Genomic DNA, 122463 nt, shown 5'->3' on the forward strand with positions numbered 1-122463 from the left:
TTACATCTGCACATTCCCTGTGGACATGCACAGTTGCACTTCTTCTGGTTATCCATCATTATTGATGCTGGAGAGCACTTTGAATTGATTCTGTAGTTCTTAAACCTTCAGGATGATTAATGGTCCTTCTACTTCTGTTAACTTTCATACAAGTGTCCATCTCCTGTGTTTGGGGAGTGACTTCCTCCTCTGAGAGATCCCCTGTGAGCAAGAAAGCCTGCTCTGCTGGGTGCAAGGTAACTGACTCCTTCTTAATGTGTTGCAGTGTGGAAACATGGGTCTATCTCTTCCAAAGGGGCCACTAACTTCCACTTGTTAAATCTTGGATTTGTGCTCAACATCCTTTGCAAGAAGACAAACATTCCACAGCTGTGATCTCCTTCACTATTTATTTTAGCAGAATTAAGTGGAAAATTAAGGAAAGAATGGAATAGAAATCTGGGACTTCCCCATCAAACACTGATGAAAGTACCCATGTTTGTTTCAACTGTGTGTGGAGCTCCTGTATGCTGAGTTGCTGTGTACTAAACCCCAGGAACTGATGGTGTATGTGTGTGTGTGTGTGTGTGTGTGTATGTGTGTGTGTGTATGTATGTATGTATGTGTGTGTATATATATATATATATATATATATATATATATATATATATATATAGAGAGAGAGAGAGAGAGAGAGAGAGAGAGAGAGAGAGAGAGATAGTGATAATTAGCCCCTCCCCAACCAGCCTTTGACCTACTTCCTCTGGTCTACTTCATCTATGCAAATGTCTCTCCCTCCTGAGACTAGCTGCTTAGGTGGCTGACCTGAGGCTATTCACACCAGAACAGAACCCTCATAAGGAAGCAAGCCTCTACCCAATGAACACAAAGAAACAGCCTTGCCCCAAACTTAGCTCAACAAAGTCTCCCAACAAACACTATCTGCAACTGTAGAGGTTTGCCCCAAGACACACAATCTTACTTTGTGCTACATCTTCCACCATAGCCATGCAAACAGCTGTTGGTCTCATCTCTGTATGCTTCACTCCAGGAACTGGTGCTGCAGCTGTATAGAGAGCCAGTGGCAGTTAGCTGAATACCCCACCCATCAAACATTATTGTCACTTCTTTAAACCCTAATCTTCACAGTCTGCATCTCAGCTGTTTGGCAGGTTGTGGAATATGCATCCTGCATCATCACACTCCTATCAACCCCCAAAGATGCTGATTCACATCATTTGTCTACTTGCATTTATTAATTTTAAAAAACTACTTGGCAGCCTAATTAGTAGTAATCCTGTAGTTCTGGAAGGGGGCACAGATTCCCCACCTCTATTCTAAAGGCACCTAATGTAATTTTATGTAGCACCAGAGATATTAAAATCCTTCCCAGCTCTCAGTGTGCCACTGCCATCCCATGTTTGTTTTAGCAAGGTAAGACATTTTAATTCTATGCTTTGCCTTAAGGTATCCAGCTGCTCCTTGTTTCTTAGGCCACAGCAAACAGCATGCAAGCTATTTTCAAAATAATCAGGAACCGAATAACATATGAGGATGGGAACACATTTTCCCCTCTTGGGCCTGGCACCATGAGACAAAGCAAATGCAAAAGTAAAACCAAACACTTGGAATGCACTAGCTAAAATGTTTAAGAAGATGCTCAAGGGAAAGGTGAGGAAAGGCGACTCAAATTTTTTATTAAAACAACCAGGATCAAATCCTAGTTCAGAAAGTAAGCAACAATACTATAATCATCAAGAATCTCTGGAGTTCATTTGCTTGCATATTTAATTTTTTTTCAAATACATATATTTTCCGTAAGACCTGTAATATTCAGCAAAGGCATTCTGAGATTGGAATGGTTCATGATGAACATTCACTCTGCTGTTCCTTTGATCTTGATCAGAATTAAATCCGTTAGTCTGGAGAATTATTTCTAGCATGAAATTCTGAACAGTGTGCATGAAGTGACAAAATACAGATGTTTCATTTCCCTGATACTTCCTCACTGTCTGACAAAAAAATTCAAATAGTTGTGGATTCACAAATCATATTTATTTAGAATGTAAAAGGAAAGGAAAGAATTTATAATGAGGTTCACTTACTTGAGCTGACAAGTTACTTTTTTGTCTGCATTATCTGGATTTTGGCATAATAGAAGATACAAAATACCGTTGCAACAAATGTAAAAACAATCAATAGGCATGAACCTTTTCAATGTTATTTTGAGTGAGACATTTATTAATTTTAAAAAACTAGGATGCTTGAGTTAAAGATGTAATACTTTCTTCGATTTTGGAGAGCTTCTTCATCATTTGATTCAACTTCACCTCATCAAATTCTACGGTCAAAAATTCAGATTCCTGAAATGAAAGAAGAAGGGGAGTTTTAGAGCATTTGTTCACAACATTAATAAAACTATCACTGCGATCACTACTACGGACTTAATTACAGAGAGACTGCGGGCCCTTCCACACAGTCATATAACCCAGAATAACAAGGCAGAAAATCCCACAATATCTGCTTTGAACTGGGTTATCTGAGTACACACTGCCATATATTCCAGTTCAAAGCAGAAAATGTGGGATTTTACTCAACTGTGTGAAAGGGGCCTGAGAAGCATTGTTGAGATAATATTTTGGAAGTTTGTTTCAGTTCTTTTTGGTTTAGAAAAGTGTTTTTTGAAGATTAGAAGCAGAAAACTGTCAGAAGGAAAATAATCAACACTGATAATTATTTCAAAGCCACGTTAGCCCCTCACCATTTCCATCCCCAGAAAGAAGAAATAGCAGTCCTGTAAAACTTTAAAAGACAAACAAGTTTGTCAGTGGTGTGTCACATATGCAGGCACACTTTCCGGCTAGTTTTCTTGACTAGTCATAAATTCTGAGAAAGCTTCTTGCATATTTTGAAGGGCAACATTTCTATAAAGCAAATGCATTTGTAAACTGTTGACATTCTGATGATTGTTTTATACTTGCATTTACCTATTGAAGAATGCCCTGGACATTTGCATTACATACCACAGAAGGTATAGAGATCCCTGGATCCTTAGGAAGTAGTTTAGTACATGCAGTATTGGCCTGGCCTTTTGAACCATCTTTTTGACTGAGCTATTGGTGTTACACCCCAAATAATCTTAATATTTTCTTGTAAGGATTGTATATGAAAATAGACAAGCTATCAATCAGGGAGTTGTATCCATCTTTACTACCCCCCCTCCCCCCCCCCGGTAATTCATTCAACCCCTGAAAAGACTTTAAGGAAAACCAGAGTAACTTTAACACTGCTCAAAAAGCACAGCTTGAAATTAAAAAATGTGTGTGTTGAACTCTAGCACTGAAAACACTTTTTTATCCAGCACCACACTAGAGTCCAGTAGTTCTATCTAAAATGTTTATTGAAGAAAGCAGGTATAAATGAGAAAAGGGCATTTCCAAAGGGATCAGCAGTAAAGGGAATACAAAATAGCAGTAATCCAAAAATGCCAAAGTACATAAAACCAAGAGAATCACAATAAACAGCAGTACTTCAAACATAAATCCGTAAACATGAAAGCAAGAACTTTTCCAAAGTAAACCCTTCAAGGAAGCAAAGACATTAACCAAGACAGGAAACGAGAATACTTGAATCATGGACTTCAGAGCAGAGACAGGAGAGCCAGCCATCCCTATGGCAACATTGTCTCCTTTGAAAGGCTGGAAGCCAGCACTCTTTAATTTAAGCCTGACCAAGTAGCCATGAGATCATGTTGAACGCACCTGGGCTTCAAGGTCTTCTCATGGATTCTCTCAGAGTATCTAATTAGTCTATTTTTCACTTCCTCTGTTCTCAAGCCTAATCTAGGTCTTCTTGAAAACTCCCTGTCAGATGAAGGCCATTTCCCAGGGGACCTGGGACTTTCACTTTCCCTTGTTTCTCTTATCGTCTGGGAACGAGTACTGGAATCCAAAACATCTGCCTCATATGGCTGCAATTTTCTCCTAATACTGCCCAACTCTTCGCTTTTAAACCCATCAAATCCCTCGTCCTCTGAAATGTCAAAAAAAATATATCAGAAAAGTCCTTAGTTGCTTGCTAAGCTACAACAGTGTGAACCATCCACAGCATGCCTATATTTTGTCAGAGTACTAGCCCAGGTAAAGCAACAATGTTGGCAATAAATATTTCTTATTTTGAGAAAGTGTGTTGAAAAAATTACCAGCATGTTTGGGTAGGAGTAGGGAGAAAGGAGAGAATGGGAAAACATTATATATTACTTCCAAATGCTCTGTACTGAAAAAAAAAAAAGATAAATATGCGTATGTGTATACACACACACACAAACCATACTTCCTGAAACATACAGTATGGTATCTGCTGGAGTTTGGCTCCAGTATTCATGGGTGTTCGAATCCATGGATGAAACCCCAGTTGGGTTTTGGATGGTTGGAGTAAATGTCCCCCAGATGACCTTTGGGGCAGATTATATCTCTCAAAAAGTCAACATGCACTGAAAGTATGTGTGGAAATAACCATTTTGTGCTTTCGGGAAAGATGTGATAAATGAAAGTTATGGTGAAGAAGTCTGTTGCTGAAACATCAAACCCATATTTCTGCATAAGGGGATTTTCTCATGCAAATTTTGGAGTACTAACCTCAGTTAAGAAGTATCTGTAGGCAGCATCATTTCCATTCCAAATAAAAGCACATTGCCTATGGAGATCATGTTTTGTGTGACATTTCTCTAAAACCAACAAGCCCACCCAAAATTGCATTTCTTATGATTTCTGAGTGAGATGATCCTGGACTGACATTCCTTCATGGAGGATGGTGAGAGTGAAATGAAAATCAGCAATGATAATCATTGGAACTGCAGCATGTTTTAGCTAGTGATTCTCTTTCTGGAGAAGGGGAGGGCACAGATCACTCATATGGGTCCAGAACCTCACTAAATTTGCAGAGACTGTACAAGCCAAATGTGAGAAAAATGCTGGGGAATGTGGGAAAGTTCCATAAAGCTTATGCTACTGTACAAAAGCCTATGTACGACAACAAGCCTGTGATCTCACTCTCTTTAATTATTTCTTTACAGCTGGAATTGTTTCTGCATTAATCTGGGAAACTTTAAGGCTACTTTCAAGATTTTAAAGACTGCATTTTAAAGAACAATTTAAAGAAGAATGTAACCTCAAAAAATGTAAGGGTATAGTCAAATTAAAATTGGAAAGGTTGTTTTTTTTAAAAAGAAAATTGGGAAGACTGTTTGTTTTTACTGCTGCTCTTCAAGCAATTTTTTTTTTTTTAAGGAAAATGGATTCATTTTGTCTGTGATATTTATACCTGTAATGGAGAAGTCTCTATGGTGACTATACATCCAGGACTTTTACACTTGCTACTCCTTTTTACCTGAGAAATTTGTATGTGACCATGGGTATAGTATTGGATAAGTATAAGATCAATTCTAAGAAAGCCTGCTCAATCAGCTTTTCTGCATCTTTCCTAACTCATCCGGGTTTTGACATGAAGTAAGATGAAAACTGGATCTGCACTGACCTATACTGTGGAGCTGATCCTGTTTGCCTTATGTTGGATCAGCACTGGGTATGGACTACACAATCACCCCCTAAATTGCTATGGAGGCAGAAGGCACCCCCACTGCCTAGCGGCCATCTTTTTTATTCTTGTCTTGGTGGCTTCCGGCTGTGTCTTTAAGTTTGGAATATCCTCCCTTGGGAGCCTAAGCGATACCTGTTCTGGCTTCATTACAGAACCAAGCCCAAGTTACATCATTCCTTTATAAAAAAAGTATTTATGGGAATCTAATGGTTTTATCCAATTTGCACATGTATATGATTTTAAATAGTCATGTTTCAATATCATATTGCTTAAAAAGGTGTTAAACAATCTCAACCATCTTTTATTCTTCTAGAATGGTTGAATTGCCTTAAATGGTTGGATTTGATTTTACTGTACATTATCTTGAGATCTTTTGATATAGGACAGGATATACATATTTAGATAAATAAACAAACCAGAGCATATAAAGGCACACAGATAAAATATTTACATAGAACTACAAGCATATGATTTTTTTAAATGTAAGCTTTCAATAAAAGCCTTGTTTCACAGCCCAGCCTCTAGGGGAGACTAGAAAATGTGAAAGCTATTTTAGTCAGTCCTGTCAACTCTGCTTTCCAAGATTGATAAGTGCAGTCTGCTTTAGTACGGTGAAGTGTGTTTCTTATCAAACCCTTCAAAATGGATCTTTCCATTTCTTGCCAAGTTTCCTAGCCTTCCACATTTTCCCAGTGACATCTGACATTACTTTGAAAGGACACAGATGTGCTTTGCAAAATAATATTCTAGGCACCTGGGACTCTTATCAGGCCATAGCTCCATATGCTTCACCTCATACTTACACAAGACCGAAAGATCCTCCTTTGTAGAAGAGATTCAGTAGAACTCACAATTTATTGTTGGTTAACAAACTAAACAAGTGAGAAATGCCCAGAGTGCACCTTTTCATTTTCAGTTTTCCTTTTCCTTCTCAATTTTCCAAAAACTGCGAATGTTGAAAAATAACAATTACCTCAGCAAGCATTATTTTTCCAAGCTTTTCTCCAAAGTTGCCTGATGCAGTCTATTTTGCTTTCGGTTTAATTTTAAAAGATATTTTATTTCATTACTCACAGTGTAAAATTGTTCCAGTATGCCAATGTTTACAACTATTGTGCCTGTGAAAAAACAACTAAATTTAAGAGCTCTGAGGTACAATTCTAGACATTAAAATCCTTCTTAAGCTGGTATTTTCGTCTGGAGTTTGCATTTCTCCCAGGGAAGGCATGGGGCGCTGCAGAAAGGTATCACCATCTAATTCTGGTGTGTGAGATTAAGCAAGTGCTCTTTTGGATTGTGTTGTCTCTACTGATTTAATAGAAAAGGTTTTACATTTGGATCACCCCCAAGGTCAGTACAGTGCCCGTAGGCCTTTAGCCTGTCAGGATGCTGAACAATAACCTGGCATTTGGAAGAAAGAAAACTGCTTGGAAAGCTCATCTCAGGATAGTGGTAAATGAATTGGGCTGGACATTCAAGCCACTCACATTCCCAATGAAAATTAGATGTATTTTCCACCCCAGCTGGATTGAAAACACTGTGACTGACTCTTTCTCTCCAAAAATTTACAGCACAGATAGGTTTGATGTAAAAAAAAAAATGTAATCCCATATACCAAAATCTCAGTCTTGTGCCTTGAAATTCAAATCCCCCTAAGTTCTAGAATTTAATAATATAAAACAATGGCTGTGTTTTTAGAGGAATCAGAAGACCTCATCCCATGAGGGTCTGGAAAGTGGGGAAAAGTGGAAGAAACTGTCCGGCCAGCCATCCACATACCATGTCTTTCCCCTCACTTTCTCCCACTTTCTACCACTTAGAGTATGGCATCCATGGGATTCCCGTGCGGCTCTGTTTCTGCAGCGCATGGAAATAGAGCCTAGCAGCCATCTGATGAGGTCCTTACAAAGTTTTCGTTTTGTCCTTTACTAGTAGCATATCTACAGCAGGATGATTATGTCTGATTCAACAGCTTTTTAATCACATGGCTCTGGCCCTGCAACATGTGAGTGCACGTTATCATAACTGATATGGCAGGATGATAGCCAGCTAAATGGATATTTGTAAGTGTGGATAACTGGAGGTGCATATCAACTTTTTTGCCCTTTTGAATGCTGTACTTTTGCTATAACCATTTCCTGCTTAAAGAAGTTGGTTTTGACTCCGTCTAATTGTACCAAGTAGTAGGAATATTAGTTATCTTGTCTGAGGAGTGAAAAGCCCCAGCCCTGAATATGTAGCTATGCCCCCCAAAACCGTATGGATTGTTGTTCAGTTAAGATTCCATCTCCTCCTTTTGCAGGATTTCCCAGATCTAGTTGCAGTTCCAATGGTACGATTACAAAGTGATGTCAAAACCTGTAAGTAATGTAGTCTCTCAAAATAATATATGCATTACTACAATACGAAGTCTAAAGACATGGATCAGTGTTACAGTATCTCTCTGAGAAAACTTTATTCTTGATGTTTTAGTATTTTCTAAAGGAACACAATTTAGTAAAATGACAGCAAGAACTGCCACAGATTTCCCAAATTTGCTCATTTCATACCAAATAAAAGAGGCAGACTAATGCATTACAAACTAGCATAAGCATGGTGTGTTGACTTCTCATAATATTGCCTCCACAATAATTCAATGACATTGTGGGACTCAAAAGTTATTGGATGTCTGGTATTATCCTATGAGGCACAAAGCAATGTGTGATCTCCAAAGAAAAACTGTATAATATCTAACAAAATGAGACCAATCATATTGGTTCTATTGGTTTCACGAGCATTAAATTCTTAACAATAACAACAACCAACAGGTGACTACTTCTTATGTAGTTACCTTCACAAATATTGTCACTTAACATCTCTAATGTCAATTATTTATTTCCAGCAGCAATAACAAAACAATGGAAGGAGAAAAAGCATTTGTTGCGCAACATGTACCTTGGCTTTCCCTTGTTTGGATTTTACATGATTTGGAAGAGATGAACAGCTTCTCTGTCATGTTGCAGTAGGAGGGGAATAGTTACCCATCCTTCAAGAGGAATTTTTCTTTAATTTTACTAATGAAGAACCAAGCCTAAACTACTGCAGATTAAATAGAAAGGATTGAAAGAATTGGAGCAGGTCCAAGTACAAAAGGAAAGCTTTCCATTTGGTACACTGTAGCAAATTTAATTTCACTGCTTTTATGATATTAAGTTCCTGAAATTTTTCAATCCATTATTTTATAGCTGCTAAATCAGAGGATTATTATTTACTAGTGCAGAATGCATTTTAACCTTTTCAGATTGAGCTCGTTGCTGTGTGCAAAGCATTACATACAAAAAAATTAGAAATGTGTCCAAGTTCACCATAAGCACAATTCACTGGCTGTTGTTCTTGTACAAGCCCATTACAATAAATGACTGATGAAGATCACAAGCATGCCTTTTCACAACTAGTATTTCACAATAACAAATACTATGTTGGTCCTCAATGAAAAAACAGGTCAGCATACGCGGTACCTATTCTTCAGCAGCTAGTTATGAAAAATCACCAAGATGATTTTAAATGGATTTCTTCCTCAACCATTAATATTTAGAACAAACCTAAACATTAACATAAAAACAGATATTAAAAGAATGAATTGGCAGTTTCCTAGGGGAAAGATACCAGGAGACTGCTGCATATGGTATTAAAATGTGGAGTAAGCGGTCTCTCAATTCACAGTACCCAAGTGGTCTTGGGCGCCATCATTGTCATTGTCTTACTCTTCCAGTTTTGACAGGATTTGCTGAATTAGACCAGCAAATTGGCTGCTGAGGCTGAACTGTACCTTGGCTGGTATGGCACTCAAAGAGATTTGGTTGGATGAGATGCAAAGATGCAATCTCTACTGGCTTTGCCCACCTCAGATGTCTGTTAGGGCAATATGGAAACTGCAGTGGTCTATCATGATCCCCTTCCCCCACCAGATGTTCTGCCTCTGTTCTTGTCTTTCAGATTTTAATGTGTTTATTGACAGGTGAGTGCTCAGGGAAACAAAGATTCTAATTGTGTATGTATAACCTACATTTTCTAAGCTATCTGGCTGGTCTGGGTCCTTTCTGAGACCACTCTGATAGAAGTGCAAGTCTGCATGGCAATCTGGTTTTTGGGCCAGCTCATTTGGCTGAACACCCTTAATTTCTTAACTAGATCAAATCTTTGTTTTTGAACTTTGGTGCTGGAGGAAAATCCTGAGAGTTCCTTGGATCGTAAGAAGATCCAACTAGTCCATATTCCAGGAAATAATGCCCGGTTGCTCAATGGAGGGAAGGATATTAGAGGCAAAGTTGAAGTATTTTGGCCACATCATGAGAAGACAGGAAAGCTTGGAAAAGATCATGATGCTGGGGAAAATGGAAGGAAAAAGGAAGAGAGGCCGACCAAGGGCGAAATGGATGGATGGTATCCTTGAAGTGACTGGCCTGACCTTGAAGAACTGGGGGCGGCGACGACCGACAGGGAGCTCTGGCGTGGACTGGTCCATGAGGTCACGAAGAATCGGAAACGACTATACGACTGAGAGAGAGAGATCAAATCTTAGATTCCCTGGATGGTATACAAATTGGATCTGATGACAATTTATAACAAGGAAGCTATCAAGTTCTAAACAACTCCATGTCTTGAATATGAGGTCTCCTACAATCACCGTTCCAGGTTGCTTCAGCTTCAAGACGAGGACACTTCATTCAACTAATTTAGGGAAATTGTTGGGTAATAGGTTGCAGCATCCCTGATTTGCTTCTTGGATCCAGATGCAGGCTGTCCTACCCATTTCAGACATAGCAAACCTTCCTGGAAGGGGAAACAGAGCTCCTATAAAACATGACAACACTCATCTCCTCTCAAAAATGCTGATGCAATAGTAAATATCAAAGTGGATAAGATCAACTTCACATAGTCAGGTCTTGCTAATAAATATCCAGAATCTATTTTGAACATCCTATCCATATAGCCATCAACAGAATTGGTTTGGCTGACCAGAATGCAAGATAAGGCAGTTCGTTTTTGTGGAACTGTTTTTTCGTTAACAATCATTGAGCCTCTTCAGTTCTAGCATCCAGGAAAGCATTAGTTTGGAAACTCCAATATGTTCAAAACAGATTGTTTATAGGGACATTTAGGAGTGATCACATCACACCCATACTGAAGTCACTCCACTGATTACCAAATAGTTTCCAGGCAAACTACAAAGTGTTTGAAATCTGACATGGTTTGGGTTCAGGTTACCTACAGGAGCATCTTCTCTTGCACAGTCTGCCCCTTAGGACACTGAGGTCCTCTGGGGAATGCTTAATCCAGCCAACCAGAATCCGACTAGCGACCTTTTCTTTGGATGCTCCAAGATTGTGGAATGACCTGCTAGAAGAGCTCCAACAGCTCAACAGGCTGTCAGAATTGAAAGACCCAGCTGAAGACCCATCTTTTTTCAGCAAGCCTACCCAGTCAACTCTGAATCATGACTTTTGGATTGTATCCTATTGCTGCTATATGTTGATCTTTGTGCCCCGTGTTTGGTGAATTTTTTAAATAATGGTGTCTTTCGATATATGTACTTTATTGTATGCATTTTATGTTGATATGTTTTGACTTTGCCATATCCTGCCTTGAGCCATTAGGAGAGGTGAGAAACAAATAAAATGTATAGTTGTTGTTATTTGCATTTTATTACTATTTTCCTAAGTTAGTCTTTCCCTTCATTCATTTAGACATGCACATTTTATACTGATATGCTCTTCCTAATATTCCATTGCTTCTATTTTGTGTGTGCGTTTGTTGTTTGGTGAGACATTGATGCTGAAAAGGAACTAATAAATAATTGGAATAAATAAATTGGTGATCTAATGTTTCTCTTCCTTATTGAACAAGAGTGTTTTGTCATATCCACTATGAATAGCTCCTTGTTGCTAGGACACTCTTCATTCATAATTCATTTAGATCTGCTAGTTTTTTTAAAGCTGGAGAAATAAAAACTGTTAAAATAGCCTCCTCATGAGTTCACAGTACTGGCAATGATAACACAGAAAGACCATGAAGTGGACAGTAATACTGTGTGTGTGTATGGATGCACTTCCAAGTTGCCTGTTGACTTATGTTGATCCATGAATTTTCTACAGCTTTCTTAGGCACAGTTCCCTCCTCTGAAATTCAAATAAAGGGAGAATGTATTCTTCTAAGAAAACAAGAAACACCCTTAGAGGCATAAAGGGAGGTCTTGTTTACATCTGTAGTGTCTGCATAGCAGCCAAGATTGAAGTGCAAAGTGGAAAGTGAGCCAGATCTTTCAAATAAAGGAATGCATGAACTAGACTTCATTCTTGTTTGAGTGATTGCTGCTTATTGAACATCCCTTATTCAGAATTCCAAAATCCTTAATACTCTAAAACTGTCTAGAAGGATGGCTGAGACAGTGACACTTTTGCTTTCTGACGGTTCAATGTGTAAATGTTTCATACTGAAAAGTGCTAAAAGGCTATGTTTATAAGGTGTATGTGAAACAAAAATGAGTTTTGGGTTCTCCAAAGATATCTCATTATGTACATATAAGCAGACACAAGTTTTCTGAAATCCAAAATACCATAGGCTTCTGGTTTGGAAGAGTAGTGGCAGCCTTTGCACTCCAGTTAGTAGGCGAAGGTGGAGAAGATGGGGAGGCAGAAGTGGGCAGTGCAGTCCCTTTCCCTCCAAACCCCCAAAAAACAAACAAACAAGGGAAGGACTGTTCAGTGAAGGCAGGACCCCTTATGGGAATGGGCACACACAATAGCGAGTTCTGGGCTCAGAGAGTCAGTAAACGTATTGAATATGGAGATTGGGGTGGGGTGAGGAGGCTATGATAGCTGCAGTTTTACCTTCATGGAGACCCTGCATCCCTAACTCCTTTGAAAGTAAAGGTCCAGCCATAATAATAATAAATAATAATAAACTTTATTTATATCCCACCCCCTCTCCAAAAAGTCTCGGGGTGGCTTACAACAAATAGCCATATACAGATATGATACCATTTCAAATAATTAAAGCAGAAGAAATGTGCCTTTCTGTTACAACAGCTTTTCATTTCCTTGGAACTGTATTGTGGAAGAAACACAATACATGCTGGTTCCTGTGAATGACTCTGTGTTATCGTTAATGTTCTCCTATTGCTTGTAGTATGCAAATTGGACCAGAACCAACAAGAACTTGGAAAACAGGATCAAATACTATAGACAATTGCCTTCCATGATCACATGGGGTTGAACTCGTTTAAAAACAATGGCTATGCAAGAATTCAGTGTCAATATTTACCTATGTTTAGACACAATACAACCAGGAAGAGGTTATTTTTATATTTAAGATTTATTTATTCTTTGAAATATAACTAACATGATGAATAACATAGAACTCCTGAAAAGGAACAGTTGAGTGAATATTTGTCCACTGCATTTTGGAGCAAATGAAGATGAATAAGGCAATTATGCCCTCCTTAGCTTTGATGACATCCTTTGGCCTAGAACATGAAAACTCAATTATGTGTTATACTCAATTATGCTAGCTTCCTTTTACCATTTTAAAATCATCACTCATATATGCCATTGAGTTCATTTTTCCTCTTGTTTACCACTGTATTTACAAAATGACATGCCTGTTTTTTCTTTTTTTCTAAAACTCACTGGTTTGTACTAGAAGTTTCCTTCACTGCAGCAAAAATAGCCTCCTAGGAGACATTTAAATTCTTTACCAAAACAAACACAAAATCAAGGATGCTACTCTCCCTTGGCCTCATTGATCCCATCTGTTAGTTATTTCTCTCACTAGCTGTCCAGGGGGAAGGGTGTCTGTGTGTCTTTTTCAAATTATTTCTCAGCTCTTTGCTGTTCTCTTACTAAAACAACAAAAATACCTTCTTGGAGAAAGAAAGGGTAAAATGTGGCATCCTAATCAGAAGTCACAAGGGTGACAAATACCACTAAGTCTTTGTTTAGTTAGATAAGCTAGATAAATGTTGTACCACATAAGAGCATACACTCATGGTTACTCTCTCCTCACACATTCTGCTCTACCCGGAGGAACAAGAGGGTTGTTTGAAAAGGAAGAGTGCTTCCCATTCTTCCAATGCAGGTAGGAGTCTATGCTAGTATTGCTAATTGCAGACACAAACCTGAAAAGTTGGAAGCCAAGCATTTTAACAAGGAGTCCTGTGAGCATATGAAATACTCATGCCATTATGAGAGGGAGGGACCATCCTCTTTCATTCATTAACATGTATGATGAGAATAATAGCAATCATGGGACCAAGAGTGCATATATTAGTTCACTAGATCACTGCATGATTGTTGGGGCAAGGATTTTGCTGCAGAATTTATGAGAGTAAATTACTTGTGCCATATTTAATACCCAGTTTTCTGATTACATCATTAAAATCTTTATCAAAATAAATGTTCACATATCTTCCAGAAAGAAAGAAAAACCCTACACAATCTGCACCACTTTAAATTTAACACATGACCTTACAATGGTACATGATGTAAAAGTTGGAAAAAGGAGTAAAAGAAATTTCTCTGCAAAGCAAATTTTATTTTTTGTTTTGTGCCTCCAATGACTTATGCTTGCCTCTTTCTTTGCAAGATTTCTTCAGAAGGGGCTTGCCTTTGCCTTCTTCTAAGGCTGAAAGAGTGTGACTTGCTGAAGGACACACAAGCCCCTTCTACACTGCCAGATAATCCAAATTATCAAAACAGATAATCCGCATTATCTGCTTTGAATTGGATTATATGAGTCTACACTGTCATATAATCCAGAAGATAATTTGGATTTTATATGGTAGTGTAAAAAGTTTACAGCAAGAAGACTAGATTTCTTTATAAGATGGAAAATTATCACTCCCAAACCACTGTTGCTTCCTGTATTTAAGAGATTTCTGGGCGAGTGGTTACAGATAGGGATTCAATGAACAATTCATCCCTCCTTTCCACCCTCAGATAGTTGTCTTTGTTTTTAAGCCAAAGATCATGATTAAACAGTTTGGGTATGAACAAAACTGTATTAAAATAAATATGAATACAAAAGGAGATATATACAAAAGCCTGCTGGCAGAGCACGAAAGCTGGTGCTTTCAAAGCTGAAATGAGCATTTGGAGAGCTACTCCCTTTTAGATCAACAAACATACTTTAGAGTTAAAATGATCCACTGTTGCTTCTGGCAAAATAGACATTTCTTGCATCACTTTTTAAACAATGTATCCAGGTTGCCTTGCCTTCCTTTCTCTTTTAAAGCTTTCAAACAACACGGCACACACGGGTTCTGCTGTGACAATGGTTAGATCAGTGGGGTCAGACTTGTGGCTTTCCAGGTGTTAGGGACTTCAGCTCCCAGAATTCCCAGTCATTGGACAAGCTGGTTAGGGCTTCTGGGAGTTGGAGGCCGAAACTACATGTCTGACATCTCTGGGTTAGAGAGTCAACATTGTATGTATGTATGCATCTGAAGTCTACTCCTGGTGGGATACAATTCCTGCATACAGACTATTGCTTTACATGAAGTCACAGGAGCGTTTCATTATAGCAGCATTGGATCTAATCTTGGACAGTATAAATACATGATGGGTGGGGTTGGTGGAGCAGAAGGGAGAACTCATGTTTTTCCAAATGCATCTCAATAATAATAATAATAATAATAATAATAATAATAATAATAATAATAATAATAATAATAATAATACCTCAGCCGGCATTTGGAAACAATAGACATTGACAAAATCACGATCTGCCAACTGCAAAAGGCCACCCTACTGGGATCTGCACGCATCATCTGAAAATACATCACACAGTCCTAGACACTTGGGAAGTATTCAACTTGTGATTTTGTGATACGAAATCCAGCATATCTATCTTGTTTGCTGTGTCATGATATAATAATAATAATAATAATAATAATAATAATACCCAGCATATCTATCTTGTTTGCTGTGTCATACTATGTTGTTGTGTCAATAATAATAATAATAATAATAATAATAATAATAATAATAATAATACATTTAGAGCTATAGAAAGTTCTGAAGTGGTTTGAACAGTTGCAGAACCCCAATTCATGTAAATTCACAGAAGCCACAAAGAAGAACCAAGATTTATGTAAGCACTGTTTTAACATGCATATTCCGTGCTACTTTATGATATCTTTCTTTCTCTCTTGACATGACACTTTTGAGAACTAAACCACAATTTGAAGAAGTAGGAAAACTAAAGTGTTCCAATTGATATTTTAATTCAGAAAGACAATATGAGGTCAGGTTGATGCCATGTTTTTATACTCAAGAGTGGAGACAGAATGCAATTTGCAAGCGCACCCGCTTTTGTCTACATACTTTTGCACCTATTGGAGATATCAAATATATATAAAAAATGAAAGGCTATCATGTATATCTATAGAGAGGTAATAGTGCATGTGTGTGGCAGGAGGGGGTAATGTTTTAAGCACTGTGGGATGAATCTATTCACTGGGAGTATTTTATAACATTATGTAAAAAAAAAAAAAAAGGTAAAGGTTTCCCCTTGACATTAAGTCTAGTCGAGTCCAACTCTTGGGGGTGGTGTTCATCTTCATTTCTAAGATGAAGAGCCAGCGTTGTCCATAGATGCCTCCTAGGTCATGTGGCCAGCATGACTGCATGGAGAACCGGTCACATGGAGCGCTGAAGTGATACCTATTGATCTATTCACATTTGCATGTTTTTGAACTGCTCAGTTGGCAGAAGCTGGGGTTCACAACAGCAGCTCCGCAGATTTGAACAGCCAACTTTCTGGTCAGCATGTTCTGCAGCTTAGTGGTTTAACCCACTGCGCTACCGCAATCAAATTATGTAGGAGCAGCCTTACGAATATTTTACCTTGTGACATTGGTTTCTGTTGCTAATAAAAGGACTTTGATGGTTTGAAATTAGAAGAATTAATGTGCTATGGAAGCACCAGATATCTCCGACCCATTTGAAATTACTCTGGCTACACAAACAAAACCCTATAAGCCCAAATTACAGACTGAATTCATCCTGATTGAAGATACTGCTATAGGTCAGCGGTTCTCAAACTGTGCTCCGGGAGCCCTTGAGGCTCTGCAAAAGGCACTCAGGGGCTACACAGGTGCCCTCTCTGCTGGGGGTTTTGTTGTTTTTGTTATTATTATGATTATTACAAAGGCTGGATATAATAATTGGGGATGCTATTGGGGGTGCTTTAATTGTGTTTTTCCTGCATGGCAGAAGGATGTTGGATTTGATGGACCTGGGGGTCTTCCACTGAAATACTGTTAAGTTTGGGTTAAAATTGTCCATCACTTTAAATATTGTAATTTTTTGCATTGTGTTTTAGTTCAAACACTCTCCATCTATCTGCTACTGGCCTGGCACATGCCTGATGTATATACATTACAGTAGAGTCTCATTTATCCAACATAAACGAGCCAGCAGAACGTTGGATAAGTGAATATGTTGAATAATAAGGAGATATTAAGAAAAAGCCCATTAAACATCAAAATAGGTGATGATTTTACAAATTAAGCACCAAAACATATTATACAACAAATTTGACAGAAAAAGTAGTTCATTATTACACATTAATGCTATGTAGTAATTACTGTATTTACGAATTTATCACCAAAATATCACAATGCATTGAAAACATTGACTACAAAAATGCGTTGCATAATCCAGAATGTTGGATAAGTGAGTGTTGGATAAGTGAGACTCTACTGTATATATAATGTATGCTGTCACAAAAAATGTGTGCACATTTTGCAATCCTCAGAGATTATAGGATGTCAGATAAACCACAGTGAGGAAGCAGATTAGCTTCCTGTTCTGCACTGAAGATCATGTTGTGTTCCTACAAAAAACTTAGAGAAGTCCAAAAACAGTGAAATTAAAAGTGGTTTAATTTCACATCCAGATCTTTCATTTGAGTGAGAAAAATTCAGCTAGCTTTTTACATTTGTACGATGAAGGGTCACAGTTCAGTGACAGAGCACATTCATCTCATGCAGAATCCCCCACCTTCAAGCTAAAACCACACAGTTTGGAACTGGTACCAGCCCATTCTGAGACAAGTAATTAGTTCCTCAAGTTTAGATTACTTTGCAAGAACAACAGGGGAGCAGTACCTACGAAAAAAACTCCATCCTGACAACTGATTTAGAGCTGGGACATTTTCCTTATGGTTTTGTTTATATTGAACATAGCTGGAGTTGTGAGATGTCACTATTCCTCAGATGTGCATTCTCCTTCTTAATATTGCCAATGCAGTCCTGTGACTGAATATTTCTGAGAAAGGCTGTGATGTCTCATGGGCCTTGTAGTCCTGTTCCTAGTACTATTGTGGCAGGCGAGGAGGAAAACATGGGATTTCCACCGTTTCAGCCAGAAACGGAGCCCCTGCACCTGGAGGATGTTTGCCCTCAAGAAGTCAGCCAAACAAGCCTTGGGCAGAATTCTCCCCCGTTTTCTCGAAAGGACAATTATAATAGAGATAGAGGAGCGAGGGAGGCGTTTAAAACGGACCTTGCTTCCTAGTTTCAAGCCTTGTTTTCCAGTTTCCTTCGGATTTACCTTAAGCCTCGAAAGACTATGGACAGTTCCCCACACTATTGCTTGCCAAATAGTGTGTGTTTCGGTCAAGTGGATTATAACTTTGGACTCTAATATCACATATTGGACATTGTTTTCCTGGACTATATTTGACCTTTCCTGAAAGGTCTACTTCTGAACTATATTCTTCACTTGTTTTTATTGACTTTATATATTCCTATAATAAAGATATTAGATAGAATCCGGCCTCTGCGCATGGTTATTGGTGTTCTGTAGCCTAGGTCCTGACAAAGGCTTATAGTGAATCTGGCCAAACATATGCTGCAATCCAGTGTAGGTTCTATTCTAAGTAAGAGCAGACAGGAGACTTTTTCAATTAGACCACCAAACAGAGCTATTCCTATATTTGGAACAATTTCCTAAATGCTCTGTAGATGACAAATATTAATGTGCCCTCAAACTCTGGTTGTTCAGGTTTCATACTGAAAACATCCACTGACATGTCCTAGCTGCTTTTCATAATTAATTATGTTTCAGTTTGTCCACCTGAAGAATATTAACAGGATTTTTAGAGAGGTGAAGCATCCTTCCCCCTTTATCTTGTCTAGCTGATAAAACTGGATAGACTTGATACTGGCCATTAGAAGAGATTGCCCACTAATAAAGGACATCATGCCGAAAGCTCTGATGAAGCCCCCATGGCAGACCATAGCATAACATAACATTCCTCTGTTTTGAATAACTATCAGAACATTTCAACCAATCAACTTCTGGAAAAGATGTCTGATTCTAGTTATCTTAGCCAGGCCCCATATTTTACAGGGGAAACTTATCTTGGTCTATACTGGTCTGGTGTGGTAGCTTTGTGAAGCAAAACAAACACAAACAAACAAAAACATTCCGAGACTAATTAAAGTGACTAACAGAGTTACAATTCATCAGGAAGCCCCACTACCACCCAAAGTCTGAATCAGGATAAATCACCCAAAGTCTTTCATCAGATATATTTGCATAAAGGGTGCCTGGATGTCTGTATATTAGCAAAATTCTGTGAATGTCCAAAGTTGTTAATAATACTTTCTGTTTCTGAATTTTCTTTGTTAATTTTTGGCAGAATTAATAGAATGCAGTATGACATGACTTTAGCTGCTATGGTTCAATACTGATGGAATCCTGTGAATTTGTAGTTTGGTGAGGCACAAATACTCTTTGGCCAAAACTACAAGTCCCATGATTCTATAGCATCAATTCATGGCAGTTAAAATGGTGTCAAACTATATTAATTCTACAGTGTATAGATGAACCCCTACTCTACTAACTTACAGCAATCATGCATATTGTGAATGTTCCTCAAATTCTGTAAACTTGAAATACTTCATGTATTTGCTCCCCAAATGGTGTACTATGGATGCAAAATAGTAGCATAATAACTAATGGGCTGAAAAGTTTGAAAAGCAATTGGGTAGATGTATAGCCAGTTCTGCAGGCATAATTGTCAGACTATATAGTTTGTTGAGAAGTAAGATTAAAGTGACTGATATCTACTAAAACCACTAGGAACTTATATATGAGCTTTGAAATTATTTGCTATGAAGACCAAAAGAAAACCTCTCTAGAAGATTCAAGTCGCACTATTTCATTTGGTGTGATTTTGGGTGGCAGGCCATTGCTTCCAGAGACTGTTATGTCATAGTTCTCATTTACAAACAGGAGCAGCTATATAGTTTTGTCCCTGAATATAAGAAATGCCAAGAGGTTGCTGCTAACATTTAAAGATTGAGACATAGTGAATAGCACCTAGGTTGTGACAGAATAAAAGATGTAAATTACAACCACTTCCCAAGCACGGTCATGTTTCTAAAAGCTATTTCTACTTCTGCTTGCCACCTATTTTGTCTCTTTCTCAATTCAGGTAGCTCCTCAGTCCCACTAAACCAGTGATTCCCAACCTGTGGGTCACCAGATGTTTTGGCCTTCAACTCCCAGAAATACTAACAGCTGGTAAACTGGCTGTGATTTCTGGGAGTTGTAGGCCAAAGCACCTGGGGACCCACAGGTTGAGAACCACTGCATTAAACTTTCATGGGCAACCTGGTTCACTGGGTGTGGCCGGTCCACTCACTTTTCCCTTGTCCCCCCAATTAGTCCATTGTGGATTGGGTTAGGGGGCCTCAGGATAACAGTTTAAATGTGGACTGTGTGAGCTATTCAATTTTAGTATGTGTGGACTAATTTTAGTATGTGTTCAGCAAGATAAGTGTTTAAAACAACAAGAAGTTATTGTACACAGTCAAAAATATAATTTCTAACATTCTATTATTTTAGCCACTGCAAAAACATAGGTATTCTCTTTACTTTCTCAAATGCAAAACCTTTGCTACTTTGGCTCTATGTTAACTTCAAACCTTGTCAGTGCCTATTCAACATCCTGCCTGTTTTTCCCAGAGTTGCGCCTTTGCCTTTTAGTACACCCTGTTCCCTCGCAGCCCCTCTTCACAGCCCCTCATGAACTGCAAATAGCAGTCTTGAAGCCAAGTATGCCTAGCACATCCTTCAAATTTGGTGCTCCATCTACAGTCAGTAAGCTGGCAGCAGGCGCAGAAACCTGGCAGGTGAGAAGGAAGAGACAAGAACACACCAATAAGAACAGAATCTTGATGTCCTGCTCAGGTTTGCCAATTCCTAAGCCCTCCAAAATGAGTCAAAGAAAATCCTGCTGCCATCCAAGTTTAGCAAACATACCTGCATCCCTGATAATAATGTCTTTAAATGGCACTGTATATCCCCAAGGCACAGAACATAATAATTAACAAGGAAGTTATTTTCAACTGTTGACCAAGACTGACGACTTTTACAAGCCTAATATGCACACAATTAAGAAGAGGGGATTAAAAAAAATATTATTTCACTATAGGTAAAGAGGCTAAATGTTGACCTGCTGGGCAGATGTCAGACAAGAACGAGCCCTACTACTTACTTGCATAATTAACTGGGCCTTTATGAAAGGAGAATTTTGAGAAAATAAATTTACCTAAAACATGGATTAATCTTTTAATAACGATTAGCAGCCATGTGTTCATTCCAGCTGGCCAAAAAAAAATCTTCTTAATGTTCGGCTTGGACTGTGCTATAATCTCTCCCACGCCAAAGAAGTACAGTGTATCCTTGATGAAAGCACACACGTTTGCCATTAACTGCAAACTATTTTGCAAAAGGCACAACCTATTTTGGTCAAGGTTTACTCCACAATACAACATTCCAATAATTATCTGATTTTTTTCCTGCAAAAATGGGAAAGCATAACAGACAATATGTTTGACAATATATCAGAAGTTTGCTGAAATTGTGCAAGCTGCTTTGAGTCTCCTCATGGAGAGAAAAAGTGGGGTACAAATAAACATAATAAACATAATAAACATAATAAACATAATAAACATAATAATAATAATAATAATAATAATAATAATAATAATAATAATAAATATTATACTATAAATATCTGGGCATATTACAGCTGGACAACATCAAGCATGAACATGTGAAAACTGTGGTCAGTAAAGAATACACACAAAGGGTCAGAAAAATTCTCAAAAGCAAGCTCAATGGAGGCAACACCATCAAGGCCATAAACACCTGGGCCATACCTGTCATAAGATATACTGCTGGCATTATAAACTGGACACAGATGGAACTGGACAATTTGGACAGAAAAACAAGAAAACTCATGACCATTCATCATTCACTGCACCCTCGCAGTGATGTTGACCGGCTGTATCTGCCTAGAAGATCAGGGGGCAGAGGACTCTTGCAAGTAAAACAAGCAGTCAAAGAAGAAGAACATGCCCTGGCAGAATATGTAAAACAAAGTGAAGAACCTGCTTTGATTGAAGTCAAAAATCAGAAACTCCTCAAAGCACAGCAGACAAAAAACCAGTACAAGAAAACCGCACTACAAACTAGAGCTGACAGCTGGCACAACAAAACACTGCATGGAAAGTTCCTTGACAAAATTGAAGGAGAAGCTGATAAAGAGAAGACCTGGCTCTGGCTCACGAATGGGACCCTGAAGAAGGAGACAGAAGGCCTGATCCTTGCAGCCCAGGAGCAAGCCATCAGAACAAATGCAATCAAGGCCAAGATCGAAAAATCAGCTGATGACCCAAAGTGCAGACTGTGCAAGGAAACCGATGAAACCATTGATCATATCCTCAGCTGCTGTAAGAAAATTGCACAGACAGACTACAAACAGAGGCACAACTATGTGGTCCAAATGATTCATTGGAACCTATGCCTCAAGTATCACCTCCCTGCAGTTAAGAACTGGTGGGATCACAAATCTGCAAAGGTTGTGGAAAATGAACACGCAAAGATACTGTGGGACTTCCGAATCCAGACTGACAAAGTTCTGGAACACAACACACCAGACATCACAGTTGTGGAAAAGAACAAGGTTTGGATCATTGATGTTGCCATCCCAGGTGACAGTCGCATTGAAGAAAAACAACAGGAAAAACTCAGCCGCTATCAGGACCTCAAGATTGAACTTCAAAGACTCTGGCAGAAACCAGTGCAGGTGGTCCCAGTGGTGATGGGCACACTGGGTGCCGTGCCAAAAGATCTCAGCCGGCATTTGGAAACAATAGACATTGACAAAATTACGATCTGCCAACTGCAAAAGGCCACCTTACTGGGATCTGCACGCATCATCCTAAAATACATCACACAGTCCTAGACACTTGGGAAGTGTTCGACTTGTGATTTTGTGAAACGAAATCCAGCATATCTATCTTGTTTGCTGTGTCATACAACGTTGTTGTGTCAATAATAATAATAATAATAATAATAATAATAATAATAATGCAGTGGGTTAAGCCGCTAGCTGCAGGAAAAATCTGTCGTCCAGAGGGCTGGCAGTTCAAAGCTGTGAGTCAGGGTGAGCTCCTGACTGTCAGCCCCAGCTTGTTGCCAACCTAGCAGTTTGAAAGCATCAATAGGTGCCACCTCAGTGGGAAGGTAAAAGGGCGCCTCATGCAGATATGCAAAACATGCCAGAAACAGATCTAAGAATCTATGGATAACAGGCTTCTAGGCATGGAAAAATGGAACAAGAGCACCTCCCCATGGCCAGAAGCTGAACATTACTTCCAGACGCAAGATGAAAAAAGGGGGTTGACCTTTACCTTTACCTGTCTGTATTGTATGTTGTTGTGTAAAAAGGCATTTAATGTTCACCTTATATGTGTTCTGTAATCTGCTCTCAGTCCCTCCAGGGAGATACAGTAGAATATTAATAAAGATTTATATGCCAGATTTCGTATCACAAAATCACAAATTGAACACTTCCCAAGTGTTTAGGACTGCATGATGTATTTTCAGATGATGCGTGCAGATCCCAGGTGGCCTTTTGCAGTTGACAGATCATAATTTTGTCAATGTGTATTGTTTCTAAATGCAGGCTGAGATATTTTGGCACGGCACCCAGTGTGCCAATCACCACTGGGACCACCTGTACTGGTTTATGCCAGAGCCTTCGCATTTCAATTCTGAGGTCCTGATAACAGCTGAGTTTTTCCCTGTTGTTTTTCGTCAATCCGACTGTCACCTGGTATAGCGACATCAATAATCCAACTTTTTTTCTTTTCCACAACCATGAGGTCTGGTGTGTTGTGTTCCAAAACTTTATCAGTCTGGATTGGAAATTCCCACAGTATCTTTGCGTGCTCATTTTCCACCACCTTTGAAGGTTTGTGATCTCACCAGCAGTTCTTTACTGCTGGCAGGTCATACTTGTGACATAAGTTCCAATGAATCATTTGGGCCACATAGTTGTGCCTCTGCTTGTAATCTGTCTGTGCAATTTTCTTGTAGCAGCTGAGGATATGATCAATAGTTTCATCAGCTTCCTTGCACAGTCTGCATTTTGGGTCACTAGCTGATTTTTCGATCTTGGCCTTAATTGCATTTGTTCTGATGGTTTGCTCCTGGGCTGCAAGAATCAGGTCTTCTGTCTCCTTCAGTGTCCCATTCGTGAGCCATAGCCAGGTCTTCTCCTTATTATCAGCTTTTCCTTCAATTTTGTCAAGGAACTTTCCATGCAATGTTTTGTTGTGCCAGCTTTCAGCTCTAGTTTGTAGTGTGGCTTTCTTGTACTGGTTTTTTGTCTGCTGTGCTTTGAGGAGTTTCTAATTTTTGACTTCAATCAAAGCAAGTTATTCACTTTCCTTTACATATTCTGCCAGGGCATATTCTTCTTCTTTGACTGCTTGTTTTACTTGTAAGAGTCCTCTGTCACCAGATCTTCTAGGCAGATATTATTAAAGTGTATTATTAGTATTTTATTATGACATAGCAAAGAAGATATATATGCTGGATTTCGTATCACAAAATCACAAGTCGAACACTTCCCAAGTGTCTAGGATTGTGTGATGTATTTTCGGATGATGCGTGCAGATCCCAGTAGGGTGGCCTTTTGCAGTGGGCAGATCGTAATTTTGTCAATTTCTATTGTTTCCAAATGCCGGCTGAGATCTTTTGGCACGGCACCCAATGTGCCGATCACCACCGGGACCACCTGCACTGGTGTCTGCCAGAGTCTTTGAAGTTCAATCCTGAGGTCCTGACAGCAGCTGAGTTTTTCCTGTTGTTTTTCATCAATGCGACTGTCACTTGGGATGGCAACATCAATGATCCAAACCTTTTTCTTTTCCACAACTGTGATGTCTGGTGTGTTGTGTTCCAGAACTTTGTCAGTCTGGATTCAGAAGTCCCACAGTATCTTTGCGTGCTCATTTTCCAATACTTTTGCAGGTTTGTGATCCCACCAGTTCTTTGCTGCTGGAAGGTGGTACTTGAGGCATAAGTTCCAATGAATCATTTGGGCCACATAGTTGTGCCTCTGTTTGTAGTCTGTCTGTCTGTCTGTCTGTCTGTCTGTCTGTCGTTGTTGTTGTTGTTGTTATTATTATTATTATTGGCAACTCAATAAAACCTGTTCCCTTATACCTCAACCTTTCCCATTACACAGCTGAGTTCTCTTGCTTCTGCCGGTTCAGTTTGTAAAGTGTTAAAGAGCAATTTCCAACAGTGTTGTAGCAGAGCAGGAGTAAATTGTCAGATTCTTGGCAACTTCCAAAGCTCTGTTGGTTTATTCTAGCCTGGTCAATTGTCTTTCTACCAGAGCAGGAACTACAAGTTCCTACCCCAAATTTTCCAAGTCCCACGCAAAGAACACTCTGTTTCAGGATACAGGACCAGAGACAGATTTTTGGACTCAGAATGTTAGTTTGGGGGGGGGGGGAGAATCTCACATGTTTTGATATGCATTTGTTGTGTCTCTTCAAGTATTTCTGACTTCTTAGGTGAACCCAGCACAGAGTTGTAATGCTAGAGTTGTTCGGACAGACACTGTTATGAATGAGTGGGATCTTCTGATGTTGGTTCCTTGAAAAGAATTCTTTAGGACTTGCTCTCCTCCTGACACTTTCCAGATTTGCCACAATTCAATAGCAAATTGTGAATACCGTGGGACTTTTGGTTTGATAAATCAAGAAAAAACCAGGTTGGACAAGGATCCTAAAAATATGGGCATTTGCCATTAATCTGCTGAATCTCTTTTCTTCTTTCCAGCTCTCCATTGTGATGAAGATATGTCTCAGGAGGGTTCTCAGATGAAACAGTGTTTCTTATTTCTATGTTACTGTTTCTCATTTGTAAAAAAAAAAAAAGGTTCAAAATAATAAAAGAACCTGCCAGAAATGAGTTCCAAATATTTTGTGGATGAGGAAGGCCAAAGTTACATTTCCAACAAATCCATGAAGTACAGAGGGGTGAGTGCAGGGTGAGAACATGACTGTAAAGACTCTTCTCCATATCATTGGCAAAATCCATCAGACCTACTGCTCTGTGAAAACAATTAGTCTCCAGGTTTGAGCGAGGCCAAGGGAACAGAAATGGAAAAGAAAAATGAAAGCCCACAAGTTAGGCCTAATTATATGAAGTGGGCAGAGGACTCAAAAGTTATTAGTTCAATAATGTTGAATATTATTAGGCATAACACTAAAATGGCCACTACACAGCTGTTGTTAGGTGATGATGGACACTCACACACATTTTCTAATAGCCATCAGATTATTCAAACACAACATAGTTTTAGGTACCTATTCTATTCTCTCACACATTAAATACTGCATAGTCCCTTTCTCAGGATATACCCCATGTGGTCTTCTTTACTTATCACACAAGCAAGACAGTATTGCTCAAAAAGCTCACGTTCTGATAATGAAGATGGGGAAAGCTTGGAGGTGGAGAAAAACACATTCCATTCTGAAGCTTGCAATGTCTGCTCTGCCACATTTAAACATTATTTTTTCCTTCAACGAGTTGGACAAATATTTGAACTGGCACCTTGCAATGCATTTTTGTTGCTATGGTGTTTCAGTGCCTACTTTCAAAGTTGTGTGTTACTAATATTTTACAAGCATACACACTTCATTATGACAGGAGCACTTTAGAAAACGTTACAGGAAAGAAGAACATTGAAGAGACAAATGACATTGAACAGAATAATTAGGCGGATGTATTTTTGTGCATACATGAGTTATGAGCTGGGAAATGTGATGGAGCAACTTTTTCTATTTGTTAACCTGGGGTAGAGTCTGGAAGCAATCAAATAAATCTAGTTGTAAATAAGAAGATAGTACTGTAGAATATAGAACTTTTAGACAAATATAGAATATGTGCTCATTTTATGTCAACATTAATTCGGGTATCTGCAGCTAAGAATAATATGAGTAGACAATGAAGATGATGAGAACTGAGAAGACTTAGTTGAAGGTGTTGGAAGAACATTAGTATTTATTTATTGTATATGATGTGTCTATATTATTATTAGCATATTAAGTGTTTACTGTTTACTCATATATTTGTTTACTCTGTAACTAATAAAATGATAAAAAGAGACTTGAAAGTTGTCTTCTCCCCTTTTTCTGTTTACGTCCAAGTTTTGAGACAATAGTCTCCTAGTAACGGACATGCCTTATAAATTAAATTAGTAAATAAAACTTTAGACTTGCCAACATAAGACAAACTCTATAGGGGTCCTAAGCCTTCCCTATGCTATGCAAAATATTCCAATTTATATATACATTCAGCTTAAGAATAAACGTACTGAACCTATCTTGTTCATAACTCAGGAACTGCCTGTAGGGAGTAATGATGCTTATGGAGGTTGCATGTAACAGGGCTGTAATATGAATCCTCACTGCATGTAATGCTCTGTTTTACTACAAGTTGAGCACTCTTATCTTGAAACCTTTATTCATAATTAATAATGGGATGTATTTCAATCTGATGCCATGTTTCTGTGTTTGTGGGTCACCTTTTATCTGACAGACCTATAGTCACTATTTACTTGTAAAGTAATTGGATTACTATCTTGACAAAAGCTATGCTTTGGTTTGCGGAGCTGCATTTCAGGCCAGTCTGTACGTGCCTACTGCTGTCAGGTATGGCTTCCCAACATGAGCCCTCCATGTTTCAGAAACAACACTGACACTTACTGGTGTTAATATGTGTCACTAGAATAGGCATCTTTTCTTGAGTACAAGCCACTCATTGCGGTTTTGTTGGTGACCTAAAACTGTCTTGAGTAACCCGATGAATACTCAGAATATTCAAGATTCATAATTATAGCAGAAGCCCCTTTGCCAAAAGGAAATATGAGCCAGACGGAAGGCTACCATAAGGAAAAACTGAACAATGTGCCACATCATATATGGGGATAAAAGACTATGGGCCTACTATTACTGTTCCAGATATTTTCCTCTTCCTCTATATTTAATTACATCAGGTATTTTGTACACAAGGAGCCCTGGTGGTGAAGTGTGTTAAAGCACTGAGCTGCTGAACTTGTGGACCAAAAGTTCCCAGGTTCAAATCCCAGGAGTGGAATGAGTGCCCGCTGTTAGCTCTAGCTTCTGCCAACCTAGCAGTTTGAATACATGAAAATGTGAGTAGATCAATAGGTACCGCTCCGGTGGGAAGGTAACGGCACTCCATGCAGTCATGCCGGCCACATGACCGGCTCTTCGGCTTAGAAACGGAGATGAGCACCAACCCCCAGAGTCAGACATGACTGGACTTAACGTCAGGGGAAACCTTTACCTTTTCTATTTTGTACACAGAACTCAGAGATGTGTTAAGAGAAGGAATTAAAGCAATTTCCTCCCTGCTCCATAAGAATATGAGGGTTTCCGCACAAATTCTTTAGCATAATGATACTGTGATACAAATATAGCCATTGGTTTTTTGTGCAGAAAACACACAGAAAATGTGTGACAGAAAATGTGTTTGCTTCACAAAAATTGCTTTTTTGCACAGAAAACACATGTGGTAAATCAATGTATATTTTTTCCATACAATAATTAGTATATTTGTGCAAATTGCATAACCTGACGCAACATGTACCAAGCTACTGATTTGTTCTCTGTGTACATTTTGCACAAAAAACAGTGTTTTTCTCCAAAACACTTTGCCTCCTGCAAAAGGACATTGCTTTTTTGTACCGAAACCATAATTTCCAAGAAAATCCTTGCGCATTCACATGTAAACAAATTTTCCCTAACAAAATTCCAAAGAATATTATGTTCTTTTTCCTTAACAGGATGCCTCAAATGTTAAGACCCTCCACCACTTCTTTTTGGTCAAGGATGCAAATACTATCACGTATTATTCACACCCCTGCTGGATGCCAGCTATGGATACACTTGAAAGAACTAAACTAAATGGTAATGAACTGTAAATATTTAAATGCAGTAGACTCTCAGTTAACTGGACTCAAGCAACCAGAATACTCAAGCCACCGGCAAAAGGGCGAAGAAATAATACTTTAAATAAAAATTCAAATACATATATAATACAGTAAAATATGTAACATTAAGTTTGTCTTTAAGTGACTTAATTTGCTTTTAATTATGATGTTTCAGTATTAATATCAAGGAAATACAGAGTTTATGGTAAGGTATAGTGTGATGTACGGTATTCATTATGCCTATTTTTAATAGCCCCTCTTGGGCAACCAGAACCTACTTTTATCCAGCATCTACCAGTCCTCATGGGTGTCTGTTAACAGACTATCAGCTATATTTGAAAGGATGTCATACTGATGAGTGGACAAGCTTGTTTTCGCTGTTTCTCTTCTTTAGAGGCTAGGATGCAGAGCAATGGATTCAAACTGCAGGAAAAAATATTTTACCTAAAGGGAGAACAGATGGTTAGAGCTGGTTGGCAGTGGAATATATTGTTTGGGAGTCTCCTTCTCTGAAGGATTTTAAGCAGTGGTTGGATGGCTATCTGTCGGGGATGCTTTGATTCGGTGTTACTGCATGGCAGAAGGGAATTGGATTAAATGGCTTTTGTGGTCTCTTCCAATGCCATGATTCTATAGTTTTTGTGAAAGACCTCATGATAATTGTTTTCTGTCTATACCAGGAATGGGCAAATTTTGGCCCTCCAGTTGTTTTGGACTTCAACTCCCACAATTCCTAACAGCTGGTAAGATGGCTGGGATTTCTAAGAGTTAAATTCCAAAACACCTAGAGGGCCGAAGTTTGCCCACGCCTGGTCTATACAGTATGCAAAAACGCAGAATGATTCTGTGAAAGTTCATTTGTATTGGTACAAAATAAAGTTAGTAGAGAACAAGGAAAAAATCTGTGAAGTTAAACGACTAGAAATTTACTCTTTGCAAAGGGCATTCATGTCACTTAGGAAGGTACACCAAGTTTGTCTCATGCACAAAATTAAATTAAAAATCTTGTTTAAAAATGATCTTCAGACTATGTGTACTTGAAACAGCCAGAGCACACATTATGTACATACGTATATGCAAATACAGGTATTCCAAAATCTGAGTAACATTACTGGTAACAAACATTTCAGAGATGGGTTACTCAACCTGTAAAAAAAAACCCTCCTCACTATCTCCAATAACAACAACAACAACAACAACAACAAAGAACTGGTGGGATCACAACCCGGAAAAAGTTACCAAGAATGAACATGTCAAGCTACTCTGGGACTTCCGAATTCAGACAGACAGAGTTTTGGAGCACAATACTCCTGATCTCACGATCATGTTAAAAAACAAAGTATGAACTGTCGATGTTGCAATCCCAGGTGACAGCAGGATTAAAGAGAAACAACTGGAAAAGCTGACACAATACGAGGATTTAAAGATCGAATTGCAAAGACTCTGGCACAAGCCAGTCAAGGTGGTCCTAGTGGTGATTGGCACACTGGTTGCAGTGCCTAAAGACCTTGGCCTGCACTTAAACACAATTGGCGCTGACAAAATTACCATCTGCCAGCTGCAGAAGGCCACCTTACTGGGATCTGACCGCATTATTCGCCGATACATCACACAGTCCTAGGCACTTGGGAAGTGTCCGATGGGGGATCCAATACAATAGACAGCAGAGTGTCTGTAGCGGACTCATCTTGTTGTGTTTCAAATAATAATAATAATAATAATAATAATAATAATAATAATATCTATATCTGCCTAGAAGATCTGGTGGCAGAGGACTCTTACAAGTAAAACAAGCAGTCAAAGAAGAAGAACATGCCCTGGCAGAATATGTAAAGCAAAGTGAAGAACCTGCTTTGATTGAAGTCAAAAATCAGAAACTCCTCAAAGCACAGCAGATAAAAAACCAGTACAAGAAAACCACAATACAAACTAGAGCTGACAGCTGGCACAACAAAACATTGCATGAAAAGTTCCTTAACAAAATTGAAGGAAAAGCTGATAAGGAGAAGACCTGGCTATGGCTCACAAATGGGACACTGAAGAAGGAGACAGAAGGCCTGATCCTTGCAGCCCAGGAGCAAGCCATCAGAACAAATGCAAATATGGCCAAGATCTAAAAATCCTTGCAGACTGTGCAAGGAAACCAGCGAAACCATTGATCATATCCTCAGCTGCTTTAAGAAAATCGCACAGACAGACTACAAACAGAGGCACAACTATGTGGCCCAAATGATTCATTGGAACTTATGGCTCAAGTAACAACTTTATTTTTATATCCCACCCCATCTCCTCAAGGGGACTTGGGGAAGCTCACATGGGGCCAAGCCCAACAATATACAATAAAATACAGCAATATAAAACACACAATATAAAACACAACAATATAAAATAAATAACAATCACAGCAGATTAATATATCAACTCTACAAATAAGAAACCAAGGAGGCCTTGAATATGTGTTCTATCAAGATAAGATGAGATTTCTAGTGCCAACAGCTTTCATGTCAATGGAATTTTATGACTAATTTGCTCAAACATCATTAAAATTCCAGGAACATCAACCTTTTTGCCACATGCTCCTTGAGTAGTTACTTGTTCTCAAGAGTGCGACTGGTTAGATGCTTGATAATGGATGTAAAGGTACTGCATTTTTGACAGGCATGTTCATAATTTAAAGTATTTTCTGTTTACTTGCACTACATTCAAAAGGTAACACAAATTAAAAAAAAAACACAAGTGTATAATTGGAAATGAAATACTACTGAATCTATTGGAAGGTTCACAATCTGTAAAATTCCATATGTTCTCATAACACTTTTATGCATGAATGTGTGAACAGCCAGATATCTGAATTCACAATTACAGTAAGTTAGCCAAACCAGCAGATGCTGAAAAAATAGGACAATGGCTGCATCAATCTCAAGCAAGGGATTTCAATAAGATAGTTGCTCGGTATATTTGTAAATCCTGAGTATCATCTTAATATACACTGGGTTTCTCATACATTCTGCTAGAGTGAATTGTCAAATGTAAGGCCCATGGGCCAAATTCAGTCCACCACAGCAATTTATGTGGCCCTCAAGGCTGTCAATGCCCGGGCAACATAGTTACATTTATAGTCTTACAAATACAAACAGCTCTTTGAAGGCAACTATTAGGTTGATGTGGCCCTTGGTGAAAATGAGTTTAACACCCCTGTGCTAGCGCTTCCTCCAATAGTGTCAGATTGACATTGTTGAAGAAAGTTTTGGAAAGGGTAACGAATAAGCTGGTGGCACATTCACCAATATATGTACAATAACACTGATTAAGAGCAAAAAGAAAAAAAATACTGATGATAATAAAGCTACCTTGATATGGCAGTACTCTTGTGTTTGTAATATGCATTGCTTTAACTTTGATTAACCACTTCGAGTCCTGGTTTGGAGAAATGAAAATGTATTAATAATAATGATGATAGCGATGATAGCAATCACCACCAGTAGATTGCATGCTGACTGAGAATACAAAATAAATGACCAAAACACCACATAAATGTTATGAATTGCACTGAGTTGCAGCATGTAGCTTTTATTGCTCAGTTGATGTATTCATTAAAATATGTTTTTCATTGTATTGCTAATGGCGGAAATATGTTTCTTTTTATAAACCTGGAAAGTTCTCACAATAGTTCACACATACATAGTTTCCAGGAATTCTGGCTGAAAGTGAGGTCAAAATCATAAAAGACTGAAAAACTGACATTAGAAATGTTAACACCTTGCTTCCAGCATAGTGTTAAAAATGCAAAGAATAAAATTCTTATAAAGTGAAAACCACACACGAAATTTACAATCGGAATTAAGTATCTCAACTAATCTTATTAGAATCTCAGCAATCAACATTTACTGTACTGAATGTTATTTAACAAGTACATACTAGTTCTAACGCTGTGGTATTTCACTGGAATGTATTTGTTTGATGCCAGCAATAAGCAGGAATTTTAAGTATAACTTGCATAATAAGAAAAACTGGAAGGAAAAAAAGGGGGGGGGTCATGAAAATGTCTCTGGGGAGCAAGCTACACATTTTATTATTGGCATGACAAACAGATCTAGGGACCAAATTACAGGTTCTGTTAAATGTACATCAAAACAGCAGGTATGTGCTGGATAGATTGATCTGATACATAACTCTAACAGGAACACAGGGTACGGTGTTTCCTTCTCTGTCCCAACAAAAACCTCCCCCACGCATCACCTAAAGCTCTTTTTAAAATTAGGGCAAAAACTCCTGTGGTGTTAATCGGAACTTGTCTCTCAACATCAATAGCAGCTGGCACACTCAATAGCAGCTGGCACACTATAAAATTTTATTGTCATTTTTCCTCCCCAGCCCTATGCACTGTTTTAGAGGAAAAGACATTTCCTAAACTATTGTGTAAGAGGCGGATTTTTATCCAGAAAGGGGGAAAAGTACCTAGCTGGATTTCTTGTTAATTCCATAATTATGTGTAATTTTTGTTCCATAATCCACCAATTAAAAATTAAAAATAAACTCAAGTTTGAATTTATGGCTACTTCCACTTTTGTTTATCACCAGTAGTGGATCCCAGCGCTAAAGACCATGATAGAAACTATGATTCTTTGATTCTAGCCAGAAATCCAAGCCTGGGTTTATATTTTTACTTTTTAAATGGTGGGTGATTGAACAACTGGCTCCTTGGAGCTTGCCCGTATGAAATATATAGATAGCAAGTGGTAGATGTTCTTAAATTTTCATAGAACAGTTGAACAACTTTATTTCAAGCAACATAACATCTAGCTTGGCTTTGCAGAGAAACAAACATGTAACTGCATAACGAGCATGCAGGGCTATAGCCAAGGGGGGAGGGAGTTAGGGGTTCAACCCCCCTCCCCTGAAAAATTTCAGGCTAAAAAAATTCTTGGTTTACTCATGAATATTAACTGATTAACCAAATCCCCATGAGTGTCCACTGAAGTTTATCTGTCTTGAGTGTCCACTGTAGTTTATCGATGGAGCCTGACTTCTAAATTATTTTGCGTTATTTATTTATTTATTACATCATTTCTACTCCGCCCTTCTCACCCCTCAGTGGACTCAGGGCAGCTTACAACATGAACATATACATTAAAACAATTTATATCACATTTAAAAATCCATTTAGATTAAAAATTACATTAAAATTGAGAGACTACATTAAAACCCTGCATAGTTATACATATAAATATACATTCAGGCGCATTCCAAGTCCAAGTGGGGGCAATCAGTGAGTCGTATAATTATCGTATCTCATTTCTACTGCTACTCTTGCTCAAAGGCCTGGTCCCATAACCATGTTTTCGTTCTTTTTCTGAAAGACAGGAGGGAGGGAGCCCTTGTCTAATTTCATTTGGGAGGGTGTTCCATAGGCGGGGGGCCACCACTGAAAAGGCCCTGTCCCTCGTCCCCGCCAGCCGCACCTGTGAGGCTGGCGGGACCGAGAGCAGGGCCTCCCCGGAAGATCTTAGATTCCGCGATGGGTCATAGTGGGAGACACGTTCAGACAGGTAAGCTGAACTACTCTTCATGATTCATTAAAAAAAGTTTCAACCCCTCCCCTGATGTTTTTTCTTCTGGCTATGGCCCTGCTAGCACGTGGGCAAATGGGAAGAAAAATCTCATTTCAAAGCTTTGGGAAACATAAGATATACCATGTTTCTTACCTGAGAGCCGACATTATTTGGAACAAGTACCACAAAGTGAATACCTGTGATGTCTGGTGTGTTGTGTTCCAGAACTTTATCAGTCTGGGTTCGAAAGTCCCACAGTATCTTTGCATGCTCATTTTCCAATACCTTTGTAGTTGTGCCTCTGTTTGTAGTCTGTGCGATTTTCTTACAGCAGCTGAGGATATGATTAATGGTTTCGTCAGCTTCCTTGCACAGTCTGCATTTTGGGCCATCAGCTGATTTTTCGATCATCATCATCATCATCATTATTATTATTACAGTATGACAACCCTAAGGGAAATGTATCATGGGGTTTTCTTGGTAAGGTCTGTTCAGAGATGGTTTGCCATTGCCTTGAGAGTGTGTGACTTTCCCAAGGTATACCAGTGAGTATCTATATTTGAGCAGGGTTTCAAACCCTGAGCTCAATCATTCTAGTTCAACATTCAAAACAATATACAATGCTGGCTCTCTGATATTTGAATAGCACAATGGAAATAAGCTCAACTTGTGAAATGATGTAATTGCTATTGAAGCCATAAATGCAGTAATAGCTTCCTGCAGCAGAGAGAACTATTATTTCTCTTCGGTATCTCTCAGTTTTTGTTGCTCAATCAAAGTTACCTTCCTTTCTCTTCTCATTTTTAAACAGAATTTTGCCTGCCTATGACCGAATATGCAAGATGTATGAGACATTATGACAAGATTATTTTACATGCAAACGTGAATACTGTGTGCTAGGCAAAATCCAGCCAAAGAATTAGCAAACTGTATGAATTTGTGTGATAAAAATGGACTAAAATTATTATTGGTTAAGCACATTTTTAGATAATGACACAGAGCATCATTTTCTATGCTACTGGGAATCTAGAAAATAATCTGTTGTGGGGGAGGGGGGATCACATTCTGGCTCTCAGCAGGGATCAAGCCAATGGTGGACTGGTCAGCCATTGACTTTTATTTATTTCTGCCACTCATTTCTCCTTCTCCCTTTACTTCTAACTACTGGAGAAGGAACAAACCATTCTTGCACAGGCTTGAATTTCTCAGTTGCAGAGGACTTTTGGAATTAGACTAGGCATGGGCAAACTTGGGCCCTCCAGGTGTTTTGGACCTCAACTCCCAGAAATTCCAGCCAGTTTACCAGCTGTTAGGAATTGTGGGAGTTGAAGTCCAAAACACCTGGAGGGCCCAAGTTTGCCCATGCCTGAGTGAGACTGAGGTATGTATGTTTCCTATTCTTGTATCATATATTTGTCTCTTTTCCAAGGTACTACTGAACCTGCACTGTTATGCAGGTCCCAGTAGATCTCAGGGCCCTTCTACACATTTAACCCAGGTTAAATTGGGTTAAAAGGAGGTGGTGGTGGCAGGAAGAATCAGATAAAGGGCTGAAAAACACTTGTTAAAAAGGTGCCCTTTAAACCCGATTCCTCTTGAAAAAAGTGCACATTTTCATGCCTGTGTATCCCTGCAGGCATGGAAAACACCTGCTTTCCTTCCCTTCCGCCAGTCTGGACTACTCCAGAGCACGTGCATGTCTGTCGAGCCTGAAACACCTGGTCAGCTGTTAAATGCAAACACACATCGCTCTAGAAAGCAGAAGAGAAAAGAAAATACAAATTATGTCTTTTACGTTTTGTAATCTTAAAGAGAGATTGACTTAAATTGGGGAAAAACAGAGGTGCGAGGGAAGGTTTTTTTTTTTTTTAATGCTTCATTATGCACTTGACTGCATATGTGCATCTCTGGAGTGAATTAAAAAAACAACAACAAACTTCCGCTGTGTGTCCCCTGTCCACCCTCCATCTTAATCCGGATCAAAAAACAGTTGTGGGAACAGCAGAGGATGATGTACTCTCTGTCTGGACTGCCTCTCAGGTACTGTGTTTTAAAGTTCAGTTCCCTGTCCCGCATTTTAGAGCTGTCTGGAAGCACACTTCGACCAGTGGTTCACAACCTGTGGGCTCCCAGGTGTTTTGGTCTACAACTCCCAGAAATCCCAACCAGTTTACCAACTGTTAGGATTTCTGGGAGTTGAAGGTCAAAATATCTGGGGACACATAGGTTAAGAACCACTGCCTTAGACAATACTTCTTGCTATTTATTGATTAGCAGTACATTATTTTCAGACTGCTATCTTTAAACACATCTGAAATATTGTGTATTTCACATCCCAAAGCCAGACAGTCATAATCTGCTAAGTTACTGACAAGCAACTGGTACAGTTTAAATAGAGCATGGAAAATGTCTGCATATGTGACATTTGCTTGGCTTAAGGCAGCAAGATTATTTGCTCATCTGTTATAGAAGGAACCCAAAAAGCTATACACTGTTACTGTGACAAAGATCTACTCTTAGAGGGAAAGCCACTGAGATATTTTGTGAATGTGTTTGTGATTTTTCTGTATTATGTTACAGCATACTGCTCTGACTTTTGTGTATGCCTGTAAAGTAGCTGAGCTGGCTAGGTGAAATTATAACCTGAGCCAGTCGGCCTAAAACAAGTGAAACCTGATCAGTAGGTTTGGTATAGGTGGATGAGGAATAGGTAAAAGAGAGTCTCTTCCTACAGACAATGGAAGGAGTAAGAAGGCGTTGCTGGGAACAAAACAAAGAAGCAGGAAAAGAATTAACCTCTGCTGGGAAACAAAAGCAACTGCCTTCACTTGGGAATTTACAGCTATTTTGTTCTGTCCTTGGCTTTTATTTCTGTGCCTTTCATATGAACTAAGTGTGTCACTTAATAAAAAAGCCAGACATAAAAGACCAAAGAATAACACATCTGCCTTTTCCATAGATGTATTCACATGTACTACAAAGATCAGTTGCCGCATAAGAAAGAGCACATAGTTCTATTCTGCTTTCTCTCTACACCCCCACTCCTGCAGGTTGTTGATGGATCTGTACTACCAAGCCATGGGGTGGTAGGGTTCTTCCTCACTATGTACCCTATATACTTAATGAGGGTCTAGAAAGAGCATGTCTTTGAAGATTCTGCTAGATATTCATGGGTTAAATACTATTAGCATTTTGTGGACTTACATCAGTTGTTTCTGTAACTGTCTCACCACAGATAACAATATGCCAGTAAAATAAATAAAAGGCAACAAATATATAAATCAATATGATTGGTCAATATGGAGAAAATGATCCTGCAGGTAGGGAAAACTACCAGGTAAAAGATAAACATAAATGGCTCATCAGCACTGACACCACTTTAAAATTTAAAAGGGAAGAATATCTTGCTAATAAAATAGACTACAAGCACATCTACACTGACACTATAATGCAACTTTGAACTGGTTTCACTCTGCAAATGATGAGATTGGCAGGTCTGCAACTGGTTTGAGGTCAGAAAGGTGATTTCATGAACCACAGAATCTGGCCTTAAATTGCTTTTTAGCCCCACTCCCCATTTTTGGGAGAGATGTGCATCAGTGCTCAAGAGGCATATATATGACTAGCTGTGCCCGGCCACACGTTGCTGTGGCGAAGTATGAGGCCCCTTCTACACAGCTGGATAAAATGCATACTGAAGTGGATTATATGGCAGTGTTAAGATAATCCAGTTCAAAGCAGATAATATAAGATTATAAATGTGTAATATAGCTGTGTGGAAGGGCCTTGCGTCTACACTGCCATATAATCCAGTTCAAATCAGATAATCTGTATTTTATAGGCAGTGTGGAAGAGGCCTAAGTGAGGCCTAACTCTGCCTGTCCCCTGGGCTCAGTGGGTTGCTAGGAGACCAAGTGGGTGGAGCTTAGCCTTCTAACTGGCAGCAATTGGATAAAAACAATTATTCCTCTCCCTCTAATTAGGACTTTATTTTTCTTTTCTTTTTGTTGTATGAACGTAGAGGCATGGATGAGGGGTTGTGCTGTCAAGTTTAGTGTTTCTGGGATGTGTAGTTTTGTTGTTTTGTCCTAGGCCAAAATTTCATTACCCTTTTATATATATAGATGTGTGGGGCGGGGAAGGGGAGGATGACAGTTAAAAGTGGAGGTAATCAAGTACCCATCCCAGGGAGTCAATTAGCCCCCTGCTAGCCAGCCATGCCCTTGGGCAATTTTTCAGAAGCCCCTTCATCACCTTGTTTCAAATGCTTCAGCAAGGGCAGGCATCTAAAGACACTCTGCATTCTGCAGAACTGATTTTGCCCTGGGATATATTGGGACCGGCTGCAGTGCATGATAGGGCTTAACTTGGACTTTCCTGCCATTTTTTGTAATGAGCTGAATACATTATTAATCCATGCTGCAGCACTCATTGGTGGTGTGTGTTCTGTGGCTGCTGCAGTTTCAAGTCAGTTTGGAGCAGCATTAAATAGTCAATCTAGATGTCACTGAAGTTAGGCAATGAACTACTCAACCTGGCATGGTATTTAATGAGATGAGAATCTGCTACTTCCACTTGCTTTTCCTTTGGGAACTAATGGGCTGCTATTTTATCCCACATGGGATCTTGTAGGAGCTGTATCTGAAAACAACAACTTATTTTGTTTAATTGGTTGAATCGACAGGAAGAACTACGGCTTTCAGAAAGACATACTTTGGCTTCCTCCTTAGGGCTAAGAATGGACACATAGCATCTAGGGAACATTGGCAGCCTTATGGGGATTTGGCAGCTGTCATGGCAGATGGAGATGGAAGAGAAGCTTTCTCCTGCTATGAACCCCCTGCTGCATTTTTAATATACACTAAAACCTTCTTTTATACCAGTTACTCATGCTAGCTTTGATAATGGAAATCCCTTGGGGAGGCATGTGAATCCAGCCCAAGTTCAGAAAAGAGGTTTCCATGGAAACAAAAGGATTGTGCATCTTGCAAGTAATAAGCTTATTTGGAAAGAGGTGGCCACTTCTCCAAGTTGCTTCTTGGTTTACTGAAGAGTAAAGAGAGTTCCTCTCATGGTCTTGATTCAAGATAAGGTTCAGTATTCTGATTGATTTACAATATTCCATGTACTTTGGAATTTGTATGCAGAACACATCACGCGATGTGCGGGGCTTGATGAATCCAAGGCTGGCATTAAAATTGCTGAAAGAAACATTAACAATCTTAGATATGCAGATGATACCACTCTGATGGCTGAAAGCGAGAAGGAGCTGAGAAGCCTTATCAACAAGGTGAAAGAAGAAAGTGCAAAAGCTGGGTTGCAGTTAAACATCAAGAAAACTAAGATTATGGCAACCAGACTGATTGATAACTGGCAAACAGAGGGAGAAAACCTGGAGGTAGTGACAGGCTTTATATTTCTAGGTGCAAAGATTGCTGCAGACGCAGACTGCAGTCAGGAAATCAGAAGATGTTTACTTCTTGGGAGGAGAGCAATTACCAACCTTGGTAAAATAGTGAAGAGTAGAGACATCACATTGGCAACAAAGGTCTGCATAGTTAAAGCAATGATATTCCCAGTAGCTGAACCATAAGGAAGGCTGAGCGAAGGAAGATAGACGCTTTTGAACTATGGTGTTGGAGGAAAATTCTGAGAATGTCTTGGACCGCAAGAAAATCCAACCAGTCCATACTCCAGGAAATAATACTCACTAGAGGGAAGGATATCAGAGGCAAAATTGAAATACTTTGGCCACATCATGAGAAGACAGGAAAGCTTGGAGAAGAAAGGAAGAGGGGCTGACCAAGGGCAAGATGGATGGATGGTATCCTTGAAGTGACTGACTTGACCTTGAAGGCGCTGGGGGTGGCGACAGCTGACAGGAAGCTCTGGCATGGGCTGGTTCATGAGGTCCGAAGAGTCGGAAGCGACAGAACGAGTAAACAACAACAACAACAACAACAACAAATGTACTTTTGAAAACATGAATTCTAGTATTTCATGGAATCCATTTGCTGGCCTGGAGCATATGCTGGTCAATTTTCTTCTGATATTCCTAGGGACAGTATGTGGTGCTCCCCTCAGCAAGATAATCAAAAAACATTTTTTCCTGACTGGAGGGCAGATCTTTATGTGAAGACCTAAAGATGGGAAGTTTCTTCTCCTCTCTTGCTGAAGAGCATATATAAACTAGATGCTGTCATTTGGATCTCACTTTTCCCACTGGTTCAAGTTCTGCATGTGACCTTACACAGTGTTTTGTGTATGGTTTGACAGAATTCCCTCAATGCTTTCTTTCTGACTCTGAACAACTCAATCACTGGCAGTTTGGCCACTGAGCCTGACTGATTATGGGTGAGTGAGGTATGGGACAAGGCCTGGTCATTTCTTCACCCCATTTTGGGGAATTCCCTTACAGTAGGAGTCCCCAAACCAAGGCCCGTGGGCCAAATGCAGACCTCCAAGGTCGTTCACCCAGCCCTTGCCCGAAATTTTAGACTTAGTGTCTCCCTAAATCTGAAACAACTTGAAGGCACATGACAACATCAGCAGGACCACATTTCCAATTGAAATATTGATACGTTTATGTGGTTAAAATAGTTCTTTCATGTTTTATTAGGACTACAAATAAGATATATGTAGTGTCATAGAAATGTGTTCATGTTGTTTTCAAGCTACAAACCACCACCTCTCCAAGAGTCTGAGGGACAGTGAGCCAGCACTCTGCTTTAAAAGTTTGAGGACTTAAAGCAGGATGCCTTACAGGATCTTGCCCCCACATCCCAAAGTCAGTTTGGAGTAATACATTCTTAACACCCCGAAGGCTCCTCAAAACAACACTGGGGAGCACATGCAGCTCATATATGGCACTATTGCCTACCCCTGGCTTGAAGTCAAAGTAAGGGCTTGCATCCTACTGTTTCAATTTACCAGGCTGGAATAAGGGATTCTTTTCATCATTACAGTCCAGATCCATTCAAATTGGATGAAAGTGTAGGGAGGAGGAGGAGGAGGAGTGGAAAAAGAAGTAGACAGGATACTGCCCCTCAACCCAACAATGGAGCATGGAGTAGAAACTACAAAATAGATGTTGTAACTAGTGAGGCAAGAAGGGGTAGAAAGCCTTAGAGGAGGTGACACCATGTAGGGTTAAAGGCATTATTGTCTTTGAAGGATAACAACTTTTGGTGTGTATTGAACAACAGAACCCAAGGAATAGAAAATAATGTATTATCAAATGTTATTGATTGTTGTCCAGCACATATAATGTCTCTTGTGGAAACTGTTACCCACATAACTTTAATAGCCAAGAAATACATACCTATCCATTATGCTGGATAAATTTAGACTTTCGGTGTTCTGAAAATGGCCTGACCTATTTTCTGGACTAAAGAAAAGAACTACAAATTGAGTCATAAAAAGATAATTTAAAACCTTGACTGATAATCTTACCAATTGCAAATGGATTCATGAAATGATGAACCTTTAAATTATGTTGACTAGCAATTAGTCTTACCAAATGGCTAATTTTGCACTGAGAACCATTAGTTCAGACCACAAGGCTTCAAATCATAATAGGTATGGAGAACCAGCTGAAAAATACATATCACTTATATCATGATTGTAAAGCATTTCTTAATATGTATTCAAGCAATTCTAGGTGTCCACATATGCGCACGCATCCACTGCAACATTTATAACTAAGCATTTTCATTGATCAATAAATCATATGTAATATCAATAAATAAAATAGCAAAGCATGTTCGACTTAAGCTAGTATTAAGGGAGATGCCCTCAGATATAGTACTCTGGCCTAGGGCTTCTCATAGTCATAACTTTATGGTGGAGACATTCAGAAATAAAGTTATACCTTTTCACTGGATATTCAAAGTTCAATAACCACATATGAAAAATATATAATAAACTCTTTGGAGAGAAGAACAGATATTTTCAAAATGTCAAAGGAAGAGGTCCCAAAAAGGAATATTTAGACAGGAAAAATAATGGTAACAATATAATAAGATGTCTTACTTACACAACATTGTAAATTGATTTAATTTGCCCAGGAAAAGAAAAAGGAGCATTAAAAATCACAAATATTCCCTTGTGGCACCGCTTCAATGTTTTGAAGTGATCTGTTCTTCTCTCCAAAAAGTTTATTATATATTTTTCAGATGTGGTTATTGAACTTTGAATACAGAACTATTTGTCTTCAAGAGACTTATACAAGCAGATGCGGACTGTGTCTAAAAATATTGGTTGCCAGGAGACAAAGAGAGTCCACTCATATAAGGCTATCATTTAATTTTTATGAGAAATAGTAAAGATCCAAGCCTCCATAACATTTGCATTGCCCTTACATAACCCGAGTTTTTTCAGAATGATTTGTTCTATTTTTAAATATAAAGTATCCTCAAAATAATTCTATTAATGTTTTTATTAAAATAGTAATAAAATATAAATTTAGTTGTATATGGTACTATTACTGGAATTTCTACTGTATTTTCAAGCTACTAAAAGTTCATTGACAATTACATATTTCTAATGTTTATAGGGGCTCATTTGCCATCAGGTAAGCTGACGCCCTGGCCAATCCACCACTGCATACAAGAAAAATAAATTGTAGACTTTTGTGTAATAGAAGTACGAGCCTAAATATTGTATCTGCGAACAAAAGGAATGAGTAGTCTTTTACAAAATGAATTAATACAATTCAAACTGATTTTTTTACTAAGACAAGGTATAACTGTGAAAGTCCACTGGAATGGCATGACACTGCCTTTAATAATGATTTATGGTCCAATAATGAGAAATAATGTTTTATGAAAATTTAAGAAAGACATCTGAACTAGACCTACAAAACCTGATTTGTGGGTTGCTGTGAGTTTTTCGGGCTGTATGGCCATGTTCCAGCAGCATTCTCTCCTGACATTTCACCCACATCTGTGGCAGGCATCCTCAGAGGTTGTGAGGTATAAACCTGATTTGCATGGATGATTAGTAAGAGATTGTTCATCTTAAAGGTATTAAGGAAGACAAAAGGAGCCTACCTAGAATCTTTTTCAAATACACAGAGTACTTTGGATCCAACTAAGAATTCAATCAATGTTACTAACATATCAAATGGGGGAAAACAATGAAATATGCCAAACAATTTTTTAATTTGCCAATAAACCTGGCAAATGGCTAGCAATTAAGTTAGGGCAAGAGATAAAGCAAATAGACAAAATTATACAAGGATTTCAAACCTTTTTTCAAGATTTATATATGAAAAATTGAGCCACTAAACAGGAAATTTATTTTTTTACAGAGTCAAAAATTAACAAAGTTGACAAAAGAACATTGAGATATTTTGAATAGTATGATTACTATTCAAGCAATAAAGAGTTTAAATGACAATAAAGTTCCAGCAATATTTTAGAAAACACTAGCTGTGCCCGGCCATGCATTGCTGTGGCATTGTTCTAAGTGGATTTTTGTTTGTGGAGGCAAGTATGAATGTTGTAATTAGTCACCTTGATTAGCATTGAATGGGCTTGTAGCTTGAAAGTGTGGTTGTTTCCTCCCTGGGGGAATCCTTTACTGGGAGGTGTTAGCTGGCTCTGGTTGTTTCCTGTCTGGAATACCCTTATTTTCAGAGTGTTTTTCTTTATTTATGGTCCAGATTGTAGAGTTTATTAATGCTGGCTGCCAGGTTTTGATGGTTCCCTGGAACCCAATACTACTACTACTACTACTACTAGTAGTAATAATAATAATGACTTTCAGGGGGGAATCCTTTGTTGGGAGGCGTTAGCTGGCTTTGGTTGTTTCCTGTTTGGAATATGTCTAGGTGTGCTTGACCATGCGCTGGTGTGGTCTGTTGTTATGGAAAATAATGTAATGGAAAGCAGTCTGTGTTTGAAGCTGCAAGGTTGTTCAGTGCTATTCACGGTGGGAAACGGAAGATCCCCGTAGGTAGGAAAGAGACATGCAAATGCGGTTTATGTATCTGGAATAATGTCCAGGGTGGGAGAAAGAACTCTTGTCTGCCTGAGGCAAGTGTGAATGTTGCAGTTGGTCAGCTTGATTAGCATGTAATAGCCTTGTAGTTTCAATGCCTTGCTGTTTCCTCCCTGAGGGTATCTTTGTTGGGAAGTGTTAGCTGGCTCTGGTTGTTTCCTGTCTGGTATTCCCTTGTTTTTAGAGTGTTGTTCTTTATTTACTGTCATGGTTGTAGAGTTTTGTAATGCTGAGAGTCAGGTTTTATTTATTTTTATGGTTCACAGCAACCCAATAATAATAATAGTAATAATAATAATAGTAATAATAATATTAAAAATAAAGAATATTTTATTTACAAAGAATCAGTACAAGAAAACTGCACTACAATCTAGAGTTGACAGCCGGCACAACAAAGCATTTCATGGACAGTTCCTTGACAAAATTGAAGAAAAAATTGGTAAGACGAAGATCTAGCTATGGCTCACTAATGGAACACTGAAGAAGGAGACTGAAGGCCTGATTCTTACAGCCCAGAACCAAGCCATCAGAACAAATGCAATTAAGGCTAAGATCGAAAAAGCAGCTAATGACCCAAAATGCAGGTTGTGCAAGGAAGCTGATGAAACCATTGATCATATATTCAGCGGCTGTAATAAAATTGCACAGACGGACTATAAACAGAGGCACAATTATGTGGCCCAAATGATTCATTGGAATTTATGTCACAAGTACCATCTGCTAGTAGTAAAGAACCAGTGGGATCACAAACCTGCAAAGGTAGTGAAAAATGAACACGAAAAAATCCTGTGGGACTTTCAAATCCAGACTGACAAAGTTTTGGATCACAATACCTCACAGTTGTGGAAAAGAAAAAAGTTTGGATTATTGATGTTGCCATATCAGGCGACAGTTGAATTGATGAAAAACAACAAGAAAAATTCAACTGTTATCAGAACCTCAAAATCGAACTGCAAAGGCTCTGGCATAAACCAGTACAGGTGGTCCCAGTAGTAGTTGGTGCACTGGTTGCCGTGCCAAAAGATCTCAGCTGGCATTTGAAAACAGTAAACATTGACAAAATTATTCCGTACATTTTGAAACACTGCCATATATTTGTCCAAATCAAATAAAAAACAGTATGTCTTGTCTGGATGTGTGAAGAAAGCTCCACAGCCACCCATGATAAATGTATATGTTAATTAATTAAGATTTAAAGAGAGATCTAACTACCACATCAAGTCTACACATGTTTGTTTTTCTTGGTATTTCAAAATCATTTGCCATCGTACAGAGAGGTTGCTAAGTGATATCCTATTTAAAATACAAGAGAGGAATGATTCATAGCCAAGACAGTTCAGCTAGGAACATATAGGCTGTGTATCCATAAATCAAAATGGCTGGTATTAGAAGTTTCGGATTCCAGATTGTTTTTCTGGATTTTAGAAAACAGGTATGTATATACACACATGAGATCTTTTGGACATGGGACCCAAATCAAAATTCATATCCGCTTTATACACATAACCTGAAAGCAATGTCATACAATATTTTAAATAATTTTGGGCATGAAACAAAGCTTGTGTACACTGAAATATCGGAAAGTAAAAATGTCACTATTTTAGCCATCTATGTGGATGATTCTGGAGTTTTGGGTTTTTTTTTTTTAAAAAAATCCCAGTGCACAACTTGTATACACCTGTAAGGTTTAAAGTATAAAACAACTCTGAGGAACTCTTCCCACATCTGAAGATAATTCAGGATCCTGCTATTTGTTATGAACATCCATTACTTCAATAACCTGAGGGAAAATAGCAACTGTGGGATAGTGCTGCAGTGCTGTTCTAGTTTGTAAAACATAGAAAATTTCCATTTGGAATGATCTTATCTTACACTATTTCGTCTTAAACAGAGTCTATATATTGGGGGGAGTAATAAGAAACCCACAGGCTTCGTATGCTTCCCACATATTGACATCAAATATGGGTCTGCAATGAAGTACAGTAGAGTCTCACTTATCCAACATAAACGGGCCGGCAGGACGTTGGATAAGCGAATATGTTGGATAATAAGGAGAGATTAAGAAAAAGCCTATTAAACATCAAAATAGGTTATGATTTTACAAATGAAGCACCAAAACATCATGTTATGCAACAAATTTGACAGAAAAAGTAGTTCAATACGCAGTAATACTATGTAGTAATTACTGTATTTACGAATTTAGCACCAAAATATCACGATGTATTGAAAACATTGACTACAAAAATGCGTTGGATAATCCAGAACGTTGGATAAGTGAGTGTTGGATAAGTGAGACTCTACTGTATTTTCAAACCAAAAGTGAAAACCCAAGCTGTTACACCCCTAGGCAGAGAGAGCACTGAAAACCAACACAGAGGCCAATAACAACATAATATCATTATTAAAGCAAATAAAGTTCCAAAAGGAAATAAGCAGCAAAGTTGAATAAGCAATTGACCTTTCAGGAAAGATCAAAATTAGTCCAATAAGTGAAAGTCTTATGTCCAATATTAAAGTCCAAAGTCCAGAAACCGAAACACACTCAAACTCAGCTTGAGTATTGAGTGGGGAAAAGGAGCAAAGTGGCAAAGAAGAGTTCTCTGGAGTAAATGTCCAAAAGCAGGATTTCAGGGTAAGGCATGAACTGGATGTGCAGGAGCTGAAACACAGTCCAAACTTGGGCAAGGAGGTGGACCGGCGCCCGGTCTACTCAAGAGTAAGCGCACCTTCAGGCCGCTTGGATTTCAGGAGCTAGAGACGATGATGCTTCTCAGTAAGAAGTAAAGTTGACACCACGAAGGAAAGTTCCTAGCGCAATACTTTTATTGAAGTTCATAAGCTCCCCCAAACCAGGTGCCTGACTCCCTAAAACTTCCCAGGAGAACTGAGCTTGTCATAGTCACTGCGCCAGGTGTCTGACTCCCAAATTCTTCCCAAGAGAACTGGGCTTAGCCATAGTCACCACGCTCCGCTAATCTGGCGCTTCTCCCCAAGCTTTGTCTCTGCGATCTTTCTGTTTTCAAAAAAGCCCTGCGATCAAACACTAACCCTTCAGGAGAATCTGGGAGAGCCGGCACTGTTTCAAGGGCATCCTTAATTGGCTCTGGCTCGGAGATGTCAACAGAAGGCATCTGGAAAGGGGTTGAATCTTGCTGACGTGGGAGAAAACCAAAGTCTTCTTGTCCTGGTCAGTAATGGCCACAGGGTCAGGGGCCAAAGGTGCCTGAGGCATCACACAAGCACATGTGTAGGATGAAACTTCTATGTCAGCAAACAGCTCTGTGTTTGATTAAATACCCTTGATGTCTGTGGAGTCTATATCCACAGATTCTAATATTTACAGCTTGAAAACCCCATTTCCCCATTTTATATTACTACACTATTGTAAATAATGAGACTTCCGGGATGATGCGGGTGGGTCCTGGAACCAAGCCTTGGCTGATACCAAGGGCTCACCATATACTGATAATAGTTTTTCATAATATATTTCTTTTCAATAGCAGTTTTTCTTATTTCTGACTGAACTTCAGTTATATTGTGGGTTCTTCTTCTACAGTCGTATCTCTCCATTTGTGAGTTAAACTTTCACAGATTTGATTATTTGGAGATTATTACTGCTACCATTTTAAATAAGGATTTATAAATCTCACCTTGTGTTTGTAATCTCTGCAGGCCTAATGAGACTGAGACAGACTGCAGATGTAGGGCAAGGCTTGTAATTCTCTATTAAATATGGTGAAGGGCACAAATGGCAATCAGTTCTACCCTCTGCCCACTTCTACGTTATACTTCTGCATTTGAACCCATGGTTGATTGCACCTGTGGATTATTTTTATTTAAATATTGGTGGGACTAGAGAGAGAGATTGGTGGTTTTCCCACTTTTGTGGAGGTCCTCACCCTGAGCTTTTGTGGATATGGAGGAAGCTGCTAAACTGGAGTCAGCAGAAATATATCAAATCTAGCTGCAAAATAAACACAACACAATATTACTTTATACATAACTCCTATATTTACATATCATAATATTCTGTCAATCTAAGTCACTTTATGATAAATGTAGTGGTGATGATCATTTTACTACGATAAATATGCATGCATTTACCATTTATGAAGGAGTTGGATGGTAGGAAAACAGAGGAGCTGGAGTTGGAGCCAGAGTCAAATGTTTGGTGTAACTACTCCACAGCTGTGTGATTAACTCTTGCCAAAATGGTTCATTGGACCATTTTTAATTACAGTCCAAAATCAAACTCCAAAGCCAATGAAAGATGTAAAAATGAACCCAATAAAAATGCTTCTGGACATTATCACAGAGAGTGGCACTGGCCTTTCCATCATGAGCTACACTGACTATTCTCTACATATTCATGGTATCTGCCAGTTTATAAATATTTTGTTAAAATAATATGTCATTCCGTCCAAATCCTGGTCTTTTAATAAGCTTTCTACCAAGAAGAAGAGGAAGTCGATAAAAACACTAACCATGCAACAATTTATTTTGGATACATCGGCAAATATTAAACACTAATATTTCAATTCTCTCCTTTTAACTGCCGAAAATATATTGAACTATAATTCCTAACAGGAATTAATTAATATTCCTCCCTGTTAAAGGGACAGCTATAAATTGTATTCTTAAATATAAATATTTGGGAAACTAATTGAAATAATTCTATTAGAAGAATGCATCTAAAACAGAGTTGGGGAAAGAGTGATCTTCCAAATGTTGCTGGACTGAAACTTGTAACAGTCACAGCCAGCATGTTCAAAGGTTGAGAATAGTGAGACTTCTCAGTCTGCAACATTCAGCGGACCAAAGGTTTTCTGTCTAATATTAACTTCAGTAGAAGATAATAAAGAAACAATAGTTAAGCACCAGTAACTATTAGCAACTGGTTAATAATTAATAGCATTTTCATCAGATAGTACTACTATTAATATTTTCAAGGGACAGCTTCCATTTAAAAGATTAATCAACATAATAAATGAAGGTAAGAACCAACCGTTCTATAGAACACAGAAGACATAAGCAAAAGGGTTTAAATTCTTCATCGAGAGAACAATGTTAAAGCATCCTTCACATATACAGTAGGGCAAATTCTGTAAGTGACAGCAAACTTCTCACTAATTACATTTAATATATTCCCATATGAGACAAAGAAGTAGGAATCAATCACAAACGATCCAAGATACTGCTACAAGCTGCTTAGGAGTTATATTTGAAAAGACATATTACTGGATATGAACACATGAATCCATCTTGCTTTGTTCTTTTACCTAAAGTCAAAAATGTCAGTCGATCACGGCTTGCTCTTGAACATAAGATGATAAATTTTGCTTGTTTGGTATCTATTGCGACACTGCTATTTACAGTTATTCAATCTCCTTCTCCCTGAGTCAACCTTTTAACTTTTCATTCTCTTAAGACTTCATCACGTGGAAGTTTTCCTCTGTTTCTACACATTTCAAAAACGGACTCCCACAGAACCTATCAAACAACATAGGACTTCTTCCAGTGATTGCTCATGGGAGTTCGTCTCAGCAGCATGTAGAAATGGAAGGATGTCAAAGATGCGCAGAAATAGACTCCAGTCCTTTTCTTGTGCATAGAAACATGTTAAAACAGACATTTTCCTTGTGATGGGAAGTGGTGGATTTGTCCGACTACCTTGTGACATTTCAGTGTGGGCGTTCATGTGGGTGGTCTGCTAATGCTCCTTCCATTTCCATTAAGCGTTTAAAGATGGTGTGGGTCCCACTGGAAAAAGTGTTTTAAAAAGGGTATCTGTTTCTTTTAGAGTAGGCACTTAAGGGGACACGATCCCATGGAAAGCGGTGTCTCAAAAAGGAAAGGATGCATGTCCCTTTTAGTGTAAGGGGCTTAAGGGTAAAGGATCCCATTGAAGGGTTTTTAAAAGTGTGCCGGTATCCGTGCAAAGGTTAAGATAGAAAGGGGAGGAGGAGATTCTGTGTGATGAGGGAGAGTAAATTCTCTGTCTTCTTTAAAGACGGAACCCCATGAAATTCCACACAAAGGAGATAATTCCACCCACTTTTCCCCTTTTGTGGGACAGAAATACAAAATGTCAAGAAAATGACTGGTAAATTATCCAGTCTTACTCTGCAGATGTGGCGGAAATGTGGGAATAATCCCTAGTTTGTGTACTCCTCCCTTCATAGAAATTCTGTGTTTACAGCCATAATTCTGAACATTTCTGCTAGTAAGGTAAACATAAAATAAGTAACATTAAAATGCTGTTGGACCAGGATCTGATTATCCGTTTTAAAGGTACAGAGCAGAACCTTGGGAAAAACTACACCGCCCTCTAAGTTTCGGAATACTGCTGAAATCTTTGGGAAGGAGGATGATATTGAGAAAATATGAAAAAGGAGAAATCCTGAAGGATGGACGGGACAAATTGAACAGAACTGAGATGTTGGGTATGGAAAAGACGATGCCTGACTGGATCTACATTGCCCTATAATCCAGTTTCAGCATGCAGATTAACTGCATTTAATTGGATTTTATGAGTCTACACTCCCATATAATCCAGCTCAATACAGTTAATCAAGAATCTGTGTTATATGGCAGTGCAGATCCAGCCTAAGAATGAGGAGGAAAAAATTGTATCCATAGACTTTCACAACTTTGACTTGCAATTCAACATTGTGCCTAAATCATGTATAAAATAATACAAGTATACTACTTAGTTAAAAGCTAGACGTGTCCCTAGGGATTATTGCTAACAGAACATTTTGTACCAGTGGCATGAATACTTTTTAAACAAAGGTTCTTTTTATTGCATTTTCAGTGAGAGTATATCAGAGCAACTTTTACACAGAGAAAGAAGGTAGACATACAGATTATCTAAGGCAGTGGTTCTCAACCTGTGGGTCCCCAGATGTTTTGGCCTTCAACTCCTAGAAATTCTAACAGCTGGTAAACTGGCTGAGATTTCTGGGAGTTGTAGGCCAAAACACCTGGGGACCCACAGGTTGAGAAGCACTGATCTAAGGCCCCTTCCACACAGTTGAATAAAATCCCACATTTTCTGCTTTGAACTGGAATATACTGGGAACTCAGATAACCCAGTTCAAAGCAGATATAGTGAGATTTTTTGCTTTGATATTCTGGGTTATGTGGCTGTGTGGAAGGATGCTCAGCTACACTGGTTAACAAAGGGGATTCTACATCTACTCAGCATTCACACTACACATACACATTCACCATTCACATGCATACATCACCATTCTTCCTCCATCTCCTGGAGCAGAACACCTGCACTTAAGGCCAGATTGCTTCCTTGCAAATCTGCCACTTTTCCAATACTTCCAATATTTTTCCAAAACATACTTCTTCCCTTCCAACCTGAGTAGGCAGACGACCAGACTTCTGCCTTCCATGCAGATCTGTCGCCCTGCAATACATCACCCCTGTCCTTCCCATGGAGCAGAGCATGGTGGGTGACCAGACCAGCTATCTGCCACAATTTTGAAATATTAAAGTGTTTCTTATATAGCAATTTTCTTACTGATGCTGTTCCAAAAAGTTGAAAAAGTTGTAAATGAGTGACATTGTTTTCCAGCTTGAAATATCCTGGTTCCCCATCAGTTCCTGACAGATGATGACTTTTCTTCTTAACAGATATTAATTTCCTTAACTGAAAAGAGCATTGTCTTTGACTATGTAAACATGCTGTTTTCCACCAAAAGTTAATCATGTCAGCAATGTCAATAGGTAATCATTGTCACAGCTCTCATCAGCAATTTATTATTATTATTATTATTATTATTATTATTATTATTATTATTATTATTAAACTTTATTTGTACCCCACTAGCATCTCCCGAAGGACTCGATGCGGCTTACAAAGGCCAGGGCCTCAACACACAATATAACAATACAAAACAAAAAGCAATTAAAACAGTATAAACAACAAGCAATAACAATACGCTAAAACACAATAGAACTGGGCCGGGCCAGAGTAATGGGTACAAGATTAAACGTGCTGATGTGACAGGTGATATATAAGGCTTATAGGGCAAGTGCAGAGTGTGATATGCGATCTTAATTCTAATAAAGTGCTTATGGGACTTGGTATTGGAGATTTCCTATTAATCTGGGAAGGCACATTGGAACAGCCAGGTCTTCAAGTTCTTTCTGAAGACTGCCAATGTAGGGGCCTGTCTGAGATCCTTGAGGAGGGTGTTCCAGAGTCGGGGGGCCAACACAGAGAAGGCCCTGTAATTTTTAATTACAGTTCAGCAGTGTAGTTGTTTTCCAGGCCTCAATATTTTAGAATTGTGTCTTCAGCCCAATTAGGATCCATTCATAATCCTTTCATACAATTTCATTCATACCAAACATCATATTTATCCATGACACCAGAGGCAGAAAAAACACAGAAAGGGTAAGGACAGGTCCCTACTCCACAAAAAAGAAGAGAAGTTCAGCATGTTTCAGAACACTTTTTATTCAAAACTAATTACAGTAGAGTCTCACTTATCCAAGATAAACGGGCCAGCAGAGCATTGGATAAGCAAAAATGTTGGATAATAAGGAGGGATTAAGAAAAAAGCCTATTAATCATAAAATTACATTATGATTTTACAAATTAAGCACCAAAACATGTTTTACAACAAATTGACAGAAAAAGCAGTTCAAAACACAGTAATGTTATGTAGTAATTACTGTATTTACGAATTTAGCACCAAAACATTGCAACATTTACTACAAAAACATTAACTACCAAAAGGCAGACTGTATTGGATAATACAGAACATTGGATAAGTGAAGCTTGGATAAGTGAGACTCTACTGTTCTGCAAACGTGAAATGAGACAACTAGTTTATCTGCATATGTAAATTAAAACATTTTGAATTTCTAGAGACCACCTGACAGCTTCTTGCAAATTAAATCTAGAAATGCCATTTTCTTTCATCAGTTTCTACTTTTCTTATGGTTTTCATTTTGGTGTCCAAGCCATTCGATTTATTATTTTAGAAAAATGTGCTGGGGATAGCTGGTGAGGTATCTGATCTGACTTTTTCTGTTCATGCAAGGTTATAGATGCAGTTGCTGTTTATTTTGCTAAAAATCTGTTCCTCCGGCCTTCCGTTACCAGCCCACTCAATGCTGATTCTGTTAAAAAACTTCTACCTAAACAGGAGACAAATGGGGCTAGGAGGATATGCAAAAAGGAGTTTCACTATCAAAGGCTTTGTTAAGGGAGGCATGCATTTTGTGTCTTATCTATCTCCAATGTTCACCACTTCTCAGCCCCACTGGATATAAATGGTTTTATCTATTTAATGGGAAGTGTCCCAAAAAGAAGCTCCTTAAAGGTAAAAGGTAATAGAAAGCTATGTTGTTCTAGTTGTTACAATATATTTTCATTTTTCATTATTGAGACATAATATAGTATGGGGAAAAACCAAGTTCTGATATAGTGTACTGTATTTAAATAGCATTAGCTATAAGAAAGCAATTTTGTTCCACTTCTCTCTGAGCTCCTGTGAACTTTGCTCTCTTTTTGGTTGTTGTTGTTGTTCACATTTAATGTTATCCAGTTACATAACTGTTCCCCTTAATACAGTTATTTTCAAGGTGGACAAAGCTCAAGTGATTACATTTATCCTGATCAGTTTCTAATAATTTTTAGAAGAAAGACTGTATAGTTTAATTGCTGTAGTTTTTTCTGCCAATTGAGTAGGCTGTAGGTGATCAACTCTTTTTTTTTTTTTTTTTTTTTTACAAATGTGAGATTCTCACAGACATGGGTTAAAGCTGCAGGAAATGAGAAAACATGACTACTCTATTTAAAAAAAAGTATGATTGTCTTCCAAGGGTAGAGTCTTAAAGGTGGGTCAGTAAGTGACTGTGGAAACCTATTCTGGATCCACATAATAACTTTATTTTTCTATCCCACCTCCATCTCCCCGCAGGGACTCTGAGTGGCTAACAGAGGGCCAAGCCCAAAACAAATAATTGTTGCACCCCTAGGCTGCGTAGGCACCTCAAAACCACACTGAAGCCTCAGAATATACCCTGTTTCCCCTAAAATAAGACATCCTCAGAAAATAAGACCTAGTAGAGGTTTTGCTGAATTGCTAAATATAAGGCCTCCCCCGAAAGTAAGACTTAGCAAAGTTTTTGTTTGGAAGCATGCCCGCCAAACAACACCAGAGCATGCAGGATAGGTAAATGTACGTACCATAGTGCTGTAAATAGAAATAATGGTAGTAACAAGAAATTCTTGATAGGAGTCACAGTTTATCTGGTTATGCTGGTTTGTGATGACAACTACTGTACAGTATATAATAAATGTTCATTTTTTTGTTCAACAATAAATGTGAATTCTTCATGGAAAAATAAGACATCCCCTGAAAATAAGACCTAGAGCATCTTTGGGAGCAAAAATCAATATAAGACACGGTCTTATTTTTGGGGAAACACGGTAGCAATAGCAAAATCAAAGTTCAAAGTCAATAAAATGGTTTGAGTCCATAAGAAAAAGTACTTGAAAATCTTGAAGCAAGTGTCTATAAAAGTCACTCAAATAACATAGTCCAAACCGGATATCAAAGTAAGTCCCAAGAAAGGTATTAAGAATAATCCAAACCAAATATCAAGGATTAATTCCAAGGCATGAGACAAACTGGAAACACAGGAAACAAGGCTAAAATGCAGGATCAAACTCTAAGGTAGTCCAAGGTACAAAGTCAATGCTGGAACACAAGGCATCAGTCTTGGCTAGAATAGAGATCCAAACGGCAAAGGCACTAGAACATTCAAATGGATTCACAGGTAGAAGCAAGGCTGGAACTTGAAGCACGATACAAGGCTGCACAGGAACATGGGGCAAAGATCTTTCTCTCTTGGATTAGAAATGTTACCACCTCTGGCTGTGTCAGAAAAAGCAAACCTTTTCAAGGGAAATTCAAGGTCTTTTTTCCGTGAGAAGATTGCTCATTATTTTGCTTCAAAAGCAACCATCTACTTCTTCTCACAAACTCCCGTTTCTTCCTCTGGTGAGTTATCGCTTTCTTCCTGTCAAACTCATTATCCCTCTCTATTTTATCAGCTCTTACATCCAATGTTCATCTGGCACCTGGAGATCTGACCTTGATTGATGTAAGGAACACGATTCAAACTGCCTGCTTGCAACCACTCTGTCTCTGGTCCCAGAATCCACTGGGACAAACTGTGGCTGCATCTCAGGCTCAAAACCAGAGTCCTCTGGCAAGGCAGGTGCAGGGAAAATTACAGGCTGAATGGGGCCAATCTCAGACTCACCTGACAGCTCAGATGGAGGCTGGGCTACAACAATAATAAGCAAAGTAAAATACATGTAAAACAGCATATTCAACTGGATAAAACACATTAAAACCAAACAAAACAATATAATAACAATAAAAACCAATTTAAAACATGGAATAATGACATAGAAGAACCACCATTTAGGAGAAGTGGAATAAAATGGGAGGGTGGTCTAGGCGAAAGTACAAAGATATCATAGTGCCATTTTGGAGCGTAGAAGGACAAAGTGCTCTACATTCCCAAAGAGAGTTGGAGTGAGGTAGTGCTTCAAGTAACTTCCAGGAGAGAGTAGAATAAAGTGCTCAATACTGTGGATTCGTTTAAATGGAATTTTGATCGTGGGGACTAGATTATTCAAAAGCGCAAGGGAAGAGCCAAGTTTTTAACTCCTTTTTGAAAGATGATAGGGTGGGTGCTTGCCTGATCTCCCTACGAAGGGAGTTCCAAATCCATGAGGTCACTACAGAGAAGGCCCTCTCCCTTGTCACAATAAGCCGAGCTTGTGATGGAGGTGGAAGCGAGAGAAGGGCCTCCCCAGATGATCGAAGAGATCATGCAGGTCCATAGGGGGAAACACGGTCGCGAAGGTAGGTGGGTCCCAAACCGTTCAGGGCTTTGTAGGTAAGAACCTGCACCTTGAATTAGGACTGGAAAATAATTGGCAGCCAGTGGAGCTCCTTAAACAGGGGGGTTGACCACCTGTAATTCGCTCCCGTTAGCAGTCTGGCTGCCAGTCGTTGGACCAGTCGTCTTCAAGGGCAGCCCCACATTGAGTGTATTGCAATAGTCCAATCTGGAGGTAACTAGGGTGTGGACCACCGTGGCCAAGTCAGACTTCACAAGGTACGGTCGCAGCTGGGGGGAAAAATTTTAATTGCGCAAAGGCCCTCTTGGCCACCGCCGACATCAGGACGTCAAGTGCTAGTGCTGAATCCAGGAGGACCCCCAGACTGCGGACCTGTGCCTTCAGGGGGAGTGCGACCCTGTCAAGCACACATGGTCTTTTGCAGTAAGGACACACATTTCCATATGGAAGACAAGGCTTTGCTTGAGGCGCCTTCTTCCTCTTGGCACGTTTCTCCCTTTTGCCCTCTATTTGTGCTTCTTCAAAATCCATGGCACTGTTGGTAACAGCTGACCTTCAGTTAGGATGCTCGAGGCCAGGGCTTCTTGGTGTTCATTCTACATTTTTGGGTTAGCTTTAAGCCTATCTTTAAATCTCCTTTGCTGTCCATTAACATTCCATTTTCCGTTATTGAGCTTAGAATAAAGTAATTGCTTTGGGAGAAAGCGATCAGGCATTTGGACAACGTGGCAGTCCTGCGGAGGGCCATCACTTCAATGCTGATGGTCTTTGCTTCTTCCAGGATGCTGACATTTGTCTGCCCGTCTTGCCAAGAGATTTGCAGGATTTTTCAAAGGCAACTTTGATATAATTGTTCCAGAAGTCGTGTAATATTTGCAAATGGTTCATGTTTCAGTTATACAACAGAGTTAGAAAGATAATAACTTTATAAATGAGCATCTTGGTATCTCTACAAATGTCCTGATTCTCAAACATTCTCTGCTTCATTTGAAAAAATGCTATGCTTGCAGAGCTTAGATGGTGTTGTATTTCGGTGTCAATGTTGACTTTTGTGGAGTTGCCTACATTACAAATGTACCTGATTTGCCAAAGATTTTATCAAATGAAACCTTCAAGGATACAACACCATCTCACAAAAGTTGATAAGGAAAATAAGGATTTGTTTTATAGTCAAGCCCTCTAGGAAGTTTCTTGAGACAGCCGACATCGACAAAACTCTTTTTAGTAATATTCAAACAAGATGATGATGAATTGCATACTTCTTACAACATTCAGTTGATACAATACACAGATTGGTAATTTGGGATAACCACAAACTATTTGGGAAAAACAAATTCTACTGGCTATAACTGAGGTAATACACATTATGCTACGTATGCCAGCAGACATTACCAAGAAAATTTCTTTGAGTAATAATACAATACCAAGAAGAATGGATGAAATGGCTCAAGATGTTGAAAATTCATTATGTGAGTATCCCAGTTTTCTTTGTAGCTTGATGAGTCAACTTTACCAGGAAATGAAGCCATATTTTTAGCATGTGATTCATAAAAGAAAAATGGCCATTAATTATTATTTGCTAAAAATGTGCAAACTGATAGCATTTTATGCATTGGAAGAGTTTTTTAAAAACAAAAAGAAATCCCCATGAGTAATATCTTATTAGTTTCTACTGATGGTTCTCAAGTGATGACAGAGTGCTACAGCGGTTTTCCTGCATATTTTATTTTGAAAAAAAAAAAGGTACAATGTTTACACTGTATATGTTATACTGTATCATAGTCAACACTCAGTTGCAACGAATCTGAGTGAATGTCTATATAGGTTACTAGATGTGCCCAGCCACGCGTTGCTGTGGCGAAGTGTGGTGATATGGGAAATAAAGTATTGAGGAATTGGTGGTAGTTAGTATATGCTATTTTCTAAAGCTTGTGAATATACAATATTTCTGGTCCATTTTCCTTTTTTTGTCTGTTGGAGGCAAATAGGAATGTTGCAATTAGCCAGAATGATTAGCATGTAATGGCCTTTCAGCTTCAAAGCCTGTCTGCTTCCTCCCAGGGAATCTTTTGTTGGGAGGTGTTAGTTTTGGAACACAACACGCCAGACATCACGGTTGTGGAAAAGAAAAAAGTTTGGATTATTGATGTCTCCATACCAGTTGAATTTACGAAAAACAACAGGAAAAACCCAGCCGTTATCAGGACCTCAAAATCGAACTGCAAAGGCTCAGGCATAAACCAGTAAAGGTGGCCCCAGTGGTGATCAGCACACTGGGTGCCATGCCAAAAGATCTCAGCCAGCATTTGAAAACAATAAACATTGACAAAATCACAATCTGTCAACTGCAGAAGGCCACCTTACTTGGATCTGAGCACATTATTTGAAATACATCACACAGTCCTAAACACTTGGGAAGTGTTTGACTTGTGATTTTCTGATACAAAATCCAGCATATATATCTTGTTTGCTGTGTCATACTATGTCTTTGTGTCAATAATAATAATTACTATGATAATACACACTACTTCTCTCCCTCCTCAACTTGCTCCCTGGGGGAGAAACAGCTCTTCCTTGTCCTCTGTAATTTGGACTTTATTTTTCTAGGTTTCTTTGATGGAAAGACAGATTGGATGACTATGTCTTTTGTGGCCAAATCTGGTGTGATTTGGTTCAGTGGTTTTGTTGTTTACTCCATGGGAAAAATGCACATTACATTTATATATATATACACTAGCTGTGCCCGGCCACGTGTTGCTGTGGCGAAGTCTGGTGGTATGGGAAATAAAGTATTGAGGAATTGGTGGTAGTTAAGGTCAAGGGTAAAGGTTTTCCCCAGACATTAAGTCCAGTCGTGTCTTACTCTGGAGGTTGGTGCTCATCTCCATTTCTAAGTTGAAGAGCCGGCGTTGTCCGTAGACTCCTCCAAAGTCATGTGGGATGACTGCATGGAGCGGCGTTACCTTCCCGCTGGAGCAGTACCTATTGATGCACTCACATTTGCATGTTTTTGAACTTCTGGGTTGGCAGAAGCTGGGGCTAACAGTGGGGGCTCTCTCCGCTCCCCCAATTCAAACCTGTGGCCTTTTGGTCCAGAAGTTCAGCAGCTCAGCGCTTTAACAATATCAGGGGATATTATTTCCTAAAGGTTGTGAATATACAATATTTCTGATGGTTTTTTTTGTTTGTTGGAGGCAAGTATGAATGCTGCAATTAGGAAAAATGATTAGGATGTAATGGCCTTGCAGCTCTAAAGCCTGGCTGTTTCCTCCCTGAGTGAATTTTTTGTTGGGAGGTGTTAGCTGGCCCTGATTGTTTCCTGTCTGGAATTCCCTTGTTTTCAGAGTGGTGTTGTTTGCGATATTTTATGTGCTTCTACTGTCTGTGGCCCTGAGAAAACAGGATTTGCCAGACTTTGATGATGGGAATACTTTGTTGGGAGATGTTAGCTGGCCCTGATTGTTTCCTGTGTGGAATTCCCCTGTTTATTTACTGTCCTGGTTTTAGAGATTATATTGTTCTGCATTATTCTATCCCAGTAATTATTTCATATTAAAGAAGAATCTCACTTATCCAACATTCGCTTATACAATGTTCTGGATTATCCAACGCAGTCTGCCTTTTCATAATCAATGTTTTTGTAGTCAGTGTTTTAAATTCATTGTGATATTTTAGTGGTAAATTTGTAAATACAGTACAGTAGAGTCTCACTTATCCAACATAAACGGGCCGGCAGAACATTGGATAAGCGAATATGTTGGATAATGAGGAATTAAGGATAACCCTATTAAACCTCAAATTAAGTTATGATTTTACAAATTAAGCACCAAAACATCATATTAGACAACAAATTTGTCAAAAAAGTAGTTCAGTACACAGTAATGCTATATAGTAATTACTGTACTTATGAATTTAGCACCAAAATATCATGATATATTGAAAGCATTGACTACAAAAATGTGTTGGATAATCCAGAACGTTGGATAAGTGAGTGTTGGATAAGTGAGACTCTACTGTAAATACTACATAGCATTACTGCGCATGGAACTACTTTTTCTGTCAAATTTGTTGTATAATATGATGTTTTGGTGCTTAATTTGTATAACAATTACCTAATTTGATGTTTAATTGGCTTTTCCTGAATCCCTTCTTATTATCCAACATATTCACTTATCCTGCCGGCCTGTTTACGTTGGATAAGTGAGACTCTACTGTATATTGATAGTCTTATATTCTCTGCTCAGAACTGGATTATATGAGGCCCCTTCTTCACAGCTGTATAAAATGCACACTGAAGTGGATTATATGTTAGTGTGGAGTCAAGATAATCCAGTGCAAAGCAGATAATATAAGATTATAAATGGGTTATATAGCTGTGTTGAAGGGCCTTGAATCTACACTGCCTTATAATCCAGTGCAAATTAGATAATCTGTGGAAGAAGCCTAAGTGAGGCCTAAATCTGCATGTCCCCTAACTGAAACCTGGCTGTCCCTTGGTTGCTAGGCAACCAAGTGGGCAGAGATTAGCCCTCTAAACTGGCAGCAATTGGATAAAAAAATTATTGCTCTCCCTCTAATTAGGACTTTATTTTTCTTTTCTTTTTGTTGTCTCAACCTTGGGGCGTGTATGATGGGTTGTGTTGTCAAATTTTGAGGTTGGGGGGCCTGTACTTTTGTTGTTTTGTGAATTGCCGTGATGCCATCACTCTTTTATATATATATATATATATATATATATATATATATATATATATATATATATAGGTTGTATTGTGCCATTAAAGCAATCAACAAAATCAGAAGCAATTCACTGAATGATATTGTTTTGATTGCTTTGTTTGGAAAATGAAGAATTAAATCATTTGATGCTTCATACAGAACTTCGTTGGCTATCTAAAGGTGCCTGTTTGGATGGGTTTTTAATAAATTTTTGACTCACTTCTAGGTTCCTAGAAAACAAATCTAATGCTTTACAAGACAAACTTGATTGATTAAAAATAGCTTATTTGAGAGACTTATTTACTAAATTTAATTATTAATTGTTTAATCCAAACAATAACTTTTTCCATACAAACTAAATTTTGAATGAGGGTAATTCACTCAGTTTTCAAAGTTACCAATGGTAGAAAAACATGATGAAAATTTGCTTACCTTTTTGTCAACACTTGGAATTATAGAATCATAGAGTTGGAAAAGATCACATCCAGTCCAATCCCATCATACAGGAAAACACAGTGAAAGCATATCCAACAGATGGCCATCCAGCCTCTGCTTAAAAACTTCCAGAGACGAAGGAACATTCCAAAGTGGCAAATTCCACTGCACAACCACTCTAACCATCAACACGTCCTTCCTAATATTTGGGTGGAATCACTTTTTTTTGCAATTTGTATCGATTGCTCTGTCTCTTAGTATCTCTAGTGAAGCAGAAAACAACGCTGGTCCCTTCCCAAGGTGACACCTTTCAAATATTAAAACATGGCTATCAGGTCCCCTCTCAGTCTTCTTTTCTCCTAGCTAAACAGACCCGGCTTCCTCAGCCACTCCTCATAAGGCTTGTTCTGTCTTATCTTGCTAGTCATAGAGCATCCTCACTATATATATTTTTCTATATAAATTTCTATATATGTTTTTATTTTTAACACGATTCAGCAATTTACCTGAAACATATATCAGTATAACTGGCCTTGTTTTTCTTTGAAACGGTGTTATCCTGGCTGCTCTGCAGTGCTCTAGTACAGAGGCTTATTTCGGCTATATATGACATATTTTAGTAGGTCTGAACAACATGAAGATACATTACAACAAACAAATGGGTAGTTCACCTATATCTTTCCTGACCTGTAGCAGGTTTTTATTATAAGCTTTCAAAATGCTAGTAATAAATATCTTCTTGCTTTGACTTGCATTCAAGTTTGAGATGACAATAAGGCATTGCTATATTTTACCATCTGAGGTTAGGAAAGTGTTTTAGAATGTTAACCACTCAATTAATGAAAAAGACAGGACTGTTGAGCATTGGCTATGGCTTAAACAGAATACTGAATCATGGCAAATCATTTCACTCCTTTGAGTCTTGCATCTCTTCCGTATTTGAAAGATAGCCTTTGAATTGTTCAATGTTTTTGACCTGGACAACCAACAGGGAAACACTGACAACAAATCAGACCTTCTTAACTAGGGAGCAGATTTTGCAGAGAAGGCTACAATTCACAGAGTTTTTTGTAAATTTATACCAGAGTTTCTCAAACTGTGCTCCTCCATATGTTTTGGACTCAGCTCCCATAATTCCTCACAGCTGGTAAGCTGACTTGGATTTCTGAGAGCTGAGGTCCAAAAACACCTGGAGGAACACAGTTTGAGAAACACTGGTTTATATCAATAACCTGGTACACATAACATGGCAGAATGGTATAATGCTCTGCATTTTTGTGTGTTTTCAATTCAGTCGTATTTGCTAGGTCAGACAATAGCCAACATGTTCTACAAGCCCCACCTTTAAATAACATTTTTCAAAACAATAAAGCAAAATAAACATTGCTCACCTGTCCACTTTTTCCAAGTTCCATTTCGACTATCGCTACAGGACTGCTTAATTGGTCAATATTTCTTGACTGAGATTTGAAATCTACTCTCCAGCTTAAGTTTCTGAGTGTATTTTCCCATTTACTTTGATTTATCAAGTTGTCTCGGATTTTCATTCTGTGGTTCCTCCAAAATTTTGCAATAGCTGCAGCTTGATCACTTGTGATGCCTCCTGGTTTCTTTTTCTGTGCAGTCAAAAATGCATCTAGTTGATTTGAATCCATGTCAGCAGATGCTATCGACTGCAACAAAATGAAAAATTGTACAGAATAAAATTCTCTGTAATCATATGTCACATTAGCAACTAAATTCACTTTTGCATCAGAAGGAAACCTTTTATTATTGTCATTATTGGGAGTTGTAGTTTCACAAGGTCTTTAGTGTTCCCTGATAGAGTGTTAGTGTCTCACTAAACTACAACTTCCAGGATTCAGTTTAACTCCCAGTTAACTGCTATGGGTCAATACTATGGAATCCTAGGAGTTGTAGTTTGGGAAGGTAACAGCAGTCTTTGGCGGAGAACCCTACACACTCTGTAAAAAACTATGAATCTATCTACACTGTAGAATGAATGCAGTTTACATCACTTTAACAGATATAGATCAATGCTATGCAATTCCAACTCTTTCCTTTTCATTTTTTTCTTTAAAAATGCATGCCCCACGGCTTCAAAAATTTACATCTCTACAGCATAAACAAACTGGAATGGAGAAAGTTGATAGGATATAATTATTCCTAGATCTGTGCTTATCAAAATGCTCATGTTTAGGAAAGTCTTGTTTGAATTTATGCTCACAACAAACCTACACCAACATTTTCATCTGCTGCAGATTTTAGTTCCCAAAATCATGTCATTTGTGGACACAGCAGTTCAGAAAAACAAGGCCATTGTGTTTTATTGTCTTTTTAACCAAAGCCATTATCTGTTATAGCCACAGTCCCGACACAGGGACTGAGAACATGGAGGAGAGAAAGGCCATATTGCCTAGTGCTGCATTAGCATTTATCTGATATGTCCTTTCTTATTTAAAGAGAGGCTTTCTTGATGGAAAAAGGGGAAAATGGTAAGAATTCAAGGGAAATAATGGAACTTAGAATATTTGATATTTCCCATAATGAAATGGGAAAAAAGATTTTAAAACCTTCAGAAGTGTGAAAAGGCTTGTTTACTATTCTGCAAAGAGCAATTTTAATACATTTTGCTTTTTTTCCTAATAAAACAGCCAATAAAATAATATGTGTTGTCGAAGGCTTTCATGGCCGGAATCACTGGGTTGCTGTGAATTTTCCGTGCTGTGTGGCCATGTTCCAGAAGCATTGTCTCCTGATGTTTCACCCACATCTATGGCAGCATCCTCAGAGGTTATAAGGTCTGATGGAAACTAGGTAAGTGGGGTTTATATATCTGTGAAATGTCCATGGTGGGAGAAAGAACTTTAGTCTGTTTGAGGCGAGTGTGAATGTTGCAATTGGCCACCTTGATTAGTATTGAATAATTTTGCAGTTTCGAAGCCTGGCTGCTTCCTGCCTGGGGGAATCCACAGAGTAGCCATTGAAATTCACAAGCATGTGGACAATTTCAACAGAAAGGAAGAAACCATGAAAATGAACAAAATCTGGCTACCAGTGTTTAAAAAACTCTAAAATCAGGACAGTAAATAAAGAACAATACTCAGAAGACAGCGGAATTCCAGACAGGAAACAATCAGGATCAGCTAAAGCCTCACAACAAAGGATTATCCCAGGCAGGAAGCAGCCAGGCTTTGAAGCTGCAAGGCTATTCAATGCTAATCAATGGTCAATTGCAACATTCACATTTGCTTCAGACAAGAGTTCTTTCTTCCACCCTATATTCCACAAATATATAGACCCCACTTGCCTATTTTCCATCAGACCTCACAACTTCTGAGGATGCCTGGCATAGATGTGGGCGAAACGTCAGGAGAGAATGCTTCTGCAGCATAGCCATACAGCCGAAAAACTCACAGCAACCCAATAAAATAGTAATTATTTCAAATGTCACTTCCATAATGGAACAAGAATTAATTGGTAAGATGTTTTTATGTCCGAATTTTGATTAGGTTCCAAAGGAGAGAAGCCCTAGCAGGAAAAACTGATATAAATTCACGATGCACTCTGAGAAATAGAGTTTGACAAGCATGTAATGCTAGTGAGAAAGGACAATTGGTAAAATCCAGAGGGAAAACACCCTTAGTTTCCAGAAACAGAACTTTACTTGTCAGCTGTGGCTGTGACCCAGGAATTTGCCATGCCAAGCCATGTAGGCATTTTCATTAACAAACCCTCTACATTGCACATAGCTGCCAATCTGCAATACAATAAAATCAGAGGACTGGAGAAACAAAACCAATTCATTTTTATGTATCATATCAACTGCTTTCTTCTTTGGCTCTCACACAGAAAGCCAGAGAAATTCAAGGGAGGGGAGGAATCAAAATCAAATTAATTAAGATTCTACTATGTTTGCTAGACCTTTCTCTGGAAGGAGGAATAAACAGCCTAGGTTAGTGAAGGAAGAAGAAAAGAAACACAAACAAAAGTTTCTTTTTAAAAAGGATCCTGAGTAATTTGATCTCTAGAGTGAAGCACCCATAGCTTTTGCTCAATTAGTTCAACAGATTACTTTTCTTATTTCAACAAACAGTTCTTAATCTTGTAAAACCGATGATTTACAAACGTATTGAATTTATTTTATTAACTAAAATATTTTTGTCCTGCCATTCCATTCCTAAAAGAGATCTTTCAGGGTGGCTAAATTTAGATAAAAATAAATATGTTATATAGGTTTTATAATTTTCTAATTGCGTAATGGTGGTAAGTGGGGGCGTGTTGTCATAATGAAGTTAGTGGCATGTTAGTGTTATAATGGGTGCTACAGAGTTTGGCTACATTACATGTGCTTGAGCTTACTGTTTAATTTTTTAATTTTTTTTTAGTTACCTCCTGGTTGGATTACTGCAATGCACTCTACGTGGGGCTGCCTTTGAAGACGGTTCAGAAACTAGAGCTGATACAAAGATCAGCGGCCAGATTAATAATGGGAGCTAGTTATAGAGAGCGGTTAACCCTCTTGTTTAAACAGCTCCACTGGCTACCGATAAGTTTCCGGGCCCAATTCAAGGTGTAGATTATTACCCATAAAGCCTTAAACGGTTCAGGACCTGCCTAACTCTGTGATCGCCTCCTCCCCTACGTACCTACGTGGACCCTAAGATCATCCAGGGAGGTGCTCCTCTCACTCCCACCCCTGTCTCAAATGCGGCTGGTGGGGACGAGGGAGAGGGCCTTCTTGGCAATGGCCCCTCGGCTCTGGATCTCTCTCCCCAGGGAGATCAGGTTAGCTCCTTCCTTGCCCATCTTCTGCCGGGAATTGAAAACATGGTTGTTCCGGAGCGCGTTTGAATGAATAGGCCCATCAGATTTGTCATTGAACTATTTCTCTATGTTTACAAAATTGTAGGGCACTTTATCACCGTCCCTTATTCCATGATATAGCACTTTAATGAACCTGTCTCCATGTTTCTCTTTATTCATTCTTATTTTATCTGCTCAGATTTTAAAGTATTGTTTTATTATATTGTTTTTATTTACTGTTGAAATGTTATAATTTTAGTGTTAAATTTTGTGTTTGTAATGTTTTGCTGTGTTGTTGTTCGGGCTTGTCCCTGTTGTAAGCCGCCCCGAGTCCCTTCGGGGAGATGGGACAGGATATAAAAATAAAGGTATAAATAAGTGCCTGTTAAAAATGCTGTCAAGGGGAAGTGAAAGTATAAAGGTGAAATTAGACCGGGGTCCTCAAAACTTTTTAAGCGGAGGGCCGATTCACAGTCCCTCAGACTGTTGGGGGGCCGGACTATGATGAAATAGTCCAAAATTAGGATTGTTGTTGTTGTATTCCTTCAAGTCGTTTCAGACTTAGGTCAACCCTAAGTCTAAAGTTTAGGACAGAGGCCAGGTCAATGACCTTGGGGGGCATCCAGTCCATGGGCCTTAGTTTGGGGACTCCTGATCTAGACGATCTCATAAGACCATAGGTAAGCAAAGAGACCTCCAAAGACCATCTAGATGGTCTCATAGGACCATATGTAAGGAAAGTGACCTCCAAAAGCCATCTAGATGGTTTCATAAGACCATAGGTAAGGAAAGGGGGCCCCAAAGGCCATCAAGACGATCTCATAAAACCATAGGTAAGTAAAGGCACCTTCAAAGGCCATCTAGACGGTCTCATATGACCATAGGTAATGAAAGTGACCTCCAAAAGCCATCTAGATGGTCTCATACGGCCGTAGCTAAGCAAAGACACCTCCAAAGATCATCTAGACCAGGGGTCCTCAAACTTTTAAAGCAGAGGGCCGGTCCACAATCCTTCAGACGGTTGAGGGGCCGAATTATCATTTGGGGAAAAAAACCGAACAAATTCCTGTGCACACTGCACATGTCTTATTTGTAGTGCAAAACAACAACAACAATGAAAGAACAATACAATATTTAAAAATGAAAACAATTGTAACCAGCATAAACCTATCAGGCTTTCAATGGGAAGTACGGGCCTGCTTCTGGCCAATGAGAGAGTCAGGTTAATTAGGATTGTTGTTGTTGTGTGCCTTCAAGTCATGTCAGACTTTGGGTGAGCCTAAGTCTAAAATTATTTATTTATTCATTTACTACATTTATTTATTGCATTTATATCCCACTCTTCTCACCCTGAAGGGGACTCAGAGCAACTGTATGTACATACAATATATTATATTATTAGCATAGCACAATATTAGCATTATATATTACTATATTGAACTATACCACTATACTGTAATATAGGTAATATACAACATATAATTAATATTATTATATGGTATTATTAATAATATATTGTATAACATTATAATATTATTATCAATATTATACATATATACAATACATTATACTATTAAAAATGATATAAAATATATTATAAAACTGAGGGCCGGGGGCCAGGTAAATGACCTTGGAGGGCCGCATCCGGCCCCCGGGCCTTAGTTTGGGGACCCCTGATCTAGACGATCTCATAAGGCTATAAGTAAGCAAAGAGACCTCCAAAGACCAGGTAGACTTAGGTCAACCCTAAGTTTAAAGTTTAGGACAAGGGCCAGGTACATGACCTTGGAGGGCCGCATCTGGCCCCCGGACCTTAGTTTGGGGACCCCTGAATTAGACAGTTTAAGACAGAGCGGGAGAAAGATTAGCGATGCATGTTTAAAGGAGGTTAACCTTTGTGCCTTCTCTGCATGAGTCACTCCGTCATTACAAAGCCAATAAATGTCACTATGAAACAAATTACAAAAACATTTTGCCCCATCTACTTAAATCCTGATAATTGTCAGTGACTGTTTTACCATATATTATAAGACTGCAATTTTGTAAGGTGATATCTGATTAAATACCTCCAGTTTTACTGGTTTACATGTTTTTCTCCACATTTTGACCTGATATTTTCAAAAACAAATAAATATCATTGTTTCTAAAAAAATTGGCAGTTTCATTTAATGTTAATGAAATCCAAATGTGCATATTTTTCTTAGAGGGTTCCATACTTCATTATGTTGAATATAATTAAAACATTAATCAATCAGGATTCTGAAAACCTTTATATATGTGTATATTTTTATTATTCAAATGAATGTGAATAATTATTATATACATGTATATAGTATTTATTATACATTTTTGTAACACAATGTATATGTAACAATAAGGTATATGTAATATTTGTTCATGTCTTGCGGCTCTCAAACATTGGATATTTATTTTATTTTAGTCTTATTTTGGATTACGATTTTGGATTATGTGATTTTAATGTTTATACCAAGTTATAATTCTATGTCTTAATGTTTAAACGTTGTTTATGTCTCATGTTTTAATATGATGAATAGTTTTTAATTTATAGTGATACTAGCTATGCCCGGCCACGCGTTGCTGTGGCATGACTGCATGGAGCGCCGTTACCTTCCCGCCAGAGCAGTACCTATTCATCTACCCTCATTTGCATGTTTTTGAAATTTAGGGTTGGCAGAAGCTGGAGCTAACAGTGGGGGCTCTCTCTGCTCCTCCAATTCAAACCTGCAACCTTTCGGTCCAGAAGTTCAGCAGCTCAGTGCTTTAACACGCTGTGCCATCAGGGGAGATTATTTCCTAAAGGTTGTGAATATACAATATTTTTGATTTTTTTGGTCTGTTGGAGGCAAGTATGAATGCTGCAATTAGGGAATATGATTAGCATGTAATGGCCTGCAGCTTTAAAGCCTGGCTGTTTCCTCCCCGAGTGAATTTTTTGTTGGGAGGTGTTAGCTGGCCCTGATTGTATCCTGTCTGGAATTCCCTTGTTTTCAGAGTGGTGTTTGAGATATTTTATGTGTTTCTACTGTCTGTGGCCCTCAGAAAACAGAAGATTTGCCAGACTTTGGTGATGGGAATACTTTGTTGGGAGGTGTTAGCTGGCCCTGATTGTTTCCTGTGTGGAATTCCCCTGTTTTCAGAGTGTTGTTCTTTATTTAGTGTTCTGATTTTAAGGATTGTATTGTTCTGTTTTATTATACCACACTAATTTTTATATATTCTGATTTCAATGTTTTTGAATACTTGGAGCCAGATTGTATTCATTTTCACGGCTCACAGCAACACAATAACAATAACAATAATAATAATAGTAATAATAATGACTTTGGTAATACACACTGCTTCACTCCCTTCTCAGCTTCTTTTCCGGAAGAATGCTTTTTTGGGAGGTGTTAGCTGGCCCTGATTGTTTCCTTTGTGGAATTCTCAATTTCCCTGCTTTCAGAGTGTTGCTCTTTATTTACTGTGCTGGTTTTAGAGATTATATTGTTCTGTATTATTCTACCACAGTAATTATTTCATATTATAGTAGAATCTCACTTATCGAACATTCGCTTATCCAATGTTCTGGATTATCCAACACAGTCTGCCTTTTAGTAGTCAATGTTTTTGTAATCAGTGTTTTAAATTCATTGTGATATTTTGGTGGTAAATTTGTAAATATAGTAATTACTACATAGCATTACTTCACATGGAACTACGTTTTCTGTCAAATTTGTTGTATAACATGCTGTTTTGGTGCTTAATTTGTATAATGATTACCTAATTTGATGTTTAATCAGCTTTTCCTGAATCCCTTCTTATCCAACATATTCACTTATACAACGTTCTGCTGGCCTGTTTATGTTTGATAAGTGAGACTCTACTGTATATTTATAATCTTACATTATCTGCTTAGAACTGGATTATATGAGGCCCCTTCTACACAGTTGGATAAAATGCACACTGAAGTGGATTATGTGGCAGTGTGGACTCAAGATAATGCAGTTCAAAGCAGATAATATAAGATTATAAATGGGTTATATAGCTGTGTGAAAGGGCCTTGAATCTACACTGCCATATAATCCAGTTCAAATCTGATAATCTGCATTTTACAGGCATTGCGGAAGAGGCCTAAGTGAGGCCTAACTCTGCCTGTCCACTGGGCTGAGTGGGTTGCTAGGAGACCAAGTGAGCAGAGCTTAGCCTTCTAACTGGCAGCAATTGGATAAAAACAATTATTCTTCCTCTACCTCTAATTAGGACTATATTTTTCATTTCTTTTTGTTGTATGAACGTAGAGGCACGGATGAGGGGTTGTGCTGTCAATTTTCGAGGTTGTGGGGTGTTTAGTTTTGTTGTTTTTCCGCTGCCGTGATCCCATCACTCTTTTTAATATAGATAGATAGATAGAAGAAAGATGTTATTGTTTAGATAGTATGTTTTGGTTGTCACGTGCATTTTTGGCTGCCTTTAATTCAATTGACCTTCTGATTTATATTTTCCCCCTAGAATTGTATTATACTCTTTTTTGCTATTATAAATGAAACAAATGCTATTGTTCATAATAAAAGTTGTTGGCCACCATATTGATCTAGAAGGGGAAAAAGCTGTCAGGGGATGATAGGTACAGAGTGGATTCCAAAAATTCATCATCCCAGTCTCACCTCCTTCTCCAGACTGTATTCCCATGCTGAGAAACAGCACTGGTCAAGAAATATTCCAGCAGACGAAGTCCAACTGTTGATTAACTTTATTTACATAATCTATTTACAGTTGCATTTCTCGGCTTCAGAGCATAGCTTTCATAGTCCATCTCCATCGAGATCTCAAGCCGAACACCACAGATAAGATAAGAACACATTCCTCTGTCCGGAGGAAGTTCCAACCCTCAAAAGGCCGGAAATTAATCCTGATAGGTCATAGCAATCACAACAGGCTGTCAGTCAAAACTAGCCTGCTGTTAACTATTTCATTACTGAAAAATACACACTCTTGCTCATCAGCAGTAAACACTTGATTTACATTTCATACAAATACAACCATACTCCAACAAAAGCCACACTTATATCTGTCATAGTGTGACCGACTCTCCTCTATTTCTCTTTATTATAACTAGGCTTTCTTTTAATCCTCCTGGCTCTATTTCAGTTGTATTTCATTAACAATCACTTTAGTTCACGGTTAAAAGCTGGTCACCCCAAAAAGGAAGAGGAGTGCTATGTCATCCATGTGGTTGGTGTCTGAGGAGATCTTTTTTTCCTACATCTGTCTTTCACAGCTACTGCCACCATCACACTCCCTTACCTTCAAGATCCAGAAAGGAACTTTGCCAAGGTTCAGCAGTTCCATCTCCCACACAGCAGTCACAGTGGTTTGCAATGACCCTCCAGTAAAACGGGCATTTTTGAAGGTGGCCAGAAATTTGTGGGAGGTTAAGTTAAACGAGATGGCAAAGAAGGAGGATACAGTTGAGTTCTAGCACAGCTAGTTCATTCAAATGGGACTCTGCACTGCAGTATTAAAAGTGTGAAAGTTTAGGCCTGCAGTCTAATATCCTCTTGATATCAACAGCACTTGCTACAGTCTAAGAGACTATACCTTTATTTAACCACAGGGTAAGAAGTGACACCCACTGAGGTCATGCAAGTTAGTTCTATGTACACGTTTCTCTACAAAAATGGGGTGATGGCGACAGGGGACAGGGAAAAGGCAGAACTACTTAATGCCTTCTTTGCCTCGGTCTTCTCAGAAAAAGAAAGCCATCTTCAACCTCAGCAACACGGAATGGACGAAGGATTGGGGGAAATCCAACCCCAAATAGGGAAACAAGTTGTCCAGGAACACTTGGCCTCTCTAAACGAATTCAAGTCCCCAGGGCCAGATCAGCTACACCCAAGAGTACTGAAGGAACTAGCGGAAGTTATTTCAGAACCACTGGCAATTATCTTCGAGAGTTCTTGGAGAACGGGAGAAGTCCCAGCAGATTGGAGGAGGGCGAATGTGGTCCCTATCTTCAAGAAGGGAAAAAAGAATGACCCAAACAATTACCGTCCGGTCAGCCTCACATCAATACCAGGCAAAATTCTGGAAAAGATCATTAAGGAAGTGGTATGCGAACACTTAGAAACAAATGCGGTCATTGCTAATAGTCAACACGGATTTACCAAAAACAAGTCATGCCAGACTAATCTGATCTCTTTTTTCGATAGAGTTACGAGTTGGGTCGATACAGGGAATGCTGTGGATGTAGCGTACCTGGATTTCAGTAACGCCTTCGACAAAGTCCCCCACGACCTTCTGGCAAACAAACTAGTAAAATGTGGGCTAGACAAAACTACGGTTAGGTGGATCTGTAATTGGCTAAGCGAACGAACCCAAAGGGTGCTCACCAATGCGTCGTCTTCATCATGGAAAGAAGTGACAAGTGGAGTGCCGCAGGGCTCCGTCCTGGGCCCGGTTCTGTTCAACATCTTTATTAACGACTTAGACGAAGGGTTAGAAGGCATGATCATCAAGTTTGCAGACGACACAAAACTGGGAGGGATAGCTAACACTCCAGAAGACAGGAGCAGAATTCAAAACGATCTTGACAGACTAGAGAGATGGGCCAAAACTAACAAAATGAAGTTCAACAGGGACAAATGCAAGATACTTCACTTCAGCAGAAAAAATGGAAATCAAAGATACAGAATGGGGGACGCCTGGCTTGACAGCAGTGTGTGCGAAAAAGACCTTGGAGTCCTCGTGGACAACAAGTTAAACATGAGCCAACAATGTGATGCGGCTGCTAAAAAAGCCAACGGGATTCTGGCCTGCATCAATAGGGGAATAGCGTCTAGATCCAGGGAAGTTATGCTCCCCCTCTATTCTGCCTTGGTCAGACCACACCTGGAATACTGTGTCCAATTTTGGGCACCACAGTTGAAGGGAGATGTTGACAAGCTGGAAAGCGTCCAGAGGAGGGCGACTAAAATGATTAAGGGTCTGGAGAACAAGCCCTATGAGGAGCGGCTTAAAGAGCTTGGCATGTTTAGCCTGCAGAAGAGAAGGCTGAGAGGAGACATGATAGCCATGTACAAATACGTGAGGGGAAGTCATAGGGAGGAGGGAGCAAGCTTGTTTTCTGCTGCCCTGGAGACTAGGACACGGAACAATGGCTTCAAACTACAGGAAAGGAGATTCCACCTGAACATCAGGAAGAACTTCCTCACTGTGAGAGCTGTTCGACAGTGGAACTCTCTCCCCGGGGCCGTGGTGGAGGCTCCTTCCTTGGAGGCTTTTAAGCAGAGGCTGGATGGCCATCTGTCGGGGGTGCTTTGAATGCGATTTCCTGCTTCTTAGCAGGGGGTTGGACTAGATGGCCCATGTGGTCTCTTCCAACTCTACTATTCTATGATTCTATGATTCTATGATTTGTAATTTTTCTTCCATGTTGTAACTTGTATATTATATACCAGTGTTCTCAACCTGTGGGTCCCCAGGTGTTTTGGCCTACAACTCCTAGAAATCTCAGTCAGATTACCAGCTGTTAGGATTTCTGGGAGCTGAAAGCCAAAACATCTGGGCACCCACAGGTTGAGAACTACTGTTATATACAGTGTAAACTTTGTTTTTTTTAGTATTATCCATTTTATGAACATTTACTAGTGACGCAGCGTCACTAAAAATACAAAACTTTGTTGTTAATAAATCTCAAATACACAGCTGAAAGTTGGTCACCCTAAAGTTTTAAGATTGTCTAGATCAGTGTTTCTCAAATTCTGTTGCTCCAGGAGTTTTGGACTTCAGCTCCCAGAAATCCCAGCCAGTTTACCAGCTATTAGGAATTGTGGGACCTGAAGTCCAAAACATCTGGAGCAGTTTGAGAAACACTAGTCTAGGTCATCCTCAAACTGTGGCCCTCCAGATGTTTGGATTTCCAATTCCCAGAATTCCTGAGCACTGAACAAGCTGGCTGGGGCTTCTGGGAGTTGGAGGTCCAAACAGTTGGAGGGCTGTAACTTGAGGATGCCTGATCTAGATTGTAATAAAATAGCATTTGAATTAATCAGTACAGTAGAGTCTCACTTATACAACATAAACGGGCTAGCAGAACGTTGGATAAGCAAAAACGTTGGATAATAAGGAGGGATTAAGGAAAAGCCTATTAAACGTCAAAATTACGTTATGATTTTACAAATTAAGCACCAACACATCATGTTTCACAACAAATTGACAGAAAAAGCAGTTCAGTACACGGTAACGTTATGTAGTAATTACTGTATTTACGAACTTAGCACCAAAATATCGCAATGTATTGAAAACATTGACTACAAAACATTGGCTACTAACAAATTGACTACAAATAAAGATAGAATTGCATAAAATGAACTTATAGTAACAACATTGTCGGAAATTAAATGCGTAAAAAGTTAAATCCTTGCTGCCTAGAGAAACAGCTCTGGATCCGGGCGGGAGGCAGACTGTGTTGGATAATCCAGAATGTTGGATAAATGAATGTTGGATAAGTGAGACTCTTCTGTACTCTCTTTCTATATCCAATAAAACTCATGTGGACAGAACAAATTAATGGTACCTGACAGGACATGTTCTTCATGATGGATTATATTAGATGTGGCAAAACAGTCAGTGAAAGGAGCTTATTTGATTACATGCTTGAAAGGCAGACATTTCAAAGGATTCAAAAGAAGCAGGAAAGAAAATGTATGGAAAATGAGAAAAGAGGATGTGATAGAGCTTCCGGTTGCCCTTGGTTGCCCTGGATAGGTGATATGAATGACTCTCTTTCCTTCTTCTTTCTAAAGAAATGAAGAATACCTATTTATTACACTGCAGGAAACATTCTGGGAAAACTGCTGGCTCCTTTGGTCTACTACTCAATGTCTCATTTTGTTTCACTTAAGCTAAAAATAGAAGATGGGTCAGCTCATGTTTTGAAGACACAAGGGACAGAAACTTGCAGTTCTTGCTGGCTAAATTTAGCATAGGAATGATTCCACAAGGTTTATATAGGCAATTACTGCATTTTAACTGTATAGTAACAAACAGAAATATGCATTCAGTTCTGTGAGAGACTGGAAATACTGTGCTATTTCAGAGAAAAGTAAGGATTTCCTTAATAATTTCCAGTTATCCTGTTTCCAGCAATTTAAATTTATCTGAATCTAGAATGTATCCCAAAGTTTATGCAGTACTGTTAAGAAAGAAAAGGTTATGTGTGGATACAGTGTTTATTCTTGCATGCATGCTACAGCCATTATGATGGCCAACATAAAATGATGTGGTAATTTATGCCTTTTCAGAAGAAATGATCTAGAAATCTAACTTGCCACCGAAATCAGACTTACTTGGACATCCAGTTGTGGTGGTTTTGTGCCTTAAAGTCATTTCCAACATATAACAACTCTAAAGCAATGCTATCACAAGAGTTTCTTGGCAAGATTTGTTCAGAGGGGGTTTATGTTTGTCTTCCTCTGAGGCTAAAAACTGAGTTGCCTAAAGTCACCTACTAGATTTCTATGGACTCCAGAGTCATAGAGTTCAACATTCAAACTACTACACCATGCTGGTATTCTGTACTAACAATGTTTATCTTTACTTGAAATGATAGGACTTGGCAACTCTATTTACTGTTCACAACTAACTCTAAAAGACGCCCATCCAACCTCTGTTTAAACTTCTCCGAAGATGAAGAGTCCACTACACTCTGAAGCAATCAATGCCACTATCAAACAGCTCTTATAGTCAAAACGTTCTTCCTAATAATCAGATGGAATATCCTTGTAACATCGTCCATTGGGTCACGTTGAAACCTCTGGAGCAGCAGAAAACAATCTTAATCCATCTTCTACATGACATTCATTCAGGTGTTTAAAGATATCATGTTACCAATCAACCTTCTCTGATTATCTTGGTTGCCTTTCTCTGAACACGTTGCAGTTTGTTGATATTCTTCTTGAACTGTGATGCCCAGAACTGGACACAATATTCCAGGTGAGGTCTGGCCATAGAAGAATAGACTGTAGCCAGGAATCACATTGGCTTTTTTGACAAGAGAAAGCATGTGTACCTCGTGGTCTTCTAAAACTCCTAGATTCTTTTCACATGTACTGCTTTCAAGTCAGGTATTCCCATCCTATATTTGTACATTTTATTTTTCCTGCCTAGATGTAGTTCCCGATATTTATCCCTACTACAATTCATTTTGTTAGTTTGGCCCAGCTCTCCAATCTGTTAAGATAATTTTTGAATTTGTTTACCTCTGGCATATTTTCCCCCTAATTCAGTATTATCTCCAAATTTGACAAAGATGCCTTCTATTTCATTATGTCATTTATAAAGATTTTAATCAATACTGGGCTGAGATACCCTTTAATTTCTCCTCTCTAAAATGAAGATTCACTGACCTTAGCAGAATGCACTGTAACCTTTCTTTCTTCGATCTTTCCTTCCTTTTGCATTTCATGTTTGCACCCAACATTTGCGTTCAGATTTATTAATCCAAGATAGAAAAAGGTCATGTATTGCCTCTAGTTCTAACACTTACAGATAATCTAAAATATCTTAACCTAAATAACATGCTGACTTTTCTCAGAGCATCCACAATGAAATTTGTTTGCAGTATATCAAATTAATTTGGAGAACCTCAAGTGAAGTCTGGAAATTTCTCATCAAACTCTGCCATCCAGTTTCTTTAATTTCAAATGGTTTCTTGCTCTCATATTTCTGAGTCTCTTCTCTGTAGTTGTAAGTTTGCACCTTCAAGGGCCAAAATGATCTACTGAAGCATTGCTCTTTAATTGGCATCCTTTGTTCTATATATATAACAAAAAAAATTCCAAATAAGCAAATCTTTATTTTGACAGACACTGAACACTATATTGATGTGTAGGCATATCCTGCTGTAGCCTCCCATCATTGCAAAGATCCTTAAGATCTCTAGGACACTGGTTTGAGCTTATTGGTATGGAAGGAAGGAAAGGAGAAATTCAGATGGTGTAGCTTCAAGGGGAATATATAGGAGGGTGCACTCCATTTGGAAGTGCACTCCTATTCAGTGCAGAGGTAGAGGGAAATGAAATTACTTTAAATCATCTGACTTGCATCCTGCCTCCTCTCCTCCACAGTAGTATACAGTGAAGAAGAATTTCCTGATGATAAAAATTGTTTGACAGTGAAATGGCCTGCTTCTTCACTGGAGGCCTTTTGAACAAATGGCCATGTACTAAAACTGCTTTAGCTGTGATTCCTGCATGGCATGGGGCTGGACTAGATAGCCCTTCCAGTCCCTCCAAGTTCTATGATTCTCTGAATCTCAGTTTTCTGAATGTCCTTTAAACCTCCCTTTGCACATTCTTTGATTTCTTTTCAGTATTTGCTGTTTTCTGCTAGTAGGATAAAATTATTTGCATATCTTAAGTTGCTGGTGTTTCTTTGTCCAATTTTCATGTCTCCTTCCTTCAAATTTAATATTGCTTTACTTATTACATGTTCAGCATACATGTTAAACAGGTACGGTGATAAAATGAAGCTATGTTTTACTCCAGAGCTTTCCAAAATGTGTGTTGCAACACATTAGTATGTTGGCTGCAGTCTGTAGGTATGTTATGCAAACGTAATGAGTCTATGTGAAATAAGCAATAAATCATATGTTTTTAATACAAATGAGAGGTATTTGTGAGCAATGTTGTGTCCCTACATGTTTTGTTATTACAATTTGTGAATGTGTCCCTATCTCTTATAATGGGTTGGTTTAATCTCTGGTTTACTAGTAAAACTGAATTACTGTGTTGCAAAATGATGAATGTCTAAGAAATGTGTCGCCAAAATGGAATGTTTAGAAAGCTCTGACTTACTCCTTTGCCAACTGGAAACTATTCAGTTTCTCTCAGTTCTGTTGTATATTAGTCTCTTGCTCTGAGTACAGATAAAACATCATGACAATCCAATACAAATTTTCTTTTAATTTCTCAGCTCCCATCGTTCCTTTTTTTGTTAGTGCTGCTATCTACCATTTCACTGAATTAATTATCAGAGTAGCTCCTTCTTTCTCTGAGCACAGAAAATTGAACAATTGCATTCAGGGTTCTGACTGCTGAGTTACTTGAAGTGTTTCATCTGCTATCCATTGAGGTTTCTTTCTTTTTGGGTGCAGATAGCATCTTTTGCATTCCTCCCCGACAATGTTCCTGGCGACGCTTCAAAGTTCTCCTGGTTTCTAGTACATTAGGCTTAATAGAGCAAACCTATTTTTCACATTCTCTTTACATTCTTTTGGAGTGTTCTTCAGGTTGTATTTTGGCATGAGCACTGATTAAGTGTTCTTTTTTAGCTTTAAACTATTTTTTGGTACCAGCAGTTCATGGTCTGGGCTAAAAGCTGCTCCAGATCTTGTATTTGCAGAGACAACACAATGCCTCCATACTCTGCCTCCAAGTCTTCTACATTGGCCGTCAGGTGACGTCCATGTATACAGTTGCTTCTTGGATTGCCCAAGGAACACTTTTTAAAATGAAGCAATTATAGGCCTTCAAAATTCAGCCAATCAGTCTTCAGCTTCATTACTTGAACTGAGGCCAGATTTTCCTACAATCTTTGATTTTGCTGATTTCTGATTTTTCATTCTAATTGCCCATGATTAAAAATTGATTCTGAACTTTAGAAAAAAATACTGGGAAGACCATACTAAAAGTGATGTTGTGCTGCCATCTAGTGGGAGACAGTGAAATTGTTTGAAATTTGTTTTTGTGTGTGTGTCTGGAGCCCTTTAGGTGTGAGAGAATTGTCCATCTGCAAGGACATTGCCCAGGGGATGTCCAGATGTTTTGATGTTTTTACCATCCTTGTGGGAGGCTTTTCTCATATCCTGGAACTGATAGAAGGAGCTCATCCGTGTTCTCCCTGAGTTGGATTCGAACCGGCAACCTTCAGGTCAGCCTGCCGGCACAAGGGTTTAACACACTGCGCCACCGGAGGCATATTTGAAATTGTAAACATGAGGAAAATTTAGGGTGATTCTACACTGACTGGCATCTTTAGCAGTCCATGTGAGATTCACTGAAGTGCCACTCAGAAGTTTATGGTTCACCATCACTGGGCAGCCACCCTACTGTATTCCCCCCCATCCCAATGCCTGTATTGCAGCTGTCGCCGGCCATAAAACCTCCACCTACCTTGTTGGTCAGGCACCCTGGCTGATGTCAGACAGAGTGCCTCTCCTAAGGTGGTCGGGAGGGGAAAAAGAGAACGCCCCCACTCCTCCCACCCAGGTTTCTTAGCAAGTCCACACTTTGGCTGATGGCAGCCAGAGCACTACTACCACTTTCTTTTGGTCCACTGCAAGGCATAGACCATGGGATATTACACAGGATTTCAAAGCTATGAGTAGGAAACTGAAGGGCCTTGATGCCCAGGTTATCATTTTGCTGCTCCTCCCTATTCAAGGACATGGTCAAGGAAGGGAGAAGAGAACAATAGAAGCGAATATCTGGCTTCATAAATGGTGCTGCCAGGAACAATTTGGCTTCCTGGACCATGGTCTGAGGTTTAATGAAGTTGGGCTTCCGGCATGGGGTGGTTTGCACCTCACAGCGGTTGGAAGGAACATTTTGTTGGAATTCAACCATACACTGCTCAAGTCTGCAGTCCTCAATGAGAAGCAACTAGATAACATTAGGCTAAGCTGAGGGAATTCCTCCCCCCGGCTCCTGATATATCTGTTTTTCTCTCTTTCTCCTCTCATTTTAATTGATGATTAGGATGTATGTCCTTTTGTTTTAATACCTCATGGTCACACTTCCTCTTTTTCCACCTTTTCATTCAGACCTCTCTACTCTGTGTGACTGAGAAAATGTAGTACAGTATTTAGAGGGTTTTTCCCCCTTTTGTTTGAACCTTAGAAGTAATGGAATTAGAGAGAAGCTTAGACCCAATCTTTTCTATCAAGAAAATGTAGTTCTTATATTTTTAAATAAACCTTTTGAAACTTTAAGGATTGAACTCTGCATCTTTGCCTCCTTAGCTCAAGAATTCTTTTACAGCCATGGCACTACATGTTCTGTTTGCTGTGAGCTAACTGCTCAGATAAGTATCCTGTTTTGTATTTTTAAATACTCTCCTATTTTGGAGATTTCTATAACACATTTTTGCTAAAAGCCTCACAAACCTGATCAGGAGGGCTTTAAAACTAGTTATTTGAGGGCAGGAGACAGCATTTGGTACACAGGAGTTTAACAGAAGAGAAGATGGCAACTGTAAAAGAGAAAACTGAGCAAGAAGTACAAGAAAGAGAAGAATACCTAAATAAGCAGCTAGGAGGCCTGGGCCATGATTTTGGTGTCTCATAAAAAACCAAAACACAGAATGAGTCCAGGGTTGCTAAAAATGTTAAAAGGAATAAAAATAGCTGTTTTGGTTATGTCTGTAGCAAAAGGAAGAACAAGGAAATGGTAGGGCCGCTACATAAAGGTGATGGCAAAATGTTAACGGGGACAGAGAAAATGCAGAACTTTCAATATCTTTGCCTCAGCCTACTCTCAAAAGGTTAACAGTGCTCAACTTGGGGATGATGGAACAGATGATGCAGCATGGAAAATGAAGAAAAGAATAGGTAAGGAGGCAGTATAGGAATATCTGGCTAATCTAAATGAATTCAAGTCTTCAGAGCCAGATGGACTGCATTCAAGGGTATGAAAAGAACTGGAAGAAATAATTTCAGAATCATCTTTGAGATTTCCTAGATTTCCTAGAAAACAGGGGAAGTCTCAACAGAGTGGAGGAAGACAAATATCCCCACCTTCAAAAAAGGGAAGAAAGAGGAGCCAAACAAAAGACCAACCAGTCAGCCTGACATTATCTGTAAGCACTTAGAAATGAATGTCATACTAATGAAAATTGTCAAAAACAAGTCAGGCCACAAAAACCTTATCTCTTCTTTTGATAGAGTTACAAGCTAGGTTAGATGAAGGGAGTGCTGTGGAGACACCATATCTCAATTTCATTGAAGCCTTTGACAAAATATACTGTGACATTCTCACAAAGAAGCTAAAAAAATATTATCTTGACCAGGGCTTAGCATCAAAGAGCTGGAATAGGTCTTAGGGGCCATCCAGTCCAACCCACTGCCAGGCAGGAAAAGCACAATCAAAGTACCCCTAGACTGATGGCCACCCAGCCTCTTTTTAAAGGTTTCTTAAAGGTTTTCCAAACTTGGAGAAGCACTGAGCTCATCATATGAGTTAAACTACTTCTGGCCGTCATGAATAGCCCTCCATGACTGAAAAGAGGCAGAAATGTCCTGAAAGGAGGGAACTCCGGCAATCTGACCTCATCACATTGAGAAATTTCCCTCTCATAGGACACTTCAGCCTCTTTTGAAACATGGAGAGGCACTGAGCCCATCACATGTTCCAGGGTTGAAAAGAGGCAGAAATATCTGGAAAGGAGGGAAGTCTGAACACAGGCCAGCAATCTGTTCAGAACCTCTTGTTGCACTTTACTCCCATGTTTACAACTGAAAACCAAGTGGGCTAGGGACCATCAAAGTTTCCCATCCTGTTCATTGCCTAACCATCAGCAGTCTCTTGTATCCTCTGGGGTTCGATGCAGATTAATAGTATCCCGTGGAAAGCAATGGTTTTAGCCTGGATCACTATCTCTTGTATTCTATGGGGTTTGGGGCAGAGCAATAGGATCCCATTGAAAGCAATCGTTTTAAACTGATGTCAGCCTCCTTTAATGTAAGGGCTCTGGACAGGGCATGAGATCTTTTGGTTTTCAGATGTGGTTGTTTCTCCTGATTAAAAACAAAGAACTGTGCTGACTTTGTGATGAATGTAAGCTCTCAAGTTTCCACATGTGAGTGTGATGGGGAGGCAGAACTTGAAACGGGACTGCTGCCGATATAAGAAGGGCGATTCTCTATGCTAAAACGATGGTCACCCATGCTTTCCCCTCTCAATGTGATGAGGTCGTAAGTGAACCGGAATAAAAAGCAAACATTTACGGCCAGCGAATGGGCGTTTACTAAGTTTCGTAATAGGCAGCTTTTCCTTTTTATGAAGCATTTCTGCATCATGTTGCTAACAGATTTGTGCAAACGGGTGGCGCCCAGAAACCTTGGGCTGTTGCCATATTTTGGGTGACTCCAACATTGAGCTGAGGGGACCCCATTTGGATCCAAGGAGCAGTGGTTCCCAGTCTTTCCTCCTCTAGGAAAAGGCCCGTTGCCAGGCCAACCTGCTGGCCCCGCCCATCGCCCGCCGTTACCTTGACGATGCCCGTCATCTTGGCCAGCAGGACTCCGAATTCCTGCGGCGCCATGTCCGGGAAGAGCTGCTCCCTCAGGAGCGCCTCCGTGATCTCCGCGTTGCCGTAGTACACGGCCTGAGCGACGCCGTTGAGAAGCCCCAGGAGAGGCTTGGCCGCCTCGGGTGGAGTGGGCTCCGCGGGGGCCGCCATGACAGTGAGGACACTTCCAGCTTCTCCTTTAAGGACGGGAGCCCGGCGCGGACAAACCCAGGAAAGGGCTTGGCGAGCGAACCTGCTCTGCGAGTTGCGCCTGTGGCGACCCCTGCTGGCAGCGCTGAGACGAAACAACGAGAAAAAGGAGGAGGAGGAATAAGCCAGACGTGCCGGACTGGGGACATGTGGATGCCTTTTTTGGTCGCAGTTTTACAATGCTTCATACAACCTCTATGAGTGAAGCTTTTAAACATTTTGTTTTACACTTTACATTAAATAATTAAGATACATACTTAATAGTAAAAGTATGAGGGCCCTTTTAACGGTCTCATTTAGCACTTCGCCCAAATGTTATAGGTAGCTAAAGGCCCTCCCACACAGCCATATACTGTAACCCAAAATATCAAGGCAGATAATCTACAATATCTGCATTGAACTGGATTATCTGCGTCCACACTGCCATGTAATACAGGTCAATGTGGATTTCATACAGCTGTGTGGAAGGGGCCTAAGAACATTCCAAACTTATCAAGCTGGTTACACACTTTTTAGACATGAACTCATGCGCAACACAGTCATCAGTTTTATTCACAAAATGGAGATTAAACCAATCCCTTATAAGAATTCCATGCAATATACATATATACATAATATATACAAATTTTACATCATCTTTACTGTATAAATGAGGTTAGGAATTTTTCCCTTTACATTTCTTATGTAATACAGTTGATTCTTGTGTTGTTTTCTCTATAGTCACTTTGTGTGGTTGCTCACAAACATCACTGTTAACAGATTTTCAGTACTTAATTAGAAACCTATCCATTTTAGTGGTAATTACTGCAGCTCAATTATCAATTTATACAAATTATTAAATTATAATTGCACATACACTTGAACAGCACCAGCATTACACTTCTGTAGTGATTAAACCTTTATGGAGATTTTTTAAACAGAAGGTGGATGGCCATTTGTTGGGAAGGCTTTTACTTTGTTTTAACTTCTGTTTTATCATCTTCTTGTGTTTTAAACTGTGTATATTGTTAATGTATTTGCGCTATTACTTTTATAACATTGTGAGCCGCCCCGAGTCCCCACGGGGGGATGGTGGCGGGGTATAAATAAAGTTTTTATTACTACTACTACTACTGTGTCTTCCTTAATGGCAGAAGAGGGTTGAACTAGATGCCCTGTGGGAATCCTTTCCAACTCTAGTGAAGTATAGACTATCTGGGGTCCAGTGGAGTCTCCTCTGGAGTTTTTTGGATGGCCATCTGTCAAGAGGGCTTTGACTGCCAGGCAGTTTTTGAGGGGGAACATTTTTAATGGACTAGCATGTTCTGACACAGTTTGGAAAGCTCTGAGCTAAGAGGAAAAATGTGTGTGTGTGTGAGAGAGAGAGAGAGATTGAGAGAGAGAACAATGAAAAGGAAATTGATACTCATGACAAATAAGGTGTTATCATGGGATATATGGCAATGTAGAAGGGGCCTCTGGACATATAATACAGATGATCAAAGCAGATCATCCACATTATCTGCTATGAACTGGATTATATGAGCCTACCCTGCCATATAATCCAGTTCAAAGCAGATAATCTGGATTTTATATGGCAGTGTAGAAGGAGCCGAAGGGCCCTTCCACATAGCCATATAACCCAGAATATCTAGGCTGAAAATCCCACGATAACTGTGTTATCTGAGTCCACACTGCCATATAGTCTAGTTCTAGACAGAAAACGTGGGATGCTATTCAGCTGTGTGGAAGTGGCCTGAGAGACCTACCTGCACTCTGCTGGCACTTCCCATACTCTATCTGCCCTCTCAAGTAATTTGCAAAAACAGTTCATGGTTGGACTACAAACACTGGTGTGGTATCTCAGGGAGTGACCTGGATCAAAAATAAACTGAAGCAGATTCAGAAGTGGCTCAATAATTGGATGATAATTGGATTTTGAAAAAAAATGTGGCTTGTTGTGGAACAAGGATTGGTACTAAAGCTTCAGTGGAGACCCTTTCCCCCCATGATAACTCTTTCAGGAGTGAATTCCTCTTCCGAGAAGTAGATTTCTCTTACTTCCTGTTGTCTCACCCCTGTTTGTAACTGTGAGTTGTTTGTAAGCCAGATCTTTGTAAGTCAGGAACTGCTTGTATAAGGCAGGATATAAGTTTTTAAATATCATTGCTGCTGCTATTATATTGTTGTTAGATTTATTTATATCACACCTTTCCTCCAGTTCAGGACTTGAGATGGCTTCCTCCAGTCAAAACAGTTAAAAAATTAAAGGTATTAACCTGTAAAAATATTAAAAATTAAAGAGCTTTAAAAAAATAAACATCCAGTGCATTATACACATTGTATATCCCCCTAAAACTGATTTCACATGTTTAATAGATGCCAGATGTACAGGTACAAATAAATGCAGCATGGTTGAAATGGTGGCAAACTACTGCATTCTGTGTGACTCAAAAAGGCCTGAACAACTCAAGGCTAAGATCGACACTACAGCTGTTTGCCCAGTAGCCGTCTATGGGCAGAGTGCTGGCCAGCAACAAAGAAACATGAACAGGCCCTTAACACAATGAAAATGGAAATGCCGAGATGGGCACTTGTCTTGACACTTCTTGACCATGTGCCAAATGATGACATTCATCAAAGACCAGGAATAAAAGCAAGCAGCAAGAAAATGCAGGAAGACTTTGGTGGTACAGCCATGTCATAAGAGAACCAACATCAGGAGCACAAACAGCACTGCATTTGGAGATTGCAGGACGATGACAACGTGGACAAAGGCCAAAAGAAGATGGGTGGACACGATCAACTAAGAAATGTGTGCCTCCAACCTGAAAGCTGAGGATGCCCAAAACAAAGCCCTGTGGAAACAACAGTCACAAGGCTAACCCCTCCATTGGGAAAATAGCTTAGAAAGAAGAATAGAGATGCCTTCTACTCTGCCATATAATTAAGTTTATCAAAACAGATAGTCCACATTATCTGCTTTGAACTGGATTATCTGAGACCCCACAGGGCCTTTCCACACTGCCATATAACTCAGAATATCAAGGCAGAAAATCCCACAATATCTGCTTTACCTGAGTCCACATCCATATATCCCAGTTCAAAGCAGATAATATGGGATTTTATTCTGCTATGAGGAAGGGGCCTCAGATAATCCAGTTCAGAGCAGATGAGGTGGATTATCTGTCTTGATATTCTGGATTATATGGCAGTGTAGAAGAGCCTTAGATTTAGGAGTCTACCGCACTGCCTGTTCTCACTCGCATCCCCCGAGAGGGCCCCCTGCAAGCGCCGTCCTTCCATGGTTGGAAATATTTTTGACTCCGGAGGAAAGGCAGCTGCGCAAGACAGCCCTTCTGGGTGACGTCACGTCCGGCGGTACAGCGAGTGCCTAGCGAAGGGTCCTTGGCTCTCTGTCTGAGGCTCAGCGTTTTCTGGAAGTTTCGTGAGGGCGCCGGAGGAGAAGGCAATCCGTCGCCATCGGAGGCTGTAGAGGGGAGGCCGGGCGCCGTCATGCCGGAGAACTTGAGTGCCAAGGGGAGCCTCATGACCGCCGCCCCGGGGAACCGCGGGAACTCTGGCGGGAACCGCGGCTCCTACCAGGACCGGGACAAGCCCACCCAGATTCGCTTCAGCAACATTGCGGCAGGCAAAGGTAACGGATAAAGGGAGGGGGAGGGGTGCCCCATGTGTCCTGTGCGAGGCCTCCCCCTTACAGGCGGGTAGGAGGGGCCCGTTGGGGAGGCCTTGGTTCTGCCTGTTTGCCTGCTGCCATGATGGATGTGTACCTGCACCGTTATTGTCTCATTACCATCATGTCAATCGGAGCCGCACTATGAGCTTTGTAGTTGGACGGGTGCATCGGAAAGCCGAATCTCCCTTGAAAAATGAGAGTTAAAACGATACCGAATTCCATAGCGCATTTTCGAGGTGCTTCACAAATTGTACAGTTTGTTCCAGCAAAATAGACTCGATTTGAAATAGCTCGTTTATCTCTTAGGCCCCTTCCACACAGCTGAATAAAATCGCACATTTTCTGCTTTGAACTGGAATATATGAAAGTGTGGACTCAGATAACCCACTTCAAAGCAGATATTGTGGGATTTTCATCCTAGATATTCTGGGTTATATGGCTGTGTGGAAGGGGCCCTAAAAAGGGTGAGGGTTAGAGTTTCAGAGGGTTGCTGCAAAGTGCAGCACATAGCCCCCAACATCAGTCATTCACAAGCTATTGTCAAAGGCCCCTTTCAAACAGCCACGTAACCCAGAATATCAAGGCAGAAAATGCCACAATATTTGCTTTGAACTGGGGGGCTCTTCCAGACAGTCCCTATATCCTAGGATCTGATCCCAGATTTTCTGTTTATCCTAGTTTAACTGGCAGTGGTGATTCATATAATCTTGTTTACAGCAGAAAACCTTGGATCAGATTTTGGGATATAGGGCTTGTCTGGAACGGCTTTGCATTATATAACCTGAGGGCCCACCACACAGCCATATAACCCAGAATATCTGCTTTGAACTGCCTTGATATTCTGGGTTATATGGTTGTGCGGAAGGACCCACAGGGCCCTTCTACACAGCTGAATAAAATCCCACATTTTGCTTTGAATAGAATAGGAATATGGTTTTTAACAGTTTCGCCACTGTTTAGTGTGACATTGTGTTGCATTGTTTATTATTTTTTAGTTATTGAATGCGCCTGGGATTGAAACGTGTTTTTAAAGTTACGTCTGTATGTACTTGTTGGCATTGGATATTTGTCCTTTATGTGGTTAGCCAGTCTGAGTCCAGTATTGAGAGATGGGGCGGGATATAAATAAATAATTATTCTTATTCTTATTATATATGACAGTGTGAGCTCAGATAACCCAGTTCAAAGATGATATTATCTGTCTTGATATTCAGGGTTATATGGCTGTGTGGAAGGGCCTTAAAATAGATCAGCATACAGCCGAAACTTTTCCAACCATATTAACAGAGTTAGTGATTGAAATGAAGTGTGAATTTTTGGTTTACAGATGTTAAGTGTAATTATGTGTTTGTATTTTAAAAGGGTCAGTATTTCAGTTATAGCATCTCTGCACTCGGAGGTTGGTTGCCATGGAGAAGTGGGCGGAGTTAACTGCCAGTTTGTTGGAGAAGTGCAGGTTTAAAAAAAACAGTCTGTGCTCTAATGAGGCACAGGGAAGACTGATCCTGGATTGAAGGGATCAGGGAGGCTCAATTGCTTATTTTTGAGTCAGTTTAAAATAAGTTTGGTGACTTATTTAGTGCAGTCTGTGTCCTGATAAGGTACGGAGTATTTGTGAATGTATATCTCAGGGTGACTGCGGTTTAAAGGTAGTAGAGAAAGAAGTGACATTTTAGGAAGTTCGAATCACCTCATTCTAATATTGCAACTGTTAACTAAAGTGCCTCTAAGGAGAAATGTTATTGTAACCATTAAGCTCTGTGCCTGAATAAACTTGTTATTGTTCCCCAAACATCTAAGCCTCTGTCACATATATTATGAACTGAGTTGTGTTACCATCTAAGTAAATAAGAAGAAAGAAAAACAAGAATTGAAAGGTCTCCTCTCTGAGTTATTTGGTGGCTGCATCTTCCTAAAGTGGTGTCAAGCGTTAATAATGCCCTTTACATTTGGTGGCAGCATTATAAAGACTTTATAATTTGGTGGCAGCGTAAATAAACATCTTTACATTGGTGGCAGCATTTAATAAGATAAAACCCTTCTTTACAGTGATAGAACTGGATAACTTAACTCAATAAACAGTATGTGATGCCAATCATGAAATATACTGTGTTGTTGAAGGCTTCAGATTTTTAATACGTTTGTTTAGAAATAAGACTAAGATACTACTTTGGAGTAGGCTTGTTTTCTGCTGCCCTGGAAACTAGGGCACACAGCCATATAACCCAAAATAACAAGGCAGAAAATCACACAATATCTACTGTGAACTGGGCTATCTGAGTCCACACTGCCATAAACCTGTATCCCTGTTCAGAGCAGATAATCTGGGATTTTATTTAGGTCTGTGGAAGGGGCCTAGGACTCGGAGCAATGGGTTTGAATTACAGGAAAGGAGATTCCACCTAAATGTTAGAAAGAACTTCCTCACTGTAATTGCTATTCAGCAGTGGAACTCTGTGCCATGGAGTGTGGTGGAAGCTCCTTCCTTGGGAGCTTTTAAACAGGCTTGATGGCCATTGGTTGGGGGTAGTTTGTTTGTATTTTTTCTGCATGGCAGGGGGTTGGACTAAATGGCCCATGTGGACTCTTCCAACTCTGATTCTATAATTTGGGATAGCAAACTATGCTTATTTTTTGTTTTACTGTAATAATCGCAAGACTGACGGTTGATTTGTAATATACTTATGTTGTTACCTCCCATTTTAGCGGTTGCAGATGCTGTTAGGACAAGCCTTGGACCAAAAGGAATGGATAAAATGGTAATGCGTATATATTTTAACATAAGAAGGCTTTCAATTTCTTACGGTCACCTTTCAAACAAGGCCAACTCATAAAGAGCTGGGCATGTTTAGCCCGCAGAAGAGAAGGCTGAAAGGAGACGTGATGGCTATGTACAACTATGTGAGGGGAAGTCATAGGGAGGAGGGAGCAAGCTTGTTTTCTGCTGCCCTGGAGACTAGGACACAGAACAATGGCTTCAAACTACAGGAAAGGAGATTCCATCTGAATATTAGGAAGAACTTCCTAACTGTGAGAGCTGTTCAGCCGTGGAACTCTCTGCCCCGGAGTGTGGTGGACGCTTTTAAACAGGCTGGATGGCCATCTGTTGGGGTTGCTTTGAATGCGATTTCCCTGCTTTTGGCAGGAGGTTGGACTGGATGGCCCATGAGGTCCCTTCCAACTCTATGATTCTATGTTTTGTGATCAGGAGGCTTCAAAAGTGAATAAGTGAAAGAAGAGACAGAAGGAGCACTGTGAAAAAGTGTGGCATAAGGCTTGATGAATGTATAGAAGGAGCTGTCTTGTACAGTTGTGTTTGTCCTACAATTTTTTTTAAAGTGTAAATTGTCCTGCAACGATCATGAAAGTTATCTTTATTCTGTAATGAGGCTTAAAATCAGATTGAAATGAATAATCCATTTTGTTTAGGAATCCTTTAATTTTAAATATCATCTATTCTGCATATGTGCCCAAGTGTGTCAGATTGAAGACTGGCTAAAGGTTACCCAATACAGTGAGTTTCATTAAAGGTCTTTTCAGCAAAGTTCTAGCCTTTTTAGCCAATTGGAAGCCTGGATACTCTCAAAACCGTGTTCTCTTGTCAACTTGGCCAGTTTTCCTCAGAGATCTGAAGCTAGAATAATCAGAGGGATAGGACATGGCTGATTGCCACAGTTTGCCTCCATGGAATTATAAGGGCAGTTGATGAAGTACAGGGGAGGCTAGAGAAATGCAACATTTAAATACTCATAATATCATTGAATTTTTGTTTATTTTTTATTTTATTTTTAACCACCCTGAGTCTCCTTGGGGAGATAGGGCAATCTATAAATAAAGTTTATCATCATCATAATCATGAGCTAACTCTTAGTAGAAAAGTCTCTAGAATACAATATAAAGAAACCCTGATTTGTAGATTTTTCTCCCCCCCCCCCCCCCCAGTTAGTATTCAAAAACCTTTGGTTGTGTTTTTCCAGATTCAAGATGGGAAAGGAGATGTAACAATCACAAATGATGGTGCAACAATTTTGAAGCAGATGCAGGTCCTTCACCCTGCAGCCAAAATGGTAAACAGTAGTGTTGTACATTTGTATGGAATTGCTGTTCGTTTTGTGTAGTTTCATTCATTTTCTCATTTTCGTATTTGTTTTCACTAATGAAAATGGGACACCTATATGAATAGAATTTTTGTCTCGCTAACAAAACAAAAAAAACCCAAAATTTTCATGCCATTGGTGGCAATGGAAGGGCTTCAGAGGCTTGTCCCCTGCTCAGATTTAGGCCTAGAGGGGTGAAAATCACCACACGGAGGGCATGTTGATTTAGCCCAGAAACTTTTAAAACATTTGGGTCTTCCGCCCGATTTCTAGCGATTTTCCTTTTTAGAAATAAAATCCCCTATAAAAGCATTCGCTTTTCCTCCCAGCAGCAGCAGCCAGCAACCCAACCAGCCCCAGCGCCCAGCAGCAGCAGAATAGCTGCTTTAGGCGCAGTCCTCCCCTTATATACACTCCCTGCCCAGCCCACTTCAGTGATTCCTTGGCCTCTTATTGGCCAAGGATTACCTCCCCGCCTCATTCTCTGACGCATGAGGAAGTGATTGCAGGCATAGAGGCCATGTGGCTGAAAACGAAAACAGGCACAATGACTGTGCCGCTTTCATTATTGTGTCACCTATCGTTTTGTATAAAAATACCGTCTTATCATTTCATGTAGACCAGTGGTTCCCAAAGTGGGCGCTGCAGCGATCCAGGGGGCAGTGATGGGACTTATTAGGACACGGGGGCAGGGCCAGGGGAGGGGCGGAAGCAGGGGAGGGGTGGGGGCAGGGGAGGGGCGGGGCCTCTTTCCAAGTGCTGGAGACAGGTCTGAGCACCTAAGACGCCTGTTAGGACACGGGGGCGGAGCTAGAGGAGTGGGCGTGGCTTCTTCCCAAGAGCCCGAGACAGGGCTGAGAATCTATACCTCTCCTGAAGCGCTTATTGGGACACAGAGGGCGGAGCTAGGGAAGGGGGCGGGACCTCCTTCCAAGAGCCCAAGACAGGGCTGAGCCTCTATACCTCTCCTGAGAGGCCTTTTAGGACTAAAGCGTGGGGCTAGGGGCAGAGCCACTTCCCAAGAGTGCGAGACAGGGCTGAGCCTCTGTATACCACCCCTGAGGCACTTGTTAGAACACGGAGTCGGGGTATAGAGGTTCAGCCCCGTCAGGCACTTGGGAAGAGGCCCCACCCCCTCCTCTAGCGCCGCCCCCTGTGTCCTGGCAGGTGCCGCAGGACAGGGATAGAAGCTCAGCCCTGCCTCAGAGCTCATAACTTTGCCCATCCCAGTCCTGGCCGCCCATTTGTGGCCCCACCCACCTCCCCCTCCCAGCCCTGCATCTTGGACTAGGGAAGAGGCTCAGCCCCACCCTCTTGAGCAGGAGCCATGCCCACTCCTCTAAGCCATGCCCCCTTTCCAGGGGGTGCTGAGTAATATTTTTTTCTGGAAAGCGGGCAGTAGGCCAAATAAGTTTGGGAACCACTGATGTAGACAAACGGTTGACACAAAATGATAGCAGAAATGAAACGAAGGAAATTTTTTTGCACACATCTCTAGTAAGCAGTACTTCATATCAGATTTCATATCAGACTTTAAAGTGAGGCCAAATCAAGCAGATACTTATGCCTGTCCAATTTTTGAGCCTTTAGGAAACAGTGTATAATGTATTGAAATGACACCTGAGATTTTTTGCTTTTGCAAGTGATCAATTTACTACTCTTGATAGTATTAGAGCAGTTAAAAACTTCATACAATATCTTTTGGTTGTATACAGTTGGTGGAGTTGTCCAAAGCACAAGATATTGAAGCTGGAGATGGCACTACTTCTGTTGTGGTCATTGCCGGTGCTCTCTTAGATGCCTGCTCCAGACTTCTTCAGAAAGGTATGTTTATTTATATATAAATAAGCAGGATAGTAAAAGTCAAATCTCCATTGAGCTACAGTTTATAGTGGGAAACTCAAAATCTTAATTGTTACATAGTGGTTATTGTGTTGCTTACCTGAGACTGCTTCCAGAGTTGTTGAATTGCAAATCCAAGCATTTTGAACTTTTGATTATAATGTGTAGGTCTCTCCAAAGTTGTGAAGCAGCAATCCAGAGGGCTATACAGTTAGACAAAGCAAATATTTATTCCCAAACATTCCAACAGGGTTGGGGTTTATAAAGTAAGAGGGTATTTGATTTACTGCTGTGTTTCTGATGACGAGAGTTGGCACTTATCCAACATAAACGGGCCGGCAGAACATTGGATAAGCGAATATGTTGGATAATGAGGGATCAAGGAAAAGTCTATTAAACATCAAATTAGGTTATGATTTTACAAATTAAGCACCACAACATCATGTTTTTTTAAAAAGATATTTTAAAGATGTTTTTAAATTGTTAGATTTTAGCCTTTCTTGTAAGCCGCCCCGAGCCCTAGGGGAGTGGCGGCATATAAGTTTAAATAATAAATAAATAAATAAATGTTATACAACAAATTTGACAGAAAAAGCAATTCACTACACAGTAATGCTATGTAGTAATTACTGTATTTACAAATTTAGCACCAAAATATCACGATGTATTGAAAACATTGACTACAAAAATGCGTTGGATAATCCAGAACGTTGGATAAGCGAATGTTGGATAAGTGAGACTCTACTGTACTACTAAGTAATACTTGCATAGCCTTGTATAAACCATTCCTTTCTGTGATAACACGTCTTAATAGATTTTAAATGTGGCTTGAAGTACTATGTATTACTAAAGGTAATGTTGTATATATACCTTGCACCCAGGTTAGACATTTTAAGTCAAGGCAAAAAAATGAACATAAATCTTTAAAATGCAGTATTATTTGGTGGAAGGATTGAAATGTGCTGGGGTTCATTTGTAAAATAATGTGTAATACATTGATGTGAGGGCAATAAGCAGGGGAGAAATATAGTAATGTACAGCATATCAAAATATACACTAATTCAGCTGAAAGAAACATTTCAGACTACTCAATGCTCTTGAAAGTTTATGATTTGGATCAATTTTTATCTTAAACTGTAATTAGGAATTCATCCCACCATCATCTCTGAGTCATTCCAGAAGGCACTGGAGAAAGGTGTTGAAGTCTTGACCAGTATGGGACAACCTGTTGAATTGAGTGATAGAGAAACCCTACTTAACAGTGCAACTACAGCATTGAATTCAAAGGTAAGCATAGAAAAGAAAGTATTTTGGAAATGTGTCATTATATCCCAGTTCTTTTTATCCTCTAATTACAGGCTACGTGGGTTAACTTCATCATTGTGATTGTAATTACAACTTGTAATAGTAAATTTGTTGGTAACAAAAACCCAAGTGGTACTCTTAAGAGCACTGCAAAAATATTTGTTGTCTCCTCCTTTCCCTTCTGTGTGGCACTTGTTAAAAGTAAGGCTAGGGTGGCAGTGTAGTTTAATATGAACTGCCCCAGTTTATCTCACAAACATTCAAAGAAGGCTATGCACTTTGCTTTGAATAGTCATATCTCATTTGCTAGTTGCTTAAATAGTGGCAGTTTCAGCAGGTTCATCTCTTAATTTTTAGGGGGACAATGACTGATTGATTTATGCCTAGTTCCTTGAAGCACAGAATCTCTTTGATCTATGTGTGTGATAATTTCATTAGATCAAGAACTCAGTGAAGTAATTCTGTTCAAGGGCCTAAATATTCTAAAGGCACCAGATATTGGAATCTAACCAGGGTCAGCAATGGGTAGTACTTGAATGGAGGCCACCACTGAATCCCAGATTCTGTATACTGTATTTCCGAACTGAAACTAGCACAACCATCTCTGAATTTCTTTGCCTAAGAAAAACCTCCATAAAATGACCTATGACTTGAAGGCATACGCAGTTCTATTGATGAATCCAAAGCTTAATTTAGTCTTGTAATAGTTTTCTCTGTCTCTTAAACCTTAAAGGTGATGGCTATTGCCACTTAATTCAGTTTGATTCATGAAATACGCGAATGATCACAATTTCTCAGGATACCTTTTATTTCTGCATTGTCCACAAAAAGAATGTTCTCTTGCAGAAGTCTGAAGTGATAAGATCCTTTCAATAGTACAGAAAACATATATGCCATCTTATATTTTGTGTTTTACTGTGCATTCTAAAGATAGTTGTGAATCAGTGACACAGAAAAAAAAACACGTGCTGACCTTGGCAGTGAAATCACCCTTGTCCTATTCTGTTCCATTGTGCTGTTTCTCAGTACTGAGGGGGAGTGGGCAAGACCATGTTTATCTGAGCATGTGTAAGGGATCTTCCCTTAGATTTAACTCTGCATGTATTTACCTTTAACATGCAAAGTTAATTGTAATTTATCTTTGATGATCAACAATCGGAAGTTGGAGATTCAGAAGGGAAGAATACAAAAAGTTCCATTTACTTAGAGCTTTGAATTTAAAATGTGAAGTATTGCAGACTAAAGAAAACCAAATTAAATGTCCTTGTTCACAATATTTCTGCAGGTTGTATCACAGTATTCTAGTCTGCTCTCTCCAATGAGTGTAGATGCTGTAATGAAAGTGATAGATCCAACAACAGCCACTGGTGTGGATCTCAGAGACATTAAAATTGTTAAAAAGCTTGGGTAAGTATTCGAATCATATTCAAAAATCCACATTTTGAATGAAATTCGTATTTTATGTTTGTGCTGATTCAAGTTTTTTTTTCCCTAGGGGAACAATTGATGACTGTGAATTGATTGAAGGGCTGGTTCTTACCCAGAAAGTATCCAACACTGGTGTTACCAGAGTAGAAAAGGCTAAGATTGGTCTCATTCAGTTTTGCTTGTCAGCACCAAAAACAGATGTAAGTTGATCTGTTCAAATGTATTTTTTTTAGTTTAGTTTATTAGTTTATGGGCCACCTTTCTCCTGCAAAAGGGAACATAATAATTGACATAATTCTAATGCTACATACGTCAAAAAATAGTGCAGTAAGTGTGCATTACCTTACATTAGCTCATTACAGTACCAAAGATTTAAAACAAGACCAGGCTAATTTCTCTTGGGTTTTATCTATTTGTTATCGTTTCAGTCTCAAATCTAAACTTAGAGTTTTAATTTTAAAATGTCAGGATTTTTGTTGTTAATTTTATGTTTTATATTTTGAATTCACTGGGGTTAGCTTTGGAGTGGATAGGCATAGGATTTTGTGAACAGTAGCTATCTTGTGGTCCGTTATTGATAATTGAATTTGTATAGAAAGTATGCTTAAAGTGTGCGTAATGTGCCACAATGGATCCTGTTATGGAAGAATATTATTGTACCAAGGCTACCTAATCTGGAATTCTTTCCTACAATGCTAACAAATCAATAGGAGTTAGTGGCCTATCAGGAGATAACCTACACAACTTGTTGTTTGAAGCTAGAAAGGCCCTAAGCGTAAGAAAAAAGCTGTCATTGGTAGCATATTCTTACACAAAGTGAACATACACAAACTAAAGCCCTGGTCCTGTACTGGGACATGGAAAGAATAAGGATAGATTCCAGTACTATAAAAAAAAGAAGAGCAGTTCAACATCACCCAAATGTCAAGCAATACTTGCATAAATAAGCAAAACATCATTTAGACTTTCTGGAGACCACTTGAACTCTTCCTTCAAAGTACATCTAAGGATATTTTATTTTTCCACATTTCTTATTATTGCCATTTTGTTGGTAAAACCTACAGAGTTATACATTCAGACCATAGTCAGTAGGGGATTCTAGAGGCAGCTACTCTTTACCCTGCTAGTTGCAAGGAGTCACATAGGGATACAGTAGGCTTGACTTTCAACATGGCCCAAACATGGCCCTTATGTTCTTCCAGTGCTGATGCTGCTAAAAAAAACCTCCCCCACATTGTCCTCCTTTTGTAGGGACTTGAAGACGTAGCTCTTCAATCATGTCGATGAAGAATATTTAGCCTTAATTGTCCTACGTAGTTAATCTCACATCCTGCACTTTATCCCATGCCCTCCATTACTGCAGCTGGTACTTATTTTATTCCAGTGTTTACAACCAGACCATGTTACCAGTAATTTACTGCCATGGTTAGAGAATTGCAGCTTGATTGAATCTGAATTGATGTTTATAGGTTGCATGTGTTTTATTTTATTGTTTTTTTATACTGTGTCCACTTTGATGTTGCTTTAAGTCATCTTGTTCCGTCTATAAGCCGCCCCGAGTCCCTTCGGGAGACGATGGTGGGATATAAGAATAAAGTTATCATTTTTATTTTAAGTAAAGGAAAAGGAGAACAGTTGTGCTAGGCAGGGATGAAAGGATTTTGAAAAAAGGAGCTTTTTTGTCAAAGTTTTTCTTAATTGAGGTATGCTTGCATTTAAAAGTCCTCTTCTTTTTGTTAGATGGATAACCAGATTGTTGTTTCTGACTATACTCAAATGGACAGAGTCTTGCGTGAGGAGAGAGCCTACATTCTGAATTTAGTTAAACAGATCAAGAAAACAGGATGCAATGTGCTGCTCATTCAGAAATCTATTCTACGGTATGCTTTTTCCACTAATTTATACTCACCTCACTACCAAATAATAAGCAGTATTCAGGATTAAAATTGGGTGTCTTTCCATTGTACAGTAAGCTTTCATTGAAATCTATTTCATTAGACTCTTCTAAAATGTGTATATCTGAAAACTAATTCATAGAGCTCTTTCTGTAGAAGTTAGGGTTTACAGGCAGTCCCTGAGTTGCAAACATCTGACTTACAAACAACATGTAGATACGAATGGGGTGGAGGAGACCAGCTGGAGAGTGGTGGAGCTAGCTGTTCCTCCCCAACCAAAGTGAAGGAGGCTGGTGAAGGAAACTGGCAACAACATCCTTTGCCCCTTGTCTCCAGCCACGTCTGGGGAGCCTTGTCTTCTGGCCAGCCTCTCTTGCCCCTCGCCCCAGTGTTGGCTTGAGGAAGGAATGGAGCTCACTGACAGACTCACTTGCATTCCTCCACATCCAACGCTGGGGTAAAGGAGCCTGTTGACAGCCTCCCTTGCCCCAGCATTGGCTGATGAGGGATGCAAGGGAGCCTGTCAACAAGGTCCCTCCCTTACTCTTCAACCAGCTGGCTTGAGTTTTATTTTAAAAATGTACCCATTCCAACATACAAACAAATTCAACTGAAAAGCAAACCTACAGAACCTATCTTGTTCATAACTTGGGGACTGCCTGTACATGAATGGACTTGAGTTTGTAAACTTAGAAAAGAAAGCTTTTGATGATTCCGAATTCTGAACTTTTTGACTTTTTTGGTTTGAACAAGGGATATGCAACTGCAGCAAATATGGGGGCAACTTGTGTTCAAGCCCTCTTATGTTACCATATATGCTCACATTTGTGCAAGCATTTCTTATCATGGAAAAAAAACTGATGGCTTGTGATGTGTGCTTATATCAAATTCAAAGTGATTTTTTTATATCAAAAGGCAATGTCCACCCCACCAACTTGCATCCTGACCCTATTTCCTTTCTTGTTCCTTCTCATTCACATAGGCGTGTAGTGCAGGTTAAAAAAAAACCATTCCTATATACTCATATACAAGTCTAGAAAATTTAGACAAAAAAATTAACCTCAAAAACCTGGCTTGACTCATCAACATTTGAATAGTATACTTTTAGTGGGTTGTGAGTTTTTCGGGCTGTATGGCCATATTCCAGTGTACTTCTAGTCTTCCCAAAAAAGGAAACACCCCTTTTTGTAAATAGAGTGGCAAATATCAATAACTCATTATATCCTGGGAGAATCTAGAAGAAGCACCGACCTCTAATCTCTGCCATGGTGCTGTTTCTGACATTTATGAATGCCTGGGTGGGGAAAGAGTAGCCAGGGCAACTGACCCCCTGAGGTGGCATTAGTGTTTGGTTCTCCTTGGAATGACCCTCGACTTTCCCATGAGTCATATAAAAATCCACAATTTTAACCCCCAAACCTGCCCTCGATTTATACATGAGATTGACTCATACATATATGGTAGGTATCTTCCTTTTTTCCCTTCATGTTTTGCACGTTGCTAAAGCTAGACTTATACTCATGGGAGTTACCTGCCTCCAATCTACCATTGGAGCAACAAGTCAATTAAAGCACTCAGATCCTGCCAATTCAAGAAGGTTCGGGAGTGATGACTTACTTAGTGACATCCTTGGACTTGTATTGCTTTTAATATATTGTAAGCTGCTTTGGGTCCCTTTGTGAGAGAAAAGTGGGATACAAATAAAGATTTATTATTTATTATCCTCTTGCGCTCAAATTAAACAATCGGAATTGAGTGTGGGGATTGATCTTATCAGAGTTGGGATACATTTTCTAACTCATTTTCTATTTCAGGGATGCGCTAAGTGATTTAGCACTACATTTCTTGAACAAAATGAAGATCATGGTGATTAAAGATATTGAACGAGAGGACATTGAGTTTATATGCAAGGTAAGATGGGGTGAGCTGGTTTTGCTTTGTTTGCTTCTAAGATTCAATGGTTCTTTCTGTTAAAATGTCAGTGACATACGTGACAGAATTCCATGGCCGTTTTGAAATTTGTGATGCAGTTCGTTCATGGGATTGGTATGAAAATGTAATGCATGTACTTGTATTTAAGTTGACCTCATGTATAAATTGAGGTCAGGTCTGTGGGCAAAATGACCCCTGGATAAGGTTAATTATTCATTGAGGGGAAAGCCCCAACGCCATATCGCCACTGCCATTTTCTGACCCATGCATTCAAAAAGGCCAGAAGCAGTGCCATAGTGGAGAGAGTAGAGGGAGTTGGTGCTCTTTTGAGGTCCTCCCAGGACCGACTAAAAGCTCTCCTTTTGCAAGCCTTTTACTAAGAGAAGGGAATTGTTATTTTTTTTATTAGAAGTGTTAAGGTATAGTAGTTACATTGACCTGTGGAAAAGCTGACCTGGGTTTTGGGTTAATTTATTTTACTAAAAATTTTAAACTTACACATGCACAGTATGTAAAAGAACTGTGGCCACTGTTCTTATTTCTTCCTGTACAAATAGCAACTGTGTTCATAAACTTTTATGAAAGCAACAGTGGCCTCTTACACTGCTGTCCTATTGTATGTACTCAAACAAAGCGTAATAGAATCTACTTTGAAGTTTATGACTAACCTTAAGTTTGTGTGAGATAGAATATGTCAACTTCTCTTTGTGTTCTTTTTATTTTTTTTAAGACTATTGGTACTAAACCAGTTGCTCATATTGATCAATTCACTGGTGATATGTTGGGAACTGCTGAACTGGCTGAAGAAGTAAATTTAAATGGATCTGGAAAATTAGTGAAGGTAAGAAGAGTTCATATTTGGCTGTATTTTATGCTGCTGAAACAGGTATAGGCATCTTCCATTTTTCGATGGCCCACTTTTAAGATTCGACTCTTCAATTATAACCAAAAGCCATACATACAATGGACTTGAAACAATACCAGAGTAGAACATAACTGAATTAAAATTCAACCAACTTAAAATATAACTAATGTAAAATACAGTGGCCCCATCTATGTCCCCATGGATACCAACATCCATGGATGCTTGCTCCTGTTATTTACAGTGGTGTAGTAAAATTGTGTCCTTTATATAAAAGGTAAAATTCAAAGTTTGTGATTGGCAGTTTTAAATTTCAAAATATTTCAAAGTTGTAGATGGTTGAATCTATAGATGCAGAATCTGTGTCTACAGAGGACCGACTGTACAACTAATTTAAAGCAAACCCAAATTCAAATTCAACCAATCTAAAATACAACTCATTTAAAACAAAACCAAATTCAAATTTAACCGATTTACAATTAAAATGAAAATGTGATAGGCTAGATCACAAAAATAAGGCAAGAAAAATCTGCCACTCCTCAAATAAGTGTAAAATGTCTATAATATATGTAAGGCATTTTAAAATGAATGAAAGTGTCACCTGAGGCTCAAAGATAAATCACCTATGATGAGTCCAAACTGCACTGGACCAAGATAGGCTTCAGATCATTATTATTTGCATTGTTTTAAGATTCAGTGCCATTTCGCTGTCTGTAGCTGGTCTTGCATTGGTGCCAAAGAGAAAACATTTTGTCAAGGCCTTGTGCGACCATTGGCTCAAGGCTGCTTTTTTAAAATTAGGGGAAGTGTCTTAATAAGTGTTTAGCAAAATTAGAAGAAATTACCTTGGAAAGATTGTCCTGATTCTACTGAGGATAAGGACCTTAAGAAAAGTATGAGGCATCCAAGTTATATTGGGCATTTAAAGGTAAAGCTTTTCCCCTGACATTCAGTCTTAATCGTGTCCGACTCTAGGGGTTGGTGCTCATCTCCATTTCTAAGCTGAAGAGACAGCGTTATCGGTAGACACCTCCAAGGTCATGTGGCTGGCATGACTGCATGAAGCGCCATTACTTTCCTGCCTGAACGGTACCTATTGCTCTGCTCACATTTGTATGTTTTCGAACTGCTAGGTTGGCAGAAGTTTGGGGCTAATAGCGGGAGCTCACCTTGCTCCCTGAATTCAAACCGCCGACCTTTGGGTCAGCAAGTTGAGCAGCTCAGCAGTTTAATCCACTGTGCCACTGGGAGCTCCATATTGGGCATTAAGCAATATTTAGTGGAAAGACAGAGTATATATTCATTGAATAAACTCTAGCTCATAATACTGTGACATTTCTATCTGTCACTCTTACATGCCAGAACACTTACATGTTACCTCCATTTGTTCTTATTCTATGGTATTTCATAGAACTTTATTCCATTGTCATTGTTGTTTTCTTTGCAATATGACATTAAAAAGTATGGTTCATAGTAGCAAAAAAAGAAAGAAAAAACCATGACAGTAATTGTGTTTTTGTATTTCAGATTACAGGCTGTGCAAGCCCTGGGAAAACTGTAACTATTGTGGTACGTGGTTCCAACAAACTAGTGATTGAAGAAGCAGAACGTTCAATCCACGATGCTTTGTGTGTCATCCGCTGTTTGGTTAAGAAGAGGTACTAACTGCTTGAACTTGCTGGATCGGTTTAATCATATTTCACGTAACAAATGTGTCTCTAATATTTCAAACTGTTCATTTTTTTTTACTTTAGAGCCCTGATTGCTGGTGGTGGAGCACCAGAAATAGAATTGGCATTACGCTTGAATGAATACTCGCGCATCTTAAGTGGCATGGAGTCTTACTGTGTCCGTGCTTTTGGAGAGGCCCTGGAAATTATCCCATCTACCCTGGCTGAAAATGCAGGCCTTAATCCTATTTCTACTGTTACTGAGTTGAGAAACAGACATGCACAAGGAGAGAAGACTGCTGGCATCAACGTTAGAAAGGTAATAAGCAAAATGTCAAGGCACAAGTAATAGTGCTACAGGTATATCATATTATGCTTATGCAGAATTTTGCCTTTTTGTGAAATTTACTGTTTTGTAGATCTAGTTTATGTTATTCTAACATGTGTAACTTTAAACATGGTCATCTGTAGATAAAAATGCATTATAATACTGTAACTTTGATTGCAAGACTCCCTCAGTTGTAAGATGCAGCCCTATTTCAGCTGTTTAACTTTGGGAAAAGTGTATTTTCAAATCTAGGATGCACCCTTTTTATTTATCATGGACTTCTCTTTATTTCTCTCTTTCTCTTTATTTTTCATACTCCTTGGTATCAGTGATAATGCAGGCAGCTGCAGAGACAGAAAGAGAAAAGTTAGAGGACCTGACTCCAGATCTGTCTTTGCTCTTACTCTCTAGAGACTCTGCCCCCAACCTCCAGAGGCAGAGCTGCTCCGGGCACCTGACCTTGATCCTCGTTTTTTTTTTTTAAAACTGTGATTCCAGAATTCCATCAATTCAAAGACATGTCCCCTTTTTAGAGCCTCAATTTATGGGGAAAATTGCATCCTGGATTTGATGTTATATGGTGCTTGGCCTGTAGCAAGTGGGCAAGGATTGCTTCCTTACCTAAGGAGTCTATGCAGTTTGCATTTTGCTACCCGCCTCTCTTAACGGCTTGATGTCCTGAAATGCAGAAAACATTATTGTAAAGAATGGTACTTCACTTGGGTTGCTAATGTGTGGAGTTCAAGTGGTGTTGAAGGCAATTTACATCACACTACTAGTATGCTCATCCCTTTTCTCCTTCCTTTAAATAAAAAGGAGACCTGGTATTTGTTTTCATTTGTTAGCCCCCTCCTCCAGATATGCACCTTGTTTGGAAGCACTTGCCTCAGGTACACAGATGTTCTCAAGCTTTTTTATGCCAACTGAAATGCAACAGTTTTTAAATTGGAGCTGATTGAGATACTAGTTGCATTATAATCCTGATTCTTGTTACTAGCATTTTATCCTAGATATGAAATACTTAAAAAGAATTTCATTTAACTTGAAAACTGCTAGCTGCAGTTTTGGAGAGTCTGTATAGGAATGCTCTACCTTGTTAATACAGTAGAGTCTCACTTATCCAAGCCTCGCTTATCCAAGCTTCTGGATTATCCAAGCCATTTTTGTAGTCATTGTTTTCAATATATCATGATATTTTGGTGCTAAATTCGTAAATACAGTAATCATAACATTACTGCGTATTGAACTACTCTTTCTGTCAAATTTGTTGTATAACATGATGTTTTGGTGCTTAATTTGTAAAATCATAACCTAATTTGATGTTTAATAGGCTTTTCCTTAATCCCTCCTTATTATCCAAGATATTCGCTTATCCAAGCTTCTGCCGGTCCGTTTAGCTTGAATAAGTGAGACTCTACTGTAGGTTGTGTGCACTTTATTTTTCACTAGATTTATATCTCTTCTACTCCATAGTGAGACCAATGAGAAATAAATATTGACAATAGATTTTTCTGCTTGTGATATCTAATGAACTAAAGTGGCAGTTCTTACATTGTAGGGTGGAATCTCCAATATCCTGGAGGAGTTGGTTGTCCAACCATTGTTGGTATCTGTCAGTGCTCTGACCCTGGCTACAGAAACTGTCCGCAGTATCCTGAAGATTGACGATGTGGTAAGCATAGTTTAAATACTCAGAAATATTCTCTCAAGTGTTTATTTCATTACATTCCACAGATCTGTTACTGCCTTGCATCAGAATGACTTCTCCAGTGACAGTGTTGAAATGTTGAGTTTGTAATGACAACTGATGAAATAGTTGAAATGTAAAGGGGCATTGTAATTATTAGTGGAAATGCTAGAAAACAAAATCATATTGTATAAACTTAGAAAAGTAATAGTGATGAAGTGTTACATACAATATTATCTCGTTTTTTGCAGGTAAACACTCGATGAGAGGTCTAAAGGAAAGGAAAGCACAGATCAGCAACATGTCATTTTGAACATGACGTCTTTACAGAAACTCTGTGTTGGATATCTGCTTAATTCCAAGTTACACTCGTGTACTTTTGTCAATTTAAATTAATAAAGCCTCAAATTTGAAAGGCTTTGTTTTAATTTTTTATATAACAAAATACTTGAACATACATTACATTTATTGCCAAAATCTTCTTTTCACTTTGCTAAACTGTCCATTTTTAAACCCCACTATTGTAGCTGAAGAGACTTAGGCATTTTCACTTCCTTTGAAATTGAGACTTAATTTGTGGGAATTTAATTAATGGCATGTCTTGGGATGTAACTGTATCAGCTGTTACCGTCAACAATGGATACTGATAAACCTAGCATGTATTTCAGTGAAGTTATACTTAAATGTTGTATGGTATAAATGTAATATTAGTTTCTAAAAGCGGGATCGTCACATCTTAAGAACAGTATCATGAAGAAAATACAAAACATGCACCATTTTCATCCCATTTTGATTACTAAAGACTATGTCTGGAAACACATTTGTCTTTAGTAGTAGATGTTGGTAATTTCTTGTAACCCCTAGAAGTCTGGATGCAGTGGGGCTGGGAAAAGATTGCTCAAACCCAGTAGCATTGTTTCTTTTGTTTTAAGACATAAAGTGAAAAAAGGGTGGGCGACTATTAAGCAGTGATAGTCCCATTTTTTTCCTTCCCCAAAAAGTGGGGGGGGGGGGAGCAACTAATATGCAATGGCAACTATTATGTGATGAAATGCGGATATCTAGAAAGGCACATATTATCCCAGAGACAATATATTCTTCAAACTTGTGAGGAGAAACAGCAAGCACAGATGGTTTCAGGACACTTGTGGCTTGCAGTAATATATGTAAGCAAACAAAACGGGCTCAGGCTACTGCTAATGGATTGTTTGTGAATAGGATGTAGAGTAGCTCTAGCCCAAAGATCATGTGATGCAAGGCTTACTGCTCCTTTGAATTACAGGAGTTATGATACTACAATAAAGTACACAGTGACTGTAAGACATTGCACAAATCCCTCATACGCCTTCATGATAACCGTACATCCCTGCTCCCCACCCAAACCAGTTGGGGGTAAGGGTAGCCGCTCTGCAATGCATATAGAATACATTTAATAAAATAGAGGAGTGTAATGGAAGAGGAGGGACTCTCGCCACCCAGTCCTAAGAAATGGCTGTAACTCACTTTCCCTACCCAAGTAAATCTCAGGTTTTGAATAGCATAGAATCTCCTCCTCCTAAGCTTTGAGACTAGTGACCAACTGCCACCAAATCACAGCTATATCCCAACATTTCTGATGAAAACCAGGACAGATGTGACATAGCAACATTTATGAAATCTACAAGTCACTGAAATCCACAAGCATGTGGACAATTTCAACAGAAAAGAGGAAACCATACAAATGAAGAAACTGGTTACCAGTATTAAAAAAAACACCAGAATCAAGACAGTAAATAAAGAACACAACTCTGAAACGGGAATTCCAGACTGTTGGAAATTACAACCTCCTTCAAGCCGCCTCTAGTAATTTGCTTATCTATAGTCCTGTTGCTTACTCATTGTGTGTACTGAAATGCAGCTTTCTTTCCTTGCTCAGTTTTTCCTGAGAAGTGGGAGAGGTTGCAGACCATGTGATCAGCTCTGAGATGAGCACAGACTATCAGACTTGTTTAGACTTTGGGACTGTTCAGATTGCAGATTTGCAAACACCTGCCTGCTGTTTATTCTAAGAGAGATGTGACCGGATTGGCACACAGACACTATCTCAAACATACCTGTAACTGACTGATAAGTTGTGTACCTGTGTATGATGAACACATGAAGGTTGTGAGCAAACTATGTTATTTTTACCAAAGTCTATTTTGTCTCTTGAGTGCATAATACAAAACAAATTGTTTTATGGGAGAGTAGATCTATTTTGGGCACTGAAAAACACTTCTGAAGAACTGCTATTTTTAGGCACTGTTTTTTAACAGTTCTGAGACAAGTTACTCAACAAACAACCAAGTGCCAGTTAACACATCCAAACAGGATGCCTCCAGGCAACAAAGACCAGGCTGCCTCTATTCAAAAACCCTCATCCATTTACTTTTTCAACTGTGAAGTTACTCAATGCTAATCAAGCTTGCTCAATTAGGCCGGGCTGTGGCGCAGGCTGGAAAGCAAGCCAGCTGCAACAAATCACTTTGACCAAGAGGTCATGAGTTTGAGGCCAGTCCGTGCCTGTGTCTTGTCTCTGTCTCTGTTCTATGTTATGGCATTGAATGTTTGCCTTTATGTGTGCAATGTGATCCGCCCTGAGTCCCCTTCAGGGTGAGAAGGGCGGAATATAAATGCTGTAAATAAATAATTGCAACAAAACAGACAAGGGTTCTTTCTCCCACCCTGGGCATTCCATGGATATATATACACCTCACTTGCTTCACTTCCAACAGAACCTCTGAAGATGCCATTAGCCACAGGTGCAGGCGAAACGTCAAGAGAGAATGCTACTTGAACAGGGCCACACAGCCTGCAAAACTCAGCAACTCGGGGATTCTAGCCACAAAAGCCTTTGACATTTATAGTAGAGATGAAAGCTTTTGACAGTACATTTATGGTAAAGATGGCAAAGGTTATGGAATGAGGGGAAGCCAAGTAAGGAGAGTTGTTGCAGTTGCCTTTTGCAGTTGCCTTTTGCATGGGAAGGGCAAGGGTTTGTTCTGAATCCAAGGAGGCAAATTGCTTTTGGCTTTGAACTCATTCTACAGCAGCAGCAGCAGCAGTAAGATGAAGGTAAAAGGTAAAGGTTTCCCCTGACGTTAAGTCCAGTCATGTCTGACTGGGGGTTGGTGCTCATCTCCATGTCTAAGCCGAAGAGCCGGCGTTGTCCGTAGACACCTCCAAGGTCATGTGGCCGGCATGACTGCATGGAGCGCCGTTACCTTCCCGCCGGAGCGGTACCTATTGATCTCACATTTGCATGTTTTCGAACTGCTAGGTTGGCAGAAGCTGGAGCTAACAGCGGGCGCTCACTCCGCTCCCGGAATTTGAACCTGCGACCTTTCGGTGTGCAAGTTCAGCAGCTCAGTGCTTTAACACACATCGCCACCGGTGCTCCGTAAGATGAAGAGGGAGGGGGGAAAGTGGGAGGAGAGAAAAGAAAGTGGGGCAATAAGGGATGAATGGGGCCAGCTGGAGGGCACTGTAGTTTAGTTTCGCCGTTGAGCGACGTGCTGCTTCCTCGGCGCGTGTGCACACGTGTCCTGGAGGCCCCGCCCTCAGGAGAGTCATGCCGACGCGGCCACCGCCAGCGAAGGTCTCGTGTCCCCTAAGAGACGCCGTAGCGTCCCAAGCTGTTGGTAACTAAGCGAGGAGAAAGGCTTTCATTCAGTCGCTCGCTCGGAGCGGGATGGATGCGTCCCACCGGGCTGCTTCCCTCGCCGTGTCCTGCCTCCGAAGGCCGGTGGACCCGCGCACTAGAGCCCCCATAGCGCTGTACGAGCGGGAGCGGGAGGACGGAGCCTGGCAGCAGGTCGGTACCTCGAAGCACATTCTCTCAGCCTCAGAGGGAAGTAAGGATAAGCCCCCTCTGAACACATTTTGCCTGATAGGGTCGCCTCGGGTCTTTGCTCTTTCTAGGGTTATTGAAGGACCAGGATTAGGAGCTGTGTAATGTCAATCTCCACAACCAGAGGCATGCATGAATTGCATTGTATACGCCTTGAGTTGAATGCCAACATTGCATAAATCAACAAAGATGCCAAGTTTGCAATCAAGGGCCCAGACAAAGTCACATTCACATCCATGCATGGGAGATCTCTATGAGCAGTAAAATCCACCCGCAACGCACTTTCACATTAAGATACAGTGTGCTTTCATGTGCCATAGCAGTGCAATGAGGAACTTTGCTTTCACAACCTTCTACTGAAAATGACCTTTGGTATGTTGTGGGGTAAAATGGAGTCCCCAATGGCGCATTCAGGTTAATCCGCTGAGCTGCTGAACTTGCTGACTGAAAGGTTGGCGGTTTGAATCTGGGGAGAGGGGTGAGCTCCTGATCTTAGCCCCAGCTTCTGCCAACCTAGCAATTCAAAAATATGCAAATGTGAGTAGATCAATAGGTACCACTCCAGCAGGAAGGTAACAGCATTCCATGCAGTCATGCTGGCCACATGACATTGGAGACGTCTATGGACAACGCCGGCTCTTCGGCTTAGAAATGGAGATGAGCACCAACCCCCAGAGTTGGACACAACTAGACTTAATGTCAGGGGAAAACCTTTACCTTTAATTTGTGGAGACTTCTCTTAATTTTCTCCCTGGCTCATCACTGATGACTGAGCTTAGTGAAATATACTATTTAATTGATGAGTCTCCACAATAATTGTGATTGGTTTTAAATGCTTAATATTTATTTATATCTTATATCTGGACGCTATTGTGCTTTATGTGATTTTTGTCTAGTATTTTATGTTAAATGTGCTTCGATTTGTATTGTGTTAGATTTATACACTGTGAATTTGCAATGTGGCACTGAAGTGGCCAAACTGTAAGCTGCTCTGAGCCCCCCTTGGGGTGAGAAGAGCGGGATAGAAATATAGTGAATAAATAAATAAATGGCACCAATTTAGAGCATTCTTATTGCAAGAAACACTATCAACACAACTTTTCCCCCTTGGGAAAGTAGTGAATGGGGGAAGAAGAAGGGGAAAAAACAATGGTGGTGGGGTGGCGGCTGATATAAATGACAAATTGCTCCAAATAGATTTGTCCTTTGCCGATATCTATATATGTTTTGTGTATCTGGCTGCCCGCATCTATGTCTCATTCTTTAGCTCCTTGGATTACAATTTCTCCAAGTTGCCTTTCTAGTTACCTAGGGAACTCATTCCAGCATCAGAGTGGATTACACAAGGGTGGTATTTTTCTGGGGTTACCTAGCAGCTTTGTTGGGTTTCCTATTTGGGGTACTGTCTGTGGATGAATGGGGCAACTACTCTCCTTTCCAGGAAAGAGCGGCACACCGTATCATCCTCTGTGACAGAGCCTTCCAAACTGGGTGTCCTCAAACTTTAATGCTGGCTTCAGTGTCCCATTAGAGCTGAAAGACTAGGCCAAGAGTTTGCATCTCACCTGAAATAATTGTAGATGATCTTAGAGCCTTCTTGGTGGCCCCCTGGCTCTGGAATTCCCTCCCTAGAGAGATTAGGCTAGCCCCTACTCTCCAAGCTTTTTGGTCTAATCTGAAAACATGGCTTTTAAAATAGGCCTTTGACCTTGATTAGAATTTTAGTGGTTAGGCTTGAGGACTTAGTGATTATTTCATTCCGGCACTTTGGATTGATACTTGAAGACAGCCATTTTTATCTGCATGCATTTTATGGAATTTTAAATTTTATTATTTGATTTTTTAATGAAAATTGCTGTTTAAATTCATGTCAAAGTTTTATACGTTTATGTATTGTGTATTCTATATGTGCTGAACTTTGGAGTGCTTTCGTGAGCTGCCCCGAGTCCCTTCAGGGAGATTGTGGTGGGATATAAATAAAGTATTATTATTATTAGGATAGTTTTGAATAGTGGAATTGTGGGCATAACTCATAATCCCATAGAGACCGATTAATCACAGGTCTGCAGCTTGAGGATTCATCGCTAAACCTGGAGGCCCAGGTGTCGGAGGTGGCCAAGAGGGCCTTTGCACAATTAAAACTTGTGTGCCAGCTGCGTCTGTATCTCCAGAAGCCAGATCTGGCCATGGTGGTCAACACCTTGGTTATATCCCACTTTTTTTTCGTGTCAGGAGCAACTTGAGAAACTGCAAGTCGCTTCTGGTGTGAGAGAATTGGTCGTCTGCAAGGATGTTGCCCAGGGGACGCCCAGATGTTTTAATGTTTTTTCCATCCTTGTGGGAGGCTTCTCTCATGTCCCTGCATGGAGCTGGACATGGACATGGAGTCCCACTTAGACTACTGTAACATGCTCTACATGGGGCTGCACCTGAATAGTGCTCAGAAACTTCAACTAGTCCAGCGGTTCTCAAACTGGGGTCCCCCGATATTTTGGGTCTTCAATTCCCAGAAATCCTAACAGCTGGTAAAGTGGCTGGGATTTCTGGGAGTTGTAGGCAAAAAATATCTGGGGACCCCAGGTTGAGAACCACTGAACTAGTCCAAAGATCTGCAGCCAGATTACTTACAGGTGCTGGACACAGGGAGTGTACCCCCCCCCCCCAAAAGTTACCTCCACTAGCTGCCAGTTTGTTTCCGAGCCTGATTCAAGGTGCTGGTTTTAACCTTTAAAGAACTAAACCAGTGATTCTGCAAGTTCCGAAACAACAAGAAAAGCATGAAAGTACTTCTTAATTTTATCTGAGGATTGTTTGATTTTTCAGTATTCAGTAAAAACATTATCACAAATAATGTTTCCTTTAATTTGAATAACAGAAATAGTATAAACACTCTGTTTTTGTTTGGAAAGATAGATGCCAGATGGGTTTATTACAGCAAGTCTGTCTATATCTCTTAAGGAGCTTTACACAAAAAGAGATGAAACAAGATTATGCACAGCTAAACAAAGCAGTGTTTTAGTCATCATTGACATGTGATTATTTACAAAGTACAGTGCGTCCCAACAGTCTCCATACGTAGGACAAATAAAACTCATATTTTACATTAGTTTATATTTTGTAAAATTTCGTAATGAATATTTTGTTAATTTACAATTTCCCATTTCACCTACATATGGAGACTTTTGGGACACCCTGTATTAGAAAGACTGTAGGAAGAATAACCGGTCCAAGGTCATCCAATGTTCATAACACTCATATTCAGTAAAAAGTCGGACTTTATTCTAGATATATATGTTGTAAGCGGTGGGCTGTGCTGACTTGGAGAAACTTGTTGTTTCTTGTTCTCTCAGCAAGAATTTTATAGCTGGCCTTGTAGCATCAACAGTCAAACTAATTTTGTCATTTAAAAAACGATGATAATTGTGTATTTTAGAATAATTTGCATCCTGAGAGAGAACAGAGTTCCGATGTCCATGCTGATTGCAAAGACTGGGCAGACATTTCCAAAATGTATCTTTCAAATCAAGAATATTACTTAAAGCTGGAAGAACTTAAGAATGCGCACCAGGAGACCATGGCGAAACTGGAAAACATGTATCAGAATAAACTGTATCTGAAAGGAGTTGAGCCTTTAACCAACACAGATATGGCCAATAGTACGAGTTACAGGTACAGTGTCTAACAAAACTAGGCCTACTTCTTTGTTTTTATTCATTAAATATAGTGAACACTACAGGCATATTGTTAATGAATCTGCAAATAGATGATCATACAAAAATGTTGTTCCTATTTAAATGTTTTCAGTGCAAAGAGAAAAGATAAATAATGACTTGATTTTTAATCAAGACAAATCTTGAATTCTCCTTTATATGTCATCTGTCCACATGCTGAGTCTATGAGATTTTACTAATTAGTGACTAATATAATTTAGTGTTACTAATCGAATATTAGGACATTTTCCTCTTGCTTTATACTGGAATTTACCTAAGAATACAAATCCAAAACCCTGATAGCTATAAAAAAGGCAAAACTATGGATTTTATACAGATATGTTCAGTCCAAGATCCCTTGTGCTTTTAAGACTCAAAGGTATTTCTCACAGGAAAAGCTACTGGATTGAGTAAACTTCATAAAGTCTTTTTTTCTGAAGAGGATGGCTGTGCTTAATTTTTGTACAAGAGTGGTATTTCTCAGACTTTCTGTAAGGAAGCTTGAGGAGCTGGAATAGATAGGCTTATATACTGTACTGACAGGACTATGTAGATTTGAACCATCTTCTGTATGTTCCCTGCCATTCTCTTATTCAGTACAGCAGGAGGTTCCACTGTTTAGTTTCTTTAATCCAGTTATGTTTTAGTAAAAGGCGAAAGATTTATACGATCTGAAGGAAAGTCAGAGTATAGTTGTGTTTTGAAGCATCAAGAAAACAAACTGTAATATTTTTGTTGCCTTTAGATCAGCATATGGGTTGAACTCATTTAATCCTCAGAAGAGACATACATCATTTTCTGAGCCTGATTTAAACAGTTATTTCCATTCAAATGTATCTGATACATCTGATGAAGAGTTATATTTAGATGAAGATGACAGTGAAGAAGAATTGCTGACATTTCAAAAGCAGCAAATTGAAAGTGCATGTGATAGGTTTTCGCCAGAGGATTATTCTCACCGCACTAAAAGTATTTCATCCATGTTACAAACTTTGAGAAAGCCTAAGAAGAAGAAAAAGAAGAGATGGTCCCCAAAGATCACAGTACCCCAGCCTTTCCAGATGACTATTCGGGAATCTAAGAAAAAACAACACAACGTCAAATCAAAGTCATTGATTGAACTAGAAAATAATTTGCTAAAGAAACGATTGGAGGAAGAAATGGAGTGTCAGAAGAAATTCCGTGCCAATCCAGTGCCTGCTTATGTCTTTGTCCCTTTGTATCATGAAATAATGCAGCAAAACGAAGAACGTAGGAAGTCACTTCGAGAAAGTAGGAGAGAGATTCTTTTAGGTATGCAAAAGCCTTTCAAATTTATTGAAAGAGAAGCACAAAAGAAAGAACTGAAAAAAGTGCAATTGAAGGACCTTTCCTTGCCAGAAAAGACAAGAATATTCAAAGCAAAGCCAGTTCCTAAATGTATTTATAGTTCAGAAGTCAATGAGAAGCTAAAGGAAGAAGAACTTTATAGACAAATTAGAATACAGATGAGATCTGAAGAGCTTCTGCGTAATTCATTTTTCCCCAGCAACAGATTAGGAAATAAAGGTCCCAATAAGCATAGGGAGCAATGCTGTCTTGAACATAACGAAGGACTTGGATGCAAACCAAGACACAAAACCCAGGTCCCAGATTTTGAAATATTACATAAAAAATTCCGGAAACAGCTTCAGAGACAGAAAGATGTGAAACCCATCACAGTCTGTGAACCTTTCAGTCTCCGCACTGCTAATATCCCTTCCAACAAAAAGAAGATTCTTGAGGATATCCAAATGGATGAAGAAAAATTAAAGGAGACACGTTGGCCCTATGCTTCTTCAAGATGCAGTCCCCAAATGAGAACTCCTTTAGATTCTGAAGAACCCATATCACCAAGAATTACAGAATCTACAAGACGACGATTACAAGCCATTAGGTGAGCCATTCCTTGACTTGGAATGCTGCAGTTGTTATAAATTAATCCAAAATTACTTTTTTGTAAGTAAAAACATGTTGTTAGGATAACATTCTCAATATTGGTCTTGCTTATTTATATAGTAAATATTTACTACTATTATTTGTATCTAGGACTGTTATGAAATTATCCTATAATCATGGAATGTGAATTCAAAATCATGGTTCCATACGACTTCAATACAATTTGTAGATCCTATTAGGAACAATCAAATCTATAACGTAAAGGCTGACAGATCAGGATACAGTTCAGATATTGCAAACTCACCAGGGTTACGTCCCTGCTTTTCTGTATATAGAATGAAGGTCAGTATTTGTATATGGACAAATACATGCAAACAAATCTTCACAATGTTTGAGAAAGAAATAATGAGAGCATATTCATCTTTCACTCTATCTTGCCTTTTTTCTTTTTGAGAATACTATTCATGACTGACTGTATTATTTAATAGGGCGAAGAAGTCATCATATATGCTTACAACTGATGTTTCTAGATCCATGTGGCCATGTCCTTAAGAAATTCTTATTAAAGTTTTACAAATTTCAGTTTATTTTGCTTTACTTTGTTTTCTCATTCAGGAACTCAGCTAAGGAAAAACAGAGGGTGGAAGAAGAGCAGAAAAGGAGGAGAGCAAAACAGAAACAAAGAGCAAGAGAACTACAGAGACTTATAAGCACTAGGGCTGAAGCAAATGATCCACATCAGAGCCTCGCTCAGATCTATAAGTCAAAGCTAAAAATATTCAGGTATCTTGCAGTGTATCTCCTAGGTCTTGAACATTTAGATGCAAAGCTTTTTAGCATAGTAATAGGCAGTCATAGCTTGTAATATAGTCTAGAATTGCCCCTTCCATTATTTTATTTTATTTTTTAAAAAACTCACATTTAAATTCCATACCATTTCCATGTCATGGTATGTTAAAAAACAGGAAACATGAAAAGCAGAGAATGAAAGAATATCTACAGGAACTGGAAGAAATGGAAGAAAGGGTGGAAAAGAGACCATTGTTGTTGGAACAAGCTACACAGGTTATTGACCTATTAATCTCTTTGCTGAATGTATCATCATTGGGATTTCTGCTTTTCTTTTATCTTGTGTTCGAGGATTGTTCTTGAGATAATTTATAATTTATGCCAGTTGCCCTGTCGTTATGCCAGCTTTCTTTCAGTTACCAGACCTATTTCTCACCAGAAATGATTGCTGCCTTTCTGTTTACTGTGCTGCACAGTAATGTCCCCATAAAGACACAGGGAGATACTTCCCCATCCAATTGTGATTATTTGAAGAAAGACAGTTATGTGAATTCTGCCATGCCCTTTTATCCATAAGGATATTATGGACTGCATCTACTTTTACTGTCTCTGTATAGAGAGGCAAGATACAGGTGCAGCATCTGACATGATATTGTTTCATGAGTAATACTTGCCAACTCTGTGGAAAAAAGCCCTGTGGAAAAACTGAAACAAGATGATATCTGACATAGTATTATTTCAGTTGCAGGATATCTTATGTATCTTTTTGTGTACTGAAATAAGAGATGTTTGCCAACTACAGAACTGCATATGAACTGGTATAGCCTTATAAGCTATATTTTAACTTGGAGATATATTAGTGTTATTTTAATTTTGTTGCTCTTTCCCACTTCCTTAAATGTAGAAAAATGCACGGATAGCAGCAGAGAAACTTTATTCTGATACTCTTCGAGAGCTGGGACTCTGTGAAGAATTTGTCTCAAAGAAAGGACAATCTAAAGCAGAAATGCTTTTGCAGGGCCATTCCAGAGATGACTCTGAAATCTCGGCCGAAGCAGATATCAGAAGGTAGATGTGGCCTATTATTATTATTATTATTATTATTATTATTATTATTATTATTATATTGTCAATGGCTTTTCCTTGATATTTTAAGCTGGGAGGCTGAGAGCTTTGACATACCACTCTCACAAAGGAACAACTGTCTTCCAAAGACCATTGTTAGAAGTATTGAAATAGTTTTGAACTCCCTAGTCCAGAGCCTAATATATGTGGTACTTGTTTACCTGTAGTACCGTCTTCATTGAAAGCCACATAAGGCTTTATAAGTCATAACCATCTCTTTGAATTGCACCTGGAAAGAAACTGGTAGCCAATTAAGTTGTTTTAACAAGGAAATATTATTATACTCATCCCAGCTAGCTGTCTGGTTGCAGCTCTTTGAACCAGCTGAAGTTTCCAAATGTTCTTCAAAGGCAGCCCCAAGTAGAGGTAAATAATTGAAAAGAGCATGCACGCCCATGAGTATCAAGGAACTTTCCAAAACCAAATGTACTCCTGTAATTACTGCCTCCTAAAATGTAACTAGTGTGGGACAATTCCAAGACATTTGCATTAAGGAAGCATTTGCAGTATTACGTCTCCAATAATTTGATGATTTAGAAAACCCTGTCTTGAATAGACATTGTGGTGATACAGCTCTTTCTCGGCAAGTTTGTAGATTGGAGGATTGGTGATTAAAAGTGCTTGATGTGAATGAGATTCTGTGAGACCCCAGATGGCCATGCATTATTTTTCTAGCTTGGATTATTCTGTAGCCATCTTTTTCTTAGTTCTTTTGTAAGATTATTCTTCTGGAAGAGCAAGAGCTGGCATGAAAAATAACGATAAACCCACAATGTTTCATTTTCTGTCCAAGAATGTCAACTGTACCATGGGATCCTCTGGTGAACCTGACAGAACTGCATTTTTTTTTCTCAGTGGTCATGACTTGGAAAGAGAAGCTGCAAAGGGTCTCCGCCGGATATGTTATCCATATGCTCATCATACTCAGTTGTCAATCCCCTAGGCTATTTTTTAAAATCAGGTTCTACCATTTTTTAAATCAAAATTTTAACCTAATTCTAGTATGAAGATTGATGCACATTGGTCTGTTGATTGCTGTGTTCTGAAAACTATGTGTTTTCTGGAGTGAGTTTTGTAAGTTTGGGAATCAGCCAAACCATGGCTTTTATAGCCAGTTTTATCTTCCTCAGATATACTCTTTGGGGCAACTCCTTTCAGATACATATATGTAGTAGTCAATTCATTTTTAAACCACACAAAGAATTCATTCTGTATTGAAACATTTACATTTTAAAAATCTTCCATTTCCTCCCCATCTCAGTCGTTAGCAGTGGCTCTTCCTTCCTTTTTGTCTGCAGAGACTGCAGTTCCTTTCCTTCAAACACAGTTTCAGTTCTTCTGTGTCACTCGTCAGTCTGATTTAGCTGTGGCTTCTATCCTTAAATAATTTTGAATTTCAATTTTTGAAACATCCTTGATGACATCTCTCATCAATTTAGTTTCCAGTTTGATCAACCTCACTTCCTCGAGAATTTATAATCTTATATCCATCATCTAACCCACTGATTATCAAATAAGGTCCCTTTAGTTGCGGGATGAAGGGAAGAAGCCAAACAAAATGTTGTAATAGGCAAGATGTTGCAATTTCTCTTTCTTGCCACAGTGTGTCACTATCTCTCCTATCAAATATCATAACTCAATTATTAAAACTCAGTCTTCATGTGACCGATGGTGTCCTTGAACTTATTTCTCAGTAAATAAATACAGCCGCAGCTCTCAGACTTTCAGTTTTCTTTCAGTCTCTAGGTCTAATAGATCTTTTAAGTATTTTCAATCAAAGAATCATAACATTGGAAGAGATCACAAGATCCAACACCATCCTGCCATGGAGAACACACAAATCACTCCCAACAAGTAATCATCCAGCCTCTGCTTCAAAATCTCCAGAGAAGGAGACTCCACCACACCAAGGCAGCATATCCCACTGCTGAACCACTCCTACTGCCAACTGTCACTAGGTTCTTCCTCATGTTCAAGTGGAATCTCTTTTCCCTTCAATTTGAATCCATTGCTCCATGCCCTAGGCTCAGGATCAGCAGAAAACAAGCTTGACCCCACCTGAATATGACATCCTTTCAAATATTTAAACATCTCCCTCAGCCACGTCTCATAGGGCTTGGCTTCCAAATCTTGGATAATTTTAGTCGCCTTCCTCTGGACACATTCCAGCTTGTCAATATCCCTCTTGGACTGTGGTGTCGAGAACTGGACACAGTTTTCCAGGAGATGTTTCACCAAAGCAGAATAGAGGGGATGCTATTACCCCTTTTCACTCCTTTTGTGATGTTTTTTTTAATGTTAAATTGTCTCCCAATCACTTTTTCTCTCAGTTCTCATACATGTGCCATTCAGCTATGAAGTTCTCTTAAGTTACTTTTCTTCATGTAAATCTCTTTTAGGACTGGATTTTCTGTTCCTTCTCCCTTCCATCCCACCATATCTCACTGCAACATATTTTAGTGACACAGCAGGAACATGGTATGGATTTCTGCGAGTTCCTTTCAAATCTCTCTTAATGGGGAAAATATTTGTCAGCCCTGGTAACTCAGGATTGGAAAAATCTACAAATGATCCCTGCCTCTTCAGGGTGTTGCTAAAGGGATAGGCAGCTCAGTGCCATGCCAGTTAAATGTCTGGAATCTTACAGGTCCTCAGTGATTTTGCCTTCAGTTCTCCAAGGCTAAATAAAAGTGTCACTTCTACTATCGATATTTTTTTTCTTTACCTGCAAAATCCCACATATTGCATTATGTGAAGTTAAATTTAACATTGCTTACATGTGAATTCTTGTGCAAGTTGATGGGTGTAAAAATATTTCCTTATGTTCATCATGCGATTGCTTTTTAGGATTTACTTTGTAATATTTTTAAAGAAATGAACTATCCTTCCTCTATCTCTCCTCCTCCCTGTAGTGATAATGAAGATAAAACACAAGATAAAGAATCACCAGGAGCAGAAGAGAAGTCTGAAACTGAATCTATTCAGTCCTATAAAGAGGAAGTGGAGGAGGAGGAGGAAGAGGAGGAAAAGGAAGAGGAGGAGGAAGATGATGGAGATGGTGAAGATAGTGGAGGTGGTGGAGATGATGGAGATGATGGAGATGGTGAGATTCAGTCAGATCATGGTGACCAAGATGCTCCTGCAGACGAAAATGAAAACAATGAAGAAGATTCAGGAGAAGAACCCAGAGATTATCAAAATTGATTAAAATATAGTATTGCTTCTATGTTGCCTGAGTTTTAGTGTCTGAATTTGAATCTAATGCTTGAATTAAAATGTGAGATGGTGAGATATTGGCACTAGTAGCACATTTTATGATACCACCATTCACAGCAGCCAGTGTCTCTCAAATTTTCACCTTCTGATTTCCATGTTGACTTTGCAGATAGTTCTAACTCCAATATTCACGTCTTTTCCTGCAGTTCTGAGTATCCTGTCCTCATGTTTATACTATTTGAAAGTGTACACATTTTTTCCTGTAACATATTTTTTAGGAATAGCCAACTCCTTTATTGACTGAGCCTGAAATGAATGTTGTGAAAATTCCTGGATTTTAAAAAATTTCTTCTCAACCTCGATCTGAATAATGCAACTAATTAAGGGCTTTTCTTTAAGCATTGCTGGGACCCAGTGCTGCCCTCTAAATCCCAACAGTTGCCTAATCGTTGTCCAAACAAAGCAAATCCACTTATCTACAAGAAGTATCGGTTTTCTCTGTAGTAACCCAGTAGGTAAAGAAATGATGTAGTGTCAGATGTGTGAGAACTGTTAGGAGCCACACCATATGGAACTAATATTTAACAAAAACCTGTCATTATCATTAATACTAATACATTCCCTGTGGCTATTTCAAAATCTATTTTTGTCTTCTTTTTTAAATGCCCAAAGGCAAGTCTCCATTTTCTAGCAAAGTCTTCTTTGTTTCCTCCCTTTATGCCATTGGAGATCTTGACCATTTGAATATACCCAATTAATTTTCTTTTCCAGTGCTAAATTAGTTCTTTCTCCCCCTTCCAAGATTTTGCTGTTATAATTCTCGCTGCCACAAAACTATATTGGCAAATTTCTACATTTTCTTTTCCAATTCTCTCCTTTAAAAAAAACAAACAATAGACACATTTCTGGGTTTTTCTTAATATTTTAAGAAATCATTTTATTAGTTTTTTAGTCACCTTTTCCCATTTTTTTTACTGCCCTACAGGTTATTCTTTCCATTATAAATTGCATCACTCTATGGGCAAATGTACAACTTGATTGACGGAGTAGGAATAATAGATGAGGGTCATCTGAATTGGTTTTATCGTTATGCTCCATTGCCTGAGTTTCTTAGCCATGTAGTTTCAGCTTTTTTTAAAAAAAAATGTTGTATTTTGAAAAAGAGTGGTAAAATTGGTTTTTTTTAGGAATGACAGTTTGGAATGTTGGTGATATTCAGACTCGCTTAAACAAAACTGGAATTAATCATTCCCGGTGTATAGTTCACTCAAGTCTGGATCAGTGTTATAGTTTGCTCAATATGGGATCAATCTCACTAACAAAGCATGGATCAATAGCTGCTATCATAGGAAAGTATATCACCGCACATCAGCTACTGGGGATATGAACAGAAAGGTGCTATTGCACTAATATCCTGTTTGTGGGCATTACATTAGCATATGATGGGATACTATGAGTACATTGTTCTCATGACTTTACCTTTATTTAAAAAATGCTTTGGAAGGTGAAGTTAATATTAGATAAAATATCCACATCAGCATAACTTTGAAATATAACTTGAGATATAGTCAGTATGAATTCGAAGGTTTGGTGCATGCATGGTGGGACTGGGCCAACAGTGAATATGCATCCAGGAGATGGCAGCAGCATTATAGTTTTCAAAAACTAAAGCTTGCAAGTAGAAGCTCATTCAACATAGGGCCAATTGGCAAGTTGATCAGAGAAGAGTTGACTGTTAAGAGACTGTTCAGGTGGCAAGTATTTGTGACTCACAGCATAACACAACTGTATGTTTGACACATTTCCTGTTTTCACATCTTTTCACTCCTGCTTCGAACTATTGCTTTCTGCAAGGTCTCCTTTCTGTTCTTGTCTGCAAAATGAGCCTCTCTTATTCATTATGGGTTCTGCTCTTAGTTGTACCTACTTTGGACTGTTTAGGTTAACTTATTTCCTTGCTGAGCAGCAGGGCTTTGGTTGGGCCCTTCAAGTTGTCTGAATATTTCTTTCTTGAGTTCTTTGAGAAGACTTTGAGCTTTACATAGGAGATTATTGCAGTACACTGTTAAACAGTTGCTAGCTGTGGTGGCGCAGAGGGCCATGGTGGTGCAGCAGATTAAACCGCTAAGCTGTAGACTTTGCTGACCAGAAGGTCTGTGGTTCAGATCTGCAGATCGGGTGAGCTCCTGTTATTAGCCTCACCTTCAGCCAGCCTAGCAGTTTGAAAACATGCAAGTATGAGTAGATCAATAGGTACCGCTTCGGCAGGAAGGTGAGGATACTCCCTGCAGTCATGCCAGCCACATGACCTAGGAGGTGTCTATGGATAATGCCAGCAGTTTGTCTTAGAAATGGAAATGAGCACCACCACCCAGTTGGACCTGACTTGATGCAGTGTCAAGGGGAAACCTTTACCTATTCTACCTTAACTGAGGCCCAGAACCTTTTTAGATGAGAATTTAATGGCCCCTCCCTAAATCTCAGGATTCCACAGGATCCGCCATAGGATTTAAAGTGGGATAGCAACACTTTAACAGAGTAATGTGATAGTTTCTCTCTCCTCTCTCCACTGCAGTTCATCTCATATTGCTTGAACCTGGGAAAATCTAGCTTACCCTTTAGCAAATCTTTAAATTAGTAGTCTTGATTACATGGCTGAGGTAATGTGTTTTTACATTTATGCTTGGGAAGTGTTGTAGAGAATGTTATTCTTACTGTGGTCGGATTTTAGGTATCATCTAAGACTGCAGGTTGGGGTCTGGTGCCCAATGTGCTTTGCTACTCCAGTGGCCAAATCAACACATGAACTGGGTTTGAAGGCATCAGGAACAGAGGTTTATTACTTTCAGGCCCAAGATGATGTTCAGTACAGAGTCTGTGGTCTCAAAAAATCCAACCTAAAGCAGGCAGCAGAGTACAAAACATTTTATTCATTTTGACAGCCATGCAAAATAGAAAACCAAAATAAATAACGTTTTTTCTTAATATGTATATAAATCTAAACTATAACAATTAACAGAACTCAATCTAAAAAGATCATCCTAACCACTACAACCCCATACTATTAAACACATACTACATGTATGTTGACAAAACTAATCTATAACCCTCACACTCACTCTACCTGTTTATTTTAACGTCTCAGTTTTCTGCTCCCTTAAAATATTACTGTATAACCACACTTCTACTTTTAATAACGCTATTCGAAATCATATAGTTTTAAAACATTGCCTTCTATTTAGGGTTGCCATATCACCAGGATAACCTGGTTTTATCTGTGTCATAGGTATGCCACCTAGACCACCATTTGGGTCAGCATTTAGGTGTGAGGAATGTACAACTGGTATAAATTGCTGACTGTAAAAAAATTGTGACATATGATGTCCCTCCATCAAATTTCTTGTAAGGCGCTCTGAGTCCCCTTCGGGGTGAGAAGAGTGGGGTATAAATACAGTAAATAAATAAATATCACAGTTCTTTTCTCACAAAAAATCCCCACATATTACCTAATAGTTCTATTCAATATTGTTTGTCTCATCAGTGTTCTTCTTTCCGCTATTCCTAACAGTTTATAATAAAAATTGTTTTGCAGCAAATCTTCCCAAGCTTTCTTTTCATAAATCAAGAACAGCTGCCAACTATCTTAAAATCTTTGTATTTATTTGTTTTAAAGGCAAGAGACTTTATCCAATTCTGCCAAACTGAAAAGTTTAGTCATAGATGGAATTGCACTTTGCTTCCAATGTCACACGTATACTATTCAGAAAGCCATTACCACGTATTGAAAAAATACCATTGACGTTTTGTCAATTGTGTCAAATGCTGATTCTGATAGAAATTCTTCTGGTTTAAACAAAATGTTTTGTTTGAAAATAATTTGTAATGTCTCTTTAACTGCTATCCAGTATGGTCAGGCTTTTGGACAGGTCCACCAACAATGAAATATGTTCCTTCTTTCTTTTTACGCTTCCAACATTTATATTCATTTTATAAAATCTGCTCCAAAAGTGTTTGTTCCTTTCCAAACCCATATTCTTTTAAATCCTTTCTAAATATGTGGTCATCTGTTCCAGGAAGGCATTACGCAAGTCTTCAACCTAGCTTGGAGGTCTGTAGTAGACCCCCTTGCTGTCTTTCACCCCACCCCCCTTTGCTGATCTGATGATTATCTAAGGAGAAGCATGGTTCCTATAGCAGCCCTAGAGTCTCTTGTTGTCAAACACAGCGCACCCAACCCTAGG

The 122463-nt window shown here is 39.2% G+C and overlaps 3 protein-coding genes across 4 annotated transcripts; 2 read left to right on the forward strand and 1 right to left on the reverse strand.

The window, feature by feature from the left end:
• Positions 1-2012: 2012 nt before the first annotated feature.
• Positions 2013-82919, reverse strand: commd1 (copper metabolism domain containing 1). 2 transcript variants are annotated; one of them, XM_003215208.4, is made up of 3 exons: positions 82645-82913; positions 62964-63245; positions 2013-2342 (listed from the first exon to the last, which is right to left on the reverse strand). In XM_003215208.4, exons 1-3 carry the CDS (start codon positions 82834-82836, stop codon positions 2235-2237), a joined length of 582 nt encoding a protein of 193 aa, XP_003215256.1. In that variant the 5' UTR covers positions 82837-82913; the 3' UTR covers positions 2013-2234. The 2 variants fall into 2 exon arrangements, with proteins under 2 accessions (XP_003215256.1, XP_062815292.1); XM_062959222.1 differs by lacking the exon at positions 2013-2342 and adding an exon at positions 55612-55832 and having other exon boundaries at positions 82645-82919.
• Positions 82920-86219: 3300 nt separating this feature from the next.
• On the forward strand, positions 86220-104012 carry cct4 (chaperonin containing TCP1 subunit 4). Its single transcript, XM_062959141.1, has 14 exons — positions 86220-86512; positions 89258-89310; positions 90529-90618; positions 92364-92472; positions 93635-93777; positions 95081-95202; positions 95291-95423; positions 96964-97103; positions 98933-99029; positions 99781-99891; positions 101440-101570; positions 101667-101901; positions 103469-103582; positions 103849-104012. The coding sequence occupies exons 1-14, from the start codon at positions 86371-86373 to the stop codon at positions 103861-103863; spliced, it is 1635 nt and encodes a 544-aa protein (XP_062815211.1). The 5' UTR covers positions 86220-86370; the 3' UTR covers positions 103864-104012.
• A 2854-nt stretch (positions 104013-106866) lies between these two features.
• fam161a (FAM161 centrosomal protein A) lies at positions 106867-118297 on the forward strand. Its single transcript, XM_008114389.3, has 7 exons — positions 106867-107429; positions 110899-111134; positions 111921-113090; positions 113708-113875; positions 114058-114157; positions 114786-114949; positions 117919-118297. The coding sequence occupies exons 1-7, from the start codon at positions 107307-107309 to the stop codon at positions 118208-118210; spliced, it is 2253 nt and encodes a 750-aa protein (XP_008112596.1). The 5' UTR covers positions 106867-107306; the 3' UTR covers positions 118211-118297.
• The last annotated feature ends 4166 nt before the right edge of the window (positions 118298-122463 follow it).

Source organism: Anolis carolinensis, chromosome 1 (genome assembly GCF_035594765.1).
Source record: "Anolis carolinensis isolate JA03-04 chromosome 1, rAnoCar3.1.pri, whole genome shotgun sequence".
In the NCBI taxonomy this organism is placed as follows: Eukaryota; Metazoa; Chordata; class Lepidosauria; order Squamata; family Dactyloidae; genus Anolis; species Anolis carolinensis.

What these genes read in the sequence shown, in the direction of transcription:
- commd1 (XM_003215208.4), bottom strand. Translation starts at nt 82,836, where the DNA reads ATGGCGGCCCCCGCGGAGCCCACTCCACCCGAGGCGGCCAAGCCTCTC. An exon ending in AGATGACGGGCATCGTCAAG is followed by an intron (nt 63,246 to 82,644) that starts GTAACGGCGGGC and finishes ATTTTGTTGCAG; the next exon opens with TCGATAGCATCTGCTGACAT. An exon ending in AACTTGGAAAAAGTGGACAG is followed by an intron (nt 2,343 to 62,963) that starts GTGAGCAATGTT and finishes CTTTCATTTCAG; the next exon opens with GAATCTGAATTTTTGACCGT.
- cct4 (XM_062959141.1), top strand. Translation starts at nt 86,371, where the DNA reads ATGCCGGAGAACTTGAGTGCCAAGGGGAGCCTCATGACCGCCGCCCCG. An exon ending in TGTCAGCACCAAAAACAGAT is followed by an intron (nt 95,424 to 96,963) that starts GTAAGTTGATCT and finishes TCTTTTTGTTAG; the next exon opens with ATGGATAACCAGATTGTTGT. An exon ending in GATCTGGAAAATTAGTGAAG is followed by an intron (nt 99,892 to 101,439) that starts GTAAGAAGAGTT and finishes TTTGTATTTCAG; the next exon opens with ATTACAGGCTGTGCAAGCCC.
- fam161a (XM_008114389.3), top strand. Translation starts at nt 107,307, where the DNA reads ATGGATGCGTCCCACCGGGCTGCTTCCCTCGCCGTGTCCTGCCTCCGA. An exon ending in AGGACGGAGCCTGGCAGCAG is followed by an intron (nt 107,430 to 110,898) that starts GTCGGTACCTCG and finishes TGTGTATTTTAG; the next exon opens with AATAATTTGCATCCTGAGAG. An exon ending in GCCAATAGTACGAGTTACAG is followed by an intron (nt 111,135 to 111,920) that starts GTACAGTGTCTA and finishes TGTTGCCTTTAG; the next exon opens with ATCAGCATATGGGTTGAACT.